This window comes from Ahaetulla prasina, chromosome 3 (assembly GCF_028640845.1).
Source record: "Ahaetulla prasina isolate Xishuangbanna chromosome 3, ASM2864084v1, whole genome shotgun sequence".
Taxonomy (NCBI): Eukaryota; Metazoa; Chordata; class Lepidosauria; order Squamata; family Colubridae; genus Ahaetulla; species Ahaetulla prasina.
The window spans coordinates 8,498,689-8,624,434 of NC_080541.1; the positions used below are offsets into that span (position 1 = coordinate 8,498,689).

The following is a 125,746-nucleotide window of genomic DNA, read 5'->3' on the forward strand; positions in this document are numbered from 1 at the left end:
GGGCGGTTTACAGTCAAAGTAAAATCAATTAATACAAAGGAAAATTTAGAGTTGATTGAAGAACTTAAAACCAATAAAACCCCTTATTAAAACCCCACTAGGCCAGTCCTGCACGGTGAAACAGAAATGTTTTCAGCTCTTGTCGAAAGGTCCGAAGATCAGGGAGTTGACGGATACCTGGTGGTAGCGTGTTCCAGAGGGTTAGTGCCCCCACAGAGAAGGCCCTTCCCCTGGGTGTCACCAGCCGACATTGACTGGCCGACGGCACCCCAAGGAGAACCTCCCTATGGGAGCGCACTGGTCGATGGGAGATCGCCGGTAGCAGCAGGCAGTCCCGTAAGTAACCCGGTCCTATGCCATGGAGCGCTTTAAAGGTGGTAACTAACACCTTGAATTGCGCCCGAAAGACCACCGGAAGCCAGTGCAGCCTGCGCAGGAGAGGTGTTATATGGGAGCAACGAGTCGCTCCCTCTTTCACCCGCGCGGCCGCATTCTGAACTAATTGAAGTCTTCGGCTGCTCTTCAAGGGAAGCCCCATGTAGAGAGCATTGCAGTAGTCCAGATGAGGGCGTGAGTGACTGTGCACAAGGAATCCCGGTGTAAGAAGGGATGCAACTGGCATATCAGGCGGACCTGATAAAAAGCTCCCCTGGCGATGGCCATCAAATGCTCTTCTAATGACAGTCGTGCATCCAGAAGGACGCCCAGATTGCGGACCTTCTCTGTGGGGGGCAATGACTCGTCCCCCACAGACAGCGATGGCCTCAGCTGATTATACCGGGACGCCGGCATCCATAGCCACTCGGTCTTGGCGGGGTTGAGTCGGAGCCTGTTTTTCCCCATCTAGACCCGCACGGCGGGTCATTTGATCATTAGATTCTGAAAGAGATCTGCCTGTCTCTTCTAGAGATTCCTCCTACAATCACCAGGTAAGCCAGCAGTAAAGGTAGCACTTGAGTGGTAGTAATTCTTATTTGCAAAGTACATTTTCAGCCTTTTAGTTCAGGAGAGGACTTGGGGACTACTAAGATGGTATAGAATGGCAACTGCATATAAAGAAAACCTATATAAAATGTTTTATCGATGGCATATGTCACCAGAAAGGTTAGCAAAAATGTTTAAGGCTAAATCAGCTAAATGTTGGAAATGTTCGCAATTGCCAGGATCATATTTTCATTGGATTAGAATACAAACATGGTTAGAGGAAATGTTACACCAGTGTTGTGACTTGTCCTCCCTCCTCTCCTCAGCCGGGCCCCTCACATCTCCAACTGGGCCTTTTATCAGACTCCGAGTCTGATAATGAAGATGAAAGGCCTGTCATGACTCCAGCCCCCAGCCTGGCCCCATGCCTAGAGAGGATTCAAGGAGTGAAAGGACAAGCCCAATAAACCTCACTCATACAGCGTGTGTTCCTTGGGCTCAGCCTTCAGAGCAGGAAGCCAGCCAGGTGGTGGAATTACCCAGGCCTACTTCCTCTGACCCCTCCCTTTCCCAGACGCTGACAGCAGAGCCAGCTGAAGACAATTCAGGGTGGGTGGATCCTTGCTTCCGGAGATCTGAGAGGCGACGCCAGCAGAAGGAGGGGTGGGGCAGGCCTGGATAAATGCTGAGTCATGGAGCCACACCCCACAGCCTTTATAAAGGACCTGCTTTTGACATTCCAACCTTGAGTCAAGCAAAGTCTTAGCTAGTTTGCTGATATCGGACCCTATCGCTGAAGTCACAACTTGGTCTCCTCCCTACCATGATAAACCTCGAAGGAACTTGGCAAGCTGCAGAGGCTTCATTGCCAAGTTTGTTACGAACTTCCTTGATTCATTCGTCGGAGTGGGAGTGGGACATGGCAACCAGTGTATAGAATTAAAACCAGAGATTTTTCTATTGGGCATTTTACCAGAGAGATATAGTAAAGAAGATACGTATTTAATTATATGCATAATAACAGCAGCTTGCCTGCTTGCCTTCCCCTCCATCTCGGGTTCCACTGCCTGCATCCAGCCTATGACGAGGGACACTTTCTTCCTTCTGCCGCAGCAGCCGCTGCTCAGACCAGGTGTGTGTGTGTTTGTGTGTGTGTGTGAGAAAGAGAGAGAGAGAGAGAAGGAAGGAAGGAAGGAAGGAAGGAAGAAAGAAAGAAAGAAAGAAAGAAAGAAAGAAAGAAAGAAAGAGGAGTCAAAAATTGGTGTTTTTCCTTAACTACCAACAGGATTTATAGCCCACTGTAAAAGCTGCCTAGGCAAAGTAGCAATTTGGGCAATCCGGGGATCTTCATGATAATAAATATGATTAAAAATCTATTAACACCCGTTGGTTAGCAGATGGTTCATGAATTTCATTCATATAACGGTGAAAGGAGAAAGAGACTTCAGCTCCTTGATCTTTTTATTTCACAGATTTCTGGCATATTTCCCATTGATACATCCCATCATTTCTTTGTTTTGATCCAGGCCTGGTTGCTTCCGAAGATTCTCTGAGCTTGTGTTAAAACTTTTTTGGGGGGGAGGGCTATTGGCATAGCCATAGTCCTTTGAAAGAAGGTTGAAAGAAACTTGTTTAAAATATTTGTGGCATTTGTTGCAAATCTTAGTTCTTTCTGAGCCTTGGCTTTTCAGATTTTATCCTAGCAGACTTGGGCTATATGCTGGTATTCTATTTTAATTATGAGCTCCCTCTTTCCATCTTTTTATACTTGTCCTTTTCCCCCCTCTCAGTTTGTCAGACAGTTCTTTATGCAACCAAGCTGACTTCATTTATGGTGTCTTGGTTTTTGAACTAGACGGTGCTGTTGTTTCTCTGTAACATATAATACTGTGTTTCTCCCAAAATAAGACCCAGTCTTATATTTTTTTGCCACCAACTAAGGCACCAGGTCTTATTTTCAGAGGATGTCTTCCATTGACTCACTTCACGGCTGCTGCACGAACAGCCACACCCAGCAGGAGCCCGCTACCAGCCCACTTCTTAATAATAATAATAATAATAATATCAGAGTTGGAAGGGACCTTGGAGGTCTTCTAGTCCAACCCCCTGCCCAGGCAGGAAACCCTACACCATTTCAGACAAATGGTTATCCAACATTTTCTTAAAAATTTCCAGTGTTGGAGCATTTACAACTTCTGCAGGCAAGTTGTTCCACTGATTATTTGTTCTAACTTAGTTCTAGATTGCTTCTCTCCTTGATTAGTTTCCACCCATTGCTTCTTGTCCTGCCTTTGTGGGCTTTGGAGAATAGTTTGACTCCCTCTTCTTTGGGGCAGCCCCTGAGATATTGGAACACTGCTCTCATGTCTCCCCTAGTCCTTCTTTTCATTAAACTAGACATACCGAGTTCCTGCAACCGTTCTTCATATGTTTTAGCCTCCAGTCCCCTAATCATCTTTGTTGCTCTTCTTTGCACTCTTTCTAGAGTCTCAACATCCTTTTTACATTGTGGCGACCAAAATTGAATGCAATATTCCAAGTGTGGCCTTACCAAGGCATTATAAAGTGGTATTAACACTTCACGTGATCTTGATTCTATCCCTCTATTTATGCAGCCCAGAACTGTGTTGGCTTTTTTGGCAGCTGCTGCACACTGCTGGCTCATATCTAAATGTTTGTCCACTAGGACTCCAAGATCCCTCTCACAGGCACTACTATTGAGCAAGGTACCACATATCCGGTACCTATCTTCTGCAGCTGCTTGCCACCACTTGCATACTTCACCTCCAGCCTCCATTTTGCCATCAGGAAAGGCCTCTGCAGCTGGGTTGATGCTTGTGATGCCCCCCAGATTCATTTTGCCATTGGAGGCCTTCTAGAAAGGCCTCTGCAGCCGATAAAAGAGCTGCAGATCAATCCGGCAAGGCGAGGCAGTTGTCGGTGTGTGAGGCCTGGTTGCAACTGTCTGAAGGTAAGCAGCTCAACCCCTCCATCCTCACCTTCACTTGGCTTATATTGGGCGCACGTGTAAGAATCAGGCTACAGATTATTTTCAGGATACGTCTTATTTTGTGGAAAACATGATATATGTGGGCATGTGCATAATTTTGTATTGATTTATTTATTTTGTGGTGTTTATGTAGTGTATATTGGAGGTGGTGAACCTTTGAGAACTGTGTGCAATGAAAAATTTCATTTTAACGTATACAGATAAGTGCACGTTCAAAGTGACAGTACAGTTATTCTATTCTATTCTATTCTATTCTATTCTAGTCTAGTCTAGTCTAGTCTAGTCTAGTCTAGTCTAGTCTAGTCTATCTAGTCTCCCTTCCCTTCCCTTCCCTTCCCTTCTCTTCTCTTCTCTTCTCCCCTCCCCTCCTCTCCCCTCCCCTCCCTACCTCCCTCCATTTCTCTCTCTCTCTCTCACACACACAGACACACTCACTCACTTACTCTCTCACACACACACACACACAACTTGGGTTCCATAGACATCTTCATCCGTCTAGGGTTGACTATGCATTCAAGCAAAGTTGACAATTTTGAAAAAGGTCCAGAACTCACAAAAGGAAATGATTATACATTACGAGAAGGTCCATGAAATTTGCAAATTCTACTGTAGAAACTATTGAACAATCTCAAGCTGTTTTAGAAATCAGCAGAGTTGATTGCTTTAGTTTGGGAAAATGAAAATATTTTCTAAATAAAAATGAATTTCACATCCAAATTAAGCTGCTTTTCAGCCAGGCTTTTTTAAAAAAAAGGTTGTTCCTTCTTCCAAGTTAAAAAAGTCACTTCTTTCACAAACTGTGTTTGTAAACATTTTAACTTGTAAAATTCAGAGAAGACTATTAAGCAAGTTTGCTGTTTTTGTTTTTTTTTCTGCACAAGTTTGTGGCTTGGGCCACATAAATTCTCTGTTCCAACTGTCATTGCTTCAATTGCCAACCAACGAGAAATCTCATCTGATTGTTAGATTTTGATAGAGAATTGCTTGTCTCCTCTGGAGATTCTTGCTATCATCAACAGGTAAGTTTGCAAAATACCATTTCAGCCTTTTAGTTCAGGATAGGATTTGGGGACCATTAAGATTAGTTAATACTACAGAATTCTAGGGGCTGCCACAAAGAAAAGGGAGTCAAGCTATTCTCCAATGCCCCTGAGGGCAGAACAAGAAGCAATGGGTGGAAACTAAAACAACATATACTCCTTGATTTTCTAAGTATATGAAATCCCATGCACCGCCTGCCCCACCACATACATTGGACAAACCAACAGAAGAATAAGTGCACGCATTGAAGAACACAAGAATTCATTCAAAAAAGAGGAACCAACTTCTTCCCTGGTCCAACACTTTAAAGTCACAGGACATGATATTGACTTTAAAAAGACCAGAACTATCGCCAAAACTGAACACTTTAACAACAGAATAATCAGAGAAGCCATTGAGATAGAAAAACGCCCACACAGCATGAACAAACGAGATGACACCTCCCGCCTACCAGCCATTTGGAAACCCGCCCTTATTGACAAACGAGTCCCTAACACGAGGAATGACACCAGACCCACACTCACAAGGTCCACACAGGATGTCACCACCGCATCCACCCAGAAAGCAGACCCAAACCCACACTGATCATGAAGCACGACCAAGGACCAGAAGCCAGACCGCAGCTGCAACATTAGCCATTTCAAACCCCTCCAATCCATTCATGCAGCAGACTGACACCCACTATGAAGATGTAGCACGACCACAAAGCCAAACAACAGCTATGCAGCTCACCAGCTCAAATCCCCTTGCAGCACAGACTAGACTGAGCACAACCAAGCCCCCACCAACACAGGACACATCCCCATCCAATCAGAGCACAGAAAAACCCCCATCCAATCAGAGCACAGCCAAGCTCCCACCCAATCAGTTCAAACCCCCACTAGCAGTTAAAAGGAAGAAACAGCTGCGATCACACATTGCTCCCAGAAGCACGAAGCTGAAGCCTGAAGATGACGAATGAGACTTCGTCGAAACGTCGCCAAGACACTTCCAATTTTACACGGGAGAAAACCCGAACAACCAAAGACCTATATACAAACACCCGTGAAAACCTCAGAAAGCAAATATATATATATATATGTAGGTCTTTGGTTATTCGGGTTTTCTCTTTACTTATATATATATAAGTAAAAAATATGCATCAACTATATCAATTTTATATGATGAAGGGAACAATAGGACAGGAACGGTAGGCACTTTTGTGCTCTTATGCACGCCCCTTATAGCCCTCTTAGGAATGGGGTGAGGTCAATAGTAGACAGTTTTTGGTTGAAGATTTTGGGATTTTGAGTAGAGACTACGGAGTCAGGTAACGAGTTCCAAGCATTAACAACTCTGTTACAGAAGTCATATTTTCTGCAATCAAGTTTGAAGCGGTTGACATTTAGCTTGAATCTATTTTTTGCTCTTGTAATATTGCGATTGAAGCTGAAGTAGTCTTTTATAGGAAGGATATTGCAATAGATGATTTTGTGTGTTAAACACAGGTCATGTCGAAGTCGACGGAGTTGTAAATTTTCTAATCCCAGGATTTCAAGTCTGTTGGTATAAGGTATATAAGAGACCTCCTCAGACTTAGGCAGGAAGAGTTCCGTTAGTAGCAAATATTCATCAAGCTAATGGATGTATTTGCTCTGCAGACTTTGTTTGTTTATTTATTTGTCGAGTATGTATTAGATAATATATATAAGTATAAGCATGAATTGAATAAAACGTAAAGGTAAAGGTTCCCCTCGCACATACATGCTAGTCGTTGTGGTGGTGCTCATCTCCATTTCAAAGCTGAAGAGCCAGCACTGTCCGAAGACATCTCCGTGGTCATGTGGCCGGCATGACTCAATACCAAAGGCGCATGGAACACTGTTACCTTCCCACCACAGGTGGTCCCTATTTTTTGTACTTGCATTTTTTACGTGCTTTCGAAACTGCTAGGTTGGCAGAAGCTGGGACAAGTAACAGGAGCTCACCCCATTACACGGCAGTACTAGGGATTCGAACCACCGAGCTGCCGACCTTTCGATCAACAAGCTCAACGTCCTAGCCCCTGAGCCATTGAATACATAACATGAATACAATTAAAGGGAACATTAGTACAGGGACGGTAGGCACACTGGTGCTCTTATACACACCCCTTAAAGACCTCTTAGGAATGGGGTGAGGTCAACAGTAGCCAGTCTAAGGTTAAAAATTTGGGGATTTTGTGATGAAACCACAGAGTCAGGTAGTGCATTCCAGGCATTGACCACTCTGTTGCTGAAGTCATATCTTCTGCAATCGAGTTTGGTGTGGTTTATCTTAAGTTTGTAACTATTGTGTGCTTGTGTATTGTTGTGATTGAAGCTGAAGTAGTCATTGACAGGTATGTCATTGTAGCAGATGATTTTATGAGCTATGCTTAGGTCATACCAAAGGCGGCGTACTTCTAAATTTTCTAAGCTCAAAATTTCAAGTCTGGTGGCATAAGGTATTTTGTTGCGAGCAAAGGAGTGGAGGACTCTTCTTGTGAAATATCTCTGGACATGTTCAATTGTATTAATGTCCAATATGCAGTGTGGATTCCAGACAGATGAGCAGTATTCGAGAATTGGTCTAGCAAATATTTTGTACGCTCTGGTTAGAAGTGTAATATTACTGGAGAAGAAGCTATGCAAGATTAGGTTTAAACCCTTAACACCTTTTTGGCAATGTTGTTACAGTGGGCTTTGGCACTTAGATCATTTGATATGACTATCTATCTATCTATCTATCTATCTATCTATCTATCAGATATATATACTTTGTCATGATTTTTTACTCCTAGTCTGCTTCAGCTGGGACAAAATGACTACAATATCTCAAGGGGTACCCTAACCATCTGGGATCAGGCTGCTTGAGTCATGGCTAAGAACTGAACAGAAAAGATGTGCAATTCTTGAAAGAGCTTCCTTATTGCTAAGAAGCTTTGAACAAAGCACGTCCTGAAAACTGAACAGTGAAATTAATATTCTTCCACATGGTTTAAAAAAGTAAACACTTTTTATGGATAGTTTAAGTAACTACTGCACCAGGGAGAGAGAAATTTTTTTATTGATTTTATTATATATATATTTTATTGTTCTGAATTGTGCAGTCAATGAGATTCAGCTAGCATTCTAGTTTAATAAATTAAAATTATAGTCAAATTACCAGATGTTCAGACTGAATTTTGTGGTTTTAGCCATCTTCGGAGTCGATGGTGTTTTAAGTGATGCTCCAAATGTTTTGGGTCTACACTCAAGGGCCCCTATTACTTCTGATCATAATTTCATTATATTATTACTTTGTTTTCTCTCTTTGTATATTTATGACCAGTAAAAACTGTTCCTTCCATTAGTCCTATAGTTGCTTAGAGAACAGTTGTTGAGTCCTGTAACCCGCTTGGCACCAGATGTCCAGAAACTCCAACATCTTCTTGATCCAAGTGACAACTGGTCCCGGTAAAAATTTCTTTAAGTTATGTCTCATTTTACTGTTTATTGGAGAGCCCCTCTTCATCTATTGTTGTTATTGTTAATGTTAGTGGTTTTCTCCTTCTCCTCCTCCTCCTCCTTGTTGTTGTTGTTGTTGTTATTGTTGTTGTTGTTGTTGTTGTTGTTGTTGTTGTTGTTATTATTATTATAGAAGGTAGGGATGACAATATGATAATTATGGAGGAATGATTGAATCCGCTCTTCTTTCTTTTCTTCTAATAGGAACTTCCATTCAAAAAGCAGAGCTTATTGCTGCATTACAAAAATCTCACCTTGAAATCAGGGATGGGTTCCAATTTTTTTTACTACCGGTTCTGTGGGCATGGCTTATTTGGTGGGCGTGGCTTGGTGGTCATGTGGCTGAGTGGGCGTGGCCAACTTGAAGTTACTCAGGGCAAGGTGGGGTGGCACCTTGCTATGAATGACATCACGTTGGCCACGCCCACTCATTCACATGACCAATGCTGCAGAGACAGGGCGATTTCCCCCGGGGGACAGCCAGAGCTTCGCCACTTCCTCTTTTCCTCAGAGGAGCTACCTCCAAGTCCTTGTGAAGGGACACACATACTGTCAGCCTCCGTGTCAAGGTTCCAGAAAAACCTCTTCTGCATAAAGAAAACTCAGAAGCCATTGTTTTTCAGAGTTCTTTACTAGCATGAGGAAACTGGCACACGATGAGTGAAATTCCAAAACTGAATTTCCGGATTCTTTTCCCCAGTTATACAAACCCCAAGAGTCCCATCCCCTGACCCCTTTGATGGTCACATGGTCCCACGTTCTCCCAGTTCATTCGAATATCTTCTTGCCACTCTTCCTGCAGATGTGAACCCCATCCGACCTTGACCGTCTGAAGAATGTTACCATACCCCTCAGCCCCTTCTTCCCTCAGGAGAAAATGTGGCAGCGTCTGGAAACCTAAAGTCTAATATGGTTTCCAGGCCTGACAGGCGTCCCCTTGGAAAAGAAGCTATATCCTAGGAAAGAAAACAAAGAGTCGATAAAGAAGAGTGTCAGTGGTCCACACTTCCTTCTACCCCCCTCCCTCTCCAAGAGGTTTTTAGGTTTGTCAGGAAAGTGTCGTGAAATTGTTTAATCAAATTGTCCGCATTTACTTTCCAACTTTTGACCCAAGTAGATTCAGATAATGGATACTCCTTCCAGTGGACTAAATATTGTAATTGACCTCTATATAGTCTAGAGTCAAGGATTTTCTTGATTTCATAGTGGGTTTCACCTTGGATTATCAAGGGTGGTGGGGGAGCGGCAGGTTGAGGTCTCAGACCAGACTGTCTAGCAGGTTTTAATAAGCTGGTATGGAATACCGGGTGTATTTTCCCCAACATTTGAGGGAGTTTGAGTTGGACGGTAACGGGATTAATAATTTTTACAATGGGGAAAGGACCCAAAAATTTTGGACCGAATTTTCTGCTGGGTATTCTCAACCTCAGATACTTAGTAGATAAGAAGACTTTATCTCCAATGCGAAAAGGGGGTTGAAGGGAACGGTGTTTGTCAGCTTGGGCTTTGTAATTCCGAGCTGTCACAGCTAAGGCCTTTTTTGTATTCTCCCAACCTTTTTTCAATGAATTCATCCAGTCCGTTAGGGAAACGGAAGTGGGGGGTGGCACAGGGAGTTCAGGCATTGGAACGAAGTCCATGCCGGTGGTTACTTGAAAAGGGGTTAACCCCGTGCTGCTGTGTACAGCATTATTATATGCGACTTCTGCAAATGGTAACAAATCTGACCAGTTTTCTTGTTGGTAATTTACATAACACCGTATGTATTGTTCTACCATCGAGTTTAATTTTTCAGCCGCTCCATTGGTCTGCGGATGGAACCCAGAACTAAGTCCTTGAAATGCTTCAGCTTGCGAGGCAAAGCTCGGCCTGGGGCCCCCAGGAAAGAAAGGTGCTGAACTGGCTGGTTGCCATTGGTACTGGATCCACCCTTGTCCAGGATAAAATGCCCAGCCAGGAGGAATAGAAGCAGCTGGAGGCAGTGTAGGCCTCTGTTGGCGGGAAAAGTCAATTGGAGGGGGGAGTTGCGATTCCCCCCCAAGTCCCTGGTGCTGCCTGAACTTCCTGCCGTCTGAAGGAGGGAAGGGAGGTCCTCCTGCGTTCATCGGAACGGCTTTGAGCTTCAGTAATTTCTCTCTCTCTGGTGGGAGGGAAGGTGAATTTAGGCTGAGCTAAAGGCTCTCGAGGCCTCACTTCCAAAAGCTCAAAAGTTTCAGGGAGGTCTAATAGGGACTGGGATTTCAGGGGGTTTCTCAGGTCCCAATCCAGTGACTCTCCCGATTCTCAAGGTTTTACTGTCCTCCAGTGAGGTTGAGAAGAGGGAGGGGGCTCTCCATTCCGCCCTGGGGAAATGTTTTCTCCCGAACGACAGCTTACCCATGAATCGGAGTCTTTGGGCCGTGCTCCAAGCTGACAAGCAGGCTCTACCACTTCGGGTTTTTGAGTCATATCTTCCAATGTGATTTCAACTAGACTGTTAGATTCAAGTTTCTGTGCTGCATCCATGCTTTCAGATAGCTGCTCTTTCATCTTCACTGGGTCTTTGCACCGCTGTGGAGGTTGCGGAGGCTGGGGCCCAGCACCCCCCTAACGGGCCCCCTCTGAGTGGAGGAGAGGGTACCGTTAGCAAAAGAAAGTTAGGAGTTTTGGAATAATGTCAAGGTTCCAGAAAAACCTCTTCTGCATAAAGAAAACTCAGAAGCCATTGTCTTTAGAGTCCTTTACTAGCATGAAGAAACTGGCACACGATGAGTGAAATTCCAAAACTGAATTTCCGGATTCTTTTCCCCAGTTATACAAACCCCAAGAGTCCCACCCCCCTGACCCCTTTGATGGTCACATGGTCCCACGTTCTCCCAGTTCATTCGAATATCTTCTTGCCACTCTTCCCGCAGATGTGAACCCCATCCGACCTTGACTGTCTGAAGAATGTTACCATCCCCCTCAGCCCCCCTTCTTCCCCTCAGGGGAAAAATGTGGCAGTGTCTGGAAACCTAAAGTCTAATATGGTTTCCAGGCCTGACACTCCGCTTTAATTTGGTGTATTTCTCCTACTAGATTATCTGACTGTTTTATTACCTTGTTAAAAGTTTGCTCTACTGAATGTCTTACATGCTTTATGGAGGAGGGGGGAGGTTTTCACTGTTCCCAGCATTGGCTGACATTGCATGTGTGGGAGAGGGGAAAAGCCCTTTTTAAAATAGATGTTTGAATTGCTTTGGCGCGTGAATGTAACGGCAGCTGCTGACTCCACATTCCATCCAGAAGGTTGACAGAGGGAGAATATCGGAAGTGAAACTACATATGGCTGAGGAGGAAGAAGACATTGGACTATTACTGTATTGACCTCTAGTAGGAGGAGGGTTCTGGAGAGAATATGATTCTGTGGTTTTGATTTACTTCCAGTTCCAGCTTTGCTTTTACTGTATCCAGACTTGTATGATATAAATTACCAATTTCTTCAACATGATGGAGTTGGGTTTTTATTTTCTCAAACACTGATCTGGGGCAGGTTGACACATACACAACACAACACAACACAACACAACTGACGCATACAAAATGTAAAAGCAGCTGCACTTCATTCAAAATGGCCCCTGCAACAAGCAGGAACCTCACACAGCCACAAAAAGCTCCAAAACTAACTTTCACACTTTACACACATACAACACAATACAACTGACTCACACATAATGTAAAAGCAGCTGCACTTCACCCAAAATGCCCCCTGCAACAGCAGGAACTTCACACAGCCACAAAAAGCTCAAAAACCCACTTTCACACTTTACACACACACAACACAACACAACACAACACAACCGACTCTCTCTCTCACACACACACACATAAAATGCCACATACTGCTTTGTGAGATTCTGTGTGTTTGTGTAGTTCGAGTGAAACACTACAGAAACACACCAAATTTCAGAAAACTGCACAAATATTTTATTTTATTTATATTTTTTAGATCAGGGGTCTCCAACCTTAGTAACTTTAAGGTTTGTGGACTTCAACTCCCAGAGTTCCTCAGCCAGCAAAGGCACTGAGGAGATGGATTGCAGACAGGCAGGCAGGCAGATTCAGTTGCTAGCTGATGCAACTGATTGCGGAAGCTGAAGGAAAGCGAGCCCAAAAGGAGCAGTAATTCTGTAAGTAGGGAGGGGGGATTGGGTGGACCAGAGGAAAAAAAGATTTTAAAAGGCTCCTCTGACAATCCCAGCTGAAGTTGCCTAATAGCAGCCCAGAACCTCTTAACTCAGCTGGGATCGCCAGAGGAGCCTTGTAAAACCTTTTGTTTTAACAACCTCTTCGGCCGAAGCGGTTGCTGAAAAAAAAAAAACTTTTAAAGGATTCTGATGATCCCTGCTGATCCGCGTGATCATCAGAGGTTGTTTTTTTTACTTTTCAAAGCCTTTTTTGGCTGAAGAAAAGTTGCTTTTAAAAGTAAAAAAACCCCCAAACCTCTGGTGATCAGGGAACCAGTTCAGGAGCGTGGCCAGCCAGCCATTACTACCGGTTCTCCGAAACCCAGCAGATTTTTACTACTGGCTCTCCAGAACCGGAGAAAACCGGGAGCAACTCACCACTGCTTGAAATACTAGAGCAGAATATTCTGAGTATAATATTTTAGACATTTTGTCAATTATTTAGATGAGCACAATAATATGTTTGTTTATACTATCAGATACTCCATTGTATTCATCACCTGCTGTTATTTATACTGTGCAATATTTATTTGCAGTGACTGACTCTGCCCACTGCCAGTAGTTCAGTCTGTACACAAAGAAGTTAGAGGTGAATATTCAACTGTGTCATATCTTCACAGCTAACTTCTTTGTAGATAGACTGAACTGCTGGCAGAGGGCAGATGACAATGTTGATGAATTATTTAATCCAATCTGTTCTCTTTTCTTTCAATAGGAACTTCCATTCAAAAAGAAGAGATTATTGGAGCATTATAAAAGTCTCTTGATAAATTTCAGCCTGGCAAACATGAATGAAGAGTATTTGGAATATAATGCTACCGGTGTTTTCGACAAATACCAAAGGTCCAAATATTTTGAAATCATCATATTCATCATCTGTTCTATTGGAGTCCCCTTAAACGGAATTGTTATCTGGCTACTTGGATTCCAAATTAAGAGAAACCCTTTCACCATAATGATTCTTAATTTAGCAATTGCTGACTTTGGGTTTCTCGCAATTTGGGAAATAGTTTGCAGTTGTTCTTTTATACAATTTATACATTTTATACCATTTGGAATTCCCTTTATAATCCTCAATTATCTTTCCTACACCTTGTATATCAATGGTCTCTTTCTTCTGACAGCCATCAGCATCGACCGGTGTGTGGCTGTCCTCTTCCCAATCTGGCATCGCTGTTCCCGGCCAAAACATTTGTCCCCTGTTGTGTGTGCCTTCGTCTGGATCTGCTCTTTCCTCTTGGTTGGAATTTTGAACATTCTGGATTTTTTATTTTATTATCGTGGCCTTTCAAATTTCCATTTGGTTCTGACTGCTGTGTTTTGCCTTCCATTCATTACAATCTCTACTCTGATCCTATTTGTCAAAATATGTCTTAAACCTAAACAGATCAAACGTAGAAGACTTTTAATGATGATCTTAATTACTCTTCTCTGTTTCCTTATTCTTAATCTTCCATTAAATATTTATGGGTTGTATGCTTTTTATCCTTACCTGAGAGATTCTTTCCAAGGTATTCCGCTGAATGTGTACATATCTTTGGGTGGTTCCCTAAACAGCAGTGTTAACCCAATAATCTATTATCTAGTTGGGAGAAAGAAACGAGCTCAGACCAGGGAGAGCATCAAAGTCGTTTTTGAAAGAGTCTTCAAGGAAGATGAAGCTCCTGAAAGCACAGAAAAATCTACAAATAGAGTTTCAACCCCTCTGTAAAAATGTAATTTTAACTTGTCCCTAATCTTGGATATTGCTTGACTACAAAAATGTGTCTCTTGCTACAAAAATAAAATATGAACTTATTTTGTTTCCCTCGGAAAAGTATGTTGTCAGCGTTCATCTTGAAGACTGGGGAAAGATGTGGAAAGCAAGGATGTTCCCTCCACTCCTATAAACTAACTACCCAGAACCATGCCAAAAAATTATGAAGATGATGGTACCGTAACTAAAACTGTTTTGAACTGAGGTCCATGATACAGGGCTATAACAAACCTGTCTCTCTAACTGACCACCTGGGAGGGGATGCATCCACACACACACACCTATTGTAGGCTGGTAGGCTCTTTGCACAGCTTATGGCTGTGGATCCAGTCCATGTATTCTTGGACCAAGAGGCCTTGCTCATGGTCTCTCATGACCTCCAGGCTGGACTATGGCAATGGACCTTACATGAGACTGCCCTTGAAGGGTACTTGGAAGCTTCAACTGGGCCATGACACAGATGAGCCAATATTCACCCATGTTATACTTTTCCGCCATTGTAACATTTCGGTTGGCCTTCCATGCTCCTTCTGAGAAAAATGTTCACACACAAAGCTGAAGTGACAGATTGGGCTTCTAAAGCTATCCTGTTGCTTGGCCATTTAAGAGACTGCAGCTGTGGTGCTGCAGGAAACAGGCAATTGATAGATGACAGGCATAACTAATCTAACTTTACTTTTCCTGCCTTCATGAGATATAACAGATCTCAAAAATGCACACTTGACTGATAAGAAATGCCTGTTAGATGTGTTTGCTTTGATAATCACTAAATTCACATGATGCTTTTTTGCAAGCGTGGCCATCATGCTGGAAAATTTTGTCTCTGGTCCTTTGATTTGGGAATCCTCAAGTGTCCAACTCTGGAAAGATTCAAATGGATTTCATCTCCACCCTTGGTGTGATTTATTTAGCTGTAGCCTGGGAGGCAACGGATCATGTGCTTTGAGGGAACACCAACCAAAGTGTGGGATCTCTCTAAAACCACCTAGGAGAGTTCACACAGAGTGCTAAACCAGAGTTGATGGCATTAATCTCAGTTTTCTGGCTTCACACGACATGCTGATCTAATAAGCATGGTGTCAGTTTTGGAAGGCAATTTGCTTTTTGCTTCTTAACTGCCACATATTTTAGCTGGGGAAGTTGGGAGGGGGTTGTTGTTGGAGCGGTAGAAAGTTAGTCATAACAACATTCCATATTCAAGGATTTTTTCCTGCATCTGATGTAGACTGCCTGAAGACTGTATCCAATTGAGTTTGAAGAGTTGATTGGACAATGTGATGAACTTGTGGGTGTGGGGCAGGGCTGTGAACTGACAATTGGGTGTGGAAAACCTCGAAGCTTTCAGTTTCGGGTTTTCCCAGCTGTGCCAACATGACATCTCTAATAAATTGGAACTTTGAGGAACCTCAAGCCTCAGAGCTTTATTTCATTGGGGGTGTTCCTTAGAACCCTGACACATGGCTTGTTTACAAACCCCAGTCACACTTTAGCTTAGCATAATATATGAACTCAGAAAACAGTGATCTCCAACCACAAGAAATTTGTTCCTAATTATTGTCTCTAAGCAGAGCAGTCAATTTCATCATCATCTTACTTTCAAATTCCATTCTTCCATTGTGGGGTACATACTCTTCCTTCCATTTTTGCACATATAAACAACCTGGCAAACTCTAGGTAGGCCACATCTAACAGAAAGATTCTTAAATGCTAGTTTTCATTTATCGTACCACAAATCACTGTGGGAACCAAAACTCAATTCATGACCTTAAAACTCCTATCGCCTTGTGAAATGATGGTATCTCCAAGTGCTTCCTTTGCATCTTGTGTGCGATTACACTTTAAATTGCAAAAATCAGAGATAACACAAGTTGTTGTTTTTTTCTTTCTGAGAAGGTTTGCAGCTGGGTCCAGCTCAATTCCTCTTTCTCTGAAGCAGGAACTAACTGCATCAAGTGGAGGCCAACGGGAGTCATTGAAAAAGATCTCATCCTTAGATTCTGAAAGCAACCTGCTGGTTCTGTTTGGAGATTCTTAGCATCATCAGGTACGCTTCTGTTTTTGTAACTGTTATTTGCAAAGTACTCCATTCTGGGGATCATCAGGATGGGATCAACTAATCCCGCACGATCCTCTGGCCAATAATGGAACTCAATTCAGCAGCAATTTTTTGTCCAGCATGGTGCGACACCACTCTTCTCATGCCTGACTCCAATAAATCTTAATATGTATATTTTATGAGTTCCATTCTCATGCTACTAATTGCCTCCTTCTTCTTCTTGTACCGTATCCAATGTTGGGATTCAAGTAATTTAACAACCGGTTCTCTGCCGTAATGATTTCTTCCAACAACCAGTTCACCAAATTGCTCAGAAAGTTAACAACCGGTTCTCCCAAAGTGGTGCAAACTGGCTGAATCCCACCACTGGCCGTATCCGTCATTGGATGATGGCGATCATGTTGGCAATCTTATTTTTATCAACAGCCACACAAAAAAGTGCTGTTTATTAATTGTAGTTGGTACCTTTTTAAAGGTCTTCTCCAAATTTTTAAAATTCTTTTCCGATAGTTATTGCATTGTTGGTCTTCTGAATGGAAAAGGGAAGTGGGTAGTCGTATCTCAGGAGGACCCTCCCTAGTTTTCTGGAAGGTAAAAGTAAAGCGAGGGAGAAGAGCTTTCAGACTTGGAAGATCCTGTTACTGCCAACACGCAATAAAGGTAATATTAGTATTCATGTCTTGTGCTTTTTGTTTGGACTACCTTGCTGATATTAATCTTGCTGATCCATGAGCTTTCACGCCTGAAAGTGGAACTTGTGTCTCTTCGCTCTTCATACTGTATCTTAACTTCTCCACCTCACTGACCTTGGGATATGCTAGTAAAACAGATGAATAAGCTGGACTGAATTTGGTGAAATATTTTCATTTACTGTTCCTGGCCAGTCGTTTCCAAAACGGGCCTCCTGTTTTGGATGAAGCTGCTTCCACATGATTTAAAAAATAATCCTATTTTGTGGATAGTGGAAGCAACTATGGCACTGAGGGGATATGTTTTTTGATTGATTTTACTTTATTTTTTTTAACTTTTCATTGTTCTGAATTGCGCAGTGAATAAGAGTCAGCTAGCACTCTGGTTTAATATATTATAGTTATAGTCAATTGGCCAGATGTTCAGATTGGATTTGGTGGTTTTAGCCCTCCACCATGAGTCCTTCTGAAAGACCTGGGATAGACAGATGTGGTGGTTTGATGGAGTTAAAGGAATTGCCACAGTGTCCAGGTTTTTCAAAAGAAATCTGCCTTTTGCTATTGACTGATGGTGATTTTCTCAATTCCGATGGTGTTTAAGTGATGCTTCAAATGTTTTGGGACTACATTCAAGTGCGTCTATTACTTCTGATAATAACTTCATTATATTATTACTTTGTTGTCTCTCTTTGTATATTTATGACCAATAAAAACTGTTCCTTCCATTAGTCCTGTAGTTGCTTAGAGAACAGTTGTTGAAACCTGTAACCTACTTGGCCCCAGATGTCCAGAAACTCCAACATCTAGCGTGGCTCTTCTTGATCCTACTGATAACTGGTCCCGGTAAAAGTTTCTGTAAGTTATGCCTCACTTTACTGTTTATCTGAGAGGCTGTCTTCATCTATTGTTGTTGTTGTTGTTGTTTTTGTTGTTGTTGTTATCAGAGAAGATAGAGATGACAATATGATAATTATGGAGGAATGATTGAATCCACTCTTCTCTCTTTTCTTCCAGTAGGAACTTCCATTCGAAAAGCAGAGATTATTACTGCATTACAAAAGTCTCTTAATGGATTTCTGCCTGAAATACTAGAGCAGAATATTCTGAGTATTTTATTTTAGATTATTTGTCAATTATTTAGGTGTGCACAAAAATATGTCTGTTTATATGATCATATACATTATTGTATTCATCATCTGCTCTATTGGAATCCCCTTAAATGGAATAGTTATCTGGCTACTTGGATTCCAAATTAAGAGAAACCCTTTCATGGTATTGATTCTTAATTTAGCAATTGCTGATTTTGGGTTTCTTGCAATTTTGGAAATAATTTGCATTTGTTATTTTATACATTATATACATTCTATACATTTTATATATTTACAAATTCTCTTGAATATCCTCCTCTTTTTTTCCTGCACCTTGTATATCAGTGGTCTCTTTCTTCTGACAGCCATCAGCATCGACCGGTGTGTGGCTGTCCTCTTCCCAATCTGGCATCGCTGTTCCCGGCCAAAACATTTGTCCCCTGTTGTGTGTGCCCTTATCTGGATCTGCTCTTTCCTCTTGGGTGGAATTATGAACATTCTGGTTTCTGTATTTAATTATTATGGCTTCTCAAATCTCCATTTGGTTGTGACTGCTGTGCTTTGCCTTCCATTGATTACAATCTCTACTCTGATCCTATTTGTCAAAATATGTATTAAACCTAAACAGATCAAACGTGGACGACTGTTAGTGATGATCTCGATTACTCTTCTCTGTTTCCTTATTTTTAGTCTTCCATTAAATATTTACGGTTTATATGGTCATTTTGTTTACGATAGTTATTCTTTTCAAGATATTTCACTGAATGTGTGCCTACCTTTGGGTGGTTCCCTAAACAGCAGTGTTAACCCAATAATCTATTATCTGGTTGGGAGAAAGAAATGAGCTCAGACCAGGGAGAGCATCAAAGTCATTTTTGAAAGAGTCTTCAAGGAAGATGAAGCTCCTGAAAGAACAGCAATATCTACAAATGGACTTTCAACCCCTCTGTAAAAAAGTAATTTTTACTTGTCCCTAATCTTGGATATTGCTTGACTACAAAAATGTGTCTCTTGCTACAAAAATAAAATATGTTTCCCTCGGAAAAGTATGTTGTCAGCGTTCATCTTGAAGGCTGGGGAAAGATGTGGGAAGCAAGGATGTTCCCTCCACTCCTATAAACTAACTACCCAGAACCATGCCAAAAAATTATGAAAATGATGGTACCGTAACTAAAACTGTTTTGGAACTAAGGTCCAAGATACAGGGCTGCAACAAACCTGGCTCTGTAACTGACAACCTTGGTGGGGATGGATCTACTGTAGGCTAGAAAGATCTTTGCACAGCTTATGGCTGTGGATCCATTGCATGTATTCTTGGACCAAGAGGCCCTGCTCATGGTCTCTCATGACCTCCAGGCTGGACTACGGCAATGGACCTTACATGAGACTGCCCTTGAAGGGTACTTGGAAGCTTCAACTGGGCCATGACACTGATGAGCCAATATTCAGCCATGTTGTACTTTTCAGCCATTGTAACATTTCGAATGGCCTTCCGTGCTCCTTCTGAGAAAAATGTTCACATACAAAGCTGAAGTGACAGACTGGGCTCCTAAAGCTATCCTGTTGCTCAGCCATTTAAGAGGCTGCAGCTGTGGTGCTACAGGAAACACAGGCAATTGATAGATGACAGGCTTAACTGATCTAACTTTACTTTTCCTGCCTTCATGAGATATAACAGATCTCAAAAATGCACACTTGACTGATAAGAAATGTCTATTAGATGTGTTTGCTTTGATAATCATTAAATCCACACGATGCTTTTTTGCGAGCATGGCCATCATGCTGGAAAATTTTGTCTCTGGTCCTTTGATTTGGGAATCCTCAAGTGTCTAACTCTGGAAAGAATAACATGGATTTCATCTCCGCCCTTGGTGTGATTTATTTAGCTAGAGCATGGGAGGCAACGGATCATGTGCTTTGAGGGAACACCAACCAAAGCATGCAATCTCTGTAAAACCACCTAGGAGAGTTCACACAGAGTGCTAAACCAGAGTCGATGACATTAATCTCAGTTTTCTGGCTTCACATGACACGCTTATCTAATAAACATGGTGTCAGTTTTGGAAGGCAATTTGCTTTTTGCTTCTTAACTGCCACATATTTTAGCTGGGGAAGTTGGGAGGGGGTTGTGGTTGGACGGTAGAAAGTTAGTCATAACAACATTCCATATTCAAGGATTTTTTCCTGCATCTGATGTAGACTGCCTGAAGACTGTATCCAATTGAGTTTGAAGAGTTGATTGGACAATGTGATGAACTTGTGGGTGTGGGGAAGGGTTGTAAACTGACAATTGGGTTGGAAAACCTCGAAGCTTTCAGTTTCGGGTTTTCCCAGCTGTGCCAACATGACATCTCTAATAAATTGGAACTTGAAGGAACCTCAAGCCTCAGAGCTTTATTTCGTTGGGGGTGTTCCTTGGAACCCTGACACATGGCTTGTTTACAAACCCCAGTCACACTTTAGCTTAGCTTAGTGTATGAACTCAGAAAACAGTGATCTCCAACCACAAGAAATTTGTTCCTAATTATTGTCTCTAAGCAGAGCATTCAATTTCATCATCATCTTACTTTCAAATTCCATTCTTCCACTGTGGTGTATTCTTAAATGCTACTTTTCATTTAACATAACATAACAACAGAGTTGGAAGGGACCTTGGAGGCCTTCTAGTCCAACCCCCTGCCCAGGCAGGAACCCTACACCATCTCAGTCAGATGGTTATCCAACATTTTCTTAAAAATTTCCAGTGTTGGAGCATTCACAACTTCTGCAGGTAAGTCGTTCCACTTATTAATTGTTCTAACTGTCAGGAAATTTCTCCTTAGTTCTAAGTTGCTTCTTTCTTTGATCAGTTTCCACCCATTGCTTCTTGTTCTACCCTCAGGTGCTTTGGAGAACAGCCCGAATCCCTCTTTTTTGTGGCAACCCCTGATATATTGGAACACAGCTATCATGTCTCCCCTAGTCCTTCTTTTTATTAAACTAGACATACCCAGTTCCTGCAACCGTTCTTCATATGTTTTAGCCTCCAGTCCTCTAATCATCTTTGTTGCTCTTCTCTGCACTCTTTCTAGAGTCTCAACATCTTTTTTACATCGTGGAGACCAAAACTGGATGCAATATTCCAAGTGTGGCCTTACCAAGGCATTATAAAGTGGCACTAACACTTCACGTGATCTTGATTTTATCCCTCTGTTTATGCAGCCCAGAACTGTGTTGGCTTTTTTAGCAGCTGCTGCACACTGCTGGCTCATATCTAAATGGTTATCCACTAGGACTCCAAGATCCCTCTCACAGGTACTACTATTGAGCAAGGTACCACATATACGGTACTGGTGCATTTTGTTTTTTTTGCCTAAATGTAGAATCTTACTTTTTTCACTGTTGAATTTCATTTTGTTAGATAGCGCCCAATGTTCAAGTCTGTCAAGATCCTTTTGTAACTTGAGCCTATTTTCTGGAGTGTTGGCTATTCCTGCCAGCTTGGTGTCATCTGCAAATTTGATGAGTTCCCCATCTATCCCCTCGTCCAAGTCATTGATGAAGATGTTGAAGAGTACTGGGCCTAAAACAGAGCCTTGGGGTACTCCACTGCATACTTCCCTCCATGTGGATGTAGTTCCGTTGAGGACTACACGTTGAGTGCAGTTGGTCAGCCACTTACGAATCCATCTGGTGGTGGTGCTGTCTAACCCACATTTTTCTACTTTATTTAGTAGTAGGTTATGGTCTACTTTATCAAATGCTTTACTGAAGTCCAAGTAAATTATATCGACAGCATTCCTCTGGTCTACTAATTTTGTCATTTTGTCAAAGAATGCGATAAGATTAGTCTGGCATGATCTGTTTTTGACAAACCCATGTTGGCTTTTGGTTATTACTTTGTTTGCTTCTAGGTGTTTGGTGATTCGTTGCTTGATTATCTTTTCTAGAATCTTCCCCGGTATTGAAGTCAGGCTGATAGGTCTGTAGTTTCCTGGGTCTGTTTTTTTCCCTTTTTTGAAGATGGGAACTACATCAGCTCTTTTCCAGTCCTTTGGCAGCTTTATCATACCACAAATCACTCTGGGAAGGAAAACTCAATTTATGACCTTAAAACTGCTATCACCTTGTGATATGATGGTATCTCCAAGCACTTCCTTTGCATCTTGTGTGCGATTACAGTTTAAATTGCAAAAATAAGAGACGCATATGACACAAGTTGGGTTTTTTTTCTTTCTAAGAAGGTTTGCAGCTTGGTCCAGCTCAATACTTCGTCCTCTGAAGCAGGAACTAACTGCATCAAGTGGAGGCCAACGGGAGTCATTGAAAAAGATCTCATCCTTAGATTCTGAAAGCAACCTGCTGGTTCTGTTTGGAGATTCTTTGCATCATCAGGTACGCCTCTGTTTTTGTAACTGTTATTTGCAAAGTACTCCATTCTGGGGATCATCAGGATGGGATCAACTAATCCCGCAGGATCTTCTGGCCAATAATGAAACTCAATTCAGCAGCAATATTTTTTTCAGTATGGTGCGACACCAGCCTTCTCATGCCTGGCTCCAATAAATCTTAATATGTATATTTTATGAGTTCTATTCTCATGCTATTAATTGTCTTCTTCTTCTTGTGCCGTATCCAATGTTGGGATTCAAATAATTTAACAACCGGTTCTCTGCCTTAATGATTTCTTCCAACAACCAGTTCACCAAACTGCTCAGAAAGTTAACAACCGGTTCTCCCAAAGTGGTGCAAACTGGCTGAATCCCACCACTGGCCGTATCCGTCATTGGATGATGGCGATCATGTTGGCAATCTTATTTTTATCAACAGCCACACAAAAAAGTGCTGTTTATTAATTGTAGTTGGTACCTTTTTAAAGGTCTTCTCCAAATTTTTAAAATTCTTTTCTGATAGTTATTGCATTGTTGGTCTTTTGAATGGAAAAGGGACGTGGGTAGTAGTATCTCAGGAGGACCCTCCCTAGTTTTCTGGAAAGTAAAAGTAAAGCAAGGGAGAAGAGCTTTCAGACTTGGAAGATCCTGTTACTGCCAACACACAATAAAGGTAATATTAGTATTCATGTCTTGTGCTTTTTGTTTGGACTACCTTGCTGATATTAATCTTGCTGATCCATGAGCTTTCACGCCTGAAGGTAGAACTTGTGTCTCTTCGCTCTTCATACACTATCTTAACTTCTCCACCTCACTGACCTTGGGATATGCAGTAAAACAGATGAATAAGCTGGGCTGAATTTGGTCAAATATTTTCATTTACTGTTCCTGGCCAGTCGTTTCCAAAACGGGCCTCCTGTTTTGGATGAAGCTGCTTCCACATGATTTAAAAAATAATCCTATTTTGTGGATAGTGGAAGCAACTATGGCACTGAGGGGATATGTTTTTTGATTGATTTTACTTTATTTTTTTAAACTTTTCATTGTTCTGAATTGCGCAGTGAATAAGAGTCAGCTAGCACTCTGGTTTAATATATTATAGTTATAGTCAATTGGCCAGATGTTCAGATTGGATTTGGTGCTTTTAGCTCTCTACCATGAGTCCTTCTGAAAGACCTGGGATAGACAGATGTGGTGGTTTGGTGGAGTTAAAGAAATTGTCACAGTGTCCAGGTTTTTCAAAAGAAATCTGCCTTTTGCTATTGACTGATGGTGATTTTCTGAATTCCGATGGTGTTTAAGTGCTACTTCAAATGTTTTGGGACTACACTCAAGTGCGCCTATTACTTCTGATAATAATAACTTACTTTGTTTAATTATATAATGACTTTGTTTTCTCTCTTTGTATATTTATGACCAATAAAAACTCTTCCTTCCATTAGTCCTGTAGTTGCTTAGAGAACAGTTGTTGAGTCCTGTAACCTACTTGGCCCCAGATGTCCAGAAACGGCCACATCTAACGTGGCTCTTCTTGATTCTACTGATAACTGGTCCCGGTAAAGGTTTCTGTAAGTTATGCCTCACTTTACTGTTTATCTGAGAGGCTGTCTTCATCTATTGTTGTTGTTGTTGTTGTTGTTGTTGTTGTTGTTGTTGTTGTTGTTGTCAGAGAAGATAGATATGACAATATGATAATTATGGAGGAACGATTGAATCCACTCTTCTCTCTTTTCTTCCAATAGGAACTTCCATTCGAAAAGCAGAGATTATTGCTGCATTACAAAAGTCTCTTAATGGATTTCCGCCTGAAATACTAGAGCACAATATTCTGAGTATTTTATTTTAGATTATTTGTCAATTATTTAGGTGTGCGCAAAAATATGTCCGTTTATAAGATCATATACCTTATTGTATTCATCATCTGCTCTATTGGAATCCCCTTAAATGGAATTGTTATCTGGCTACTTGGATTCCAAATTAAGAGAAACCCTTTCACGGTGTTGATTCTTAATTTAGCTATTGCCGACTTTGGGTTTCTCGCAATTTGGGAAATAATTTGCATTTGTTATTTTATACATTATATACATTCTATAGATTTTATATATTTAGAAATTTGCTTGATGATCCTCATCTATTTTTCCAACATCTTGTATATCAGTGGTCTCTTTCTTCTGACAGCCATCAGCATCGACCGGTGTGTGGCTGTCCTCTTCCCAATCTGGCATCGCTGTTCCCGGCCAAAACATTTGTCCCCTGTTGTGTGTGCCCTCATCTGGATCTGCTCTTTCCTCTTGGGTGGAATTTTGAACCTTATGGTTTTTGTATTTAATTATGATGGCTTATCAAATCTCGAATTGGTTGTGACTGCTGTGCTTTGCCTTCCATTGATTACAATCTCTACTCTGATCTTATTTGTCAAAATATGTGTTAAACCTAAACAGATCAAACGTGGACGATTGTTAGTAATTATCTTGATTACTCTTCTCTGTTTCCTTATTTTTAGTCTTCCATTAAATATTTATAGTTTATACGGTCATTTTGCTTACGATAGTTACTCTTTCCAACGTATTCCACTGAATGTGTGCATACCTTTGGGTGGTTCCCTAAACAGCAGTGTTAACCCAATAATCTATTATCTGGTTGGGAGAAAGAAACGAGCTCAGACCAGGGAGAGCATCAAAGTCGTTTTTGAAAGAGTCTTCAAGGAAGATGAAGCTCCTGAAAGCACAGAGAAATCTACAAACACAGTTTCAACCCCTCTGTAAAAATGTTATTTTCACTTGTCTCTAATCTTGGATATTGTTTGACTACAAAAATGTGTCTCTTGCTACAAAAATAAAATATGAACTTATTTTGTTTCCCTCGGAAAAGTATGTTGTCAGCGTTCTTCTTGAAGACTGGGGAAAGATGTGGAAAGCAAGGATGTTCCCTCCACTCCTATAAACTAACTACCCAGAACCATGCCAAAAAATTATGAAAATGATGGTACCATAACTAAAACTCTTTTGCAACTGAGGTCCATGATACCGGGCTGTAACACACCTGTCTCTAACTGACCACCTGGGAAGGGATGTATCCAGTGGTGGGATTCAGTCAGTTCGCACCAGTTCGGGAGAACCGGTTGTTAACTGTCTAAGCAGTTTGGCAATCTGGTTGTTGGAAGAAATCATTAGGGCAGAGAACCGGTTGTTAAATTACTTGAATCCCACCACTGGATGTATCCACACACACACCTACTGTAGGCTAGAAAGATCTTTGCATAACTTAAAGCTGTGTATCCATTAAATGTATTCTTGGACCAAGAATGGTCTCTCATGACCTCCAGGCTGGACTATGGCAATGGACCTTACATGAGACTGCCCTTGAAGGGTATTTAGAAGCTTCAACTGGGCTATGACACTGATGAGCCAATATTCAGCCAAGTTGTTCTTTTCGGCCATTGTAACATTTCGATTGGCCTTCCATGCTCCTTCTGAGAAAAATGTTCACATACAAAGCTAAATTGATAGATTTGGCTCCTAAAGCTATCCGTTGCTCTGTCATTTAAGGAGCTGCAGCTGTGGTGCTGCAGGAAACACCTTCTGCCCCAATTAAAAACTCTGAGGCAAGCATTTTCTCAAAGTTTCATTTATTAGAGTAGGTATACTGGCACATCTTTGGGAAAACCTGAATCTGAGAGTTCCATGTTTTCCCTCAGTAAATCAAGACCCCCTCAAACCATCCCCTCACATGCTCCAATCACCATCCATCCCATCTCAAGACAGCACTCCGACCCCTCCTTCTCCAGATGCAGGCTCATCCTGACCTTGACTGACGGGAAGAATGCGATTTTGTCTAAATACAAAACCCTCAAATAAATCCCCCCTCCTACTTTCCCACACATGAGAAAATGGCAGCATGGAAGCTTCCGGCCTAATATGGCTTCCAAAATTGACAGGTATCCCACCCACCAGACCCCCGGAGAAAAACACACACCCAAAAAATAAAATAGACAAAACACAAAAGAAGGGGTTAACGCATTGTATATAATCCCGCTTAACCCCCTCTCCTTACTCCAGGAGGACCTCTGGAAATTTATTGTGGAATTGTTTCACTAATCTATCATCATTCACATCCCAACTTTTCACCCATAGCTTCAGACAATAGGTACCTATACTATACTAATATGGCTTCCAAAAATGACATTTGCTTTGATAATCACTGAATTCAGACGATGCTTTTTTTGCAAGCATGGCCATAAGGTTGGAAAATTTTGTCTCTGGTCCTTTGATTTGGGATTCTCCAAGTGACCAACTCAGGAAAGAATAACATGGATTTAATCTTCACCTTCGGTGCAATTTATTTAGCTATAGCCTGGGAGGCAACGGATCATGTGCTTTGAGGGAACACCAACCAAAGCGTGTGATATCTCCTAAACCACCTTAGGAGAATTCACACACACTGCTAAACCAGAGTTGATGGCATTAATCTTATTTTTCTGGCTTCACAGAATATGGCTTGTTTACAAACCACAGTCACACTTTGGCTTGGCATAATATAGTAAAGTAAAGGTAAAGGTTCCCTCGCACATATGTGCTAGTCGTTGCCGACTCTAGGGGGCGGTGCTCATCTCCGTTTCAAAGCCGAAGAGCCAGCGTTGTCCGAAGACGTCTCCGTGGTCATGTGGCCGGCATGACTCAATGCCAAAGGCGCACGGAACGCTGTTACCTTCCCACCAAAGGTGGTCCCTATTTTTTCTACTTGCATTTTTACATGCTTTCGAAACAGCTAGGTTGGCAGAAGCTGGGACAAGTAACAGGAGCTCACCCTGTTACACGGCAGCACTAGGGATTTGAACCGCCGAGCTGCCGACCTTTCGATCGACAAGCTCAACGTCCTAGCCCCTGAGCCACCGTGTCCCTTGGCATAATATATAAACTCAGAAAAAAATGATCTCCAAGCCACAAGAAATTTCTTCCTAATTATTGTTTCCAAGCAAAACAAACAACTTCAACATCTCAGCTTGCTCCATTACTTTCAAATTCCCTTCTTCAACTGTAGAGTATATAATCTTTCTTCCATTTTTACACATATAACAACCTTACAGTTGGCGTCATACATAAAAGTCCCATATTTTTCTTTCAAACTGTTTATTTGTCATCCTGAAAAGAAATGTTTCAAGTTTTATTTTTATATCCATTTCCAATTTTTTTAAAAAAATCCAAATAGATATTTGTTATCTACTATAGTATTGTGAGGGGACTAACTGGTACTGGATTAACAGGATACCTTGACTGAGATTATATTTTAAAGCTATTATCTTATGTCTAGGGTTCAATCTCCCTGAACACATTGATTCTGGCTCCTGAGTAGAAGTTTAAGAGACGTAGATCTCTTAGAGATTTGTCCAGGCTGAGTTTTTTCATCTGACTTGAGAGAGTTTGAGATGCAATGAAAGGCTATTTGTCTTCAGGATATTAAACTGTAACCAAGGGACACCTCACCAAACAAGGTCATCTCACAGATGAGAAAGAAGGTTCCACACATTCAACATGTCGGTGCCTTGAGACAAGATCTAACAATTGTGAGAGATATTTTCAGGGTTTTATTTGATGAAAAGGTCCTGCATTCTAATCACTTCGCCACCACGGCTCATAAAGCTATTATGTTACTCTGCTAATCAAGAAAACATCTGTGCGTACTACAGGAAACATAGCATTGTGCCCCTGAAGAGTTTTATTTGATGAAAAGATCCTGTACATTTAAGATGCTAAATTAGAGCCAAAAGATTCCCAAATAAATTCAGATTTCTCACAGATAAGGGTGGTGCCTTGAAGAAACCAAAGATCTATCAACTGAAGTATATAAAAATCAAGGTTTTATTTGATGTCGCTGTCGTTGTTATATCTATCAATTGACAACCAGCAAACCAATAAACAGTGGCATAGGTACATAATGCAGGCAGGATTTTTATTTTTATTTTTGATCAATAATTTATGTAATCTTAAATGGGACCACGTTGCTTAGTGACAACAATCTCTGAACTCCCACCTTCTTTAATCAAATGTTACAGTTGCTAAACATGGCAACTTCCTGCTGCCTTTCTACAACCAAAGTCAGTGGGGAAGCCGGCAGGAAGTTGCAAATCCCAGGCTTGCAGGTACTTAATCTATCAGTTGAAAACCAGCAAACCGATCGATAGTGACATAGGTACATAATACAGGAAAGTTAGCAGAGACCCCAAAACTGGAAACATGTGAGACTTATATAATTTTTTTCTAAAAGATACAAATAGACCTAGACTAACCGTGGCAACTAGAGCGGGAATTTTTTCATCAATAAGTGATGTGGTCTTAAACGGGACCACATCGCTTAGAGACGATAATCTCTGCACTCCCACTTTCTGTCATTAACCAAATGTTACAATTGCTAAACATGGCAACTTCCTGCTGCCTTTCTACAACTAAAGTCAGTGGGGAAGCCTGCAGGAAATTGTAAATCCCAGACCTGCAAGTAGGTAAGTGGCTGCTGCCAGCTGGGGGAGAGAGTGAGGGGTATGTGGGGGTGCAGGGAAAGGCTGGGGAGGGTACACAAGTGGCAAAGTGCAATGCTTTGTATGCCACCCCAGGGAGGGTCAGGGAGTGTGCCCAGGGATGTCAGAGTGGCTGCCATGATGCCAGAGCAGAAGGGCTGGGAGAGGGTGTGTTACAAAATTGTTATTTGCCTAACTAGTTGGCCAGGCAATATATAAATTAACTATGTATGTTTGTATAAAGGCATGATATTACTTTAAGGTTGTGCTGCATCATGCAAGCATCCTGATTGGTTGAGCTCTGTAGCCAGTGTATAAAAAGACTACTAAATTATGGCTTGTGGGGAATCTACAGGGACGCTACAGCATTGTAACCTGATGACATGCTGCAACTGTATATTTGAGCTTTATGATCATTGCTTGATCATGGCTAGTTACTGATTCCTCAAGATACTGACTGTTGTGAATTGAACTGTGTTTTGCCCAACTGAAAGAAGACCTTGTTTGTTGTGCAAGTCTACGTTGGTAAGAAGACTTGGTATTTGTAACATCCCTGACCGGCTTTATATGTATATGACCTGGATTGTTTTTGGACTATGACTTTGCCTTTCCCTAAAAGTAAAGGAATATCAAACCCCAGTTTGTCTGTGTAGTAACTGTTACTGTCCACTACCAGTCTCAGTTATTTTCATGCGTAGAGTACTTTGCTCAACAGTCCACAACCTTGGTTGTGAACCCAGATTACCCTTAATGGGGTGCATGGGTGGGAGATAATTAACTGTTAATCTCTGACCGTCCCTGACAGCTTCCCCGTTGGTTTTCTGGGGTAATTGGCAGGGAAATTTGCAAATGGGGAACATCATCATGACATAAGTGTAAATGCCAAACGATTAGATTGTAATCATGTAAGCCGAAAGGATGCTGCAGTGACTCAAACTCCAAGGACAGGTTGGGGTAGCACTGTTATAACTTTGAACAGTTGCTGAATGAATAATTACGGATCAAGGACTACCTGTATTTCCATTCTGAGGGAGATACCTGCAAACAAATGAGAGAATCACTTATGCAATTACCTGTCTCAGGATTTGCATCAAGGACATTTCTGCAACACCTGGAGGAAACAGCATTCCTACTCTGCAGCAGAACAGACCAATTATGTTTCTTCTTTCACTCTGAATCTCAGAGATAAACTAGCCGAGTTACACTATTGGTAAAATACTGCGGTACTTCCCAATTCCGTTTATACTTATTTATTTTATTTATTTATTTGTCAATCACGTATAAGATAACAGGCAAAAGTATGGTGATAGAGTAACGGCCCCACGGAGTCCGAGGAATCCACGGTCTATCTTGCTAGCCATGGTCTATCTTGCTAGCCGTGGAGCCTCTGCTGTAATGACATCTTGACCGGCTTGGATGGGCTGCTAACCGCACCGTATTTTTTGTTATGCGGAGATTTTCTACTGCGGACCTTTTTGCCCTGCGAGATTCCCCTCTCTCGCAGGTTTGGCCTTCCACACTATCGAGGGCCCATCTTGAGGACGGGTTTTGGAACCCCGAGAGTTGGCATGCTAAATCTAGGAGGCTTAGGGGATTTTTAACTAATTGTTTTAGCCGTTTTTTAAGTGGGAGTTTTAATGGAAATTTTAAGGGGGGGAGGGAAACTGACGGGTCTTGGTTGGCGGGGATGGGTGGGTGGGGGGGAAACCCGTCAGGGAAGGTGCTAAGTCCATCATATGTTCGCGGCAATAATTTAATAGGTCCGAAGGCAGCGGGGGAGGGCTTCGTTCCAGCTTATCAGGGCTGAGTTATCAATACGGTAAGCGGGAGAGGCAGATATGATGGAAAAGGGGGGCCATATCAAGTTTCGGGAGTTCACTCTCGCTGTTTAAGGGTGATTGAGTGCTCCGGCCCCCCAGGAGTTTCCCGTTCCCTGAGTGGCCAGAGTCCTCGAGACTTGGGCCTTCGGCTGATGTTATGTAATGCTAGGTCCGTGGTTAACAAAGCGCCCCTGATTTTAGATCTAATTCAGGAAGGGACCGCGGACGTTATGGGCATTACGGAAACCTGGTTGGGCACTGAAGGGGGGGTTCCCCTAGTGGAGATGTGCCCACCAGGTTTCCGAGCATTCCATCAGCCGAGGGCCCAGGGTAGGGGTGGTGGGGTGGCGGTTATTATTAAGGAGAGTCTGGAGCCGAGGGAGACCACTGTGCCTCAGATAGCTGGGTGTGAATCCCTCTACGTGAAGTGGGGTCGTAGGACTCAGGTGGGCTTGCTGATCACGTACCTGGCTCCTTGCTGCGTGACAACAGCCCTGCCCGAGCTGTTGGAGTTGCTGGCCGGGTTGGCGGTTGAGACCCCTAGACTGTTTGTCATGGGGGATTTCAATCTGCCATCAACCGGCGCGGCGTCCTCGACGGCTCAGGAGTTCATGGCTTCCATGACAGCCATGGACCTCATTCAACTAATTGACGGCCCTACCCATGTTGGGGGAGGCACCCTAGACTTGATTTTTATCTCTGGCCAGTGGTTAAATGATCTGATTTTAAATGATTTAGTTGTCGAACCTTTGTCATGGTCAGATCATTTTCTCCTTCGCCTGGACTTTCTGACTGCTACCCACCACCGCAGGGAGACGGAACCAATGTGCTGGTTCCGTCCCAGGCGCCTGATGGACCCAGAGAGGTTCCTGACGGAGCTTGGGCCGTTTCCCGAGAATCTGGCCCACGACATGACTGAAGAACTAGTCGCGGCCTGGGAACAGGCCGCAGCTGGAGCTTTGGACCATGTTGTGCCTTTGCGGCCTCTGACCCGGCGTCGGTCTCAACCAGCTCCCTGGTTCTCCGAGGAGCTGAGGGAGATGAAACGCCGGAGAAGACGCCTAGAGAGTGCCTGGAGATCCAGCCGCTCTGAGGCTGACCGGACACTAGTTAGGTCCTATAGCAGGACCTACCTAGTGGCACTGAGGGATGCGAAACGTTCTTATGTTTCCTCCCTCATTGCGTCGGCAGATAACCGCCCGGCCGCCCTGTTTCGGGTAACTCGGTCTCTCCTTCAACAGGAGGGGCGGGGGGACCCCTTACAAGGGCGTGCCGAGGAGTTTAACGGTTATCTATACGATAAAATCGTTCAGCTTTGGGACGGATTGGATCAAAATTGGGTAGATCCAGGCGAGAGTTCCGAGACCCGTCTTGTTGAGGTGGTTTGGGATAATTTTGACCCTGTGACTCCCGAGGACATGGACAGGTTGCTGGGTAGGTTGAATGCCACCACATGTTTACTGGATCCGTGCCCCTCCTGGTTGGTGCTGCCCACACAGGAGGTGACACGAGGCTGGCTCCGGGGGATTACAAATGTTTCTTTGCGGGAGGGGATCTTTCCCGCTGCCTTGAAAGAGGCGGTGGTGAGACCTCTCCTCAAGAAGCCTTCCCTGGACCCAGCTGTTTTAGGGAATTACCGCCCAATCTCCAATCTTCGCTTCATGGCGAAGGTTGTAGAGAGTGCAGTGGCATGTCAGCTACCCCAGTACCTGGATGAAACTGTCTATCTAGACCCGTTCCAGTCCGGCTTTCGGCCCGGCTACAGTACAGAGACGGCTTTGGTCGCGTTGGTTGATGATCTCTGGAGGGCCAGGGACAAGGGTTACTCCTCTGCCCTGGTCCTATTAGACCTCTCAGCGGCTTTCGATACCATCGACCATGGTATCCTGCTGCGCCGGCTGGAGGGATTGGGAGTGGGAGGCACCGTTTACCGGTGGTTCTCCTCCTACCTCTCTGACCGGACGCAGACAGTGTTGACAGGAGGGCAGAGATCGACTCCGAGGTGCCTCACATGTGGGGTGCCACAGGGGTCGATTCTCTTGCCCCTTCTGTTCAACATCTATATGAAGCTGCTGGATGAGATCATCAGTGGCTTTGGGGTGAGATACCAGCTGTACGCTGACGACACTCAGCTGTACTTTTCCACCCCAGGCCACCCCAACGAAGATGTTGAAGTGCTGTCTCGGTGTTTGGAAGCCGTACAGGTCTGGATGGGGAGGAACAGGCTCAAGCTCAATCCCTCCAAGACGGAGTGGCTGTGGATGCCGGCACCCCGATTCAGTCAGCTGCAGCTGCGGCTGACTGTGGGAGGCAAGTTATTGGCCCCAAAGGATAGGGTGCGCAACTTGGGTGTTCTCCTGGATGAATGGCTGTCGTTTGAAGATCATTTGACGGCCGTCTCCAGGAGAGCCTTTCACCAGGTTCGCCTGGTGCGTCAGTTGCGGACCTTCCTTGATTGGGATGCCCTGTGCACAGTCACTCATGCGCTCGTTACCTCCCGCTTGGATTATTGTAATGCTCTCTACATGGGGCTCCCCTTGAGGTGCACCCGGAGGCTTCAGTTAGTCCAGAACGCGGCTGCGCGGGTTATAGAGGGAGCTTCACGTAGCTCCCACGTAACACCACTCCTGCGCAGACTGCACTGACTACCTGTGGTCTTTAGGGTGCACTTTAAGGTTTTGGTTACTACCTTTAAAGCGCTCCATGGCTTAGGGCCTGGGTACTAACGGGACCGCCTGCTGTTACCTCATGCCTCCCACCGACCCGTACGCTCTCACAGAGAGGGACTTCTCAGGGTGCCGTCCGCCAAACAATGTCGGCTGGCGGCCCCCAGGGGAAGAGCCTTCTCTGTGGGGGCCTCTACCCTCTGGAACGAACTTCCCCCGGGTTTACGCCAAATACCTGAGCTTCGGACCTTCCGCCGCGAACTGAAAACACACTTATTTATTCGCGTGGGGCTGGCTTAAATTTTATTGGTTTTTAAAATTTTTATCATGAATTTTAATGTGTTTTAGTTTAATATATTTTAAATTTTTAGGCCAATTATGTAATAAGTTTTTTTAATTCGTTTTTAATTGTATATTGCACTGTTTGTTTTATTTTGGCTGTACACCGCTCTGAGTCCTTCGGGAGAAGGGCAGTATAAAAATCGAATAAATAATAATGAAATAATAATAATAATATTATCTGGCGTAATCTTTTTATCTTGCACAATCAATATGAGCATCAAGTGACAAAATAATATGGTTCTTGTTTTTGCAAGATAATCACCAACAGTAGAATAAGGAAGCTGCCCAAGAGCCTTGGCAGTCAAGAAGCTTCTTGGCTGAGAAGCAAAATGCTTTCAAAGAAAATACAAAGAAAGTCCAGTTGCCTTTTGGAAAAGCACCTTTGGAGCATCCACCAGGAAAAGAGCTTAAGCTTCATTATCCCCGTCCTCATATTTTTAATGACCAAAGAGAGGAAATCAACCTTAAGGAGCAGATAGTATCAAAACAAAAGAACAGGTTGTACAGTTGAATCATTGTGATCAGCTGGTTCTCATCCTCAGTGGTCCAAGTCCCATTTATCAGCTGAGAAATCCAACTGTCAGGGAAGTTTTGTTCTTTTGTCTTCTCACATCACCCAGAAAATAGACTCCTTAATCAGAGCATCTTCAAAGAAATATAATCTGAAGAACAATTTCCCCTCTTCCCCATAAGCTTTGTTTATAAGGAGATGCTACATTTTCTGAACAGTTCTACCAAATTTAACTCTGTCTGAGTTGGATTTTGGTTCTCTTGAGGCTCCAGCCAACTCTCTCTTTTCTACACTGACTGTTGGCGATTATCTTAGACAGACAAGGATCACATCTTGGTGTCACAGGGTGCTAGATTCTGATTAGACAAGCCACGGAGTAAGTGTGCATCTTTTAAGCTGTCTTCCTCATGTCAGAAGCAAACATTCTTCATGCTTTCCACAGGAGATGGATCTGCGTGACACTGAATCCTCACTCTTTTATAAAAACTCCTTTGAAGAAATCTACTCAGCCTTTACTACCAGATGCATCGAATTCTGCAGGCAATTCTTGGAACTTTGAAACTTAGGATGGATGGACTTTCCTCCTGTTAATTAATTTCATCTAAATAGAACTTAAATAGGACATTTTGCCTGCAGGTCCTGCCCTCCCCAGTTACTTCAGCCCCCAGTTGTTGACACAATAATCTTCCACTCACCAACTTTGAAGATTTTGGACCATCAGTTTCAGGTATGTTATAATTTTGGAAGGTTTAATTAGACCCAGGGACATGCAATCAGAGCAATAGCCATTCCTTCAGTAGCTGTATATTTCTATACCTGTTATTTATATGTTGATTGTCATGACAGTCTCAGTTGAGCTTTCCTGGTTCACTCAGTTTCCAACCAACTTTTAGCCGTCATGACAGAAAAAATAGAAGTATGTCAGAAGCAAACAAACTGTCTTGAACCCAAAGTCAAGCGAATAAGGTGTTTCTTTAGCTTACTCATAATTGTTTTTCATGATGTAAAGTTCCAGTTAATCACAGGAAGTTTGCATACACACATACAGGAAATCCGCCATACTTAAATAATGAAGGAGTGAAGCAACCTAGAACTGAGGAGAAATTTCCACACAGTAAAAACAATTAACCAGTGGAACATCTTGCCTTCAAAAGTTGTAGGTGCTCTATCCCTGAAGGCTTTTAAGAAGAGACTGGACAGCCATCTGTTAGAAATTGTGTAAGGTCTCCTGCTTGAGCAGGGGGTTGGACTAGAAGAACTCTAAGGTCCCGTCCAATTCTGTGAGTTGTTGCTGTTTTTTACATACCAATATATGGTCTCCTACTTGAGCAGGGGCTGGACTAGAAGACCTCCAAGGCCCTTTCCAACTGTTGTTGTTATTCTGTTATTTAAGTAGATCAAAGCGGAGTGTGTATGTGTATTTTCCCTTTTTGGGAAGTATCTATAGCTCTATAAAACCTGTAAGTTGTCCATCTTGAATCTCCAAAGATCTATGAAAGGATCCTTTTTGTAGACTTCAGCTCATCATTCAATACAATCATCCAGATAGTCTTCTAGCTAAACTAAATCAGTTACCCATGCCTGACCACACTTGCAAGTGGATCATACGCTTCCTAATAGACATGAAGCAGCAGGTGAAGCTAGGCAGAATCACATCAGATACCGTACAATTAGCACAGGGCCCCCCCAGTCCTGTGTTCTCTCTCCATTTCTCTTTTCTCTCTATACCAATGACTGCATCTCAAAAGATCCCTCTTTGAAAGTATTGAAGTTTGCAGATATTACAAGAGCCTGATTGGTCTCATTCGAGACAACGATGAATCTGCATATAGACAGGACATTGAAGAACTAGCCTTGTGGTGCAGCCGGAACTGTCTTGAACTGAACACTATTTATTTTATTTTTTATTTTATTTATTTCATCAAGCATGTATTTTATGACAGAGTGTTGTGCCTCGTCCACCCTCCTCTCCTCAGCTGGGCCCCTCCCATCTCCTGCTATCTGAGCCAGAGACTGATAGTGAAGAAGAATGGCCTGGCATGCCTCCAGCCCCCAGCCCTGGCACCATACCCGGACAGACTGAGCAAACAAACCTCCCTACAGCGTGTGAGCATGAAACCAGCCACGAGCTAGAATTGCCGGCAGCTGAGCAGGAGAACGAAAAGTGGACAGATCCCCGCTTCCAGAGAATGGAGAGGCGACGTCAGCAAAAGGAAGGGAGGGGCAGGCCTGGATAAGTGCTGAGTCATGGAGCCACACCCCATGGCCTATATAAAGGATCTGCTTTTTGGCATTCCTTGAGTCAGGCAAAGTCTCATCTGATTGCTGAAGTCACACCTTGGATTCCTGCCTGCCCTGAGAACTCTGACAGGAATTTGGCAAAGCTGCAGAGGCTTCATGGCCACGCTTGATACAGACTTCCCAGACCCGGCCGTCAGAGGAGGAGTGGGACACAACACAGATACAAGTATAAACATAAATACATGTAAAGGATATGAATAAAAGAAAATATTAGGACAGGGGCAGTAGGCATGCTGGTACGCTTATGCACGCCCCTTAAAACTGGAGAAATGATAGTAAATTTTAAGAGACGCTGTTGTGGCTTCAGCCCCCGAACCTGGCCCCATACCCGAAAGTGCCTTGGAGCTGGGCCTGCTGCCAGAAAGTGACTTGGACAGTGAGGGGGAAGGGCCGTCAGGACTTACCTCAGAAGGACCGGCCTCCCTGGCTCAGCTCCAGGAGCCAGAAGCAGGCCAGGTGGAAGAACTAATGAGGCTTCCATCCCCTGACTCTTCCCCCCCCCAGGCCACGCCTGCAGACCCAGCTGACAGCAATCAGGCGTGGTTGAATCCTAGGTTTCGTAGGCAGGAGAGGCAGGAACAACAGAAGCAGGGGAGGGGCAGGCCTAGGAAATGCTGAGTCATGGAGCCACACCCCACAGGATATAAAAGGCAGCAAGAGCTGGTGTGTCTCTTTGCATCAGGCAAATCCACGGATTGACTAGAGCTGAAGGTTGTGACTCACCAGCATCTTGGCAGCTAACAAGGGCTCTTGGCAGACGCTGGCTCTTTTGCTGCCAGAGCTGATAAGAGCCGGCTAATTAAGCCATCATTCGGACGGAGGCGAGGAGGATGGAACAGAAGCCCTCCTACACCACCACCACTCACAATAGCAGAAAACACAGTAGCAATAGTAGAAACCTTTAAGTTTCTAGGTTCTATAGTATCTCAAGACCTAAAATGGACAGCTAACCTCAAAAACGTCATCAAAAAAGCACAACAAAGAATGTTCTTTCTGCGCCAACTCAGGAAGCTCAAGCTGCCCAAGGAGCTGCTGATCCAGTTCTACAGAGGAAATATTGAGTCTGTCATCTGCACCTTTATAACTGTCTGGTTCGGTTCTGCAACCCAACAAGACAGACACAGACTTCAGAGGATAATTAGAACAGCAGAAAAAAACAATGGCTATCAACCTGCCTTGCATTGAGGACCTGTATACTGCACGAGTCAAAAAGAGGGCTGTGAAAATATTTACAGACCCCTCACATCCTGGACATAAACTGTTTCAATTCCTGCCCTCAAAATGACACTACAGAGCACAGCACACCAGAACAACTAGACACAAGAAGAGTTCCCCCCTCCCCATGCCATCACTCTGCTAAACAACTAATTCCCACAACACTGTCAAACTATCTAAAGTATTACCATTATTCTCATCTTCCCTAATACCTATCACTTTATCTTCTTATGACTATAACTTTTTGCTTCTATTTTACGATTTAAATTGTTTAATTAATATCCTAGTATGACTTATGCTGATTGCTTATTTAGTATCCATGACTATTGCTAGTATTTTATCTTTTATGTTTTATGATGAATGTATGTTTACAATTGATCTATCAGTATTGTTGTATCTATACTGACAGTTTCTGCACAGGAGACAAATTCCTTGTGTGTCTAATCACACTTCTCCAATAAAGAATTCCAATTCTAATTCTAATTTCTCTCTTAGCAGGAATTTCCCCCCCATATCATCTCCTAACTCCTGATTTCAAGTCATAGATAATTTTCTCTTAAAATGCTTCCTTACATAATTACTAATTTTTGCTTTGTAGCTCACATTGGAATTTTAAATATCAGTGCAATTGTGACAAATGACAGAAAGGAGACATTACTGAATTTCAGCAGTAAAAATATCCAATACACTGCAATACCAAACACATTTTCAGTTATTTGTTGAGAAGCATAGATGGAGCAAAACGTTAGTATTTTTCTGACAATAAACAGTTGGCTCATTACTGCAGCTGCATCACTCAACCTACTCATAGGGTTAGAAGAGAACAAGAATAGAATAACAGAGTTGGAAGGGGCCTTGAAGGTCTTCTAGTCCAACTCCTTGATCAAGCAGGACATCCTATATCATTCCAGACAAATCTCTTCTTAAAAACCTGCAGTGTTGGAGCATTGAAAAATCTGAAAGTGAATCTTTCCACTGATTAATTGTTCTGTCAGGAAATTTCTCCTTATTTCTAGGTCTCCTCGATAAATTTCCACCCATTGCTTCTTGTCCTGCCTTCTGGTCAGGGGTGAAATGCTACCGGTTCACACTGGTTTTGGTGAACCGGTAGTAATAAAAACTAATGATTGGGGAGAATTGGTAGTTAAAAAAAGCTACCGTTTCAGTCAATCCGGTAGTTAAAAAAAAGCTACTGAGCTACCGGTTCGGTCAAATCGGTAGTTTAAAAAGCTACCAGTTCCTCCGAACCAGTATTTCTGATGATCAGCTGTGCCACACGGTTTAGCTTTGCTAGAAAACAGGAAATCCTAGTTTCTAGCAAAGCTAAACCACGCAGCACAGGTGATTCCCCCCCTCGCTGTTCTACTTACCTTCCCAAGCCTCCTTTTGGTGAGTACTACACATGCGCGTACAGCATGCACCAAAAGGAGGCTTGGGAAGCTTAGAACAGTGAGGGGGAGGATCAGCTGTGCCACATGGTTTACCTCTGATAGAAATTGGAAATTGTTATCTGGCAAACCGGCCAGGAAACCGGTAGCAAACCAGTTCAGATTTCACAACTGCTTCTGGTGCTTTGGAGAACAGGTTGACCCCATCTTCTTTGTGGCACCCCTTAGATCAGGGCTGTCCAACTCATGTTGTCACTTTGTTGTCATGACTTCCGCCGCACCCTTTGCTGAACCAAGATTGGGCATGGCCAGTGCAAGACACATCTGGCCCGTGAGCCACAAGTTTGACACCTCTTTCTTAGATAGTTCAGATATTCCACCAGACTTGATATCCTGGGTCTAGAAAACTTCGAACTTTGTCGCCTTCGACAGGACCTGGGTTTAGCTCATAAAATCATCCGTTGTAATGTCCTTCCTGTCAATGACTTCTTTAGTTTCAATAACAATATCACAAGAGCTACCAACAGATTTAAACTCAATGTCAACCGCTCCAGTTTAGATTGCAGAAAACACGATTTCTGTAACAGAATTATATATGCTTGGAATGCATTACCTGACTCTGTTGTTTCTTCTCATAACCCCAAAAGTTTTACTCTAAATCTATCCATGGTTGACCTCACCACTTTCCTAAGAGGACTCTAAGGGGCATGCATAAGAGCACAAATGTGCCTACCGTTCCTGTCCTATTGTTTCTTCCCCTATATATGTGTGTGTTTATAGTACCTTGTTTCTCCTCATATATATGTTTATATATTATATAATCCTCTATGTTATACTTGTATATATTGTTACGACGAATAAAATAAATAAAATAAATAAATAAATAAATAGTGGAAGCTGTGACAATATTGGTATTATTTAACAGAGAAGAATGACTAAATCCACTGTTCTTTCTTTTGTCCTAATAGGAGTTTCTATTTAAAAAGATTGTCAGAGGATTACAAAAGTTTAATGATGAATTCCAGCCTGGGAGATTTGGATGCTACACAGAAGTATTATGAATATAACAATACCAGTGACTCATTTGAGTATGAAGAATGGATCATGCCTTCTAGTTTAGGATGGATTCTTTGGACAGGCATTACTTTATTTACCTGTTGTGTTGGGTTTGTGGGCAATGGCTACATCATCTGGCTACTTGGCTTCCAGATTAAGAGAAACTGTTTCACCACATTCATCCTTAACTTGGCCATTGCAGACTTTGGGTACCTCGCATCTGTATTTATATATAGTATCCCTCCATTTACTGATTTTCAAGGAAGCAGTGTTTTCTACATCTTCTGGATTTATTTCATCCACATGATGTACATCAGTGCAAACTTTCTTCTGACGGCCATCAGCATTGACCGGTGTGTGGCTGTCCTCTTCCCAATCTGGCATCGCTGTTCCCGGCCAAAACATTTGTCCTCCAGTGTCTGTGTCCTCCTGTGGATCTCCTCTTTCCTCCTGAGTGGAATCATGAGTATTATGAAAGTCTTTGTAAATTACAGTCTTTTCAATTTCCATTTTCTTGTGATGGCTATAGTTTGCCTTCCATTGATCACACTCTCTACCGTGGTCCTTTTCATCCAAGTTTGTCTTAAATTGAAACAGAAGAATCAGGGCTGGCTTTTACTGATGATTTTAATTACTCTTCTCTGTTTCCTCAATCTTTCTTTTCCATTATGTGTTCTTGCGGTGATTATTAGTTTTTCTAGTAGCGAAGCTGACGATCAACTGGAACATTGGATTAGGTGTTGTGTACTGTTTTCCTGCCTAAACAGCAGTATTAATCCAGTGATCTATTTTTTAGTTGGGAGAAAAAGAGGAGCTCAGTCCAAGGAGAGCATGAAGATCATTTTGCAAAAGGTCTTCAAAGAAGGTGAAGCTACCGGAGGGAGATAGAAGAGCGCTAACCTTTAACTTGCACTTGAGGCTGTAATCTTATATATAGGTGTTGTGGTCCGTCAGCAGCCTACAAAGCTGGCAATGGAGTCAGACAATGATGAGGCTGAGGTGAGGCCAGGGCCATTGGGAAGTGAGTTGCGGACTCCAGAGCCTCCAGAAACTGATAGTAGTGAGGCAGAGGAACAGGAGGAGCCTGTTCCTAATGCATGCATGAGAAGAGCTGCCAGAAGGCAAGAGCAGCTCAAGCAGAGAGGACCACTTGGGAGTAGGGCCAAGAGATGAGTGGCCCCTCCCATAAGGCTTAAAGCAAACCAGCACTGGCATTTGGCCTTTGGCCTTTACCAGAAAACAATGTTGTAGCTGTGTCTTCTGCTTCATCTTCTGCTTCGTATCTGTCTTTGCTTTTGTGGCTTCTGGACGTTTGCCAGGAAGGGCCTTTGGCGGCTTGCCTAATTGAACTAAGGTTTGTGAGATAACTGAGGAATTTGTGTTGGGAGGCATTTGTTTTACTTTGAGTGGAACGATGCCGGGGATGAAGTAATTTCCAGCTGTTCGAATAAAGTTTGTTTTTCCATGGACTGAGTTTATTGCTACCTATTTGGGCCTGGGTCACAACAATAGGTGGAACCAAATCTCTTTCAACATATTGGCTCTTTCATCTGAATAGACACATAGAGAATTGTAAGAGATTCCCCTTCCAAGTAGTAATCAACCCTATTGCTACTGAGGGTTGTAATCTTACAGGTGGGACCAAATTTCTTTCAACACGTTGGCTATTTCATCTGAATACATAGAGAAAGAATTGCCTTTTAAGGGATGTCTACATCAGTCCACAACTAATGCTGTGCGGGAAATGAACTGCATGGTGTTTATAAAATACTCAGCTTATTTTGCTTTCTAGAAATAAGAGTTCTACCAATATAGGGAAAGCTACAGCCAAACCTGCTGCTTCCAGACGTCATCTAAAGGCAGCTAATTTATGAAAGGAATCAATAATTAGTAAAATTAAAACAACTTGTTAGAAATGGTCCAAATTCAGTGTTAAGACTTTGACCTCTTTGCCTAAATGGCAAAGAGTAAGAGAGACAGTTTACAAGCATATTCCATTCCTTGGGAGCAACAGCAGAGGAAAAAAAGGCCACAGGCAAAATCTCAAATCCCAAAGTCAGTAAGAAAGGATGGAAAGATGGCTAGTTACGGGACCGCCTGCTGCCACCAACTACCTCCCACTGACCCGTACGCTCTCACAGGGAGGGACTCCTTAGGGTGCTGTCCGCCAGGCAGTGCCGACTGGCGACACCCAGGGGAAGGGCCTTCTCTGTGGGGGCCCCCACCCTCTGGAACGAGCTCCCCCCAGGATTACATCTGCTTCCAGACATTCGAACCTTCCATCGCGAGCTTAAGACACATCTATTTATTTGTGCAGGGCTGGCCTAGGGTTTAATTTTAAAATTAATTTTAAACGGGGTTTTGTACTTTTAACTATAGTTTTAAATTTGGCCTAATGGAATAAGTTTTTTAAATGTTGTTTTAACATGTATTTATTTTATACTTTATGTTTTATAAGGCTGTAAACTGCCCTGAGTCCTTCGGGAGATAGGGCGATATAGAAATTTGAATAATAAATAAATAATAAATAAAATAAATAAAAATAGTTAAGCAGGGAAGCAGGTACAAGTGGGTACAAAAAGTCCTTAGCAATTCTACAAATCTGCAGGAAAAGATTTCTCTATTTGGGGCCTTGGTGGTCTCTGAGCTTAATTGCTTGCAAACATTTCATCACCTGACTAGGTAACGTCATCAGTGCTAAGAGGGAATGAGAGTTGGTATTTATTTACATACAATGGCTTGCCCTGTCAATGTTGGGGGGGGGGATGCTGTTTTTCCCTTGATAGTCCCTTGATTAGATTGCTATTTATTTTATTTTATTTATTTGCATTTATATCCCGCCCTTCTCCGAAGACTCAGGGCGGCTTACACAGTGTTAAGCAATAGTCTTCATCCATTTTATATTATACACAAAGTCAACTTTTATTGCTCCAACAATCTGGGTCCTCATTTTACCTACCTTATAAAGGATGGAAGGCTGAGTCAACCTTGGGCCTGGTGGGACTTGAACCTGCAGTAATTGCAGGCAGCTGCTGTTAATAACAGACTGTCTTACCAGTCTGAGCCACAGAGGCCCATTTACTGTTTGATGGTTTTTCTGAGTTTGTAGTTCCTTGATTACGGTGTTTTTGAAAGGTTCCCTACAGCTCATGGCAAATACAAACATTTGCACTATGGTTTCAAAGAGGCCCGAAATGCTTACAGGTGCTGCAAATTGGCAGACACACAAAAAAAGAACAAAGTGAGAAAGCAGAGCCTTTTCTACTGAATCAATTAATCAGAATAGAGTTGGAAGGGACTTTGGAGGTCTTCTAGTCCAACCCCCTATTCAAGCAGGAGACCCTTTACCATTTCATACAGGTGGCTGCCCAGTCTTTTCTTAAAAGCCTCTAGTGATGGAGAACCCACAACGTCTGTAATTTGTCGTTATTCACTTGTTTTTGTTTCCTTTTTCCTTTTCTGCATAAACTGCAAGTAGTAATGCAGTTCAGACCTTAGAATAAAGTATCAAGCTTAAGTTAGACCTATCAGGGCGAACCTGGGCCTGAAGTGTCACACGGAGCCATGTCGGCTGGCACGCATGGCGTTTCCTGTTCCTCTTCCAGGTTTCTGGCGTGTATTATTATTATTATTTATTAGATTTTTATACTGCCCTTCTCCCGAAGGACTCAGGGCGGTTCACAGCCATAATAAAAATAGAACAATATACAATTAAAACAACAATTAAAAAACTTATTATATATGGGCTGAGATATAAAACAATATCCTATTAAAATTAAACTCTCTAAAAATATAAAATTATAAAATTTAAAAATCACGAAGCCAGTCCCGCACGGATGAATAAATAGGTCTTGAGCTCACGGCGGAAGGTCCGAAGGTCAGGCAGTTGGCGTAATCCAGGGGGAAGTTCGTTCCAGAGGGTAGGAGCCCCCACAGAGAAGGACCTTCCCCTGGGGGCCACCAGCCGACGTTGCTTGGCGGACGGCACCCTGAGAAGCCCCTCTCTGTGTGAGCGTACGTGACGGTGGGAGGTATTCGATAGCAGAAGGCGGTCCCGTAAGTACCCTGGCCCTAAGCCATGGAGCACTTTAAAGGTAGTGACCAACACCTTGAAGTGCACCCGGAAGACCACAGGTAGCCAGTGCAGTCTGCGCAGGAGTGGTGTTACGTGGGAGCCACGTGTGGCTCCCTCTATCACCCGCGCAGCCGCATTCTGAACTAACTGCAGCCTCCGGGTGCTCTTCAAAGGGGAGCCCCATGTAGAGAGCATTGCAATAATCCAGGCGGGAGGTAACAAGAGCGTGAGTGACCGTGCATAGGGCATCCCGGTCAAGGAAGGGGCGCAAATGGCGAATCAGGTGAACCTGATGAAAAGCTCTCCTGGAGACGGCTGGCAAATGACAATCAGCTGTCCTTCACGTGTGTGGCAGTGCCAGAAACTGGAATAGCTGGCCTTGCGGTTTCCGTTGTGCACATGCGCGCTGGCCAGCTGATTGTTGCACACGTGCACCAGTAACAGAAGACAAGCTGTCTGGTGTGCATGCATGCGCCGGAAACTGGAAGTTAATTTCCCGGTGCACCCATGCCCACTGGGCAGGTTCTCTTCCGGGTTGCATCCCCGATGACGGCAGTGCCCAAAAGCTTTGCCATCACTGAGACAGACCGATTATTATTTAAGAACTTTTTGATTATTTTGCTATTGTCTATTTATGCCACCTTTATCTTTAGATGTCAAATTTAAACAACCTTATGCATATCAGCAAACACATGTACTTCATAATCAATATTGATGTAATCTTGTCTCTTTGTTTTTAAAGGACTAGGTTATCTAAACAATAAAGGGTTTAAAATTTCCAGTCTGTAATGTACAAATATTACTGTAATATTACAAATATTACTGGCTTAGTGGGTAAGACACTGAGCTTGTCAATTGAAAGGTCGGCAGTTCAACAGTTCAAATCCCTAGTGCCGCGTAACAGGGTGAGCTCCTGTTACTTGTCCCAGCTTCTGCCAACCTAGCAATTCAAAAGCACGTAAAAAATGCAAGTAGAAAAATAGGGACCACCTTTGGTGGGAAGGGAACAGCATTCAGTGCGCCTTTGGCATTGAGTGATGCCGGCCACATGACCACGGAGACGTCTTCGGACAGTGCTGGCTCTTCGGCTTTGAAATGGAGATGAGCACCGCTCCCTAGAGTCGGGAACGACTAGCATGTATGTGCAACGGGAACCTTTATCTTTACCTTTAAATAAAATACAAGCGCACCAGGGAGATATTGGGGGTTTGATTCCAGACCACTACAATAAAGCAAGTATCACAATAAAAATCAAGTCAGACAATTTTTTTGTTTGTTTGTTTCCCAGTGCATGTAAACAGTTTTAGGAATTCGCTTTAAGCTGAAATCAAAGAAGTGCCCACCCTCTGGTTCATTGGCATAGCATCCATCTTGTGATGCTGGAAAAACTTTGGTTTGTTTGGCAGGTAGTTTTACTTACCCCATTCTACAAACAACTCTACACACTCTGAGTAAAGTTGAAAATACAAAAAAATCAACGTGTCTCAAAGCCCAATGTATTTTAATATCTCCACGTTGCAAAATAAATCTCAATCTCAAAACGAAAATCCCACGAAGCTCCCACTTTATGTAATGTTCCTCTGTTAATTACGCCCCCTGTTGGTGACTACCTGCATTTCCACCACTCTTGGGAGCCACCTATTGGAAAGAGAGTGAAGTTCCAGGTTGGAAGAAGTCAACTGAGTTTGAGCACTGGGCCTGCTGCAATTATGAGAGGATGCACTGAGATCCAAACTCTTCAAGTCCTCAAATACATTATTCAGAATTGAAGAACTAATACAGGTAGGTTAAACAGATTCTACCCATACTAGGCAGCCTTGTTTACAATGTCCTAAGTTTGTCATACATGGAAGTAGCAGGTAGTAGGAAGCAGATCTTCTGCAGAAAAGAAAAAAACTTTCTCTTCTGGGATAGGCCAAGCAGATCTTGTTAAAAGTCTCAGACAATGAGATACATCCTTTATCTTGCACAATCAATGTAAGCAGCAAGGGACAAGACAATCTGGTTCTTGTTTTTGCAAGATAATCACCAAATGTAGAATAAGGAGGCTGCCCAGGAACCTTGGCTGTCAAGTTCAGTTCTGAAGAAGAACTGAAGAAGCTTCGGGGATAAGAAGGAAAATGTTTTAAAAGAAAAAACAAAGAAAGGAAAGTCCAGTTGCCCTCTGGAAAAGCACCTTTGGGGAATGGCCAAAAAAACATCCACCAGGGAGAGAGATTAAGCTTCATTATCCCAATCATCCTCATATTTTTAAGAGGGGAAATAAACCTTAAGGAAAAGATAGTATCAAAACAAAAAAACAGACTGTATATTTGAACGACTGTGATCAGCTGGCTCTCTTCCTCAGTGGTCCAAGTCCCATTTATCAGCTGAGAAATCCAACTGTCAGGGAGGTTTTGTTTTTTTCGTCTTCTCACATCAATTAGTCTCCTTAATCAGAGCATCTTCAAAGAAATATAATCTGGAGAACAATTCGCCCTGATCCCCAAAAGCTTTCTTTATAAGGAGACGCTACATTTTCTAAACAGTTCTTCCAAATTTAACTCTGTCTGCCTTGGCTTTGGGTTCTCTTGCCCTGAAGGCTTTTCTACACTGACTCTTGGCAATCATCTTAAACATCTTGGTGTCACAGGGTGCTAGATTCTGATTAGACAAGCCACGGAGTAAGTGTGCATCTTTTTAAGACTTTCTTCCTCATGTCAGAAGCAAACGCGCTTCATGCTTTCCACAGGAGATGGATCTGCGTGGCATTGAATCCTCACTCTTTTATAAAAACTCCTTTGAAGCAATCTACTCAGCCTTTACTTCCAGGTGCATCGAATTCTGCAGGCAATTCTTGGAACTTTGAAACTTAGGATGGATGGACTTTCCTCCTGTTAATTAATTTCATCTAAATAGGACTTAAATAGGACATTTTGCCTGCAGGTAGTGTCATCTCCGGTAACTTCAGCCCTCAATATTGTGACACAATAATCTTCCACTCACCAACTTTGAAGACTTTGGACCATCAATTTCAGGTATGTTATAATTTTGGAAGGTTTAATTAGACTCAGGGATATGCAATCAGAGCAATAGCCAGTCCTTCAATAGCTGTATATTGCTATACCTGATATTTATATGTTGACTATCATAACAGACTCAGTTGAATTCACTCATTTTCAAACCAACTTTTAGCCATCATGACAGAAAAATAGAAGTATGTCAGAAGCAAACAAATTGTCTTGAACTCAAGGTCAGGGGAATAAGATGTTTCTTTAGCTTACCCATAATTGTTTTCCATCAGGGAAACTTCTGGTTAATCACAGGAAGTTTACACACACACGTACAGGAAATCTTCTATACTTAAATAATGAAGGAGAGAAGCAACCTAGAACTAAAGAGAAATTTCCTTATATTGAAATGATTAACCAGTGGAACGACTTGCCTCTAGAAGTTGTGGATGCTCCATCACTGCAGGCTTTTAAGAAGAGACTGGACAGCCACTTGTCCGAAACGATATAGGGTCTCCTTGAGCAGGGGGTTGGACTAAAAGACCTCCAAGGTCCCTTCCAACTCTGTTATTGTTATTCTGTTACTTAAGTAGACCAAAGTGTGGTGTGGATGTGTTTTTTTCCCCTTTTTTGGAAGTATCTGTAGCTCTACAAAATGTGTAAACTGTCCATTTCTGGATTTTTTCACCCATATCATCTCCTAACTCCTGATTTCAAGTCATAGATTATTTTCTCTATTATCTCTTATGTTATCAATTATTAGCTGCTGTTACACTCTGGGCAACCATAACAGGAACAAGTATTGGGGAAAATGCTTCTTTATGTAATTACTAATTTTTGCTTTGACATTACTGAATTTCAGTAGAGTAAAAACATCCAACACAATCCAATACCGAATACATTTTCAGATATTTGTTGAGAAGCACAGATGGAGCAAAACATTAGTATTTTTCTGCCTTGGGTGTGGTGATAAACCGTTCAAGGAGTTGGTTCATTACTGCAGCCACATCACTCAACCTATTCCTAGGGTTAGAAGAGAACAAAAAAATAGAATAAAAGAATTGGAAGGGGTCTTGAAGGTCTTCTAGTCCAACCCCTTGATCAAGTAGGGTATCCTATATCATTCCAGACAAATCTCTTCTTAAAAACTTGCAGTGTTGGAGCACTGAAACATCTGAAAGTGAGCCTTTCCACTGATTAATTGTTCTGTCAGGAAATTTCTCCTAATTTCTAGGTTGGTTCTCTCCTTGATAAATTTCCATCCATTGTTTCTTGTCCTGCCTTCAGCTGCTTTGGAGAACAGCTGCTTTGGAGACCAGATCTAACAAAGAAGACCCCGTCTTCTTTGTTAGATAGGGGGTGTCAAATTCATGGCGTCACATTGTCATGTAATGTATCACAATTTTTTCCCCTTTTACTAAACCGGTGGTGGGCATGCCCAGTGTGTCATGCATCCAGCCCACGGGCCATGAATTTGACATCCCTTCCTTAAAATAGGAGAAGCTATGATAAAATTGATATTATTTATGAGATAAGAATGACTGAATCCACAGTTCTTTCTTTTGCCCTAATAGGAGTTTCCACTTAAAAAGATTGTCCGAGGATTACAAAAGATTAACAATGAATTCCAGTCTGGGAGATCTGGATGCTAAACAGAACTATTATGACTATAACAATATCAGTGACTCATATGAGTATACAGAAGAAGTACTTTCTGATTTAGGATGGAATGTATGGATAAGCATTATTTTAACTACCTGTTGTGTTGGGTTTGTGGGCAATGGCTACATCATCTGGCTACTTGGCTTTCAGATTAAGAGAAACTGTTTCACCACATTCATCCTTAACTTGGCTGTTGCAGATTTTGGCTACCTTGCATCTGCATTTATATATTACATCCATTCATTTACCGATTTTCAAGGAAGCAAAGTTTTGTACCACCTCTGTATCTATTTCACCTGCATGGTGTACATCAATACAAACTTTCTTCTGACGGCCATCAGCATCGACCGGTGTGTGGCTGTCCTCTTCCCAATCTGGCATCGCTGTTCCCGGCCAAAACATTTGTCCTCCAGGGTCTGTGTCCTCCTGTGGATCTCCTCTTTCCTCCTGAGTGGAATTATGAGTGTTATGAAATTCTTTGTAAGCTACAGACTGTCCATGCTCCATTTCCTTGTGACTGCTATAATTTGCCTTCCATTGATCACACTCTCGACTGTGGTCCTTTTCATCAAAGTGTGTTGTAAACCAAAACAGAAAAATAAGGGTCGGCTTTTACTGATGATTTTAATTACTCTGCTCTGTTTCCTCATCCTTTCTTTCCCATTATGTGTCCTTGCCATGATTATTAGTTTTATTAGATTATTAGATTATTAGTTTTTCTAGTACCAAACTTGGCAATAAACTGGAATATTGGGTTATGTGCAGTATTCTGCTTTCCTGCGTCAATAGCAGCATTAATCCTGTGATCTATTTTCTAGTTGGGAGAAAAAAAGGAACTCAGTCCAAGGAGAGCATGAAGGTCATTTTGCAAAAGGTCTTCAAAGAAGGGGAAGCGACTGGAGGGAGATAGAAGAGCTTAAATCCACTTACAAGACCTCTTTGCTTCCTTCTGAACAGCAATGAATAACTTGCACTTGAGACTCTAAGCTTATAAGTGGGACCAAATCTCTTTCAACATATTTTTTTTAATTTACATTTATATCCCGCCCTTCTCCGAAGACTCAGGGCGGCTTACAGTGTATAAGGCAATAGTCTCATTCTATTTGTATATTTACAAAGTCAACTTATTGTCCCCCAACAATCTGGGTCCTCATTTTACCTACCTTATAAAGGATGGAAGGCTGAGTCAACCTTGGGCCGGGCTTGAACCTGCAGTAATTGCAGGCTGCTGTGTTCTAATAACAGGCTCCTTACAGCCTGAGCTATTGCGGCCCTATATTGGCTCTTTCATCTGAATAGACATATAGAAAATTTTAAGAGATATCTACCTCAGTCCACAACTAATACTGCACAAGACATGAGCTGCATGGCATGTATAAAATACTCAGCTTATTTTGCTTTCTAGAAATAAGATTTTTACAAATACAGGGGAAGCTCCAACCACACCTACTGCTTACAGATGTTACCTGAAGGCAGTTAATTACTAAATCTGCACTACTATTAATCTTCTCATCACTCCCATCACCCATCTCCTTCCACTTATGACTGTATGACTGTAACTTCGTTGCTGGTATCCTTATGATTTATATTGATATTGATGGTTTCCCGATTGCTTATTTGTACCCTATGACTATCATTAAGTGTTGTACCTTATGATTCTTGATGAATGTATTTTTTCTTTTATGTACACTGAGAGCATATATGCACCAAGACAAATTCCTTGTGTGTCCAATCACACTTGGCCAATAAAAAAGTCTATTCTATTCTATTCTGTTCTGTTCTATTCTATTCTATTCTATTCTATTCTATTCTATTCTATTCTGTTCTGTTCTGTTCTGTTCTGTTCTGTTCTGTTCTCTTCTGTTCTCTTCTCTTCTCTTCTCTTCTCTTCTCTTCTCTTCTCTTCTATCTTATTCTAAGAAAGGAAGGAAAGATGGTTATTTAAGCAGGGAAGCAGCTACAGATGGGTATGAAAAGCCCTTAGCAATTCTACAAATTTGCAAGAAAATATTTCTCTTATTGGGTCCTTGGTGGTCACTGAGCTTGATTGTTTGCAGACATTTCATTACCTAGCAGGTAATAGGAAGCAGATCTTCTGCAGAAAATAAAAATATTTCTCTTCTGGGATAGGCCAAGCAGATCTTGTTAAAAGTCTCAGACAATGAGCTACGTCCTTTATCTTGCACAATCAATGTGAGCAGCAAGGGACAAGACAATCTGGATCTTGTTTTTGCAAGATAATCACCAACTGTAGAATAAGGAGGCTGCCCAGGAACCTTGGCTGTCAAGTTCAGTTCTGAAGGAGAACTGAAGAAACTTCGGGATGAGAAGGAAAATGTTTTCAAAGAAAAAACTGAGAAAAGTTTGTCCAGTTGCCTTTAGAAAAGTACCTTTAGGGCACGACCAGAAAACCATCTACCAGAGAGAGAGGTTGAGCTTCATTATCCCCATCCCCATATTTTTAAGAGGGGAAATAATCCTTAAGGAAAAGATAGTGTCAAAACAAAAGAACAGACTGTACATTTGAATGATAGTGAGGAGCTGAATCTCTTCCTCAGTGATCCAACTCCCATTTATTACTTCAGCTTCAATTGCAACAATACACGAGCACACAATAGATTTAAGCTTAATGTGAACCGCTCCAATCTTGATTGCAGAAAATATGACTTCAATAACATAGTTGTTTTTTTTTTTTCCAAAAATTTTTTATTTTTCCATAATAATTCCCACAATTTGACCAGTGTACAATACAATCACTTATCCAACAATCAGTCCTATACTCAAATTATACTCAGTCAGGGCTGCTCGACTGCCACTCCCCCCTTTAATCCTTTCTTCCCTTCTCATCCTTCTTAAACTTCCCCCACCACCTTCTCCTCGCTTTCCTACTTCCCCTCCATAACATAGTTGTTAATGCTTGGCATAAACTACCTGACTCTGTGGTCTCGTCCCAAAATCCCCAAAGCTTCAACCAAAAACTGTCTACTATTGACCTCACCCCATTCCTAAGAGGTCTGTAAGGGGCATGCATAAGAGCACAAACGTACCTACCGTTCCTGTCCTAATGTTTCCTTTCATTATATCCAATTAATATAGTTATTACATACTCATAGTTATATATATATGCCTATATATTGTATAGTTATTACATGCTTATGCATATATATACTGTGACTAAATAAATAAATAAATAAATAAATAATCAGCTGAGAAATCCAACTGTCAGGGAAGTTTTGTTTTCTCATCGTCTCACGTCAATCAGCAAACAGTCTCCTTAATCAGAGCATCTTCAAAGAAATATAATCTGGAGAAAAATTTCCCCTGTTCCCAAAAAGCTTTCTTTATAAGGAGATGCTGCATTTCTTCAAAATTTAACTCTGTCTGCCTTGGCTTTTGATTCCCTTGCCCTAGCAGGCTCAAGCCAACTCTCTGTTTTCTACACTGACTGTTGGCGATTATCTTAGACAGACAAGGATCACATCTTGGTGTCACATGGTGGTAGATTCTGATTAGAAAAGCCACAGAGTATGTATGAATCTTTTAGAGTTTCTTCTTCATGCCAGAAGCAAAAGCTCTCCATCTTTTCTGCAGGAGATCGATCCTTACCTGCTATGCTGAACCCTGTTCTTTTGATAAAAACACCCCTGAAGATTTCCCGCTCAGGCTCCACTTCCAGGTATATCCAAATCTGCAGATAATTCTTTGAACCTTGTAGCTCAAGATCGGGTGGATGGACTTCCGTTCTGTTGATGAACTACATCTAAATTGGACTTAAAGACATTTTTCCTGTAAGTCCTGCCATCCTCAGTTACTGCAGACCCCAAGTATGAAACAATAATCTTCCACTCACCAACTACTTTGAAGAGTTTGGACCATCACTTTCAGGTAGGTTATAATTTTGGAAGGTTTAATTAGACCCAGGCATATGCAAATAGAGTAATAGCCATTCCTTCAGTAGCTGAGTATTTCTTACCTGATATTTATATGTTGACTTGGTTTTGTCTCCTTTTCCAACCTTTTAGCCGTCATGACAGAACACTTCAATTATGTCAGAAGCAAATACATTACCTTGAACTCAAGGACAAAGGAATAAGATGTTTCTTTAGCTTACCCATCATTGTTTTTCATCAGTTTTGGCTCTTGAGTTCTGTGTGAAAATTCATCCCATTTATTTGTGTATCAGCTGGGAAAGTTCTAGTTAATCACAGAAAGTTTGTACAGACAAACATACAGGAAATCTTCTATACTTAAATAATGAAGGAGAGAAGCAACCTAGAACTAAGGAGAAATTTCCTTACAGTGAGAACAATCAACCAGTGGAACAACTTGCCCCTAGGAGTTGTGGATGCTTCATCACTGGAGGTTTTTTAGAAGAGATGGACAGTCATTGTCTGAAATGGTATAGGGCCTCCTGCTTGAGCAGGGGCTTCAACTATAAGATGTCCAATGTCCTTGCAACTCTATTATTATTCTTTTACTCAGGTAGGCCAAAACAGGGTGTGTATATTCTTTTTTTTGTAAGTATCTGTAGCTCTACAAAATGTGTAAGCTACCCATTTCCCCCTTAGTCGTATTTTTTCCTTCATATCATCTCCTAACTCCTAGTTTCAAAACATAGATATATTTTCGCTTATTATCTCTCAAATACCATAACAAGAACAAGCACTGGGGAAAACGCTTCCTTACGTAATTACTCATTTTTGCTTTGTACCTCACATGGGGATTTTGAATGCCCCCTGCAAGGGTGACAAAGCGGCAGAGAGGACATTGCTGAATTTCAATACAGTGAAACCATCCAATCCAATCCCAAATAAACTTTCAGAGATGAATTGAGAAGCATGGATGGAGCAACATCCCCCTGATGTGTTGCAATAAACAGTTCAAGGGGTTGGCTCATTACTGCAGCCACATCACTCAAGCGATTCGCAGAGAAAGTAGAACGACAGAATAACAAAGTTGGAAGGATTTTAGAGCATCTAGTCCAACCCCCTTATAAAGCAGGAGATCCTATATCAGTGATGGCTAACATTTTTGCCATTGCATGCTGGGGGGGGGTGTCACGTGCATGCAGGCCTACACCCATAATTCTATGTGCCCCATCCCTATGCATGCACGCGTGACTTCCTCCCCCCTCGCTCCTGGCATATGATGGCCCGGTAGGTCCATTTTCCCCTCTCACCTGGCTCCAGAGCCTCTCTATGAGTCTGGGGAGGGTGAAAACTGCCTTTCCCATGCCCCCAGAGGCCCTCCAGAGGCCAGAAACAACCCGTTTACGAACTTCCAGTTGGACAGGAAGTGACTTTTTTGCTGTCTCCAGCCTCCAGAGACTCCTAGAAAGCTGAGCTTATGTGCCCACTGATATGGTTACGTTCGCCATCATGGTCCTATATCATTCCAGACAAATGTTTGTCAGACCTCTTCTTAAAATTTGCTGTGTTGGAGTATCCACAACTTCTGGAAGCAAGCTGTTGATCAGTTTCTATCCATTGCTGCTTCTTCTGTCTTCAGGTGCTTTGGAGAATAGGTTGACCTCCTTCTTCTTTGTGTCAAACTCTTTGATAGTGGAAGCTATGATAATATTGGTATTATTTAGGACAGGGGTCTCCAACCTGCAGTCCATGGCCCAGTGATACTCTTCAGCCTTTTAGGAACCCAGCCAAAGTCAAGGGTGAGCAGATGCATTTGTGAAAGCAGCACACTCTTGTGTGAAACCATCCCCTCTCCCCCCACCATTGCCTTCACCCCTTCCATGGGTCCCCTGAACTGGAAAGACGGTTGATTTAGGAGACAGGAATGACTGAATCCACTCCTCTTTCTTTTCATCTAATAGGAGCTTCCAGTCAAAAAGATTGTCAGAGGATTACAAAAATTTAATGATGAATTCCAGCCCGGGAGACCTGGATGCTGCAGAGAACTATTATGAATATAACAATGCCAGTTACTCATACGAGTACAAAGAAGAGCTCACCCTTTCTAATTTAGGAAGAATTCTTTGGACAGGCATTATTTTAATTACCTGTTGTATTGGGATTGTGGGCAACGGCTACATTACCTGGCTACTTGGCTTCCAGATTAAGAGAAACTCTTTCACCACATTCATCCTTAACTTGGCCATTGCAGACTTTGGGTACCTCGCATCTGTATTTATATATCATATTGATTCATTGACCGATTTTGAAGGCAGCGAAATATTCTACCAGCTCTGTATCTATTTCGTCCACATGATGTACATCAGTGCAAACTTTCTTCTGACGGCCATCAGCATCGACCGGTGTGTGGCTGTCCTCTTCCCAATCTGGCATCGCTGTTCCCGGCCAAAACATATGTCCTCCAGTGTCTGTGTCCTCCTGTGGATCTCCTCTTTCCTCCTGAGTGGAATTATAAGATTTATGAAAAGCTTTGTAAACTACAGACTGTTCAATCTCCATTTCCTTGTGACTGCTGTAGTTTGCCTTCCATTGATCTCAATCTCCACCGTGGTCCTTTTCATCAAACTGTATCTTATATCTAAACAGAAAAATAAGGGTCGGCTTTTACTGATGATTTTAATTACTCTTCTCTGTTTCCTCATCCTTGCTTTCCCATTCAATGTTCTTGCAGTGATTAGTAGTTTTTCTAGTAGTGAAGTTGACAATCAACTGGAGTATTGGGGTATATGTAGTATATTGTTTTCCTGTCTGAATAGCAGCATTAACCCAGTGATCTATTTTTTAGTTGGGAGGAAAAAAGGAGCTCAGTCCAAGGAGAGCATGAAGGTCATTTTGCAAAAGGTCTTCAAAGAAGGTGAAGCTACTGGAAGGGGATAGAAGACGTCAAATCCACTTGCAAGACCTCTGTGCTTCTTTCTGAGTAGCAACGGTTGATTTCTACTCGGGGTTGTAATTTTACAGGTGCGACCAAATCACTTTCAATATGTTGGCCTCTTTCATCGGAATACACACAGAAATAATTGCATTTTAAGAAATGTCTTCATCAATCCACATCTAACGATTTGCAGAAAATGAACTGCATGGCATTTATAAAATACTCAGTTTATTTTGCTTTCTAGAAATAAGATTTTTATAAATACAAGGAAAGCTCCAACCACACCTACTGCTTACAGATGTTACCTAAAGGCAGTTAATTCATGAGATGAAGCAACAATAAGTAAAAATAAGATAGGACCAGTCAGAAACCAGGTCAAATTCAGTGATGAATGTTAAGGCTTTAATCAGTTACTAAAAACAGAAAGAACAAGAGGGACCATTTCAAGCATATTCCATGTCTTGGGAGCAACAGAAGAGAAAAATAGGAGCATGGCAAATATACACATTTACATTGTGGTTTCTAAGAGGGCCTAAATGCTTACAGATACTGCAGATTGCTAGAGGGAAAAAAAAGAGTTTTGTTGTTGTCGTTGTTGTTGTTATTCACTTGGGTTTTGTTCCCCTTTTCCTTTTCTACCTGCATAAACCAGGTCAAATTCAGTAATGAATGTTAAGGCTTTAATCGGTTTCCAAAAAGGGAAAGAACAAGAGAGACAGTTTTCAGGAATATTCCATGCCTTGGGAGCAACAGAATAGAATAGAATAGAATAGAATTTTATTGGCCAAGTGTGATTGGACACACAAGGAATTTGTCTTGGTGCATATGCTCTCAGTGTACATAAAAGAAAAGATAACGTTCATCAAGGTACAACATTTACAACACAATTGATGGTCAATATATCAATATAAATCATAAGGATTGCCAGCAACAAATTATAGTCATACAGTCATAAATGGAAAGAGATTGGTGATGGGAACTATGAGACGATTAATAGTAGTGCAGATTCAGTAAATAGTTTGACAGTGTTGATGGAATTATTTGTTTAGCAGAGTGATGGCCTTCGGGAAAAAAACTGTTCTTTTGTCTAGTTGTTCTGTTGTGCAGTGCTCTATAGCATCGTTTTGAGGGTAGGAGTTGCAACAGTTTATGTCCTGGATGTGAGGGATCTGTAAATATTTTCACGGCCCTCTTCTTGATTCGTGCAGTATACAGGTCCTCAATGGAAGGCAGGTTGGTAGCAATTATTTTTTCTGCAGTTCTAATTATCCTCTGAAGTCTGTGTTTTTCTTGTTGGGTTGCAGAACCGAACCAGACAGTTATAGAGGTGCAAATGACAGATTCAATAATTCCTCTGTAGAACTGGATCAGCAGCTCCTTGGGCAGTTTGAGCTTACTGAGTTGGCGCAGAAAGAACATTCTTTGTTGTCCTTTTTTGATGATGTTTTTGATGTTAGCTGTCCATTTTAGATCTTGCGATATGATAGAACCTAGAAGAGAATAATAGACCACGGGCAAAATCTTAAATCATCAGATTCGTAAGAAAGAATGGAAATATGGCTAGTTAAGCAGGGAAGCAGCTACAGGTGGGTACAAAAAATCCTTAGCCATTCTACAAATCTGCAGGGAAAGACTTCTCTTTGAGGTCCTTGGTGGTCTCTGATCTTGATTACTTGTTTGCAGACATTTCGTTACCTGACTAGGTAACACCATCAGTGATAGGAGAGAACAGTTTGTCCTGTCAATGTTGGGGGGGGGGAATGCGGTTTTTCCCTTGGAAGCTCCTTGATTAGACTGCTGTCGTGTCCCACTCCTCCTCTGACGGCCGGGTCGGGGAAGTCCGTATCAAGCATGCCTCTGCAGCTTTGCCAAAGTTCTGTCAGAGTTCTGAGGGCAGGCAGGAGACCAGGATGTGACTTCAGCAATCCAAGTTAGACTTTGCCTGACTCAAAGAATGCCAGAAAGCAGATCCTTTATATAGGCCATGGGGTGTGGCTCCATGATTCAGCACATATCCAGGCCTGCCCCTCCCTTCCTTTTGCTGACGTCCCCTCTCCACTCTCCGGAAGCGTGGGTCCCTCCAGCCTCCAGCTGCCAGTAATTTCAGCTCGTGACTGGCTTCACACTCCCCAGGCTCACATGCTGTGGGGGAGGGGCCCAGCTGCTCTGTTTGTCCGGGCATGGTGCCAGGACTGGGGGCTGGAGGCATGTCAGGCCATTCGTCTTGCTCGGTCTGTCCGGGCATGGTGCCAGGACTGGGGGCTGGAGGCATGCCAGGACATTCTTCTGTACTATCAGCGTCCGGCAGGAGATGAGAGGGGCCCGGCTGCGGAGATGGGGGCGAGCGAGGCACAACAACTGCTGTTTACTGTTTGATAGTTTTTCTGAGTTTGTTGTGCCTGGATTAAGGGTGTTTTCGAAAGATTCACTACAGATCATGGCAAATACAAACATGTGCAGTACGGTTTTTAAGAAGGACTAAATGCTTATAGGTGCTGCAGGACGGTAGACACAAAAAAGAACAAAATGAGAAGGAAGAGCCTTTTCTATTTTGTGGTTGTTGTTGTTCACTTGGTTTTGTTCTCCTTTTCCTTTTCTACATGCATAAGCTGCAAGTAGCAATACAATTAAGATCTTAGAATAAATCAAGCTGAAATAGAACCCTTACTATTAAACAACCATTTGATTATTTTGCTATTATCTATGAATTCCTGGCAAATAGATGGGGAAGAAATGGAGATAGTGACAGATTTTATTTTCCTGGGCTCCAAGATCACCGCAGATGGGGACTGCAGCCAAGAAATTAAAAGACGCTTGCTCCTGGGGAGGAAACCTCTGGCAAATCCAGACAGTGTACTAAAAAGCAGAGACATCACCCTGCCAACAAAAGTGCGTATAGTCAAGGCTCTGATTTTCCCAGTTGCAATGTATGGCTGTGAAAGTTGGACCATAAGAAAGGCTGAGCGCTGAGGAATCAAGGCCTTTGAATTCTGGTGCAGGAGAAGACTCCTGAGAGTCCCTTGGACTGCAAGGCGAACAAACAAGTCGGTCCTAGAGGAGATCAACCCTGACTGCTCTCTAAAAGGCCAGATCCTGAAAACGAAATTCAAATACTTTGGCCATCTAATGAGAAGGAAGGACTCACTGGAGAAGAGCCTAATGCTGGGGATGATTGAGGGCAAAACAAGAATGGGACAACAGAGAATGAGGTGGCTGGATGGAGTCACTGAAGCAGTTGACGTGATCTTAAACGGGCTCCAGAGGATGGTAGAGGACAGGAAGGCCTGGAGGAACATTGTCCATGGGTTTGTGATGGGTCAGACACAACTTCATAACTAATAAGAACAACAAATGAATTCTACCTTTAGCTGCAGATGTAAAATTTAAGCAACTTTTCCTTACCAGCCAAAACTTGTAGCTCATAATCAATATAGATGCAAACATTTCTCTTTGTTTTTAAAGGTCTAAGTTGTCTAAACAACAGAGTGTTAATAATCTCCAGTCCATACTGTATAAATACCACTATAACTAAATGATATACAAGCACACCAGGAGGATGTTGTGAGTTTGATTCCAGACCACCGCAATAAAGCAAGTATTTACTGTATAAATTAATATATAAATATTGTATAAATATAAATAAAATATTGTATAAATAAATAAATAAATAAATAAAGTCAAGCCACCCAATTTTGGGGGGGTTTCCCAGGGCATGTAACAAAGTTTTAGGAATTAGCTTTAAACTGGAATCACAACTGCCAAAAAAGCCAACACAGTTCTGGGCTGCATAAACAGAAGGATAGAATCAAGATCACATGAAGTGTTAATACCACTTTATAATGCCTTGGTAAGGCCACACTTGGAATATTGCATTCAGTTTTGGTCGCCACGATGTAAAAAAGATATTGAGACTCTAGAAAGAGTGCAGAGAAGAGCAACAAAGATGATTAGAGGACTGGAGGCTAAAACATATGAAGAACGGTTGCAGGAACTGGGTATGTCTAGTTTAATGAAAAGAAGGACTAGGGAGACATGATAGCAGTGTTCCGATATCTCAGGAGCTGCCACAAAGAAGAGGGAGCCAAGCTATTCTCCAAAGCCCACAAAGGCAGGACAAGAAGCAATGGGTGGAAACTAATCAAGGAGAGAAGCAACTTAGAACTGAGGAGAAATTTCCTGACAGTTAGAACAATTAATAAGTGGAACGACTTGCCTGCAGAAGTTGTAAATGCTCCAACACTGGAATTTTTTAAGAAAATGTTGGATAGCCATTTGTCTGAAATGGTGTAGGGTTTCCTGCCTGGGCAGGGGGTTGGACTAGAAGACCTCGAAGGTCCCTCTGTTATTATTATTATTTTTTTGTTTACATTTATACCCCGCCCTTCTCCGAAGACTCAGGGCGGCTTACAGTGTATAAGGCAATAGTCTCATTCTATTTGTATATTTTTACAAAGTCAACTTATTGCCCCCCCAACAATCTGGGTCCTCATTTAACCTACCTTATAAAGGATGGAAGGCTGAGTCAACCTTGGGCCGGGCTTGAACCTGCAGTAATTGCAGGCTTTGTGTTCTTACAGGCCTTACCAGCCTGAGCTATCCGGCCCAATTATTATGTTATGTTATATTAAAAAAGTACCCGCCTTCTGCTTCACTAGCTCAACATCCAGTTCCCATCATCCACTGAGTTTCAGCACTGTGCCTGACCCAATCATGAGACGATTTTATGAGGTCCAAAGACTTCAAGTCCTCAAATACATTATTCAGAATTGAAGAACTAACACCGGTAGGTTAAACAGGTTCTTCAAAGAACTCCCCCCCCCCAAAAAAAAAGTCCAGTTGCCTTTTGGAAAAGCACCTTTGGGAGATGGTCAGAAAGGATGTTAAGCTTTATTATCCCCATCTTCACATTTCTAATGACCAAAGAGGAAAAATAAACATTAAAGAGAAAATAGTATCAAAACCAAAGAACAGACTGTACAGTTGACTGATTGTGATCAGCCTGGGTCTCTTCCTCAGTGGTCAAAGTCCTATTTATCAGCTGAGAAATCCAACTGTCAGGGAAGGTTTGTTCTTTGGTCTTCTCCCATCCATCAGTAAATACTCTTCTTAAATCAGAGCATCTTCAAAGAAATATAGTCTGAAGAAAAAATTCCCCTGTCGCGAATGAAGGCAAACAATTTTCTCCGTTTTATTTTATTTTTATTTATTTTTTATTTGTCACAGCAGTATATATAAGGATAAGCATGAAATAACTATACGATATATAAGCATATATATAAGCATAAGTATAAAATAACTACACGAATTGGATATAATCAAAGGGGACATCGGGACAGGAACGGTAGGCACGCTGGTGCTCTTATGTACGCCCCTTACAGACCTCTTAGGAACGGGGTGAGGTCAATAGTAGATAGTCTTTGGTTGAAGATTTGGGGATTTTGGGAAGAGACCACAGAGTCAGGTAGTGCATTCCAGGCATTAACAACTCTGTTACTGAAGTCATATTTTTTGCAATCAAGATTGGAGCGGTTCACATTAAGCTTAAATCTATTGTGTGCTCGTGTATTTTTTTTTAATTGAAAAAGTTTTAGAAAACAAGCAAAATTTTCCCCCCCTTTCCCCCCCCTCGAAACCCCCATTCCCCCTCCCTTCCCCCCATCCCCCCCGACTTCCCAGGTCAATCACAAGGTATTATTACACATAAGCCAAACATAGACTAAAAATGTATTGTTGTGATTGAAGCGGAAGTAGTCTTCAACAGGAAGGACCTTGTAGCAGATGATTCTATGAGTTAAACTCAGGTCATGTCATGTTCTCAAATTTCTTTTGGAGATAATTGCTGACTGTGGGCGATTATCTTAGAGAGACAAGGATCACATCTTGGTGTCACATGGTGCTAGATTGTTATCAGATAGGACACGGAGTATATACGGATCTTTTAGAGTTCCTTTCTCATGACAGAAGCAAAAGCTGTCCATCTTTTCTGCAGGAGATCAATCCTCACCTGCTATGCTGAACCCTGTTCTTTTGATAAAAACACCCCAGAAGATTTCCGGCTCAGGCTCCACTTCCAGGTATATCCAAATCTGCAGACAATTCTTTGAATCTTGTAACTCAAGTTTGGGTGGATGGATTTCCCTTCTGTGATGATGAACTTCATCTAAATAGGACTTAAAGAATTTTTGCTTGCAGATCCTGCCATTCCCGGTCTCTTCAGCCCTCAATAATCTTCCACACACCAACTTTGAAGAGTTTGGACTACCATTTTCAGGTACAGTATGCTATCATTTTGGAAGGCTTAATTAGACCCAGGCACATGAAAACAGGGTAATAGCCATTTCTTCAGTAGCTGTGTATTTCTTACCTGATATTTATATGTTGTCATATCTTCTCAGTTGAGGTTTCTTGGTTTTTGACTCATTTTCCAACCTACTTTTAGCCATCATGACAGAACACTACAAATATGTCAGAAGCAAATAAATTACCTTGAACTCAAGGACAAAGGAATAAGATGTTTCTTCAACTTACCCATAATTGTTTTTCACCAGTTTTGGCTCTTCAGTTCGGTATGAAAATTCATCCCATTTATTTGTGTATCAGCTGGGAAATTTCCAGTTAATCACAGAAAGTTTGCACACAAACATACAGGAAATCGTCTATACTTAAATAATGAAGGAGAGAAGCAACCTAGAACTAAGGAGAATTTTCATTACAGTGAGAACAATCAACCAGTGGAACAACTTGCCCCTAGAAGTTGTGGGTGCTTCATCACTGGAGGTTTTTAAGAAGAGACGACAGCCAGTTGTCTGAAATGGTATACAGTCTCCTACTTGAGCAGGGGGTTGGACTAGAACGGTGGTCACTAACTGGTGGTCCACGGACCACTGGTGGTCCATGAGAAAATTTTTGTGGTCCGTACAGAAATCTTTGTATTTTTCCAGGGCACCCTGGTGGAGGAGCTGCTATGCAAGCAGCCCGAAGCAGCAATTGCGATGGCTGGAAGCTGCAGGAGCGAAGCACTACTTGCACTTGTGCAGCATCAGCATTCTGCCTCGGTATATTTGCCTAGCCAATGGCGCAAAGCAGCCCTCATCTCCTGCCACTTGGGACTCAGAGTGGTAAATGGCATCTGGTCCATGGAGCAGTTGGATTTTGCTTTCTATTGCAGACACCAGATCGGCCCCTGGCAAGCTCTCATCTCTCGAGGAGCACTCGCTGAAGCGGTGCGGGAAACTTCAGCTGGGCTCCTGGAGAGACGAGAGCTTGTACGGGGCTGATCTGGCATCTGCAATGGAGAGCAAAATTTGGCTGCTCCCCTGACCAGACACAGTTTACCGCTCCGAATCCCAAGTGGCAGGAGATGAGGGCTGCTTTGCACCACCCGCTGGCACAAATATACCGAGGCAGACTGCTGATGCCACGGAAAATGAAATAGAAAAAAAGAGACAGAATAAAAGAAAGAGAATGAGAAAGAGAATGAGAGAAAGAGAATGAGAGAAAATCAGAATGAGTGAGAATGAGAGACAGAGAAAGAGACAGAGAATCAGAGAGAACCAGAGAGACAATGAGAGAGAGACAGAATGAAAGAGAATCAGAGAGAGAGAGAATCAGAATGAGAGAGAGAGTGAGAATGGTGGAGAGAGGGAGAGAAAGTGGGAAAGAGAGAGAGAAAGAGAGATGAGAGAGAGAGAATGAGAGATAAAGAGTGGGAGAGAGAAAGAATGAGTGGGAGGGGAAGTGGGCAGAGAGAAAGAGAGAATGAGGGAGAAAGAGTGGGAGAGGGAGATGAGAGAGAGAATAAGAGAGAATGAGTGGGAGAGAGAGAAAGAGAGGGGGAGAGAGAAAGAGAGAATGAGAGAGAAAGAGTGGGAGAGAAAGAGAAGGAATGGAGTGGGGAAAGAGAGGGGGGAGAGAGAGAAAGAGAGAATGAGAAAGAGTGGGAGAGAGAGAGGGGAGAGAGAGGGGGAGAAAGAGAAAGAGAAAAAAGAGAGAGGAGGGAGAGTGCCTGAAGGACCATATCCCATCACTGGGAGTCCAGGCGCTTCAGCAAGCGGCGCGCTGGATTCGTATTAGTGGTCCGTGGGATTTAAAAGTATGAACTTGGTGGTTCCTGAGGTCCAAAAGGTTGGGGACCCCTGATCTGGACCAACTCCCTTATGAAGCAGGAGATCCTGTATCATTCCAGAAGAATGGTTGTCGGATCTTTGCTTTAAACCTGCAGTGTTGGAGCATCCACAACTTCCAGAGGCAAACTGTTCCATTGGCTAATTGTTCTCACTGTTAGGAAATTTCTCCTTAATTCCAGGGTGTTTTTCCCCTTGATTAGTTTCCACAAAAACTGCCAGATTTTGACCTTCCTCGCCAGCATTGGTCCACTCTGAACAGGATCCGTACCCAACATGGTGTCTGCCAGGACTCATTGTTTAAGCAGGGTCTTGTCTCTACCCCTCAGTGTGACTGTGGTGCTCCTCGACAAACTATCCACCACATTGTGTCCGAATGTCCATCAAGAGCTCACATCTGCCCAATATCTGATTTTTTTTCAATATAGACCACACTGTCCTTGAATGGCTGGGTGGACTGGACATTAACATTTGAACCACTATAAGTCCATGTATTGCCATGTATTGCCATACGACGTGGTGGCTCAGGGGCTAGGATGTTGAGCTTGTCAATTGAAAGGTCAGCAGCTCGGCGGTTCGAACCCCTAGTGCTGACGTGTAACAGGGTGAGCTCCTGTTACTTGTCCCAGCTTCTGCCAACCTAGCAGTTCCGAAAGCACGTAAAAGTGCAAGTAGAAAAAATAGGGACCACCTTTGGTGGGAAGGGAACAGCGTTTTGTGCGCCTTTGGCGTTGAGTCATGCCGGCCACATGACCATGGAGACATCTTCGGACAGCGCTGGCTTGTTGGCTTTGAAACGGAGATGAGCACTGCCCCCTAGAGTCGGGAACGACTAGCACGTATGTGCGAGGAGAACTTTTACCTTTACCTATTGCCATACGCTACATAAAAGTTTCCATCCATTGCTTCTAGTTCTGCCTTCAGGTGCTTTGGAGAATAGGATGACTTTCTCTTCTTCATGGCAAACCCTTAGACAGTGGAAGCTATGATAATATTGATATTATTTAGGACAGGGGCCTCCAACCTGCGATACATGGCCTGGTGATGGTCTGAAGCCCTTTAGGAACTCAGTCGAAGTCGTGGGCGAGCACGTCTACATGAGTCCACTGCCTTCGTCCCCTTTGCTGGTCCCCTGAGCTGGAAAGACCACTGACTTAGGAGACATGAATAACTGAATCCACTCTTCTTTCTGTTCTTCTCATAGGAACTTCCATTCAAAAAGATTGTTAGAGGGTTACAAAAGCTTAATGATGAATTCCAACCTGGGAGGTGTAGATGGTACACATAACTATTATGAATATAAGAATACCAGTGACTCACATGAGTTTGAAGAAAGGATCTCCCTGTTGTGTCTTGCCCGCTCTCACAGCAGCCGGGGCCTTCTTATCTGCTCCCGAACACGGAGGAATGTATGCCTCCTGGCCCCAGTCCTGGCTCCATGCCCAGACAAGCTGAAGAGGAGGGGGCACCTCCCGGTCCCAGCCCTGGCTCCATGCCCAAGCAGGCTGCAGAGGAGGGAGCATCCCCCGGCCCCAGCCCTGGCTCCATGCCCAGGCAAACGGAGCAGCTAGACCCCTCCCCCTCCTCCACAGCATGTGAGCCTGAGGAAAGTTTATTTCCAACAGCTGCTGATTGGAGTGACCCTCGCATCAGAAGACTGGATAGGCGGAGGCAACAGAAGGAAGGGAGGGGCAGGCCTTAATGAGTGCTGAGTCATGGAGCCACACCCCATGGCCTATATAAAGGATCTGCTTTCTGGCAGTCTCTGAGTCAGGCAAAGTCGAACTTATCTTGCTGAAGTCACTCTCTGGTCTCCTGCCTGCTCTGAGGACTTTGCTAGGACTTTGGGCAGAGCTGCAGAGGCAAGCCTGATTCGGATTTCCCTGACCTGGCCGTCAGCGGAGGAGTGGGACACGACACTCCCCTTTTGTTTTCAGATGGATTCTTTGGACAGGCAATACTTTATTTATCTGTTGTGTTGGGTTTGTGGGCAATGGCTACATCATCTGGCTACTTGGCTTCCAGATTAAAAGAAACTGTTTCACCACATTCATCCTTAACTTGGCCGTTGCAGATTTTGGCTACCTCGCAGCTGCATTTATATGTTACATCCGTTTATTTACCGATTTTCAAGGAAGTAAAATTTTCAACTTCATTCATGCCTTTTTCTTCCACATGATGTACATCAATGCAAACTTTCTTCTGACGGCCATCAGCATCGACCGGTGTGTGGCTGTCCTCTTCCCAATCTGGTATCGCTGTTCCCGGCCAAAGCATTTGTCCTCCACAGTGTGTATCCTCCTGTGGATCTTTTCATTCTTCCTGGGTGGAATTCTGAGTTTTATAGAAGTCTTGGGAAATTATATTTGTCTCAATTTCCATTTTCTTGTGACTGCTATAGTTTGCCTTCCATTGATCACACTCTCTACCGTGGTCCTTTTCATCAAAGTGTGTCTTAAATCGAATCAGAAAAATAAGGCTCGGCTTTTACTGATGATTTTAATTACTCTTCTCGCTTTCCTTATCCTTGCTTTTCCATTAAATGTCATTGCGATGATGATTAGTTTTTCTAATAGTCTCAAAGATTACATTACACTGGAATATTGGATTATGTGTAGTATTCTGCTTTCCTGCCTAAACAGCAGTATTAATCCAGTGATCTACTTTCTAGTTGGGAGCTCAGTCCAAGGAGAGCATGAAGGTCATTTTGCAAAATGTCTTCAAAGAAGGGGAAGTGACTGGAGGGAGATAGAAGAGCTCAAGCCCACTTGCAAGACCTCTGTGCTTCTTTCTGAGTAGCAACGGTTGATTTCTCCTCGGGGTTGTAATCTTATAGGTGGGACCAAATCTATTTTAACATGTTGGCTCTTTCATCTGAATACACATAGAAACAATTGCATTTTAAGAAATGTTTTCATCAATCCATATCTAACGATTTGCAGAAAATGAACTGCATGGCATTTTATAAAATACTCAGCTTATTTTGCTTTCTAGAAATAAGGTTTTTACAAATACAAAATTTACAAATATATTATTACAAATAAATCCAACCACACCTGCTGCTTCCAGATGTCAATTAAAGGCAGTTAATTCATGAAATGAAGCAACAATAAGTAAAAATAAGATGGGACCAGTCAGAAACCAGGTCAAATTCAGTGATGAATGTTAAGGCTTTAATCAGTTATTAAAAACAGAAAGAACAAGAGGGACCGTTTCAAGCATATTCCATGTCTTGGGAGCAACAGAAGAGAAAAATAGGAGCATGGCAAATACGAATATTTACATTGTGGTTTCTAAGAGGGCCTAAATGCTTACAGATACTGGAGATTGCTAGAGAAAAAAACCCCAGAGTTTTGTTGTTGTTGTTGTTGTTATTCACTTGGGTTTTGTTCCCCTTTTCCTTTTCTACCTGCATAAACTAACAGTAGCAATACAATTAAACTGTTGGAATAAATCATTGTTAAGTAGAACCCATATTATTTAACAAGCTTTTGATTATTTTGCTATTATCTATGAATGCCACCTTTAGCTGAAGATGTAAAATTTAAGCAACCTTATGCTGATCAGCAAAGACATGTAGTTCATAATCAATATTGATGTAAACTGTTCTCTTTGTTTTTAAAGGTCTAAATTATCTAAACAACAAGAGTATTAATAATCTCCAGTCCATACTGTATACATACCACTGTAACCAAATAATAAACATTAATACCAGGGGAAGTTGTGGGTTTGATTCCAGACCACCGCAATAAAGAAAATATCACCATCAAGTCGAGTCATTTTATTCGTTTTTGGTTTCCCAGGACATGTAAAAAAGTTTTAGGAATTAGCTTTCAACTGGAAACAAAAAAGTATCCACCTTTTGCTTCACTAGCTCAACATCCAGTTCCCATCCTCCACTGAGTTTCAGCACTGTGCCTGACCCAATCATGAGACAATTATATGTGGTCCAAAGTTTTCAAGTCCTCAAATACATTATTCAGAATTGAAGAACTAACACCGGTAGGTTAAACAGATTCTTCAAAGAAACCCAGATTGTTGGGGGCAATAAAGTTGACTTTGTATATAATATACAAATGGATGAAGACTATTGCTTAACACAGTTTAAGCCACCCTGAGTCTTCAGAGAAGGGCAGGATATAAATACAAATTAAAAAATTAACAACCCAAAAAAAGTCCAGTTGCCTTTTGGAAAAGCACCTTTGGGAGATGGTGAGAAAGGATGTTAAACTTTATTATCCCCATCCTCACATTTCTAATGACCAAAGAGTGGAAATAACCATGAAACAGAAGATGGTATCAAAACCAAAGACCAGACTGTACGGTTGACTGATTGTGATCAGCCTGGGTCTCTTCCTCAGTGGTCAAAGTCCTATTTATCAGCTGAGAAATGCAACTGCCAGTGAAGGTTTTTTTCCTTGGTTTTCTCACGTTAATCAGCAAATAGTCTACTTAAATCAGAGCATCTTCAAAGACATATAATCTGGAGAACAATTTCCCCTCTTCCCAAAAAGCTTTCTTTATAAGGAGATGCTACGTTTCTGATCAGGCCTTCCAAATTTAACTCTGTCTGATTTGGCTTTTGGTTCTCTTGAGGCTCCAGCCAACTCTCTCTTTTCTAAACTGACCGTTGGCGAATATCTTAGACAGACAAGGATCACATCTTGGTGTCACATGGCCCTAGATTCTGATTAGACAAGCCACAGAGTATGTGTGCATATTTTAGTCTTTCTTTCTCATGTCAGAAGCAAAAGCTCTCCCTGTTACTTCAGGAGTTCGATCCCCACCTGTTACGCTGGCACTCAGTTGTCTGCTTTATATAAAAACACTTCTGAAGATTTCTGCTTAGGCTCTACTTCCAGGTTTATCCAAATCTGCGGACAATTCTTTGAACCTTGTAACTTAAGATATGGTGGACGGACTTCCCTTCTGTCGATGGAATTCATCTAAAGAGGACTTGAAGAGATTTTGCCTGTAGGTCCTACTATCCCTGGTCACTTCTGCCCTCAATATTGTGACCCAATAATCTGCCACTCAACAACTTTGAAGAGTTTGGACCATCGCTTTCAGGTATGTTATAATTTTGGAAGGTTTAATTAAACCCAGGTATATGCAAATACAGTAATAGGCATTCCTTCAATTGCTGTGTATTTCTTACCTGATATTTATATGTTCTTGGTTTTATCTCCTTTTCCAACCTTTTAGCCATCATAGCAGAACACTACAAGTATGTCCGAAGCAAACAAACTGTTTTGAACTCAAGGACAAAGGAATGCGATGTTTCTTTAGCTTATACCCATCATTGTTTTTCATCAGTTTTGGCTCTTCAGTTCTGTGTGAAAATTCATCCCATTTATTTGTGTATCCACTGGGAAAGGACAAACTTTCTGTGATTAACAGTGGATACACAAATAAATGGGATGAATAATCTTCTATACTTAAATAATGAAGGACACAAGCAACCTAGAACTAAGAAGAAATTTCCTTACAGTGAGAACAATCAACCAGTAGAACAACTTGTCCCTAGAAGTTGTGGGTGCTTCACCACTGGAGGTTTTTAAGAAGAGACTGGACAGGCAGTTGTCTGAAATGGTATAGGGTTTCCTGCCTGAGCAGGGGGTTTGACTAGAAGACCTTCAAGGTCCCTTGCAACTCTGTTATTGTTATTCTGTTAGTTAAGCTGACCACAGCAGGGGGTGTATGTGTATTTTTCCTTTTTGGGAAGTACCTGTAGCTCTACAAAATTTGTAAGCTGCCCATTTATCATCTCCTAACTCCTGCTTTCAAGTCATAGATGATTTTCTCTTATCGTTATGTATTATTAGCTGCTCTTATACCCTGGGCACCATGTCCCCATTACAAGAACAAGCTTTGGGGGGGAAAAATTCTTTATAGCTCACTTGGGGATTTTGAATATCACAGCACAATGGTGACAAAACAGCAGAGAGGACATTGCTGAATTTCAGAACAGTAAAAAAATCCGATACAATTCAATACCAAATAGATTTTCAGATATTGATTGAGAAACATGTATGGAGCAACATGTTAGTATTTTTCCCCTTTAGGTTTGGCAATAAACAGTTCGAAGAGTTGGCTCATTACTCAAGGGTCCTTGAGTGGCTCAGACTGCTAAGAAAGTTTGTTATTAACAGCAGCTGCTTGCAATTACTGCAGGTTCAAGTCCCACCAGGCCCAAGTTTGACTCAGCCTTCCATCCTTTATAAGGTAGGTAAAATGAGGACCCAGATTGTTGGGGGCAATAAAAGTTGACATTGTATATAATATACAAATAGGATGAAGACTATTGCTTGACATAGTGTAAGCCGCCCTGAGTCTTCGGAGAAGGGCGGGGTACAAATGCAAATTAAAAAAAAATTACTGCAGCCACAATAGGAGACAGGAATGACTGAATCCACTTTTCTTTGTTTTCATCTAATAGGAGCTTTTATTCCAAAGTATTTTCAGAAGATTACAAAAGCTTAATGATGAATTCTAGCCTGGGAAATCTGGATGCTGCAGAGAAGTATTATGAATATAACAATACCAGTGATTCATATAATAACACAGAAGAGAATGGTCCTTTTGATTTGGGATGGATTGCTTTGACGGGCATTATTTTAATTACCTGTTGTATTGGGATTGTGGGCAATGGCTACATCATCTGGCTACTTGGCTTCCAGATTAAGAGAAACTGTTTCACCACATTCATCCTTAACTTGGCCGCTGCAGACTTTGGGTTCCTTACATCTATATTTGTATATAATATCTACCCAGTCACCGATTTTCAAGGAATCATTATTTTCTACATCTTCTGGGTCTATTTCTCCCACATGATGTACATCAATGCAAACTTTCTTCTGACGGCCATCAGCATCGACCGGTGTGTGGCTGTCCTCTTCCCAATCTGGCATCGCTGTTCCCGGCCAAAACATTTGTCCTCCAGTGTCTGTGTCCTCCTGTGGATCTCCTCTTTCCTCCTGAGTGGAATTATGAGTGTTATGAAATTCTTTGTAAATTTCAGTCTTTTCAATTTCCATTTTCTTGTGACTGCTATAGTTTGCCTTCCATTGATCTCAATCTCCACCGTGGTCCTTTTCATCAAAGTGTGTCTTAAATCTAAACAGAAAAATCAGGGCCGGCTTTTACTGATGATTTTAATTACTCTTCTCTGTTTCCTCATCCTTGCTTTTCCATTATGTGTCCTTGCAGTGATTATTAGTTTTTCTAGTACCGATACTTACAATCAACTGGAATATTGGCGTCTGTGTGGAATGTTGTTTTCCTGCCTAAGCAGCAGTATTAACCCAGTGATCTATTTTCTACTTGGGAGAAAGAAAGGAGCTCAGTCCAAGGAGAGCATGAAGGTCATTTTGCAAAAGGTCTTCAAAGAAGGGGAAGCTGCTGGAGGGAGAAACAGAAGAGAAAAATAAGCCACAGGCAAAATCTTAAATTAGCAGGTCAGTATGAAAGGATGGAAAGATGGCTACTTAAGGAGGGAAGCAGCTACAGGTGGATCCAACATGTCCTTAGCCATTCTACAAATCTGCAGGGGAAGACTTCTCTTTTTGTGTGCTTGGTGGTCTCTGAGCTTCATAGCTTGCAGAAATTTTTTTATTTTATTTTTTATTTTTTTCTGAAAAAGTTTTACAAAATTTTTTCTCCCCCCCCCTTTCCCCCCTCCCCCTCCCTCACAAACCCCCTCCCTCCCCCCGACTTCCCGGAACAAACACAAGGTATAGTTAAAAATAAAACAAACATATGCTAAAAAAATTTCCCTCCCAACTCAATTATACTCCTACAATTCTCATCAGTTCCTAACTTCCCCCAAAACAATCAGAAATAACACATCCTAATCATTCAAAGGCAGTCTGATAACTCTTAGTCTGATATCTACTTTGAATATAGTCAATCCATTTTTTCCATTCCTTTAGAATAGAATAGAATAGAATTTTATTGGCCAAGTGTGATTGGACACACAAGGAATTTGTCTTGGTGCATATGCTCTCAGTGTACATAAAAGAAAAGATACGTTCATCAAGGTACTAAATTGATTTAAGTATCTTTCTTGCGTATTGTCTTTCAAAAAGGCTGAGATTTTTGCCATCTCAGCCAAATTGGCAACTTTCAATATCCATTCTTCTATTGTAGGTACTTTCATTTATCTTCCAGTACTGTCCTATCAGTAATCTTGCCGCTGTTATTAGATTTAAAATCAATTTAGTCTCAATTACTGTACAGTCCGTAATAATTCCCAGCAGAAAAAAATGCGGCAGGAACTTTATCTTCTTTTTCAGAACATTTTGTAAAATCCACCAAATTTTTATCCAAAAGGCCTTAATATCCTTATAAGTCTACCAAATATGAAAATATGTAGCGTCATCACAATTACATCTCCAACATTTTGCTTGCATATCTGGATACATGCATGATAGTTTCTTAGGATCTAGATGCCATCTATAAAACATTTTATAAAAATTTTCCCTCAGATTCTGTGCCTGTGTGAATTTAACATTTCTAACCCAAATTTTTTCCCAAGTTTCCAATAATATTGGCTCTTGAAAATTTTGTGCCCACTATCTATGATAAAGATAGCTTGCAGAAATTTTATTACCTGACTAGGTAACATCATCAGTGCTAGAAGGGAATGGGTTTTCTTTATATACAACTAGCTGATAACCCAGCGTTGCCGGGTATTTATTTATCCCAATCCTGTATTAGACCCCACAATTTTTTTTTCCAGAGAGCAAGTCATCTGGGTACCAAGTTTGTTTGAAATTGCTAAGAACCAATCCCTTTTACCAGAGGGCGCCCCTTGTGGAGTACTGTGACGCCATTAGCGCGGCAACTCCACTCCACTGTGTTGTACAGTAGAAACCATTTTAAGGCACAACAGGCTGTATCTTAACAGAACTTGAATCCAAAATGCACACTATCACTGTCAAAGTACTGTGATTTGACACTATAGATATAATTCATTCCTTTTCATTTCAGTGGCCAAGGCATTCTAGAGTTATGCTGGAACACACAGACATAGACGCAGACACATCCCCACAGTATTTATTTCGGGAGAGTAAGTCATGCGTGTGCCAAGTTGGGTTGAAACTGGTCGAGGCATTCCAGGGTTATGTTGGAACACACCCACCCACCCATCCACCCACACATACACACAGCCATTTTTATATACATATATGGCTTGCCCTGGTGGGAGAATTGTTTTCTCCTTGGTCATCCCTTGATTAGACTGCTATTTACTGTTTGATTGTTTTTCTGAGTTCCTAGTTCCTGGATTAGGGTCTTTTTGAAAATTTTGCTACAGAGCATGGCAAATACAAACATTCACAATATGGTTTCTAAGAAGGCCTAAATGCTTACAGATACTGCAGGTTGGTAGACACAAAAAAAGAACAAAGTGAGAAAGCAGAGCCTTTTCTGTTGTTGTTGTTGTTGTTCTAATTTTTTTGCTTGTTCTTCACTTGTTTTTGTTTCCTTTCTCCTTTTCTACATGCATAAACTGTAAATAGCAATAAAGTGAAGACCTTAGACTAAAGTATCAAAATTAAGGTAGAATTGTTATTATTTAATAATATTTTTATGATTCTGCTGTCATCTATTAATGCCACATTTATCTGTAGATGTAAAATTTAAACAACTGTATGTGTCAACCCTGAAGCTGACCTGACTGAAGCCATCTTGGAGCTTTCAGTGGAGCTGAAGAAGGGGGGATTAGAGACAGCTGGGACTTTGTAGTCAAAACAAAATACCCTCTCTTGGGAAGCAAGGACATTCTCACACCTGGTCAGAGGAAGGAGGAGGGATGTCACCAGGCAACCAGACAGAGCCGTGATTGGACCATGCGACTCATTGTTTTGAAAAAGTGACAAACTTTTATTTTTAATTAGATGGAAACTGCGGGAATCGTCAGAGTTGATTTTCACCAGATCTGTGCCATTATGATCTATCCATTAAAGCTATTCTTTGAGGAATCTACCTGCCTCTGAGTTGTTTTAATAATAATAATAATAATAATAATAATAATAATAATAATAATAATAACAACAACAACAACAACAACAACAACAACAACAACAACAACAACAACAACAGAGTTGGAAGGGACCTTGGAGGTCTTCTAGTCCAACCCCCTACCCAGGCAGAAAACCCTACACCACTTCAGACAAATGGTTATCCAACATTTTCTTAAAAATTTCCAGTGTTGGAGCATTTACAACTTCTACAGGCAAGTTGTTCCACTGGTTAATTGTTCTAACTGTCAGGAAATTTCTCCTTAGTTCTAAGTTGCATCTCTCCTTGATTAGTTTCCATCCATTGCTTCTTGTTCTACTCTCAGGTGGTTTAGAGAATAGTTTGACTCCCTCTTCTTTGTGGCAACCCCTGAGATATTGGAACACTGCTATCATGTCTCCCCTAGTCCTTCTTTTTATTAAACTAGACATACCAAGTTCCTCCAACCGTTCTTCATATGTTTTATCCTCCAGTCCCCTAATCATCTTTGTTGCTCTTCTCTGCACTCTTTCTAGAGTCTCAACATCTTTTTTACATCGTGGGAACCAAAACTGTAAAAAAGATACTGAGACTTTTGCTTGCTATGAGATTATTACTTGGAACCCTGACATCCTAATCACGCCAATATGTAGATATAGATGGCAATGCTTGTCCTGTTGTCACTCATGATGGAAGGGCTGCAGAGCTCACAGTTTTTCCTTCAGTTGTCCAGTCGTTCTCACATAGTCTGAAATATTTTTTGAAAGGGAAAGTGAATTCAGCGTTTCACCATCTCTGCTTCTTAAGCTCTTGAGTTTCCAAACTCAACCAATGTTGTGACCTATCACCAACAAGGCTTGCTAAGATGTACCCGAACAGCCGAACATTATGCTGGAAGTGCAAAAGTATATGGAGCATATTACCATTTATGGTGGACATGTCCAGCAGCAAAAAATTTTTTGCTGGAAGAAATAACTGACCAACACATAGACAGGAGACCAGAGACCTTCCTGCTGGGAATATTGAACACGAAATACAATAAAGAAACAAGATACCTAATCTTACATAAAATAACAGACGCCAGAATAGCCTATACACAGAACTGGAAAAATGAAAATATACCAATGGAGGAGGAAGTGATAAGGAAAATTTTGGACTATGCTGAGATGGATAAATTAACAAAGGAGCTAAAAGAACAAGAAGATACGGAATATATAGTGTGGAACAAATTGTATAATTGGCTAGAGATTAGAAATGGTAAATGATGAAAAAGGTGAAAAGCTCATAGACACACATACAAAAAATGGTAGTGCATGAAAGAAAATGAATTGTCATAAAGATAGGTAGGATAGAATATATATAGAAACAAGGGATAATGGGACAAATGGGATAATGGGATAAGTATAATTAAATGAAATGAGAGAGGAAAAAAGAATGTAAATATTAGAAGAATAGTGAAACGAAGCTGATGTAAAGAAGGAGTCTATGTTTTATATTACTGTTTGTTCTGTCTTGTTGGTTTTCTGTTTTCTTTTGTTAAAAAATAAAAAAATATTATCAAAAAATAAAAAGAAGAAACAATTGTAGCAACGCTGCTTTCCTACAAAGAGCCCAAAAGCCGTTGCTGCTCTTTTAAGCCTTATGGGAGGGGCCAATCATCTCCTGACCTTACTCCCGAGTCGTCCTTTATGCTTTAGCTGCTCTTGCCTTCTGGCAGCTCTTCGCATGCGTGCATTAGGAACAGGCTCCTCCTGTTCCTCTGCCTCTCTGCTTTCCGCCTCTGGAGGCTCCGGAGTCCACGCATCGCTCCCAGATGGCACTGGCCCCATCTCTACCTCCGATGCAGGGCCCTCGTCTGGGCCTTCCCCTAACTCCAGGACTGACCCATTGTCTTTCCCAGCCTCTTCACTCTCCGACTCCACTGCCTGCTCCACAGGCTGCTGGCGGACCACAACAACCAAGATGACAAAATATGACCAGCATTAGCCCACAGAGCTTCTGCCTCAAATCCTGAGATTAAAAGTAGATACTCTGCTCCACACATGGAGTCCTGATCTCTCTTGTCATTTTCTGCAATGGGGGGGAGGGGGCTGATGGAAACCAGAAACTAGACCAGTGTCAACTCCATCCACAACAATGAAAGCTAATTGAGGAAAATGGGAGAATTCACTGAGATCTGAAGTCTTCTAGTCCTCAGATACATTATTCAGAATTGAAGAACTAACCCAGCTCGGTTAAGTAGGTTCTACCCATTCTAGGTGGCTTTGCTTACAATGTCCCAAATTTGTCATACATTGGAGTAGCAGGTAATAGCAAGCAGAACTTCTGCAGAAAATATTCCTTCTGCTCTGGGATGGGTAAAAAGATTTTGTTAAAAGTCTTAGACAATGAGATATGTTCTTTATCTTGCATAATTAATGTGAGAACCAAGTGACACACAACCTGGTTCTTGTTTTTGCAAGATAATCATCAACTGTAGAATAAGGGGATTACCCAAGAACCTTGGCTGCCAAGTTCAGTTCTGAAAGATAACTGAAGAAGCTTTGTGGCTGAAAAGCAAAACATTGTCAAAAAAACAAACAAACCTCAAAGTGCCAGAAAAGAAAAGTTTGGCTGCCTTTTGGAAAAGCATCTTTGGGATTTGGTTAGAAAGGCATCTCCAGGCAAGGATGTTAAGCTACAGGCCGTGGTAGCTCAGGCTGGTAAGAAGCCTGTTATTAGAACACAGCAGCCTGCAATTACTGCAGGTTCAAGCCCGGCCCAAGGTTGACTCAGCCTTCCATCCTTTATAAGGTAGGTAAAATGAGGACCCAGATTTTTTGGGGGGCAATAAGTTGACTTTGTAAATATACAAATAGAATGCGACTATTGCCTTATACACTGTAAGCCACCCTGAGTCTTCGGAGAAGGGCGGGATATAAATGTAAATAAAAAAAAATAATTATCCCCATCCTCATATTTCTAATGACCAAAGAAGAGAAATAAACATTAAAGGGAAGGTAGTATCAAAACAAAAGAACCATTGAATGATTGTGATCAGCTGGTTCTCTTCCTCAGTGGTCAAAGTCCCATTTATGCTCTGGGAAATCCAACTGTCAGTGAAGATTTGTTCTTTGGTCTTTTTACATCAGTCAGCAAACAGTCTACTTAATCAGAGCACCTTCAAAGAAATATAATCTGGAGAACAATTCCCCTGTTCCCAAAAAGCTTTCTTTATAAGGAGATGCTACATTTCTGAAAAGTTCTTCAAAATTTAACTCTACCTGAATTGGCTTTTGGTTCCCTTGCCCTAGCAGGCTCAAGCCAACTCTCTCTTTTCTACACTGACTGTTGGCGATTATCTTAATAATAATAATAATAATAATAATAATAATAATAATAATAATAATAATAATAATAATAATAATAATAATAATAATAATAATAATATTTTAATTTGTATACCGCCCTTCTCCCGAAGGACTCAGGGTGGTGAACAGGCAGATAAAATATAAATACACACAATCTTAGACAGACAAGGATCATATCTTGGTGTCACGTGGTCCTAGATTCTGATTAGACAAGCCATAGAGTGTGTGTGTGCGTCTTTTAGTTTTTCTTTCTCATGCCAGAAGCAAAAGCTGTCCATCTTTTCTGCAGGGGATTGATCCTCACCTGCTATGCTGAGCCCTGCTGCTTTTGTAAAAACACCTCCGAAGATTTCTGCTCAGGTTCTACTTCCAGTTATATCCAAATCTGCAGACAATTTTTTAAACCTTGCAACTCATGATCAGATGGTTGGACTTCCCTTCTGCCGATGAACTTCATCTAAATTGGACTTAAAGACATTTTGCCTGCAGGTCCTGCCATTCCTGGTCATTTCAGCCCTCAATATTGTGATACAATAATCTTCCACTCAGCAACTTTGAAGACTTTGGACCATCAATTTCAGGTGAGTTATAATTTTAGAAGGTTTAATTAGACCCAGGGATACACGAGCAATAGCCAGTCCTTCAGTGGCTCTATATTTCTTACCTGATATTTATATGTTGATTCTGATAACAGTCTCAGTTGGATGTCCTGATTTTCATTCATTTCCCAACCTAATTTTAGCCATCATGGCAGAACAATACAAGTATGTCAGAAGTAAATAGAGCAATTAACTAGTGGAACAATTTGCCTTCAGAAGTTGTGGGTACTTTACCACTGGAGGTTTTAAGAAGAGACTGGATAGCCCCTTATCTTAAATTGTATAGGGTCTCCTGCTTGAGCACGGGGTTTGATTAGAAGATCTCCGAGATCCTTCCAACTGTGTTATCATTATTAAGTAGATCAAAATGGGGTGTGCATGTGTCTTTTCCCTTTTTTGGAAGTATTGGTAGCTCTACAAAATGTTTAAACTAACCGGTTTTCCCTCATATCATCTCCTAACTCCTAATTTCAGGTCATTGATATATTTCATTATCGTTATAACTTATATCTTATATCTTATATATATATATCTTATAACTTATCTCTGTTATACTCTGGTCACCATATCAACATAACAATGACAAGCAATGGGAAAAATGTTGGTTTACATAATATCTGCTTTGTAGCTCACATGAAGATTTTGAATGTGTCAGAGCAACAGTGGCAAAGCAGCAGAGAGAACATTGCTGAATTTCAGAACAGTGAAACCATTTAATTTATGATGTGTGTTTTATTTGGCTGTGAACCGCCCTGAGTCCTTCGGGAGAAGGGTGGTATACAAATTGAATGAATGAATGAATGAATAAATAAATAAATAAATAAATAAATAAATAAATAAATAAATAAATAAATAAATAATGCAATCCAATTACCAATTACATTTTCAGATATGTATGGAGAAACACGGATGGAGCAAAACTCTTCTTAGATGTGGCAATAAACAGTTCAAGGAGTTGGCTCATTACTGCAGCCACATCACGCAAGCTGTTCACAGGGAATAACAGAATAACTGAGTTGGAAGGACTTTGGAGGTCATCTAGTCCAATATGAAGCAGGAGATCCTATATCATTCCAGATAAATGGTTGTCAGATCTCTTCTTAAAAGCCTTCAGTGTTGGAGCACCCACAGATAAACTGTTCCACCTGTTTATTGTTCTAACCATCAGGAAAGTTCTCCTTATTTCTAGACTGGTTCTCTCCTTGGGTATCTTGATTCATTGCTTCTTGTCCTGCCCTCAGGTGCTTTGGAGCACAGGTTGACAGTCCCTTAGCTACTGGAAGTTATGGCAATGCTGGTATTATTTAAGAGACAGGAATGACTGAATCCGCTCTTTTTTCTTTTCTTCTAATAGGAGTTTCCTCTCAGAAAGATTGCCAGAGGATTACAAAAGCTTAATGATGAATTCCAGTCTGGGAGCTCTGGAGGCTGCAGAAAACTATTATGAATATAACAATATCAGTGATTCATATAATAACGCAGAGAAGAACAGCCCTTTTGGTTTGGGATGGATTGCTTTGATTGGCATTATTTTAACTATCTGTTGTATTGGGATTGTGGGCAACGGCTACATTGTCTGGCTACTTGGCTTCCAAATTAAGAGAAACTGTTTCACCACATTCATCCTTAACCTGGCCGTTGCAGACTGTGGGTTCCTGGCATCTGTAGTTATATATCATATCCATCAATTTACTTATTTTTTGGGAAGCGGAATTCTCTCCCATTTCTGTGCCTTTTTCTCCCATATGATGCTTATGAATTCTCATTTTCTTCTGACGGCCATCAGCATTGACCGGTGTGTGGCTGTCCTCTTCCCAATCTGGCATCGCTGTTCCCGGCCAAAACATTTGTCCTCCAGGGTCTGTGTCCTCCTGTGGATCTCTTCTTTCCTCATGAGTGGAAGTACGAGCATTATACTATTCACAAATGTCTTTGAAAAGTACAACCTGTTCGTTCTCCATTTCCTTGTGACGGCTATAATTTGCCTTCCGTCTATCACACTCTCGACTGTGGTCCTTTTCATCAAAGTGTGTCGTAAACCTAAACAGAAAAATAAGGCTCGGCTTTTACTGATGATTTTAATTACTCTGCTCTGTTTCCTCATCCTTGCTTTTCCATTAAGTGTCTTTGTGCTGATTCTTAATTTTTTTACTATTCAAGCTGGCCTCAACCTGCTGTATTGGGAGGCAGGTATCATAATATGCTCCTGTCTAAATAGCAGCATTAATCCAGTGATCTACTTTCTAGTTGGGAGAAAAAAAAGAGCTCAGTCCAAGGAGAGCATGAAGGTCATTTTGCAAAAGGTCTTCAAAGAAGGGGAAGCTACTGGAGGGAGATAGAAGAGCCCAAACCCACTTACAAGATCTCAGTGCTTTTTTCTGAGTAGCAATGAATAACTTGAACTTGAGGCTGTCCTCTTATAAAGGTTCTCCTCGCACATATGTGCTAGTCATTCCCGACTCTAGGGGGTGGTGCTCATCTCCTTGATGAGCGTATCTTTTCTTTTATGTACACTGAGAGCATATGCACCAAGACAAATTCCTTGTGTGTCCAATCACACTTGGCCAATAAAATTCTATTCTATTCTATTCTATTCTATTCTATTCTATTCTATTCTATTCTATTCTATTCTATTCTATTCTATTCTATTCTATTCTTTTCTAAGCCGAAAAGCCAGTGCTGTCCAAAGATGTCTCCGTGATCATGTGGCTGGCATGACTAAACCCCAGAGGTGCACGGTGCTCTGTTACTTTCCCATCAAAGTAGTTCCTATTTTTCTACTTGCATTTTTACGTGCTGTTGAACTGCTAGGTTGGTAGAAGCCTGGGCAAGTAATGGGCTCTCTCTCTGTTATGTGGCATTAGGGATTTGAACCGCCCAGCTGCCGACCTTTCTGATCGACAAGCTCAGCATTATAGCCTCTGAGCCACCGCATCCTGTATAGGTGGGACCAAATCTCTTTCAACATATTGTCTCTTTCATCTTAATAGACTTTATAGGGAATTGCATTTTCACAACTACCGGTAATGCTGGGCAGGAAATGGGCTGCATGACATTTATAAAATACTCAGCTTGTTTTGCTTTCTAGAAATGAGAGTTTTACAAATACAGAGGAAGCACCAACCACACCTTCTGCTTCCGGATGTCAACTGAAGGCAATTAATTCATGAAATGAAACAACAATGAGTAAGATGAAAATGGGACCAATTAGAAATCAGTTCAAATTCAGTAATCAACAGTGAGGCTTTATTCTTTTTCTAAAAAGGGGAAAGAGGAAGAGAGAGACAGTTTTCAACCATAAGAGAAACCTGAAAACAACGAAATACCTTATCCCACCAGACTTGAAATCCTAGGCTTAGAAAACTTGGAACTCCGTCGCCTTCGACAAGATCTAAGTTTAACACACAGAATCATCTATTGTAATGTCCGTCCTGTCAAAGACTACTTCAGCTTTAATTGCAATAATACTAGAGCAACTAATAGATTTAAACTTAATGTCAACCGCTTTAATCTAGATTGCAGAAAATATTACTTCTGTAACAGAATCATCAGTGCTTGGAATACTTTACCTGACTCTGTGGTCTCTTCCCATAATCCCAAAAGCTTTAACCAAAAACTTTCTATTATTGACCTCACCCCATTCCTAAGGGGACCATAAGGGGCGTGCATAAGCGCACAAACGTCCCTACCGTTCCTGTCCTATTGTTTTTCTTTTCTTCTTCCTATATACATATATGCTTATACCTCCTTATATTTACTCATATATGTGTTTATATACTATATAATCTTTTTATATGATGTTGTGACAAAATAAATAAATAAATAAATAAATAAATAAATAAATAAATAAATAAATACCTGAAATCACCAGGTTGGTAAGAAAGGATGGAAAGATAGCAGTAGCAATAGCACTTTGACTTCTGTACTGCTTCACAGTGCTTTCCAGTCTTCTCTAAGTGGTTTACAGAGTCACCATATTGCCCCCAACAATTTACCGACCTCGGAAGGATGGAAGGCTGAGTCAACCTTGAGCCGGTGAGAATTGAACTGCCATTATTGCAGGCAGGCAGCAGGCAGCAGAAGTAGCCTGCATTACTGTACTCTAACCACTGTGCCACCTCGGCTCAGATAAAAGTGTCAAGCTTCGAATTGTATTCAAGCTGCTTTCGCTTTTACTGCTTCACTGCTTGCCAACAGAGTGGCTGTGGATGCCGGCACCCTGGTACAGTCAGCTGCAGCCACAGCTGACTGTTGGGGGCGAGTCACTGGCCCCAATGGAAAGGGTGCGTAACTTGGGTGTTCTCCTGGATGGACGGCTGTCTTTGGAAGATCATTTGATGGTCGTCTCCAGGAGAGCCTTTTACCAGGTTCGCCTGGTTCGCCAGTTGTGCCCCTTCCTAGACCGGGATGCCTTATGCACTGTCACTCATGCTCTTGTCACCTCTCGCTTGGATTATTGCAATGCTCCCCTGGAGGAGCACCCGAGGCTACAGTTAGTCCAGAATGCAGCTGCGCGGGTGATAGACAGAGCCCCTCGTGGCTCCCATGTTACACCAATCCTGCGCAGACTGCACTGGCTACCTGTGGTTTTCCGGGTGCGCTTCAAGGTGTTGGTAACTATCTTCAAAGCGCTCCATGGCTTAGGGCCAGGCTACTTACGGGACCGTCTGCTGCCACCGACTGCCACCGACTGCCTCCCACCGACCCGTGCGATCTCACCGGGAGGGACTCCTTCGGGTGCCGTCCGCCAGGCAGTGCCGACTGACGACACCCGGGGGTAGGGCCTTCTCTGTGGGGGCCCCCACCCTCTGGAATGAACTTCCCCTGGGACTCCGTCAACTTCCCAACCTTAGAACCTTTCGCCGTGAGCTTAAGACACATCTATTTATCTGTGCAGGACTGGGTTAGCTTTTATCAAATGTAGTTTTAATGGGGTTTTATTGTTTTAATTGTAAATTTTAATTCGGCCTTATCAAATAAGTTTTTTAATTAATGTTCTTATTGCTGTATTTATTGTTATGTATTTGTGTTTTTTAACAGGCTGTAAACCGCCCTGAGTCCCTTGGGAGATAGGATGGTATAAAAGTGTGATTAAATAAATAAATAAATAAATAAATAAATAAATAAATAAACAGACCTGGGAGAAAGAGATGGAGAGATTGGAATGTGTATTCCAGATGATAACAAGAAACGTTCTTATGGGAACCAAGGACGTTTCAGCAGGTGTTTGCCAGAGTTATAGAAATCTTCCCACAACAACACCTGGACAGCTAATTGGACACTGTGACCTGCACTAATGGAGTGGGGGTGGAGGGATTCTATACTTTAATTCACTGGTGTCAAACTCAACCGCATCATGTGATGTCACATGATGTATCGTGATGTTTTCTGCCTTTGTAAAGCCAGGGTGGGTGTGGCCTGCACATGATGCATCCAGCCTATGGTCTGCCAGTTTGATGTCCCTAGTTTAATTTTACTGAATTGCCCGGGAATTACCAGAGCTTGTTTTGCTTTCATTCTGTGCCAAAATAATGTACTCAATAAAGTTTTGTATTAAGAGATTGGTTTGGCTCAACAGTGCTTGCTTGGTTGGATTTGTCAGTCAGAACCTAGACAATGTTGACAATTAAGTCAACATTAGCCAACAAGGTTTGTAGGCATAACTTGCACTATCCTGTTCCTTGATGACATCGACCATCAGATAATCATACTGCTGTTGTCCATTCCATCCACAATAGAAGGGTTGCAGAACTCACAGTTTTTCATTCAACTGCCCAGCCATTCCCACTTGGTCTGAAATATGTTGAAAGAGAAGAGGAGAGTGAATTCAGCATTCCACATTAGCTGCTTCTTAAGCTTCTGAGATGACCAAACTCAAACAGGATGGCCAAATGCGACCAACATTAGTCAACAGACCTTCTGTCTCAAATCCTGAGATTAGAAGTAGGTACTTTGCTCCCCACATTGAGCCATAAACCAGACCAAGGACAACTCCATCTGCAACCCTATAGGCTCATTGGGGAAAATGAGAGAGATACAAAGAACACAGCTAGGTTAAGCAGGTTATATCAGTGGTGGGATTCAGCCAGTTCGCACTACTTTAGGGAACCGGTTGTTAACTTTCTGAGCACTTTGGCAAACTGGTTGTTGGAAGAAATCACTAGGGCAGAGAACCAGTTGTTAAATTACTTGAATCCCACCACTGGGTTATACCCATACTATAATGTCCAAATTTCATCATACATTGGAGTATAAGTAGCATTAAGCAGATCTTCTGTAATAAATATTCTTTCTGTTCTGGGATAGGCCAAGCAGATCTTGTTAAAAGTGTCACACAATCAGATATATTCTTTATCTTGTATAATTAATGTGAGCACCAAGTGACACACAACCTGGTTCCTGTTTTTGCAAGATAATCAGCAATTGCACAATAAGGAGACTGCCCAAGAACCTTGGCTGTCAAATTCAGTTCTGAAAAAGAACTGAAAAAGCTTTTTGGCTAAAAAGCAAAATATTTTTGAAGAAAAGAAGAAATAAGAAAGTCCAGTTGCTTTTTAGAAAAGCACCAGGGGTGAAATCCAGCAGGTTCTGACAGGTTCTGGAGAACCGGTAGCTGAAAGTTTGAGCAGTTCAGAGAGCCAGCAAATACTACCTCTGGCTGACCCCAGAATGGGTGGGAATGGAGATTTTGCAATATCTTTCCCCCAGAAGTGGGGAGGGAATGGGGATTTTGCAGTATCCTTCCCCTGGAGTGGGGTGGGAATGGAGATTTTGCAATATCCTTCCCCTGCCACCACCACCAAGCCACGACCACAGAATCGGTATTTTAAAAAAAAATTGAATTTCACCACCGAAAAGCACCTTTGGGTGATAGCCAGAAAGGCAAGGATGTTAAGCTTCATTATCCCAGTCCTCAGATTTTTAAGAGGGGAAATAAACCTTAAGGAAAAGATAGTATCAAAACAAAAGAACAGACTGTACACTTGAATGACTGTGATCAGCTGGCTCTCTTCCTCAGTGGTCAAAGTCCCATTTATGATCTGGAAAATCCAACTGTCAGGGAAGTTTGTTTTTTTTTTGATCTTCTCACATCGCTCAGCAAATAGTCTACTTAAATCAGAGCATCTTCAAAGAAATATAATCTGGAGAACAATTCGCCCTGATCCCCAAAAGCTTTCTTTATAAGGAGATGTTACATTTTCTGAACAGTTCTTCAAAATTTAACTCTACCTGCCTTGGCTTTTGGTTCCCTTCCCCTAGCAGGCTCAACCAACTTTCTCTCTCTCTTCTACACTGACTGTTGGCGATTATCTTAGAGAGACAAGGACCACATCTGGTATCACATGGTGCTGGATTCTGATTAGAAATTCCACAGAGTATGTATGGATCTTTTAGAGTTTCTTCTCCGTGCCAGAAACAAAAGCTCAACTATTGGTGATTATCTTAGACAGACAAGCATCACATCTTGGGGGGGGGGGTCACATGGTGGAGGCTTCTGATTAGAAATTCCACAGAGTATGTATAGATCTTTTAGAGTTTCTTCTTCATGCCAGAAGCAAAAGCTCTCCATCTTTTCTGCAGGAGATCGATCCTTACCTGCTATGCTGAGCCCTGTTCTTTTGATAAAAACACCTCTGAAGATTTCTGCTCAGGTTCTACTTTCAGGGATATCCCAATCTGCAGACAATCCTTTGAACCTTGTAACTCAAGATCGGGTGGATGGATTTCCCTTCTGTTGGTGAACTACATCTAAATAGGACTTAAAGAGATTTTGCCTGCAGGTCCTGCCATCCCTGGTCACAGTAAACCCCTAATATAAAACAATAATCTTCCACTCAGCAACTTTGAAGCTTTTCGACCGTCACTTTCAGGTAAGTTACAATTTTGGAAGGTTTAATTAGACCCAGGGATATGCAAACTGAGCAATAGTAGCTGTATATACACCTGACATTTATATGTTATATGTTTATATGTATATTTCTATACCTGGCATTTATATGTTGGCTGTCGTAACAGTCTTGGTTGAAGTTTCCTGGTTTTCACTCATTTTCCAACCTACTTTTAGCCATCATGACAGAACAGGAACTGCATGTCAGAAGCGAACAAACCATTTTGAACTCAAGGTCAAGGGAATAAGATGTTTCTTTAGCTTACCCATAATCGTTTTTCATCAGTTTTGGCTCTTCAGTTCTGTAAGAAAATTTGTTTTTGGATCAACTGGGAGAGTTCTGGTTAATCACAAAAAGTCTGGACGCATTCATACAGGAAATCTTCTATCCTTAAATAATGAAGGAGAGAATCAACCTAGAACTAAGAAGATTCAAAAGAAGCCCTGATAGCAGATTTCAATATTTGAGGGGCTGCCCCAAAGAAGAGGGCGTCAACCTATTTTCAAAATTACCTGAAGGCAAGGCAATGGATGGAAACTAATCAAGGAATTAAGGAGAAACTTTCTAATAGTAAGAACAATTAACTAATGGAACAATTTGCCTTCAGACATTGTGAGTGCTTTGCCACTGGAGGTTTTAAGAAAGACTGGATAGCCACTTGTCTTAAATGGTATAGGGTCTCCTACTTGAGCATGCAGTTGGACTAGAAGACCTCCAAGGTCCTTCAAATGCTGTTATCATTATTCTGTTACTTAAGTAGACCAAAATGGGGGTGTATGTGTATATATATTTTCCATTTTTTGGAAGTATCTGTAGCTTTGCAAAATGTTTAAGCTGCCCATTTTGCCCTCATAGCATCTCTTAACTCAAATATATTTCCTTATGATGACCTCTTATTATCTCTGGGCAACATATCACCAAAACAAGAAGCAGCATTGGAAAAGTACATAATTACTAAAAAAAAAAAAATTGTAGCTCACATGAAGATTTTAAATGTATCAGAGCAACGGTAGCAAAGCAGAATAGAGAACATTGCTGAATTTCAGTACAGTGAAACCATCTAACGCAATCCGATACCAATTACATTTTCAGATATGTATGGAGAAGCACAAATGGAACAACACTCTTCTTAGATGTGGCAATAAAGAGTTCAAGGAGTTGGCTCGTTACTGCAGCCACATCACGCAAGCTGTTCACAGGGAAAGTAGAATAACAGAATAACACAATTGGAAGGACTTTGTAGGTCACCTAGTCCAACCCTCTTATGAAGCAGGAGATTCTATATCATTCCAGATAGATGGTTGTCAGATCTCTTCTTAAAAGCCTCCAATGAGAGAGCCCTCAAAGCTTCTGAAGATAAGCTGTCCCACCTGTTTATTGTTCTGTCAGGAAATTTGACAGAATTTCATCATCCTGCACATAAACTGTTTCAACTCCTACCTTCAAAACGATGCTACAGAGCGCTGCACAGCAGAACAACTAGACACAAGAATAGTTTTTCCCCTGAATGCTATTTACTCAATCTGCGCTATTATTAATCTTCTCATTGATCCCATCACCCATCTTCTTCCACTTATGACTGTAACTTTGTTGCTTGTATCCTTATGATTTATACTGATATTGATTGTTTCCTGATTGCTTATTTGTAGCCTATGACTATCATTAAGTGTTGTAAGTGTTGTACCTTGATGAAGGTATCTTTTCTTTTATGTACACTGGGAGCATATGCACCAAGACAAATTCCTTGTGTGTCCAATCACACTTGGCCAATAAAAATTCTATTCTATTCTATTCTATTCTATTCTATTCTATTCTATTCTATTCTATTCTATTCTATTCTATTCTATTCTATTCTATTCTATTCTCTTTCTCCTTATTTCTAGGCTGGTTCTCTCCTTGATTAGTCTTGATTCATTGCTTCTTGTCCTGCCTTCAGGTGCTTTGGAATATACAGGTTGATAGCCCCTTAGCTATTGGAAGTTATGACAATACTTGTATTATTTAGGAGACAGGAATAACTGAATCCACTCTTCTTTCTTTTCATCATATAGGAACTTCCATTCAAAAAGATTGTTAGAGGATTACAAAAGCTTAATGATGAATTCCAGCCTAGGAAATCTGGATGCTACACATAACTATTATGAATATAACAATACTAGTGACTCATATGAGTATGAAGAAGGCATCACCCCTTCTGATCTAGGATGGATTGCTTTGATGGGCATTACTTTATTTACCTGTTGTATTGGGTTTCTGGGCAATGGCTACATCATCTGGCTACTTGGCTTCCAGATTAAGAGAAACTCCTTCACCACATTCATCCTTAACTTGGCCATTGCAGACTTTGGGTTCCTGGCATCTATAGTTATATATAAAATCCATCAATCTGCTTATCATCTAAGAAGCAAAATTCTATTCCTGTTCTGTGCCTTTTTCTCCCACATGATGTACATCAATGCAAACTTTCTTCTGACGGCCACCAGCATCGACTGGTGTGTGGCTGTCCTCTTCCCAATCTGGCATCGCTGTTCCTGGCCAAAGCATTTGTCCTCCAGTGTCTGTGTCCTCCTATGGACCTCCTCTTTCCTCCTGAGTGGAATTATGAGAATTATGAAAGGCTTTTTAAACTACAGACTGTTTAATCTCCATTTCTTTGTGACGGCTATAGTTTGACTTCCGTTGATCACACTCTCCACTGTGTTCCTTTTCATCAAAGTGTGTCTTAAATCTAAACTGAAAAATAAGGGTCGGCTTTTACTGATGATTTTAATTACTCTTCTCTGTTTCCTCATCCTTGCTTTCCCATTATGTGTCCTTGCAGTGATTGTTAGTATTTTTAATATTGAAGCTGATCCTGACATAATGTTTTGGGAAGCAGGCAACATAATGTGGTCCTGTCTAAAAAGCAGCATTAATCCAGTGATCTATTTTCTAGTTGGGAGAAAAAAAGGAACTCAGTCCAAGGAGAGCATGAAGGTCATTTTGCAAAAGGTCTTCAAAGAAGGGGAAGCTACTGGAGGGAGATAGAAGAGCCCAAATCCACCTGCAAGACCTCTGTTCTTCCTTTTGAGTCACAATCAACCATATTGCTACTTGGGGTTGTAATCTTATAGGTGGGACCAAATCTCTTTCCACACATAGGGGAATGGAGGCTAAAACATACAAAGAACGGTTGCAGGAACTCGGTATGTCTAGTTTAATGAAAAGAAGGACTAGAGGAGACATGATAGCCGTGTTCCAATATCTCAGGCGCTGCCACAAAGAAGAGGGAGTCGGGCTGTTCTCTAAAGCACCTGAAGGCCAGACAAAAAACAATGGATGGAAACTGATCAAGGAAAGAAGCAACTTAGAACTAAGGAGAAATTTCTTGACAGAACAATTAATAAGTGGAACAACTTGCCTGCAGAAGTTGTGAATGCTCCAACACTGGAAGTTTTTAAGAAATGGTTGGATAACCATTTGTCTGAAGTGGTGTAGGGTTTCCTGCCTCGGCAGGGGGTTAGACTAGAAGACCTCCAAAGTTCCTTCCAACTCTGTTATTATTATTATTATTATTACATTGACTCTTTCATCTGAATACACATAGAAATCCTTGCATTTTAAGCAATGTCGACATTGGATGGAAAGATGGCTAGTTAAGCAGGGAAGCTACAGGTGTGTACAAAGTATACAAAAAGTGTGTGTTAGTCAGTTGTGCAGCTGTTCTGTTATTTTTGTGTAAAGTGTGATAGTTGGTTATTGAGCTCTCTGTGATTCTGTAAAGTTCCTGCTTGTTTCAGGGGCCATTTTGTGTGAAGCCCAGCTGCTTTTATGTTGTGTGTGAGTCAGTTGTGCAGCCACGCCCACCCGGTCACATGACCACCAAGCCACGCCCATAGAAGTAGTAGGGAAAATTTTTGAATTTTGAATTGGGTGTGGGATTTGGTCTTTGTTTATTACAGCTTGCCCTATCAGCAGTGGTGGGAGTGTTTTCCCCTTGATTGTTTTTTGATTAGGCTTATGTTTACTGTTTGACTGTTTTTCTGGAGTTTGTAGTTCCTAGATTAGGGTTGTTGTGTCCCACTCCTCCGCTGACGGCCAGGTCGAGGAAGTCCGTATCAGGCATGCCTCTGCAGCTCTGCCAAAGTCCTAGCAAAGTTCTCAAGGCAGGCAGGAGACCAGGAAGTGACTTCAGCAATATAAGGTAGACTTTGCCTGACTCAGAGAATTCCAGAAAGCAGATCCTTTATATAGGCCATGGGGTGTGGCTCCATGACTCAGCACTTATCCAGGCCTGCCCCTCCCTTCCTTTTGCTGCCGCTGCCTATCAATTCTCCTGAAGCGAGGATCGCTCCAGGCTCCAGCTGTTGGTAATTGACCTTCCTCAGGCTCACAAGCTGTGGGGGAGGGGGAGGGGTCTAGTTGCTCCGTTTGCCTGGGCATGGAGCCAGGGCTGGGGGCTGGAGGCACTTCAGGCACTTCGTCTTGTTCGGCCTGTCTGGGCATGGTGCCAGGGCTGGGGCCTGGAGGCATGCCAGGACATTTCTCAGCGTCCGGAAGGAGATAAGAGGGGCCCGGCTGTGGGGAAAGTGAGCGAGACACAACAAGGGTCTTTCTGAAAGAAATGGCAAACATTTACACTATAATTTCAAAGACAGGGCTAAAATGCTTACAGATATTACAGGTTGCTAGACACAAAAAAGAACAAAGTGAGAAACCAGAATCTTTGGGTGGGTTTGTTGTTCACTTCAGTAACAGTAACAGTTTGGGAAGGGACCTTGGAGGTCATCTAGTCCAACCCCCAACCCCCCCCGCTCACACAGGAGATCTTATACTAGGGATTCGAACCGCCGAACTGCCGACCTTTCTGATCGACAAGCTCAGCATCTTAGCCACTGAGCCACCTAGCCAAGTTAACCAAAACTTGGTTTTGTTTCTTTTCCTTTTCTACATTCATAAACTGTAAATAGTAATACAGTTAAAACATTAGAATAAAGTATCAAGCTTAAGGTAGAATTGTTACTTAATAACATTTTTTTAAATTTTTCTGTTGTCTATTAATGCCACATTTAGCTTTAGATGTAAAATTAAAACATCCTTATGCTTATCAGCCAAAATATGTAGTTCATAATAAATATTGATGTGAACTTTTTTCTTTGTCTTTAACGGTCTAAGTTATCTAAGTGTGTTAATAATCTTCAGTTCTACTATATAGAAATGTCTGTAACCAAGTAACATACAGGCACACAAAGGAATTATTATGGGTGTGATTGCAGACCACCACAATAAAGCAAGTATCACAATAATACCAGAGGATGGTAGAGGACAGAAAGGTCTGGAGGAACATTGTCCATAGGGTTGCGATGGGTCAGACATGACTTCGCAACTAACAATCACAATAGAATAGAATAGAATAGAATAGAATAGAATAGAATAGAATAGAATAGAATAGAATAGAATAGAATAGAATTTTTATTGGCCAAGTGTGATTGGACACACAAGGAATTTGTCTTGGTGCATATGCTCTCAGTGTGCATAAAAGAAAAGATAACGTTCATCAAGGTACAACATTTACAACACAATTGATGGTCAATATATCAATATAAATCATAAGGATTGCCAGCAACAAGTTATAGTCATACAGTCATAAGTGGAAAGAGATTGGTGATGGGAACTATGAGAAGATTAGTAGTAGTGCAGATTCAGTAACTAGTTTGACAGTGTTGAGGGAATTATTTGTTTAGCAGAGTGATGGCCTTCGGGAAAAAACTGTACTTGTGTCTAGTTGTTCTGGTGTGCAGTGCTCTATAGCGTCGTTTTGAGGGTAGGAGTTGAAACAGTTTATGTCCTGGATGCGAGGGGTCTGTAAATATTTTCACGGCCCTCTTCTTGATTCGTGCAGTATACAGGTCCTCAATGGAAGTTGTCCTCAATTAAGTTGAGTCACACTTTTTTGGGGGGTTTCCCAAATGTAACAAAGTTTTAGGAATTAGCTTTAAACTGAAATCAAGAAGATGTCCGCCCTCTGGTTCATTAGCATATCATCCAGTTTGTGATGCCGGAAAAAACTTTGGCTCCAAGTAAAGCATAAAATGCAAAACCTCAATTGTCCCTTCTGTCAGCCTCCGCTTTAATTAAGTGTATTTCTCCTAGTAGATTATCTGACTCTTTTATTACCTTGTTAAAAGTTTGCTCTACTGAGTGTCTTACATGATTTATGGAGGAGGGGGGAGGTTTTCACTGTTTCCAGCGTTCGGCTGACATTGCATGTGTCGGGGAGGGAGGGAGCCTTTTTAAACAAACGGTGGAACTGTTTTGGCGCGTGAATGTAACGGCAGCAGCTTCCTTCACATTCCATCCAGAAGATTGACAGAGGGAGAATATCGGAAGTGAAACTCCACATGGCCGAGGAGGAAGACGACATTTGATTATTACTGTATGACCTCTAGTCTGGACTAGTCAACTGGTCCACCAGTTGCGCCCCTTCCTAAACCCAGATGCCTTATGCACGGTCACTAATGCACTCGTGACATCTCGCTTGGATTACAGCAATGCTCTCTACATGGGGCTCCCCTTGAAGGGCATCCGGAGGCTGCAGTTGGTTCAGAATGCAGCTGCGCGGGTGATAGAGGGAGCCCCTCGTGGCTCCCATGTTACACCAATCCTGCGCAGACTGCACTGGCTACCTGTGGCCTTTCGGGTGCGCTTCAAGGTTTTGGTTACTATCTTTAAAGCGCTCCATGGCATAGGGCCGGGTTACTTATGGGACCGCCTACTGCCACCGATTGCCTCCCACTGACCCGTATGCTCTCACAGAGAGGGACTCCTTAGGGTGCCGTCCGCCAGGCAGTGCCGACTGGTGACACCCAGAGGAAGGGCTATCTCTGTGGGGGCTCCCACTCTCTGGAACGAGCTTCCCCCAGGGCTGCGCCAACTTCCCGACCTCCGAACCTTCTGCCGCGAGCTTAAGATACATCTATTTATTTGCACAGGGCTAGCCTAGGGTTTTGAGTTTTAAATTTAGTTTTAATGGGGTTTTATACTATTTTAGTGATATTTTAATTTCGGCCTAATTAATAAGTTTTTTAATTGTTGTTTTTATTTGTATTATTCTTATGTTTTTATTTGGCTGTACACCGCCCTGAGTCCTTCGGGAGATAGGGCGATATAAAAATTCGAATAAATAAATAAATAAATAAATAAATAGTAGCGGGAGGGTTCAGGAGAGAATATGACTCTGTGGTTTTGATTTACTTCCAGTTCCAGCTTAGCTTGTACTGCGTACAGACTTGTTTGGTATGAATTACCAATTTCTTCAAAATGATGGAGTTGGGTATTTATTTTCTCAAACACTGATCTGGGGCAGGCTGACACCTTCTTTGAAAACTCTCAACTTTGTCTCAAAGCTCAATGTATCTTCATATCTCCAAACTGCAAATAAATCTCAATCTCAAAACACAAATCTCTCTAAGCAAAAATCCAGCTTCCAGTTTATGTAATGTTCCTCTGTTCACTACACCCCCTGTTGGTGACTACTTGCATCTACCACCACTCTTGGAGCCACCTATTGGAAAGACAGTGAAGTTGAGAGTGAACGTTGGAAGAAATCCACTGAGTTTTCTTGTTGATCTTAACACTGTGCCTGCCCCAGATATTTGAAGTATGTTGGAACAATTCTTATCATCAACTCCCCTGCCAATCCCCCCACAACTCTTGTAGCTTCTCTCAGTGCAATATCACCATTGTGTAGCAGCCCAGCCCTGGCGACACCCATATTCAAGTTGGTGGTCATGCTGATAATAACTTCATAATATTTAACTTGCTTTGGTTGTTAATAAATTATCAAGGAACTTCTTATCTGTCTTCTAGATTTTTCAGTAAGCTGCATTCCTGAGTATTCTGATTTTTTCAGCTCAAAGTTAAATGAGATTCAAGAAACCTCCTCAGCTCCTCCATATATTCCTCAATGTATGAAGAATAGTTGCAGGAATTGGGTATGTGTAGTTTAATGAAAAGAAGGACTAGGGGAGACATGATAGCAGGGTTCCAATATCTCGGGGTTGCTACAAAGAAGAGGGAGGTGGCAACCTATTCTCCAATGCACCTGAAGGCAGGATAAGAAGCAACGGAGGGAAACCGATCAAGGACAGAACAATCTAGAACTAAGGAGACGTTGCCTTACAATGAAAACAATGAATCAGTGGAACAACCTGCCTCCAGAAGTTGTGGGTGCTTCATCACTGGAGGTTTTCAAGAAGATACTAGATAGCCCTTTGTATGGAATGGTATAGGATCTCCTGCTGTGAGCATGGGGTTGGACTAGAAGCAGGAGTGGGCTGCTGGGGGTTTGCAGGGGTTCAGGAGAACCTCCAGCTAAGATTCTGTGCAGTTTGGAGAACCCCCAAATCCCACTCCTGGCTGGCCATGCCCACCCTGCCCCTCCTCTCCCAGGAATCTTCATGCAGCCTGTTTTGGATGCAGGTAAGTGCAGGGTATGCACAGAGGCTCTGGGAGGGTGAAAAATGGGCCTACCGGAAGTTTGGGAAAGCCTCCAGAGCAGGGGTCTCCAACCTTGGCATCTTTAAGACTTGTGGACTTCAACTCCCAGAGTTCCTCAGCCCGCAAAGGCTTAGCAAAGGCTGAGGAATTCTGGGAGTTGAAGTCCACAAGTCTTAAAGTTGCCAAGGTTGGAGACCCCTGCTCCAGAGGACCTCCGGAGCCTAGGGAGGCCATTTTCAACCTCCCGGAGGCTCAAAAAAAGCCTCCGGAGCCCCAGGGAGGGCAAAAATGCCCCCTACTGTGGTGCAGGAGGCTGAATAGGCTATGCCCAGCATGGCCATGCCCACCCAGCAACCGGGCAGAGAACCCCTTATTAAACTTTTGACTAGAAGACCTCCAAATTTGTTATTCTATGTTCTACCTCAAAGCCGCTTTGTCAATTTGCTTCTCATGGTGAAACACAGTGGCCATGCTATTTTGTATTGTCCTGCCTTTCCTTAAGATAACTATAGGAGGACATTGAGAGAAACCTCTTGCCAGGGTTCCAAGTAACACCCCCAACGAAGGAAAACTCTGAGTTCCCTCAAAGTTCCATTTTATTAGCAATGTCATATTGGCGCATCTGAGAAAACCCAGATCTGAAAGCTTCCAGGGTTTCCCCACCCAAAGGAAAGTCCAAGTCCCTGCCCAGCACCCACATGTCCATCACATGGTCCAATCAATGCACCGTCCCAACTGGAGATGCCTCCCAGTTCCAGCCTTCCAGGTGCAGGCAAGCTGTCCTTGATGCTCTGAGAAAGGAATGTTATTATGACTATATATCACCCATGCTCCATACAATCCCCCCTTCCAGTTTCCCACAGTAGTAAATGTGGCAGGCCTGAAGGCCCAATGCAAAAGATGACTCCCAGGCATGAAACCTCTTTAATACATACAATGGGCAGAGGTGGGGTCCAATGGATCTTGGATTTGTGTCTGTTTGCCTCCATCCATAAGGAATGAAGTAATGCTTCTGGGCGATCCTTTGGGGCATCTACATGGAAATGTTCTTGAAAATATAATTTCCTGCTTAGCTTGAAGTTTCTGATAACTATAATGGGTGCTACACTATTTAAAAGCTTTCGTTTGTTGGTTCTTTGATGAATAAGGCATATTTTCTACAAGCAGTGGAAAAGAGATGTTGATTGTAAAGCATTTTCTCTCCTAATAGAAGAAGGAAATGATTTTAGATAGGCCTGGAGAATTAGAGCATTAAACAGCCGAATGCAAAAGATTTAGCCTTCCATTAAAAGGAATTAAATTAGTGAAATGAAAAAACAAAGAAGCTTCAAGTATCCAATTTACAATAAGGCAGATTTGAATGTATCACAAGGATTGGTATAGTCCTTATGAAGAAGGCGCAGAACGAAAGTCTCCAAATTCTGCCATTCCATTATGTCATGGAATATATCTTGAAAACAATGTAAGCAGGGATGAAATCCAGCAAGTTCTGACAGGTTCTGGAGAACCGGTAGTGGAAATTTTGAGCAGTTCTGAGAACCAGCAAATACCACCTCTGGCTGACCCCAGAGTGGGTGGGAATGGAAATTTTACAATATCTTTCCCCCTGGAGTGGGGAGGGAATGGGGATTTTGCAGTATCCTTCCCCTGGAGTGGGGTGGGAATGGGGATTTTGCAGTATCCTTCCCCTGGCACGCCCACAGAACTGGTAGTAAAAAAAATTGGATTTCATCACTGAACGTAAGGTTTAAAAGAAGTTGACCACCTCTTTACCTGATAAATGCATAGATAATAATCTTGATTATTAGACAGATTTTTATGAGAAACAAACAAAAGGCATACGCTAATATGCCAAAATTATGTGGAGTGAAAAAGTCTTTGAAGATTTATTATTTGCTAGGCAACCTGTGACCTGCTGGGTTTTTCTTCCTTCCACATTTAATATAGGCCGTTTCTCATCTCCTCACAACTCTCAGGAAAGCACTGTTGAAGGTTCCTCCTCCACCTCCTCCTCCTCCTCCTCCTCCTCCTCCTCCTCCTCCTCCTCCTCCTCCTCCTCTGACCCAAAGAATTGCCTGCCACTTTGCTAGGTGGTTTACCAGATTGCTCAATGCTTTCAACAGCATCCGAGTTCTAATGTGCTTTCACTAGAACGGTTCTTAAAAATGCGGGGAGATATTCAGGAATGTATTTTCCTTGAAAATAGCCCCTGTGGAACTGTATATCACAGTCAAACATCAGGAGTGATTGTGACAATTTAGAGCAGGTCAATAAAATGCTTTATGATAATTTTATGATAATTTTTTTTTAAATGTCAAAATTCAATTCCATAGGAGTCTGATTTTGGACATGTCCTGTAAGTTAGCTCATTTGAGGTGTGGAAGGCAGCGCCCCATTCTGAGAAAAGAAACCCGCTGCTTTATGGACTGGCCATAAAGTAGTAGAACAAGAAGCAATGGGTGGAAATTAATCAAGGAGAGATGCAATTTAGAACTAAGGAGAAATTTCCTGACAGAACAATTAATAAGTGGAACGACTTGCCTGCAGAAGTTGTGAATGCTCCAACACTGGAAATTCTTAAGAAAATGTTGGATAACCATCTGACTGAGATGGTGTAGGGTTTCCTGCCTGGGCAGGGGGTTGGACTAGAAGGCCTCCAAGGTCCCTTCCAACCCTGTTGTTGTTAGTATTATTATTAGATACAAGAAGAGGGGATGAAAAAGAAGACTCAAACTAAACTATATGGAGGCAGGCTATAAGAAGAGAATCTTGCAGGCCTATGTCCTGGTCTGGAGAACCTTCAAGGGCTAACAATGGCAGCTCCCTCAATACCTTCTAATTTTGTTTCATCCGATTTGAGTATTTTGAGTGTTTTCATTTCTTGAGCTGTACAGAAAACTATTTTGTTTCTGGGGGGGGGGGGGTCCATTGGTACTCTTTGAGGTTGACGGTTTTCTAGCAGATGTTTCATTACCCAAACTAGGTAACTAGATGTCACCTTATTTTGGGAATGAAACATCTGGAACCTCAAAGAGGACCACGGACTCCTCATTTTAACCCCGAGCTGCAAATATTCTCCTTTATTGACACTATGGTTTTTTCCTATGGTTCGAACTATGGTTCCTATGGTTCGAACTATGGTTCGGTTCTGCAACCCAACAAGAAAAACACAGACTTCAGAGGATAATTAGAACTGCAGAAAAAATAATTGCTACCAACCTGCCTTCCATTGAGGACTTGTATACTGCACGAATCAAGAAGAGGGCCGTGAAAATATTTACCGACCCCTCGCATCCTGGACATAAACTGTTTCAACTCCTACCCTCAAAACGACGCTATACAGCACTGCACACCAGAACAACTAGACACAAGGACAGCTTTTTCCCGAAGGCCATCACTCTGCTAAACAAATAATTCCATCAACACTGTCAAACTATTTACTGAATCTGCACTACTATTAATCTTCTCATAGTTCCCATCACCAATCTCTTTCCACTTATGACTGTATGACTATAACTTGTTGCTGGCAATCCTTATGATTTATATTGATATATTGACCATCAATTGTGTTGTAAATGTTGTACCTTGATGAACGTATCTTTTCTTTTATGTACACTGAGAGCATATGCACCAAGACAAATTCCTTGTGTGTCCAATCACACTTGGCCAATAAAAATTCTATTCTATTCTATTCCATTCCATGCACTTGATGCTCTCTCGTGTCTGACATCCCCAGGGAAGAAATAAAAAAAAAAAGAGATCCAACTTTCCCCTTTCTTGCTTCTTTTCCTTCTGTGATGGTACCCATTAAGGGTAATTTAATCAGGAAATGTAATTGCCCATTGAGGGTCATTTAAACAGGAAAACAAAACAACTTTTGGATACTAAGAATGATTGTGCAGTTCTGCCAAACACTAATGATTCGGAATTGAATGGCTTTATAAGGAATGTCTTGAAGAATTGATGTTTCACTCTTCTTGAGCCAAGACCATCTCTGTGTTTACACTTTGCTGGAAACCTGGGAGAGGAGAGGACTACTTTTGATGCCAGATCAGCAATTAGAATGAAGACATCCTGAAATAGGACAACTCAGTATAATTTGCATATCAAAAGGTAGGCATTCTATGCATACATCCCATACCTGGAATTTATCTCTATGATTGATTGATTATGTGCCATCAAGTCATTATCAGTTTTTAGCGAGCACATAGACGTTCAATCAATCAATCAATCAATCAATCAATCAGAATAGAGCTGGAAGGGACCTTGGAGGTCTTCTACTCCAACCCCCTGCTCAGACAGGAAATCCTATACAATTTGAGACAAGTGGCTGTCCAGTTTCTTTTTAAAAAACCTTCAGCGATGAAGCGCCAACTACTTCTGTAGGCAAGTCGTTCCACTGATTAATTGTTCTCACTGTTAGGAAGTTTCTCCTTAATTCCAGGTTGCTTCTCTCCTTAATTCATCCATTGTTTGTCTTGCCTTCTGGTGCTTTGGAAAATAAATTGACCCCCTTCTTCTTTGTGGCAACCTCTCAAAAACTGGAATACTGGTATCAGGTCACCCCAGTCCTTCTTTTCTCTAGACTGGCTATATCCAGATCCTGCAACCATTCTTCAGATGTTTTCGTCTCCAGCCCTTTAATCGTCTTAGTTGCTCTTCTCTTCCCTTTTCCCAAAGTTTCAACTTCTTTTTTGTAATGTGGTGACCAAAACTGGATACAGTATTCCAGGTGCGATCTTACTAAGGCTTTATAAAGTGGTAGTAATACTTCACATGATTTTCATTCTATGCCTCTATTTAAACAACCAAAGATTGTATTAGCTTTCTTGGCTGCTGCCCATTTAAGCAATCATCCATTATCATCTTTCCTTAAGAACATACAGAATTGATACAAATTTACTGAGCAAAGTATTTAAAGACAAAAACTATGTAAACAGGAGGTGTTGCTGTGTCCCCATTTTTCAATCCGAAGAACTTGTTTAATGGGAAATGTTGTAGTTGAAATGCTTTAGCTGTTTAATACAAAAATTACGACATTTTTGATCTTGAAAAATTTCAGACATGGTATCCTTCAATTATATTTTATAATAAGTTGATTATTAATAGTCATTAATTAGTGGCTTTTTTTTTTACTAAATATACGTAGCTTCTGTAATAATGTCAAGTTCATGGAGTGTATATTGGAGGCGGTGACCCTTTGAGAATTGTATGCAATGAAATTTCATTTTAATGTATGCCGATTAGTGTATTTTCAAAGTGTCAATAAAGTTATTCTATTCTATTCTGTTCCATTCCGTTCCATTCTGCCCTCCCTGCCCTGCCCTGTCTTGCCCTGCCCTGCCCTGTCCTGCCCTGTCCTATTATTAATAGTAAGCCTCCCCTCCTGCCATTCATCTTTGGTGATTTCAAGTCCATATTTCTGGCTGGCACAAACCTCACCTGGTAAAATTCTGGAATAGAAGAACCTTAGTAATCTTTCCTTTTCATTCGGAAACCTCTTCTTCGATTTTATTATTAATGTTGTTTGGCTGTTTTTGGAATAGAACAATTTTTTAAGGATTTGTTGTGAGGGTAGGGGTGTGGGTGTCAAAAGATTAGATAGATAGATAGATAGATAGATAGATAGATAGATAGATAGATAGATAGATAGATAGATAGATAGATAGATAGATAGATAGATAAGAGACAGACAGATACATAGATAGAAGCAGACACTGGTACCTTTGCATGCAACCCAGGGTATGGGTGTGGGTGTCGAAAGATAGAAATAGATGATAGATAGATAGATAGATAGATAGATAGATAGATAGATAGATAGATAGACAGACAGACAGACAGACAGACAGACAGACAGATGAGAGATAGATGAGAGACAGACAAATAAACAGATAGAGGTATATAGTGGTACGCTGGCGTGCAACTGCTTTGAAACTTATCGTTTGTTGCTCAATACATTTTGATGCAAAACCTTTGCCTATCTATAGATAGATAGAGCAGCAATTAAATTACTCAGAAGGTCTGAACAGCATGAAAATTATATTATATATAAAATTTCCTTTCCTTTGTGGGTACTACTCTTAATGAAGACCTCAAGGGTTCAAATAAGCTTTGTGAGCTTATTCCAAAATTGAAACTCTATCACTGAATCATGAGTTCCTGTTGTCCACTCTCTCCTGAAGTTGGGGATTGTATTGGCATTTTATCACTGGAAGCTTTCAAGAAGAGATTGGGCTGCCATTGGTCAGAAATGGTGCAGGGTCTTCTGCTTGGGTGGGGGGTTGGGCTAGATGCCTTACAAGGTCCCTTCCAACTCTGTTAATCTATTGATCTGTAACATATAGGTGTCACGTGACGTATTGTGAAGTATCACAACTTTTTTTTCTTTGTGGAAGCCAGGTGGGCATGACCTACACATGAGGCATCCATCCCATGAGCCACCAATTTGACAGGCCTGGTGTAAAACATTCAGTGGGCGCATTCACAAAATGGCTTAGGAATGAATGATTCCTGCCATAAGACGTTCCTTTCCTTTAAAGGTCCTGGACTTCAAGAATTCCCATTACCCTCCACCTAGAAACAAACAACCTACTCTCTAATAAACAATTTGGTTTCAGAAAAAAATTATCCTGTAATTTACAACTTCTTCACTGCAAAAACATATGGACTACAAATCTTGATCGGGGCAAAGCAATAGATGCAATCTACATAGACTTCTGTAAAGCTTTTGACTCAGTAGTACATGATAAACTTCTCCTAAAACTAAAATCCTACAGCATCTCAGGATCCCTCCACAATTGGATAATAGCTTTCCTATCAAAGAGACAAGTGGTCAAAATTGGCAATGCTCTATCAAATCCTGTTCCTGTCAAAAGTGGCGTTCCCCAAGGCAGCGTTCTTGGACCAACACCCTTCATATTATACATAAATGATCTCTGTGACCATATTACAAGTAATTGTGTTTTCTTTGCTGATGATGTCAAACTATTTAACACCACCAACAATACAGCTACCCTTCAAAAAGACCTTGACTTTGTATCCGAATGGTCTAAAACTTGGCAACTACAAATCTCAACCAGCAAATGCTCAGTCTTACATATTGGAAAAAAGAACCTAAACATGAAGTACAAGCTTGATGGACATTACCTTATAGATGACCCCTACACTGTAAAAGACCTTGGAGTTTTCATATCAAATGATCTAAATGCCAAAGCCCACTGTAACTACATCGCAAAAAAGGCCTTAAGAGTTGTAAACCTAATCTTGCGTAGCTTCTTCTCCAAAAACACTACATTACTAACCAGAACATATAAAACATTTGCTAGACCAATTCTTGTATACAGCTCGACTGTTTGGAACCCATACCACATTTCTGACATCAATACAATTGAACGTGTCCAGAAATATTTTACAAGAAGAGTTCTCCACTCCTCTGAATACAACAAAATACCTTATGCCACCAGACTTGAAATCCTGGGTTTAGAAAATTTAGTACTACGTCGCCTTCGACAAGACCTGAGTTTAACTTATAGAATCATCCATTACAAGTTCCTTCCTGTCAAAGACTACTTCAGCTTCAATCGCAACAATACATGAGCACACAATAGATTTAATTTTAATGTTAACCACTCCAATCTTGATTGCAGAAAATATGACTTTAGTAACAGAGTTGTTAATGCTTGGAATACACTACCAGACTCTCTGGTCTCTTCCCAAAATCCCCAAAGCTTCAACCAAAAACTGTCTACTATTGACCTCACCCCATTCCTAAGAGGTCTATAAGGGGCGTGCATAAGAGCACCAGCGTGCCTACCGTTCCTGTCCTAATGTTCCCTTTGATTGTATCCAATTCATATAGTTATTTCATGCTTATGCTTATATATATGCTTATATATTGTATAGTTATTTCTTGCTTATGCTTATATATACCGTTGTGACAAATAAATAAATAAATAAAGATCTCGTCCTTAGATTCTGGAAAAGACCTCTTCTTCCTTCTGGAGATTTCTCCTATCATTATCAGGTATGGCTATAATAAAGGTAGAAATTGTGCTGTGCTAATTTGTTATTTCCAAAATACCCCATTTTGGGTTCTGAAGAAGGTCCTGGATGAGAAGCAGAATATTTTCAAAGAAAGCCCAAATAAAGTCCAATTGAGTTTTGGGACAACCACGATTTGGATGATCTCCAGAGACATTAAATTCAATTTCCCAGCAACTTTTTTCCCGACAGGTGTGACATCCGTCTTCTCATCTCTGACCTCAATAAACCTTAATATGTTTTTATGAAAACCGCCCCATTTTTTGAAGATTTTTCCTCATTTTTCAAAATGTCTTTCTTAGGGTTCTTGTAATGTTCTCCTGATCTTTTGATTACATTTGGTCCTGGACTGTAAATGCATTTTATTGCTTCATGTCTGGATGACAAACCAATAATGACTCGGAATTCTCCAGGAATACAATTTCTTTCAGCCATTTCAACAATCAGAAGAACAGTCAAGTTTTTTTTTCTTTTAATAATTTTATTTCCCTTTAAATTACAGTGCCCCAGGTGGTCCACCTTATCCATGGACATGTACTCTTCTAAGGAAGGAAACAACACTTTCCGCACAATGGAGCAGCTATTTAATTACTCAGAAGGTAGGAACATCATGAAAACTATATTATATATATATACTTTCCTTTCCTTTCTGGGTATTACTGTTAACAAAATTCTGAATAGAATAGAATAGAATTTTTTTTATTGGCCAAGTGTGATTGGATACACAAGGAATCTGTCTTGGTGCATATGCTCTCAGTGTACATAAAAGAAAAGATACGTTCATCAAGGTACAACATTTACAACCCAAATGATGGTCAATATATCAATATAAATCATAAGGATTGCCAGCAACAAAGTTACAATCATACAGTCATAAGTGGAAAGAGATTGGTGATGGGAACAATGAGAAGATCAATAGTAGTGCAGATTTAATAAATAGTTTGACAGTGTTGAGGGAATTATTTGTTTAGCAGAGTGATGGCCTTCGGGGAAAAAACTGTTCTTGTGTCTAGTTGTTCTGGTGTGCAGTGCTCTATAACGTTGTTTTGAGGGTAGGAGTTGAAACAGTTTATGTCCTGGATGTGAGGGATCTGTAAATATTTTCACGGCCCTCTTCTTGATTCGTGCAGTATACAGGTCCTCAATGGAAGGCAGGTTGGTTCCTAATTCTTTGTGAGCTTATTCCAAAATTGAAACTCTATCACTGAATCCTAAGTTCCTATTGTCCATTTCCTCCTGAGGTTGGGGATTGCATTGGCATTTTATCACTGGAAGCTCCCAAGAAGAGATTAGACTGTCGTTTGTCAGAAAGGGTGTAGGGTCTCCTGCTTGTGTGTGTGTGTGTGTGTGTGTGTGTGTGTGTGTGTGTGTGTCGGACTTCCCAGAGCAAAATACAGGCTATAACATCTAACAATCATAAGCTAAAATACGCTAACTATCCATAAACTCCCATCCTCCGCTGGAACCTTAACACCCCTTTTACAAAAAAGAAATACAGATACAATTCTTACATTCTATTCATACATATTCAATAGTAAGCAAATGTTCCTTCTTCCAATATAGAATAGAATAGAATAGAATAGAAATTTTTTGTTGGCCAAGTGTGATTGGACACACCAGGAATTTGTCTTGGTGCATAGGCTCTCAGTGTACATAAAAGAAAAGATACAATTGATGGTCAATATATCAATATAAATCATAAGGATTGCCAGCAACAAGTTATAGTCATACTTTTATATACTTTTTATATACTTTTTTATATAATCATACTATTGCACTACCAATAGTCTAGCTGCTGATATTAGATTTGAAGTCAATTAGATATCTATCTATATCTGTATCTTGAATTGGGTCGCTAGCATATAGCTTTGTATAAAATTCTAAAAAGACCTTTTTGATCATATTCTGTTAATATACCTCTTTACCTTTATATTCTATCTTTCCAATAATACTTTTTTTTTATTTTTCTTATTGCATATGCTAAAGACCTGTCTAGTTTGTTAACTTTACAAACTTTACAAAACTTTACAAAATGTAATATGCTTAACATGTTGTAAAATGTAGTAAAATTTTCTAACTGCCCACCTCTCGCGCATCGTGGATTGGGTTTGGGGTGGGGGGGCGCTGGCTACCAGCTCTATTTGTCTGTTACAGCTGGGTGGTGTGGGGGGAGATGTGTGAGCTATTCTGGGACGAGGCTCTTTTGTTTGCAATCGCAGTATAGCACCATTTAGTTTCACTTACGTAACGTAAACTAAACTTATGCGCGAGCAACACAATTAGTATATTTTCAGAAATTTAAATTGTCACGGGAAATTTTATGAAAACCTAATGAAAATGTTTTTAAATAATGCTATGAAATATTTTTAAAAAGTCAATTAAATAAAAAAAAAAGGAACGTACTTCAGTATCGGACAAAACCCCTACCGCCCACCATGAAAGCTGGAACGCCCACTAGTGGGTGGTAGGGACCAAGCTGACTACCACTGGACTAGATGATCTACAAGGTCCCTTCCAACTCTGTTAATCTACCGTATATACTCGAATATAAGCCGATCCGAGTATAAGCCGAGGTCCCCAATTTTACCCCAAAAAACTGGGGTAAACTGGGGACTCGAGTATAAGCCGAGGGAGGGAAATGAGGCAGCTACCGGTCAGGGAAAGCCTCCCTCCCTCAGCCGAGAAGGCTGGCGGCTCCCCCGCCCCGCCCTCTCACTGCACCGGCAGGGCTTCCCCGCGCTAATGCAAAAGCCCACCAAGTTTGCACCATCCGGTATAATGTGAAAAAAAGAAAAAAAAAACTCGAGTATAAGCCGTATATACTCGAGTATAAGCCGAGGGGACGTTTTTCAGCACAAAAAACGTGCTGAAAAACTCGGCTTATACTCGAGTATATACGGTATTAATCTGTAAAACATTCAGTGGGTGCATTCACAAAATGGCTTCCGATGGAATCATTCATAAACTAAGTATTACAGAGAATATCAACACACTGACACCTGTCGCTTCCTGCCGGCCACATCCTCCCCGAATTGTCCTTTGGAAGGACACAAGGGATGGAGTCAACCTCTTTGTTCTTCTTTAATTAGAAAAAAAAAATAATTAGAGGCTAAAAGCATTTCTGAAATTGAAGGACAAGCAAGGTGGGGAACATAGTTTGCTATTCAAAATGAACATTTAAAATAATATTTTGAATTAATTATCAGGTTAAATAATTCCAGGGCAGCTTAGAGGACCACAGAGACTGAATATGGGCTAATGATCATCTGGTCAATCACAGGGAAAAAAACGTACCGGAGATTATTTTATTTATACATTCACAGACTGCCATTCAGAAAAAAAACAAATCTGTATGGATATAAGTTTCTAAAGCACATTCACATTTTTGCTTCTACTGTTATTGATCAAAATAATGACTTACTATAATTGCTTCCTTAGGTAGTGGTATGCAAGACGACTTCTCTGCTGCGATACATGGAAGACACGTGTAAGTATATTATGATACAAAATATTCTGCCTCTTTTTAATATTAAGAATAAAGAATATTTTAATCTGGGAAGCGGGTGGGCCTTCCTACAGTATGTATGTATTTCACTAAAAAGGACTGATTCTCTTTTTCTTTCCTTGTGTTATTAGGATACAGGACGAATTTCGAATTCCTCTAAATCCTGCAAGTGTTTTTGAATTGGTCTACTTGCCTTTCAATACTAGTGAAATTGCTCCAAATGTTTCTAAAATAACTGAATTTTTTTCTTCTCCTTATGATCAACTGTTTGATAATTTAACACGAAATCTTCTCAATGGCTTCATTGCCCTTATTTGCATTTTAGGCCTGGTGGGAAATGGAATGACAATTTATCTCCTGGCCTTTTCCATTAAGAAGAATCCTTTCACCACTTTCATCCTGAATCTCTCCATTGCAGATTTTGGGGTCATCACATCCCTCATTACTGCAACTATATTTTTGTCAGTGTTTACTTTGAGTCACCAAACATACCTTATCAATGCCTTTTTCTTCTTACTTTTTGAGTTCTTTTTCTTCACCTATTCTGCCAGCCAGTTTCTGCTGACGGCCATCAGCCTGGACAGGTGTGTGGCTGTTCACTTCCCACTCTGGCATCGCTGCCATCGTCCTCCATATTTATCCAGACTTGTTTGTGGCCTCATCTGGATCCTCTCCTTCCTGCTCACTGCGGTGCACTTCATTCTCCACCAGACCAGAACCTATGGAAGTTCACCTTTGCTTTACCAGCTGATTGTGAATGGTTTACTTTGTACACCTCTCATGGTTGTGTCTTCTGTGACTCTCTGGATTTATATAAGCTCTAAAATGCAACGCAATCAAAGGAAACTGCTCACCACCATCTTGCTGGCTCTCCTCTTCTTTCTCCTTTTTTCTCTCCCAATGTATGTCTTTCACGTCATGGAATATTTTGGTTCCTATAATCCCCTCCTCATGACCATTGGGGTAGGATGTGCCACTCTCAACAGCAGCATCAACCCTCTTCTTTATTTTTTAGTGGGGAGGACTAAGAGGGGAAAGGATCAGTCCAGAGCATCTTACAAGGTTGCTCTGCAAAGAGTCTTCAGGGATGAGAAGGGAAGCATGGAAGAGCAGGAAACCATGAGTGAAAGCCAATTGTGAAGAGTCATAAATTTGCATATGCAATATTTTAAGGTAGAAGTTTATTATGGATATCACATGTGCTTTCCTTAAGAACATACAGATGTGATCAAATTTACTGAGCAAAGTACTTAACAACAAAAACTATGTAAACAGGAAGCGTTGCTGTGTCCTCATTTTTCAATCCGAAGAACTTGTTTAATGGGAAATGTTGTAGTTGAAATGTTTTATCTGTTTAACACAAAATACGACATTTTTGATCTTGAAAAATTTCAGACATAGTATCATTCAATTATCTTTTATAATAAGTTTATTATTAATCATCATTCATTAGTGGCTTTGTTTTTTTACTAAATATATATAGCTTCTGTAATAATGTCATGTTCATGGACTGTATATTGGAGGTGGTGACCCTTTGAGAGCTGTATACAATGACATTTCATTTTAATGTATGCCGATTAGTGTACATTCAAAGCGTCAATAAAGTTATTCTATTCTGTTCTGTTCTGTTCTGTTCTGTTCTGTTCTGTTCTGTCCTGTTCTGTCCCATCCCGTCCCTTCCCGTCCCGTCCCGTCCCATCCCATCCCGTCCCCTCCCTTCCCATCTCATCTCATCTCATCCCATCCCATCCCATCATATCCTATTATTAATAATAAGCCTGCTCTCCCGCCATTCTTTTAGGGTGATTTCAAGTCAGAGGTGCTATTCAGCTAGTTTGGACTGGTTATGGCATCCGGGTAGGGAAATTTTTTGACTGGTTTGGAGAACCAGTAGGGAAAATTTTGATTGCCCCCACTCACCTGCCCCCTCTCCTCTCACCTCTCCTATATTCTGTTGTTTCTTAGCTCAGCTGATTCGCGTGGCAGACGGGCTTGTTGCACTTCAGCTGAGCTAAGAAACAGCTGATGATCGGTCTTTGTCTCATTTCCCCTCAGCGGAAGTAAGAAACAGAAAAAGCAAGCAAACACAATAGAATAATAAACCGACACTTTTTGCCGCTTTTTTCCTATCCGTTCGGCAGCTCTTAACTAGCTTAAAGGAGATGTCTGGGCGTTCAGCCAAGTGCAATTATCACCTCATTAGGAGGCCCTCGTAAAATGTTGCAAAGCTGCAAACCAGCTCAGCGCTTGAGAAACTCATAGAATATCGCCGGTCAAAACTCCCTGCTTTACTCCAGATGGTTTGTTTGTCTGGACGGGTGAGTTAGAATGGTCTCTTCTTCCCCCACCTTCCTTTCTACTTTCTTAGAAACAGAAAGCCACAGGGCTAATCTGGAAGGGAATCACTGTGCCGGACCATTGAAAAGTGCAGGTGGTGGTCATTCCCCCTCTTTCTGCTTCTCCGGGTTTCCTCCGGAGCAAAATCAGAGACCCTCTTTCAGTGAAGATTTCTCTGTGTCTTCTAATTTTCTTTCAGAGCAGAACAACAACAACAACAAAAACCTCTTCCTATTAAGCCTTTTCCAGTTCTTTATTCCAATTTTTCTCCTGGAGCAAAAGAAAGCCCTTTCTAGTGCAAGGGTCTCCAACCTTGGCAACTTTAAGCCTGGTGGACTTCAATTTCTAGAATTCCCCAGCCAGTTTGCTGGCTGGGGGATTCTGGGAGTTGAAGTCCACCAGGCTTAAAGTTGCCAAGGTTGGAGACCCCTGTTCTAGTGAAATCTTCCCTGTGTGTTTATTTTGATTGTCCTCTGGACTGGAGCAAAATCATCTGGTGGCAGGCCTTAAGTAACAATCCCGCACTTATTTTACTCCATGCATGAGCCACCCACTCAGTGGTGGGTTGACCCCGATTCGGACTGGTTCTATAGAATCAGTAGTAAAACCAGAGGGAGGCTCCGCCCACCAACTCCGATGTCATCAGAAAGCTTCTGCGCATGTGCAGAAGCGTGTGTGCACACGAGCAAAGCAAATGCATACATGGGGCTCCATTGCGAACCGGTAATAAAGGTAAGTAGAACCCACCCCTGTACCCACTATTTAATTTACCACTTCTGTCTGTGCTTCTTTCCCGAACTGTATACTTGTCTCCCCACTCCCTTCCCCCTCCCTCCCTCCCCCCCCTCCCCCCCCCTCTCTCTCACACACACACACACAGGTCCATGGTAAAATTGTCTTCTATAAAAACAGAAAGGTCAGGGACCATTGAATTAGACCATGCAGGATTCTCCCTACAGAAGAGCCCTTTTAAGGATTATATATTAATCAAAATATATTAATGTATTAATATATATTATATATTTTATTATATATTAATATAATATTATATTAACATATTAATATAAATATAATATTAATATATTAATATATTTATATTAATTATATTAATATATTAATATTAATTATATCAATATATAATATATTAATATATATTAATATATATTAATATATATTAATATATATTAATATATATTAATATATTAATCGAAAGGTAAAGGGACGCGGTGGCTCAGGGGCTAGGATGTTGAGCTTGTCGATCGAAAGGTCGGCAGCTCAGCGGTTCGAATCCCTAGCACTGCCGTGTAATGGGGTGAGCTCCCGTTACTAGTCTCAGCTTCTGCCAACCTAGCAGTTTCAAAAGCACGTAAAAATGCAAGTAGAAAAAATAGGGACCACTTTTGGTGGGAAGGTAACAGCATTCCGTGCACCTTTGGCGTTGAGTCATGCCGGGCACATGACCACGGAGACGTCGTCGAACAGTGCTGGCTCTTCGGCTTTGAAACAGAGATGAGCACCGCCCCCTAGAGTCGGCAACTACTAGCACGTATGTGCGAGGGGAACCTTTACCTTTACCTTATTAATCGAAAAGCAACTAACTTAGCTCTGATCCTAAATGCTAAAGCTATTACACATAAAAAAAAACAGAGGAGCTGTGATCAACTATCAGAGCCACATTTTGGATCTGAGTGGAGGGCCTGGGAAAGAAGTCAGAATAACAAAATAACGCTTAGAAGGGACTTTGGAGGGAGCGTATGCCATTTCAGAGAAATGGCTGTCCAGTCTTTTCTAAAAACCTCCAGTGATCAAGCACCCAGAACTTCTGGCGACAAGCAGTTCCATTGGTTAATTGTTCTTGTTGTAGAAAAGACAAGACACAAGCCAGCTCCTCTGGGAAGGAAGGGTTTATTATATATGCGCAGGTTCAAGTACAGAACAAGGCTGTAAGTCTGAACAAATTAGGGGATTTCCAGCCAGGCTTTATATACCTTATAGCTACGTGCAAGCAGCAAATATGTTATCTCAGCATGTTACATTCCATATATGGGTATAGTTCCAAGAATAACAGAAATGGGGAACTGATATTATATCAGGGGGTCACACAGACAAGTTTACAGTTATGGTAAAGCATAATATCTGCAACGGCAGCAGGATGTGGTTATCTGAGCACAGCATATTTCTGGGTGGTAGGGGGTATATGGTCCACCGGAGGCAGCTGCTTATCTGTTTCAGCTGACAAGGCTTTTTGCTTGACCAAAGATGTTTCTTTCAGAACAAGGCCTACTGCTTGATACCTGTCTGTTTGGTTCTCATATTCCTTTACCAACCCACCTTATTCCCCCCTTTGTTACTCATCTCAAGGCAGAAGAGTAACATACCCTTCATCGTTTACCTCTGAGGTCATGTGTCCTAGCTGCCACATGGCCATAACCTGAGCCGTAGCGTTTCTTTGGCTATCAAGGATAAGCTGTTGGATATAGTGCGCACAAAGATTGGTAGTACACAAGGAATGAGGACACAACCAGCTGCAATAAGGCCTATGAGGGCCATGATTGCCTGCAAGCCAGGTAATTTCGGGAACCAACTACCAAGACTTCCTTGAGATTCACTCCTTTGTGCCATACTTGGTCGGGGTTATATGTAAGCTGTCTTAGCTCAGTGGTTAACTGCTTGATTACTGTACCTGTCTCATCGATCTGCAGACAACAGTTAGACAGATTGAATTTACCACATACTCCTCCTTCTTTGGCTAGAATGTAGTCCAAGGCTAGTCTATTTTGGTATACTGCTGTCCTTAATCTATCTGTGGTATCTGATAGCACGTTGAGGGCAGTGCTGATTCGTATGCCAGCCATGTCTAATATTGCCTGCAAACGTATGAGACGGTTTAACAAATAGACAGGAGTCCGGTAGCCCCAGGATCCATCCTCGGCCCATGTTGCTCTACCATAAGTACATACAATTCTCTCATTGGTCCAGATTTGCAAATCGGAGGTGTCCTTTTCCTCATATTCTGCTAGATTTTTACATGGGAAGGATGAAAATGGTGAATCAGGGTGTGTTCCATCCATTTTGTAGGCTGGAAATAAGCCTCTTTTAGTCCTTTGTCCCAGATGTTCATATACTGGTACCCCCAATACTTGTCTTGCTTGAATGGGTAAAAGGAAAAATGATGGCTTAATCCAGCCTAGAATGCAGGAGCCTGACCAATTAAAGGGAAGCTGTTCATAAGCCAGCCGTCCACAAATCCAATACATGTTTTCTGGGGCCTTCCATATATTAGATGGGTTGGATGAATTGAGGTAGGATAGAAAGGTGGTATTGAATTTGTCAGGCTGTGACGAGTTACCTGGTGATTGCCATCTTGTATAGGTTATATCCCAGGAACCGAGACATATCAGGTCTCCTACCTTAGTGGTCCCATTGCAGTAAATCAATTGTTTCCTACCAGGTTTGTAGTCAGCGTCCAGATGATGTCCTGGCTCTCATGTCTGGCTGTGATGTTTCCTGCTACCGACATGTTATTATACATTGAGGGGGCTGCCTCTGTTGCTTCCCAGGGCCATTGTTCCCCCATGTTAGTACCTCCACACACAAAACAGTTCTTAACAGTCAGAGTCTTGGCTATATCCTCTGCCATCTCTATAAACAGGTTTCTAGCATAGGGACTAATATCCACTGGGTTCTTTTCCATTTCCCTGAGCTTATCATATATTGTCCACCCTAGTGATTTGACCTGTCCTTCATAGACAGTCTCAACCTTAATAGTCAGATACGCCATGGGATCCATGCCCTGGCCATCGATGCCAAACGATAGCTCATCATGGAGGGATATGATTGTGCTACCTCCATTATCATAGCATTTCCATTTCCCTTTCGGAAGGATGTGATGTATGGACACCCTTTGTACCCGCCTCCAGTATACTCACACACACGCCCATCCGCTACATTGGGTGGTTCCTGCACAGGGTAGCCAACTGTCCGGAGTACCATGCCAGCCCTTTGTGTTTACCTCACACAGGTATTTGTGGTTGAAATAATATGTTTTCACCCATGCATCAGACCCACATTTTGTACTCCAGCCATACGAGAGCGCTTTGCATCGTCAAACCTCAGCACTGCGGGGCGGTTGTTACCCTTCAGGATCGTGGTATGGTTGATATACCATAGCCTACCTCCTCCTTGTGGCTCTGGTCTGTACCAAGCTTTTGGCAATCCGGTATATAATGTAAAGTTAAGGCGGATGGGTGTTGTAGGATTATAACAGACTAGCTTCTGGTTTTCTTTACAGTAACTGTACATAGTTTTGTTATGCACACAATTCTGTTTCATGGGTTTGCAATTCCTAGGAGCCTGTGTATGGTAGACTAAGGTGTTGATAAGCATCTGTCCTATTTTGGCTTTTGTTATACAGGGCGAACAGGTGTCGTCAGTCTTTTGTGTGGGACGCACCTGTACCTTCTTCCTTGGGCTACTGGTACTCATGCCTAGGAGGACACGCCGGTTTAAAGAGGTAGTCGGTGTCGGCGGCCTCCGTTCGACTGGTGAGGGTGAGGTAGGGAGCGATGTGGGAGACGTCCCCGGTTGTGGGGGGTTTGATGGGAAGCTAACAGTGGCCCTAGCTTTCCTTATTTCCTGTATCTTCTTCTCCAGTATGGTTTCAGGTTCTGTTAGCAAGTCATCAAAGACTGTTAGGGACTTTCCTGGTAGCACCTCAAACCCCTGAAGGTGGTGGCCTACCCCGCTCCTTGCTGCAGGGGCCGGTGTAGCCGGCAGCCGGTAGCAACTTACACCCTTAGGCCCCTGACACCTGTGATACATGTGCAGGTGGTTTCCTCTGGGGTGGACAAAGAGGCATGACGTGAGGTTAAACAGGGTACAATCTCTAGGGACTCTACGCCAGTATGATACTTCCCCCTGCTGAGTCATACATTCCGTGCAAAGCCCTAGGTTTTCTAGGTCCTCTAGGTCTCTTTTATGCCGTTTTTGTTTTGGAGGTCTGGGCCGTCTCTTGGGGCCTGCATCCGTGGTGTGACCACGTATATGCGGATCGCTTCGTATAATACAGGTTCCATCCCAACCCGTTTTCAGTTGGGTCACCATCGTAATGCGATCCCAGCCCCAGAACAAGGGTGGACCACAATCAAGTGTTATTGGTACTATTCCTTTATACTGCGCTGACAGGCACATCCCTCTTCTGAGCACGTATCCCACATACCGACAGGCCTCAGGGTTTATCGGCCGTCGCACACGACAGGCTTCCGTTGCAATTTTGTCAAACACTCGTGGGTGCTGGCACGGGTGTGGTAATGTCCCTGTCCAGCATTCAGGAGTGAAGGTCAGAGGTGGAGGTCCCCCACAATCACCGATGCCGATGGCATAAGACTGGGTGATTCTGGGTCTGTCCTCAGGGGGGCTCCATTGTCCCATGTTACGGACACAGACATTATTGTTTTCGCCAGCGCTATAACCATAAGTAATAGTAGCAATCTGTTGATCTCTGCCTTCATCCCTGTTCTCAGCACGCTGTGTACTTGCCGTTCTAACAGTTGGGCACAGTTTAAGAGTATAATAGGTGGTATCTCCCACCACCAGGTAGTGCCCCAACACATCCTCTATGACTTTGATATCACACTCTAGAGTACACCCGGTACACAATACACAATCAATACAGTGCGAACAGCAACAACATCCACAAAGACAAGGGCAGAACCAACACATAGGTCTTGCGGTCCGATCTTCTCCCGTGAGTAGAAGGTCAGCTTCGGAGTGACCTGTCAGGGTCTTCACTACTGTGCGTAGGGAACTCTATTGCCGGTAAGAGTTCTGCAGAGCAGCGGCAGTGAGATGGCGTCTCAGGGTCCTGAGGTGTCCCTTCCGTATTTTAAGACGTACACAAGACACACAAACAGTCCAAGCACTACAATAGTAATCGCTAAATGGGCATAAAGCATTTGCAGGAGATTTGGGGATGGATTGTTACTATGGATCGGCCTCGGTCTCAGATTGTATGGGTGTCCACCGGTTGTACAGTCCATTGTTGGTCTGCTGCTTTCTTAACTCTAGTCCAATGTATCCATGATTTCGATTCAGCAATCTTAACAGCAAGAGGGATGACATGATTACAACGTCGGCCCTTTCCATCTCCTTCCAACTGCTCCTTTTTCCAATGCTTCACCCACACCCTATCCCCAGGTTGGAAGGAGTGACATTGCGTGATGATTCTGGGTGGGGATTGTTCCAACACATAGCTTCTTAGTTTTGTCACCTGTTTATTTAATTCCTGTACCATCTCCATGGTCCAAACACCCCCCTTATGTCCCAAATCTGGCCACCCAGCTAAGTTTCTTCTCAGCAACACCGCGCCGACCATACATCAACACAAAAGGTGACAACTTATGTTGTCTTCTGGGTGCACTCCTGACTGCATACAGTGCTAAGGGCAAGGCGTCTGGCCACTTTAAGTGTGTTTCAGCACATATTTTAGTTATTTTCTCTTTTAGGGTTCTGTTCATTCTTTCTACTGTGGCGCCTCCTTGTGGGTGATAGGCACTATGGAATCGCCACTTTATCCCCACAGCTTGGGCTAAGGCCTGGTTTATGTGATGTACAAACTCCGCCCATTATCTGAAGAGATAAAGGACGGGTTGCCAAACCGGGTATCACCTCTTTTAACAATAGGCGGCCACCTCCGTGCTTGTTTTGATTTTGTCGGAACGCTTCTGGCCAACCAGTATACATATCCACCATTACTAACATAGCTTTGTATAGGCCACATCTAGGCATATCGGTGAAGTCTATCATGATGGAATCCATGGGGAAATACGACTGGGGAATTGTTCCCGGAGGGATTATAGGACCTTGTCTAGGATTTACTTTAGCACATACTTCACATTGAGTTGTTACCCTTGCTACAATACCAGCTAACCCATCAATATAATAGTCTCTGCCTAGCGCAGTTTCAAGAGCGGTCTTTCCCATATGGGTAGTTTCATGAGACATTTGTACTAGAGGCCAGGCCGCTGAGGCTGGCACATATATTCTGCCATCACCTAAGGTATACCAGCCGTCCTTGAGGTCAGCTTTTAGGTCGTTTACTGCCTTTGCACATTCCGCCTGGGAGTATGAGGGCTTAATAGTGGGTGGGATAACACTTAAATCCTGGGCAATAAGAATGGACAGGTCTGGGGTGACGTCATCCCTAAGGGCCGCAGGCGGCGCCTCCAGATCAGCAGCTCTATTTCCAAGGGCTACCCTATCATCACCACGTTGATGTCCCTTGCAATGCATCACTGACACTTTCTTAGGTTTCTTTACTGCATCAATGAGATACTGAATCAGGTGTCCATGTTGAATGAACTTGCCTGCCGAATCTCTAAATCCTCTTTCCTTATACACTGCCCCGTGGGCGTGCAACGTCAAAAAGGCATACTTGCTATCTGTCCACACGTTCAATGTCTCGTCCTCCGCCCTGTTCAGAGCTCGTATCAGAGCCCACAATTCAGCAACCTGCGCACTCCTCTTACTTCCCAGCGGTCCACTTTCTATTACTCTACTGTCATCAACTATTGCATATCCTGCTACTCTTTTGCCCTCATGCATGTAACTGGACCCGTCAGTGTACCAGTTATACTTTGCGTGTGGTAAGGGGATGTCTGATAGGTCTGGTCTGGTGGAATATACATTATCCAACACATGCAGACAGTCATGTTCCAGGGTTGTCTCAATTGGTAACAGAGTTGCGGGGTTGAGACGCGTGGACACATGAAGTCTGACGTGTGGGTTTTCAATCATCATGGCCTGGTATTTCACCAGCCTCTGGTTACTGATCCACAGATGTCCTTTGTTATCCAACACCGATTGGACCGCATGTGGGGTGTGCACGCTAATGGCGCATGAAAGCGTCAATTTATTACAATCCTGCAACAATTCAGCTATGGCTGCTAAGACTTTCAAACAATGGGGCCACCCTTTCGCCACTCCGTCAAGCTGCTTTGACAGATACGCAATCGGCCGTTGCCACGCCCCTAACTGCTGAGTCAAAACACCTAAGGCTATGTTCTGTTTTGTATCCACATACAGGTTAAAGGGTTTTTCTAGGTTTGGCAATGCCAACGCTGGAGCCCTAGTCAATTCCTTCTTTATCTCTTTGAATGCTCTACTTTGTTCCTCAGTCCAGACAAACTCATCAGAGTTGCCCCCCTTTGTAGAAGCATAGAGGGGCGCTGCCAATAACGCGAAATTGGGGATCCAGATTCTACAAAAGCCTGCTAGCCCTAGAAAGCCTCGCAACTGTCTCCTTGTCGTGGGCTCTGCTATAGCCAACACTGCCTCCTTCCGTTCAGGGCCTAACGACCTTTTTCCTTGTTCAATGTCGTAGCCTAAATACCTCACCCGTTGCTTTACTAACTGAGCCTTGTTCCTCGACGCCCTATATCCACACTCTACCAAGAGAACAAACAAGGCTTTGGTGTTTTCCCAGCATAAGTCCTCAGTCTGCCCAGTAACCAGCACATCGTCCACGTATTGTAACACTGTGTCTCCCTTTTGTCTAGGTACATAATATTGTAAATCCCTTCCTAGTGCCGTTCCGAACAGGGTGGGTGAGTTCTTGAACCCTTGGGGTAGGCGTGTCCAGGTGTATTGTAGTTTAGTTCCCGTGGTCGGGTTTTCCCACTCAAATGCAAACAACGGCTGGCTCACGGGGTGTATTGGGATCGTGAAAAACGCATCCTTTAGATCTATGACCGAAAACCACTTGGCTTTAGGCGGGATCAGGCTTAGTAATGTGTATGGGTTCGGGACAGCCGGATGGATCGTCACTGTGACGTCATTAATAATCCTAAGATCCTGTACCGGCCTAAAGGAGACCCCATCCGGTTTCCTTATGGGTAAGATCGGGGTGTTCCAGGGTGACTGGATAGGGACCAAGATACCTGCCTTCAGGAATTTCTGGATAATTTCGTAAATGGCTGTGAGCGCTTCGCGCGAACACGGCCTTTGCCTTATGTGTACCGGTGTGGCGTATGGTTTCACTTCCACGATCACTGGCGGATGGTGAGCGGCAAACCCAGGAGGGTTATCTTCAGCCCATAGCTCTGGCACGCCAAACTCCTCCCATTTCCTGTCCTCTGTAGCCTGTGCCACCATTAGCCTCCATACGGCGTCAGGATCGTGGCTGACAGTGATACTTTGTTTACCCTCATTGAAAGATATGGTGGCTCCCAATTTGCTAAGCATATCCCTGCCCAGTAACGGAATAGGGCATTCAGGTATGTAGAGGAACTCATGTTGGAGTTTTGATCCCTTATACGTGCATGTTACTGGCTGGAGGACCTGCCTTTCCACTACCTGGCCCGACACCCCTTGTACCCTTATTTGGTGTATCCCTGGTGCAGTGATCGGATTATTCACTACAGATCTCCCCGCACCGGTGTCTACTAGGAAGGTTGTCTGTTGGCCCCCAATATTCATAGTAACCAATGGCTCAGGCGGGGCCTGCTCCAAGCCTGGTCCCCGTCAGTCCGACCATCCTGTTCCCACTAAACCAATCTCTTCCACAGCTTCCATTACTACCATACGCTCTACCTCTTGAGCCCCTGACTCCTCGGCTACCAAACCCTCTTCCCCGGAGGGGACCGGTGGTGGTACTGGGACATAACCTCCTCTTCCTATCGCACCCCTGCCTCTTCCGGTTTGCCTAAACCCAGGCCTGTATCCTCTCATTCTGCGACTTGGCAATAACCGTCGTGGGCATTCTCTTTGCCAATGTCCTTCCGCTCCACAATGCGCACATTGGTTCGGACCCAGGGTTCGTCCTCCTTGCAGCGCCACTGCTAACAATTCCGTTTTCTTATGCATCCGAGCGTCCCTTTCTTTCTTCTCCACCTTGTCCCTATTCACAAACACTTTCCTAGCTACTTCCAACAATTCAGTAGTATTCTTCCCTAGAGCTCCCTCTAGCTTTTGCAACTTCTTCCTGATGTCTTCATAACGATCCGCTATAAACCTTTCGTTAAGCATGCGCACATTCTCCGGTTGCCTAGGGTCAACCTGCGTATACAGCTCATACGCTTCGATCAGCCTTTGCAGAAAGCTTTCTGGGCTCTCATCCGCCCTCTGCATGATCAAGGAAGGCTTAGACATGTTGACCGGAGGCTTCCCTGCCCTTCTCAACGCTTCCACAGTCAGGGTTTGGTACTCTCTCAACGCGTCATTTGATTTGCCTCTTTGGGATCCCATCCGGATCCCGATCAGGGGCCCGAACCGCCAGTTCGGTCCCACGTCCGCCATATTAGGGAACCGTTCCCTCATACAGGTCCTAACCGCTGCTTTCCACTTTTCCCTTTCCTCAGGTGTCAACAGTGCATTCAACAACTGCTGCACATCCTGCCAATTGGGATTATGGGTTTGCATGATGGTTTGAAACAGGTCAGCCATTTCCGTCGGCTTACTGGACAATGGCCCATAATGCTGTTTCCAATTCAGGAGGTCAGTTGTCGAAAAAGGAACGTACTGAAAGCATGGTCGGTACTCAACTACTCCCTGGGGATTCACTACTTGCTGATCCATTTGCCTTAACGGTGCCACAAACTCATCCTGGGCTGCAGCGGCTGCCGCTTCTGCCTTGGCGGCTGCTGCCCTAGTTGTTACCCCTACTGCTGTAGCCGCGGCTCCTTCTTCCTCGTTTTCCACTTCCGGGTCCTCTTCCACCCTCTCTGACTTTGGTGGTCTTCCCCTCTTTGACTGCTTTTTCGCTTTTGGGCGAACCACTGGCTCCCCATCGGCTCCCTCGGCCTGGTCATCTTCATCCCCTGCCTGTGGCTGAGGTGGGGGTGGCGCTCCCGGGTGCGGCGGGGGTGCATATGGCGGAGGTCTCAGGATAGTTTCCTCCTCCTGGGCCAATATCTGCTTTTTGGTATCTGATACCTTCGTTTCAGATACTTTCACATCCTTCACTCGCTTAGTGGCTACATCCAACCTTTTTCCTTTCCCTTTCCTTGGCGGCTACACATAACCGGACCATCTCAGCCTGACACTGCAACAGGTCATCAGCCTGTTCATCCACTGCATTAGACCACTGGTCAATGTATGGGAACTGATTTGGGTATTTTTCCTCATTTGCCGCTATCAGGTTCCATAGGTCACTGATAGTCTGGCACTTAAACGAGCCCTCGGTTGGCCAGCCCGTTCCCAGGTGTGGCCACTGTTTTTGGCACAGGTATTTCAGGCGTTCTCTGGTCACTGGGGGGTAGGGAACCTTGTACTGTGTTTTGTTGTAATATTTCTCGAACCCTTTCAGCATGCAAGCCAAGGGGGTGCTTGGCGTGCTACTACCTCCACCCATCCTAACAACACTGCCAACGGCCCGTAGCGCCGGACGTTCCAACGGTCGCTAAGCGGAAACCGCGTTGGCTTAACCACCCACACAGCTTAACCGGACTTCGTTAGGACAGCCGTCCCGAGTCCAGGGGGGTGATCGGGCCCCCTCTTCTGTCTTCAACTGAGACAGGTACACAAACAGTTTACATATACTCGCCTGCGGCGTCTTCACACACCCGTCCTGGCCAGGATTCGGTTCAGACCACCGTTCCTTCCCGCAGGGGTTCTTGGACTAGCCGTCAGCACCGTCGACCCCGCCGAGGTGTCACTGCCGTCTCCCGGAGGACGGGCCCCCGTGGCGCCTGGAGAATGTTCAGGAGTGACCCCTGGGTGGGCCCGAGGGGTCGGGCTGCCCTCAACGAGATGTCGTCTCGCTTAGCGTCCTGCCGCGGTCGCCATGAAGCTGTTGTAGAAAAGACAAGACACAAGCCAGCTCCTCTGGGAAGGAAGGGTTTATTATATATGCGCAGGTTCAAGTACAGAACAAGGCTGTAAGTCTGAACAAATTAGGGGATTTCCAGCCAGGCTTTATATACCTTATAGCTACGTGCAAGCAGCAAATATGTTATCTCAGCATGTTACATTCCATATATGGGTATAGTTCCAAGAATAACAGAAATGGGGAACTGATATTATATCAGGGGGTCACACAGACAAGTTTACAGTTATGGTAAAGCATAATATCTGCAACGGCAGCAGGATGTGGTTATCTGAGCACAGCATATTTCTGGGTGGTAGGGGGTATATGGTCCACCGGAGGCAGCTGCTTATCTGTTTCAGCTGACAAGGCTTTTTGCTTGACCAAAGATGTTTCTTTCAGAACAAGGCCTACTGCTTGATACCTGTCTGTTTGGTTCTCATATTCCTTTACCAACCCACCTTATTCTCAGTGTCAGGAAGCTTCTCCTAAGTTTGAGGTTGCTTCTCTCTTTGTTCAGTTTTCATCCATTGCTTCTTGTTTTGCCTTCGGCTTCTTTGGAAAATACATTGCCCCCCCTTCTTTATGGTAATCCCTTAAAAGCCTGTTGCCTATCACACTCTTGGGCAAAGCATGTGAGCCATTTCCTCCATTCAGTGGTCCCTGAAAGTACATCTATAGTATGTAGATAATAAAGTTGAAAAAAGGTGAACAACAGTTTTACAAAACTATAGATATGTTGAGGCTGGGTGTGAGAAGAAATGCTGGGAGGGGAGGGGCCACGCGAGGCACCCCTTGACATGAGTGACATTGAGTTGGACATGCCCACCCAGTCACATGCCCACCCAGCCACACCCACCCAGCCACATGACCACCAAGCCACACCCACCAAGCCACGCCCACAGACCCAGTAGGGAAAAATTTTGAATTCCATCCGTTTCAAGTCCGTATTTCTAGTTGGCACCAACCTCACCTGGCAAAATTCTGGAATAGAAGAACCTTAGTAATCTCTCCTTTTCATTCGCAAACCTCTTTTGGGTTTTTATTCTTAATTTTGTATGGCGGTTTTTGGAATAGAAGGATTCTTTAAGGGTTTGCTATGAGAGTATGGGTGTGGGTGTCGAGAGATTGATTGATAGATAGATAGATAGATAGATAGATAGATAGATAGATAGATAGATAGATAGAAAGATAGATAGATAGATAGATAGATGATATAGATAATGATGATAGACAGACAAATGATAACTAGACAAATAGAGATGGTATAGAGATATAGTTATAGATGATAGAAATAGAGATAGAGATAAAGATAGTGATAGAGATAGAGATGATAGTGGTAGAGACAGAGATACAGACATATAGATGTAGCTGTAGATACTATAGTTAGATATAGATTATACTTTTTCAAAATATTTTTGCACTTTATGTATTTTATAATTGTTCATCTTTTGTTTGCATTCTAGTCTTTTTATTCTGGTCTATGACCAAAGGTAAAATTTACCTTGATTTGTGTTACGGAATTGGACACCTGTTTGTAGGAGGGAAGGCCTCTTTCTCAAGGAGCTAAAAGGCAAATTAGCTTTGAGTCCTTGTTGTGGAGAAAGAGGCTGAGAAGGGATCCTCTCTAAAACCTGCATAGGGTTTATCTGATAGAGATGCAGAGTGTACTTTAGTCTGGCAAGATTCCTGTCTCTACGCAAACAGCAATAAAGAAGCTATTCTAAACAAATTGTTGTACTGTACTTGATTTCGTGCACTTGATAGTTATGCCCAGCAGCTGCATCATGAATTATTTTCTTTTGGGAAGTCTGCGGGCAAAGGGAAAGGCTTGCCAGCTTGGAAACAGCTCTTGGAGCTGAAGGTCAGCTGGATGGTAATAGAATCTGGAACTGCCACCATCAGTGTCAACGTGCAAGAACATAGATGGACATTAGATGGGTGAAAGCAATGATTCTTATCTAGGATTCCATCCACTTAATGACTTGAGTGATGATTTAACAACTGCAACTGGAAGTATTTATAAGAATATACAAATATATTTTCTTCCGTATAGACCTAAAATGTAAAGGTTCCCCTCGCACATATGTGCTAGTCGTTCCCGGCTCTAGGGGGTGGTGTTCATCTCTGTTTCAAAGCTGAAGAGCCAGTGCTGTCCGAAGACGTTTCCGTGGTCATGTGGCCGGCATGACTCAATGCCAAAGGCGCACGGAATGCTGTTACATTCCCACCAAAGGTGGTTCCTATTTTTCTACTTGCATTTTTTACATGCTTTCGAACTGCTAGGTTGGCAGACGCTGGGACAAGTAACGAGAGCTCACCCTGTTATGTGGCACTAGGGATTCGAACCGCTGAACTACCGACCTTTCGATTGACAAACTCGTTGTCTTAGCCACTGAGCCATCGCGTCCCTCCATATAGACCTACATTGTTCTTAACTTAGATTTTGTGAATCTCCATTGAAAGTCACAGACATTGAAAGTCACTAAGATACTAATGGTCATTCTTCAGGTTTTAAACTGATACAACTGCTGTTATTAGCTAAAAATAATTTACTGAACTATTGAATAAAGAAACTGCAGAAGAAAAAAGGGATGTTAATCAGCAAATTCTCTAGGAAGGAAAACTTGTGTGGGTACTTTCACTTTCAAGAGGAACGCACAAAACAGAAGGTCAAAATCTAGGCTAAAATCCAAAGAGCCAAGCAAGATTTGTCCGCCAGTCCAAAGGGTCAGAATTTCCAGAGGGGGTGGGGGGGATAGTTTACACAAAAAATACACTAGAACAACACACCAGGACAGCAGACGAGATAATTGTTTCCAACACAGAAACTGGACTGGTCATCACCCTGACTTAACTCAGATTATCATTTCCTTACAGATGACCCCCACCCTGTTAAAGACCTTGGAGTTTTCATATCCAATGATCTAAGTGCCAAAGCCCACTGCAACTACATCGCAAAAAAGGCTCTAAAAGTTGTAAACCTAATTTTGCGTAGCTTCTTCTCCAAAAACTCTACACTACTAACCACAGCATACAAAACATTTGCAAACTCTCCTGTCTGGAACCCATACCACATCTCTGACATTAATACAATTGAACGCATCCAGAAATATTTTACAAGAAGAGTCCTCCACTCCTCTGAAAACAACAAAATACCTTATCCCACCAGACTTGAAATCCTGGGATTAGAAAACTTAGAACTCCGCCGCCTTCGACAAGTTTAACACACAGAATCATCTATTGCAATGTTCTACCTGTTAAAGACTACTTCAGCTTCAATTGCAATAATACAAGAGCAAACAATAGATTCAAACTTAATGTTAACTGCTTCAATCTTGATTGCAGAAAATATGACTTCTGTAACAGAGTTGTTAACGCTTGGAACTCATTATCTGACTCTGTAGTCTCTTTTCAAAATCCCAAAAGCTTTAACCAAAAACTGTCTACCGTTGACCTCACCCCATTCCTAAAACTATAAGGGGCGTGCATAAGTGCACAAAAGTGCCTACCGTTCTTGTCCTGTTGTTTTCTTTCATTGTATGTGCTTGTATATAATGTTGTGACAAATTAAAAAAAAAAAAAGATTGCAGCCAGCACTTTTCAGTTAAGGAAGTTGCTCCCTGTTTGGCAAAAAGCCTCTTTGAGCTCCCTTGCTTTGCTCTCTGTGTCAAAGTTCTGAGTAATGGGCCCAATCAAGCCAGAGAGACATGGAACTAAGAGGTGAAGGGCAAGGAAATCTCAGTGTTTCCTTATGATAGGGGTCTGCAAACTTGGCTCCTTTAAGACTTGTGGACTTCAACACCCAGAGTTCCTCAGCCAGCTTTGCTCTTGGTTCTTGGCATTTTGGCTTTGCTGGCTGAGGAACTCTGGGAGTTGAAGTCCACAAGTCTTAAAAGAGCCAAGTTTGCAGACCCTGCCTTATGAATATTGGAAACAGGAAGGCGGTAGCCATACGGGGCCCACTATATCTTGCAAGACTGATAGTTGGCCAGATTAGATTAGATTAGATTTATTGGATTTTTATACCGCCCTTCTCCTGAAGGACTCAGGCGGTTCACAGCCAAAGTAAAAACAACAATTATATACACAATAAAACAATAGTTAAAAAACTTATTAGATACAGCCAAAATTAAAACCATTTAAAATCATAAAAACCCCATAAAATTTATATCAAATATTAAAAACTATTAAAAATTTCTATGCCAGTCCTTTGCGAATAAACGGGCCAGAATCTGATAAAGTCCCTAAACATGGTTGTTAGAATGAAGCAGCAGGTAGTCCTTGATTTACAAACGCAACGGAGCCAGAATTTCTTTTTTTGTTGCTAAGTGAAACACTGTTTAAGGGAAGATGGATTATTTGTACTAAAATAAAATATTTTTTTAAAATAATAATAATAAAAAGAAACACTTGTTAAGATAACTTTGCCCCATTTTACGACCTTTTGTGTGTCACAATTGTTTAATGGATTCAGGAACTCTGAGACATTCGGCTTTCTGAAAGAACTGCTTCACTGAATATTGTCATTTCGGCATGTTTGAAATGCAAAACCAGCTCGGGCTAGTTCCCATGCTTTCAGTATAATTAAAGAATAGGCAGCTCCCTCTCTCCCTCCTTGTCACAGGTCACATTGTCTAGTTCGGTGTTTTGGCATCTCCTTGGTAACCTCTTCTAGCATTCCCCCAGCACCTGTTGGGAAGACCTTGATTATGGTGACCAGATGTCCCGCTTTTGGTGGGACAGTCCCGCTTTTTAATAATTTGTCCCGCGGTATTTCAAAAAAGTCCCGATTATTTTTTCCACTCCCATTCTGAAAATGGGAGGCGGCAATGCAAGAGGAGGAGGAGGAGGCGGAGAAGGGGGAGTGGCGAAGAAGGGGGCGCAAGATCTCCCGCTGCCTGGAAGAGCCGAGAGGAGAGCCGAGCCTGCCTGGAAGAGCCGAGAAGCAGCAGCCGCTCCTCCTCCTTCAGCCGGGTGGCGAGACTCAGCGCGCATGCGCAACACCCCCCCCCCCCACTGTCAATGGTGTCCTGCTTTGCCATCGCTGAAATCTGGTCATTTTAACCTTGGTTCCCACGGGACAATAGGTTGTTGATGTCTGGTCTGACATTACAGAGCTCCCTCCCATCCCCCCTAAAGTGTGTCAAGATGAGAAACAGAGAAAATGGCTGTGACAGGCCCAATCCGTTTTGAAGTTCACACTCTGCTCTAATCCCTGACGCCCAGGGTTTGAAGGTCATATTTCACTGTCTTCTGATTGAAGCTCTTCTGATAGCGCCTATTTTTCGCACTAAATGATTCGTGGTTTGGTGCCTCTTGGGGTTGAAATTCTGCTGGTTCATCTGGCACAGTTTCCTCAGGGTCAGAATCTGGTCTAAGGCGGTGATTGCTAAAGCTCATACCCAAGAATCTCGCCACCTAAAGTTGAGCCAGAGAAGCATCAACTGAATTGAAGCTGGGTTGGATTTGGGCCATTTATGAAGACATAACAATTGCAGGCTGATGACTTACTTAACTCCACCTGCCACCCCCAGTTTTGCCTCCTCTTCTCCCACACTTTCATGCATTTGAACCTTTATCCATTATGCTTAATGGAATAAGGGAAAGTTGTGGTGGGATGTGCATTATTACATG

General features: G+C 42.2%; 6 protein-coding genes across 8 annotated transcripts; 5 read left to right on the forward strand and 1 right to left on the reverse strand.

Annotated features, from left to right (window-relative positions):
- The first annotated feature begins 13,473 nt into the window (after positions 1-13,473).
- Positions 13,474-14,582, forward strand: LOC131194175 (mas-related G-protein coupled receptor member H-like). The gene is made up of 2 exons (XM_058174899.1): positions 13,474-13,894; positions 14,198-14,582. The coding sequence occupies exons 1-2, from the start codon at positions 13,474-13,476 to the stop codon at positions 14,395-14,397; spliced, it is 621 nt and encodes a 206-aa protein (XP_058030882.1). The 3' UTR covers positions 14,398-14,582.
- Positions 14,583-18,342: 3,760 nt separating this feature from the next.
- Positions 18,343-19,280, forward strand: LOC131194176 (mas-related G-protein coupled receptor member H-like). The gene has a single exon (XM_058174900.1). The coding sequence runs from the start codon at positions 18,343-18,345 to the stop codon at positions 19,117-19,119; it is 777 nt and encodes a 258-aa protein (XP_058030883.1). The 3' UTR covers positions 19,120-19,280.
- Positions 19,281-47,297: 28,017 nt separating this feature from the next.
- On the forward strand, positions 47,298-50,151 carry LOC131196270 (mas-related G-protein coupled receptor member H-like). Its single transcript, XM_058178849.1, has 3 exons — positions 47,298-47,547; positions 49,095-49,895; positions 49,948-50,151. The coding sequence occupies exons 2-3, from the start codon at positions 49,141-49,143 to the stop codon at positions 50,090-50,092; spliced, it is 900 nt and encodes a 299-aa protein (XP_058034832.1). The 5' UTR covers positions 47,298-47,547; positions 49,095-49,140; the 3' UTR covers positions 50,093-50,151.
- Positions 50,152-61,944: 11,793 nt separating this feature from the next.
- On the forward strand, positions 61,945-74,044 carry LOC131196269 (mas-related G-protein coupled receptor member H-like). 3 transcript variants are annotated; one of them, XM_058178847.1, is made up of 5 exons: positions 61,945-62,060; positions 62,179-62,257; positions 70,175-70,334; positions 70,549-71,566; positions 73,742-74,044. In XM_058178847.1, the coding sequence occupies exon 4, from the start codon at positions 70,592-70,594 to the stop codon at positions 71,537-71,539; it is 948 nt and encodes a 315-aa protein (XP_058034830.1). In that variant the 5' UTR covers positions 61,945-62,060; positions 62,179-62,257; positions 70,175-70,334; positions 70,549-70,591; the 3' UTR covers positions 71,540-71,566; positions 73,742-74,044. The 3 variants fall into 3 exon arrangements, with proteins under 3 accessions (XP_058034830.1, XP_058034829.1, XP_058034831.1); XM_058178846.1 differs by lacking the exons at positions 61,945-62,060; positions 62,179-62,257 and adding an exon at positions 68,856-69,179; XM_058178848.1 differs by lacking the exons at positions 61,945-62,060; positions 62,179-62,257 and adding an exon at positions 68,856-69,179 and having other exon boundaries at positions 70,284-70,334.
- Positions 74,045-85,623: 11,579 nt separating this feature from the next.
- On the forward strand, positions 85,624-107,498 carry LOC131196081 (proto-oncogene Mas-like). Its single transcript, XM_058178508.1, has 5 exons — positions 85,624-85,931; positions 102,399-102,450; positions 102,970-103,066; positions 105,906-105,954; positions 106,104-107,498. The coding sequence occupies exons 3-5, from the start codon at positions 102,994-102,996 to the stop codon at positions 107,110-107,112; spliced, it is 1,131 nt and encodes a 376-aa protein (XP_058034491.1). The 5' UTR covers positions 85,624-85,931; positions 102,399-102,450; positions 102,970-102,993; the 3' UTR covers positions 107,113-107,498.
- A 5,282-nt stretch (positions 107,499-112,780) lies between these two features.
- Positions 112,781-119,656, reverse strand: LOC131194178 (uncharacterized). The gene is made up of 5 exons (XM_058174901.1): positions 119,435-119,656; positions 118,104-119,316; positions 115,362-117,827; positions 113,528-113,945; positions 112,781-112,850 (listed from the first exon to the last, which is right to left on the reverse strand). The coding sequence occupies exons 1-5, from the start codon at positions 119,654-119,656 to the stop codon at positions 112,781-112,783; spliced, it is 4,389 nt and encodes a 1,462-aa protein (XP_058030884.1).
- Between the last annotated feature and the right edge of the window lie 6,090 nt (positions 119,657-125,746).

What these genes read in the sequence shown, in the direction of transcription:
- LOC131194175 (XM_058174899.1), top strand. Translation starts at nt 13,474, where the DNA reads ATGAATGAAGAGTATTTGGAATATAATGCTACCGGTGTTTTCGACAAA. An exon ending in ACATTTGTCCCCTGTTGTGT is followed by an intron (nt 13,895 to 14,197) that starts GTGCCTTCGTCT and finishes ATTCTTTCCAAG; the next exon opens with GTATTCCGCTGAATGTGTAC.
- LOC131194176 (XM_058174900.1), top strand. Translation starts at nt 18,343, where the DNA reads ATGTCTGTTTATATGATCATATACATTATTGTATTCATCATCTGCTCT.
- LOC131196270 (XM_058178849.1), top strand. Translation starts at nt 49,141, where the DNA reads ATGAATTCCAGTCTGGGAGATCTGGATGCTAAACAGAACTATTATGAC. An exon ending in ATTAGATTATTAGATTATTA is followed by an intron (nt 49,896 to 49,947) that starts GTTTTTCTAGTA and finishes GGTTATGTGCAG; the next exon opens with TATTCTGCTTTCCTGCGTCA.
- LOC131196269 (XM_058178847.1), top strand. Translation starts at nt 70,592, where the DNA reads ATGATGAATTCTAGCCTGGGAAATCTGGATGCTGCAGAGAAGTATTAT.
- LOC131196081 (XM_058178508.1), top strand. Translation starts at nt 102,994, where the DNA reads ATGGACATGTACTCTTCTAAGGAAGGAAACAACACTTTCCGCACAATG. An exon ending in GCTATTTAATTACTCAGAAG is followed by an intron (nt 103,067 to 105,905) that starts GTAGGAACATCA and finishes TTGCTTCCTTAG; the next exon opens with GTAGTGGTATGCAAGACGAC. An exon ending in GCGATACATGGAAGACACGT is followed by an intron (nt 105,955 to 106,103) that starts GTAAGTATATTA and finishes TTGTGTTATTAG; the next exon opens with GATACAGGACGAATTTCGAA.
- LOC131194178 (XM_058174901.1), bottom strand. Translation starts at nt 119,656, where the DNA reads ATGGGTGGAGGTAGTAGCACGCCAAGCACCCCCTTGGCTTGCATGCTG. An exon ending in GGACGGCTGGTATACCTTAG is followed by an intron (nt 113,946 to 115,361) that starts GTGATGGCAGAA and finishes GGTGTACTCTAG; the next exon opens with AGTGTGATATCAAAGTCATA. An exon ending in ATAAACCCTGAGGCCTGTCG is followed by an intron (nt 112,851 to 113,527) that starts GTATGTGGGATA and finishes CACCCTCACCAG; the next exon opens with TCGAACGGAGGCCGCCGACA.